This window comes from Salmo trutta, chromosome 36, assembly GCF_901001165.1.
Source record: "Salmo trutta chromosome 36, fSalTru1.1, whole genome shotgun sequence".
Lineage (NCBI taxonomy): Eukaryota > Metazoa > Chordata > Actinopteri > Salmoniformes > Salmonidae > Salmo > Salmo trutta.
This window is the reverse complement of record NC_042992.1, coordinates 36,006,075-36,150,253: the sequence shown is the minus strand read 5'-3', so window position 1 is coordinate 36,150,253 and position 144,179 is coordinate 36,006,075. Positions and strand designations below refer to the sequence as shown.

The window sequence follows — 144,179 nt, the reverse complement described above, 5'->3', positions numbered from 1 at the left end:
CGGACAGGGCCAAACAGGCAGGATATAACCCCACCCACTATGCCAAAGCACAGCCCCCACACCACTAGAGGGATATCTACAACCACCAACTTACCGTCCGAAGACAAGGCCGAGTATAGCCCACAAAGAACTCCGCCACGGCACAACCCAAGGGGGGGGCGCCAACCCAGACAGGAAGACCACGTCAGTGGCTCAACCTACTCAAGTGACGCACCCCTCCCATGGACGGCATGGAAGAACACCAGTAAGTCAGTGACTCAGCCCCTGTAAAAGGGTTAGAGGCAGAGAATCCCAGTGGGAAGAGGGGAACCGACAAGGCAGAGACAGCAAGGGTGGTTCGTTGCTCCAGCCTTTCCGTTCACCTTCACACTCCTGGGCCAGACTATACTTAATCATAGGACCTACTGAAGAGATAAGTCTTCAGTAAAGACTTAAAGGTTGAGACTGAGTCTGCGTCTCTCACATGGGTAGGCAGACCATTCCATAAAAATGGAGCTCTATAGGAGAAAGCCCTACCTCCAGCCGTTTGCTTAGAAATTCTAGGGACAATTAGGAGGCCTGCGTCTTGTGACCGTAGCGTACGTGTAGGTATGTACGGCAGGACCAAATCGGAAAGATAGGTAGGAGCAAGCCCATGTAATGCTTTGTAGGTTAGCAGTAAAACCTTGAAATCAGCCCTTGCCTTAACAGGAAGCCAGTGTAGGGAGGCTAGCACTGGAGTAATATGATCAAACTTTTTGGTTCTAGTCAGGATTCTAGCAGCCGTATTTAGCACTAACTGAAGTTTGTTTAGTGCTTTATCCGGGTAGCCGGAAAGTAGAGCATTGCAGTAGTCGAGCCTAGAAGTAACAAAAGCATGGATTAATTTTTCTGCGTCATTTTTGGACAGAAAGTTTCTGATTTTTGCAATGTTACGTAGATGGAAAAAAGCTGTCCTTGAAGCAGTCTTGATATGTTCTTCAAAAGAGAGATCAGGGTCCAGAGTAACGCCGAGGTCCTTCACAGTTTTATTTGAGACGACTGTACAACCATCCAGATTAATTGTCAGATTCAACAGAAGATCTCTTTGTTTCTTGGGACCTAGGACAAGCATCTCTGTTTTGTCCGAGTTTAAAAGTAGAAAATTTGCAGCCATCCACTTCCTTATGTCTGAAACACAGGCTTCTAGCGAGGGCAATTTTGGGGCTTCACCATGTTTCATTGAAATGTACAGCTGTGTGTCGTCCGCATAGCAGTGAAATTTAACATTATGTTTTCGAATGACATCCCCAAGAGGTAAAATATATAGTGAAAACAATAGTGGTCCTAGAACGGAACCTTGAGGAACACCGAAATTTACAATTGATTTGTCAGAGGATGAACCATTCACAGAGACAAACTGATATCTTTCCGACAGATAAGATCTAAACCAGGCCAGAACTTGTCCATGTAGACCAATTTGGGTTTCCAATCTCTCCAAAAGAATGTGGTGATCGATGGTATCAAAAGCGGCACTAAGATCTAGGAGCATGAGGACAGATGCAGAGCCTCGGTCTGACGTCATTAAAAGGTCATTTACCACCTTCACAAGTGCAGTCTCAGTGCAATGATGGGGTCTAAAACCAGACTGAAGCGTTTCGTATACATTGTTTGTCTTCAGGAAGGCAGTGAGTTGCTGCGCAACAACTTTTTCTAAAATTTTTGAGAGGAATGGAAGATTCGATATAGGCCGATAGTTTTTTATAATTTCTGGGTCAAGATTCGGCTTTTTCAAGAGAGGCTTTATTACTGCCACTTTTAGTGAGCTTGGTACACATCCGGTGGATAGAGAGCCGTTTATTATTTTCAACATAGGAGGGCCAAGCACAGGAAGCAGCTCTTTCAGTAGTTTAGTTGGAATAGGGTCCAGTATGCAGCTTGACGGTTTGGAGGCCATGATTATTTTCATCATTATGTCAAGAGATATAGTACTAAAACACTTTAGTATCTCCCTTGATCCTAGGTCCTGGCAGAGTTGTGCAGACTCAGGACAATGGAGCCCTGGAGGAATACCCAGATTTAAAGAGGAGTCCGTAATTTGCTTTCTAATGATCATGATCTTTTCCTCAAAGAAGTTCATAAATTTATTACTGCTGAAGTGAAAGCCATCCTCCATTTGCGAATGCTGCTTTTTAGTTAGCTTTGCGACAGTGTCAAAAAGAAATTTCGGATTGTTCTTATTTTCCTCAATTAAGTTGGAAAAATAGGATGATCGTGCAGCAGTGAGGGCTCTTCGATACTGCACGGTACTGTCTTTCCAAGCTAGTCGGAAGACTTCCAGTTTAGTGTGGCGCCATTTCCGTTCCAATTTTCTGGAAGCTTGCTTCAGAGCTCGTGTATTTTCTGTATACCAGGGAGCTAGTTTCTTATGACAGATGTTTTTAATTTTTAGGGGTGCAACTGCATCTAGGGTATTGCGCAAGGTTAAATTGAGTTCCTCGGTTAGGTGGTTAACTGATTCTTGTCCTCTGACGTCCTTGGGTAGGCAGAGGGAGTCTGGAAGGGCATCAAGGAATCTTTGGGTTGTCTGAGAATTTATAGCACGACTTTTAATCTTCCTTGGTTGGGGTCTGAGCAGATTATTTGTTGCAATTGTAAACGCAATAAAATGGTGGTCCGATAATCCAGGATTATGAGGAAAAACATTAAGATCCACAACATTTATTCCATGGGACAAAACTAGGTCCAGAGTATGACTGTGGCAGTGAGTAGGTCCAGAGACATGTTGGACAAAACCCACTGAGTCGATGATGGCTCCGAAAGCCTTTTGGAGTGGGTCTGTGGACTTTTCCATGTGAATGTTAAAGTCACCAAAAATTAGAATATTATCTGCTATGACTACAAGATCCGATAGGAATTCAGGGAACTCAGTAAGGAACACTGCATATGGCCCAGGAGGCCTGTAAACAGTAGCTATAAAAAGTGATTGAGTAGGCTGCATAGATTTCATGACTAGAAGCTCAAAAGACGAAAACGTCATTGTTTTTTTTTTGTAAATTGAAATTTGCTATCGTAAATGTTAGCAACACCTCCGCCTTTGCCGGATGCACGGGGGGTATGGTCACTAGTGTAACCAGGGGGTGAGGCCTCATTTAGCACAGTAAATTCATCAGGCTTAAGCCATGTTTCAGTCAGGCCAATCACATCAAGATTATGATCAGTGATTAGTTCATTGACTATAACTGCCTTGGAAGTGAGGGATCTAACATTAAGTAACCCAATTTTGAGATGTGAAGTATCACAATCTCTTCCAATAATGGCAGGAATGGAGGAGGTCTTTATACTAGTAAGATTACTGAAGCGAACACCGCCATTTTTAATTTTGCCCAACCTAGATCGAGGCACAGACACGGTCTCAATGGGGAAAGCTGAGCTGACTACGCTAACTGTGCTAATGGCAGACTCCACTAAGCTGGCAGGCTGGCTAACAGCCTGTTGCCTGGCCTGCACCCTATTTCATTGTGGAGCTAGAGGAGTTAGAGCCCTGTCTATGTTCGTAGATAGGATGAGAGCACCCCTCCAGCTAGGATGGAGTCCGTCACTCCTCAGCAGGCCAGGCTTGGTCCTGTTTGTGGGTGAATCCCAGAAAGAGGGCCAGTTATCTACAAATTCTATCTTTTGGGAGGGGCAGAAAACAGTTTTCAACCAGCGATTGAGTTGTGAGACTCTGCTGTAGAGCTCATCACTCCCCCTAACTGGGAGAGGGCCAGAGACAATTAATCGATGCCGACACATCTTTCTAGCTGATTTACATGCTGAAGCTATGTTGCGCTTGGTGACCTCTGACTGTTTCATCCTAACATCGTTGGTGCCGACGTGGATAACAATATCTCTATACTCTCTACACTCGCCAGTTTTAGCTTTAGCCAGCACCGTCTTTAGATTAGCCTTAACGTCGGTAGCCCTGCCCCCTGGTAAACAGTGTATGATCGCTGGATGATTAGTTTTAAGTCTAATACTGCGGGTAATGGAGTCGCCAATGACTAGGGTTTTCAATTTGTCAGAGCTAATGGTGGGAGCCGTCGGCGTCTCAGACCCCACAACGGGAGGAGCAGAGACCAGAGAAGGCTCGGCCTCCGACTCCGACTCGCTTAACGGGGAGAACCGGTTGAAAGTTTCTGTCGGCTGAATAAGCGACACCGGTTGAGCATTCCTACAGCGTTTCCCTCCAGAAACCATGAGAAAGATGTCCGGCTGCGGGGACCGTGCGAGGGGGTTTATACTAACGTTACTATCTGTACTTGCTGGTGGCACAGACGCTGTTTCATCCTTTCCTACACTGAAATTACCCTTGCCTAACGATTGCGTCTGAAGCTGGGCTTGCAGCACAGCTATCCTTGCCGTAAGGCGATCGTTCTCCTGTATATTATGAGTACAACGACTGCAATTAGAAGGCATCATGTTAATGTTACTTAGCTTCGGCTGTTTGAAGTCCTGACGAACCATGTCCAGATAAAACCTCCGGGGTAGGAAAGTTGAATGAAAAAAAAAAAAGTTGAGTGAGGGAAAAAGTAAAAGTATACGGTAATGAAAAAGTAAAAACCGTCAGGTAGCAAAGTAAAAACGGCAACAAAAACGCACAGCAGCGTAAACAAGTCTGCAAGTTGTGACCGGAAACAGGAAAAAGTGTACACACACACCAGGAATAAACACACACACACCACCAGCACCACCCAAAAAAAGATTTTATCTAGCTAGCTAGCCACCGGAGGACAACGACACAACGAGATGGAACAATTTTTTGAAAATTCTGTTAGTGCTTTTGATGCAATATGATTTGTGTGAAGTCAAATCCAAAATGGCTTCCCTTGACACTTTTGTTTGGTGCACCAGTACCATTCACAGTAGAGATCACTCAGTTTAGCTCAACACTGATTGCCTATTATTTTATTTAAACATTATCAAGCGAGGCCAAATGCTTGTTGGCTTCCCTTGCTAATGAATTCAATGATACAGACGGCAACAATGTCATACTCTTTTTGGACAGACATATTGAGACAGAGGGGTGCGGTTTCGCTCGATTGGATGCTTTCTCTGGTGAGATACATTCAGCCACTTGATAATTGAAGCACAATTATGAAACACAAAAAGACCATGAATACGTGCCACTGCATACAAACACGCAGACACACAAATACTATCACTCTGTGTCTGAGGGCACTCTGTCACGTAGAGTAGTCCAGAAGGCTAATCTGAAAAACCTAACCTCTATCAAATAAAAAGATGGCGGAGCCGCAAAAGTACTTCTGTGCAAGGGTGTTTATTTACATAGTGAATATGGAAGAAAAACAACAGCACTGCCATCCAAAGTATCCATTATGGGACAGCTTTTTTATTTTTTTATAAAAAAATAATAATACAATGCTACCCCATTAACAGCTCAATCCAAAATGGTCCCCCTCCCCTCCCTTGAACTGAAAGAGAGGCTCCTTTTGTAGGGGAAGCCCCTCCCATCAGAACATACCCAGCACTAATTAATTAAGCAATTACCTTCATCAAAGCCTACATTTTCCACTCAGCTCAACATAATGAATTACATACATTGAAACACGTTTCTCATGATACAATATACCAATATAACACATTCACAAAATCCCATCCCTACTGACATGGAGTCTTCCAATATGCTCATTCACATGAACGAGCCATTTGGGACAGGCACTACAAAGCCAGCCCGATTACCATAGCTCTGGTCCTTATCCCAGCATACCCGGAAGCTACAGAGATGGAGAGAGAGAGGAACAGAACCAAACAAACAACGTGCTCATCCATAACATTGATAAGTACAATAAATGTTGCTTAAATTAAACATGAACGCTTGTCTGTATATTCTTTATACCATGAACTGTTAGACGGGAGGTAAGAATAAAGTCTGAAATATATGTACTAAGATAGAGAAGTTAACTTGTGTGTCGACCCACATTGTTAACGTAGTTGATAACAGAGCAGGGAGGCGCGATGAATGTGTGTGTGTTAGTGTACCAAACGCTGCCCGCGGCCAGTGTCGGACTTCTCCGTCACACACTCCCTCTGTGGTGGCCCGTGAGGCGACAGTATTGGCACGGCTGCGGCTGCTGCGTTGAAGGTGTTCTTACTGCTTCTAACATGGATGCCAGGGTCTTCATTGTCATCTTCCTCCTTGTCTTCGTTGTTGGCTCCCTTGTGCATGAGGGTGGTGCAGCTGAACTGGCTCAGAGGCTTCCCTAGAAACCCAAAGCTAGGAAAACAGATTTCAAAGTTCAGACATAAGTTCAGGGGTGTGGAAATACAGTGCATTCAGAAAGTATTCAGACCCCTTCCCTTTCAGCACATTTTGTTACATTATAGCCTTATACTAAAATTGCTTAAATACTTTTTTCCCCCTAATCAATCTACGCACAATACGCCATAATGAAAGCGAAAACGGGTTGTTTTTCTTTTGCAAATGTATCCAAAATAAAAACCAGAAATACCTTATTTACATATCTTGCTATGAGACTCAAAAGCTCAGGTGCATCCTGTTTCCATTGATCAGCCTTGAAATGTTTCTACAACTTGATTGGAGTCCACCTGTGGTAAATTCAATTGATTGGACATGATTTGAAAAGGCACACACCTATCTAAATAAGGTCCTACAGTTGACAATGCATGTCAGAGCAAAAACCAAGCCATGAGGTCAAAATAATTGTCTGCAGAGCTCCAAGACAGGGTTGTGTCGAGGCACAGATCTGGGGAAGGGTATCAAAACATTTCTGCAGCATTAAAGGTGCCAAAGAACACAGTGGCCTCCATCATTCTTAAATGGAAAAAGTTTGGAACCACCAAGACTCTTCCTAGAGTTGGTCGCCTGGCCAAACTAAGCAATCCGTGGAGAAGGGCCTTGGTCAGGGAGGTGACCAAGAACCCAATGGTCACTCTGACATCGTACAATTGCTACATTGTAACATTCACAAAAACTCAAAGGCAACATTATGTCAACCTTGTCACATTTTACAAACTTACCGTTTCCTTTTGTGGCTTCGGCACGTCTACTTTATTAAATAACGCTTATCTTCGTCCCTGGCTCCCTCGATTTGTTTACAAAAAAATGTAGGCCTAGGCGTGTGTTGGTCAATTCAATCTGGAGTGTCAGTGTGTTCAGAGCGCATACTGGATTCTCTGGCCGAGAAGTAGGGTTGATCCGAGCGTTCTGACCTCACAACGGCAGTCAATCACCCAAGCTAACTGGATATCTTGCTAGCTACTTCAAAACACAAATGAGCACACCTCTCTTACCATTTTTCTCGCCCTAGCAGAGCTTTTTAGGCTGTTTTCATGTTGGCGTTGTTGACTGTAACTGTACTGCTGGCAACAATTGAATTATGCTTTTTTTTTTGCCGACATTTACTGACACGGTCCATATTCAACGGGTGTTGAGTGTTCATAAATCCATCAGTTATTCTGCACTCTGGCACACTCGGACGAAAGTGCTCTGAAATCGGAGTAGATAGCCAGAGTGAATTTACGAACGGACCCCTAGTATCTAGGCAACAGCAAATCGGGTCTATTTGGGAGCAGAACGTGACAGCACGCGAAAAAAGAAAAGTGCAGAATCCAATGCATTGGTTTACAATGAGGAACCTATGTATTTCATGACAGGTCAGAATTATAACAATTGCTGTGGAGTATCTAAGGTATGTTCCTTGCTTTCATTGTAGAGAATGTATTTTCTTCAATAGGACACTATCTATGGTACAAATAATAAGCAAAGACACACTGGTATATATATTTTTTTTAAATGCCAGACATTTCTAAAACACTGTAAATTCAGGTCATTTCCCATATGAAAGAATTGACTTGGCATATTTCGACATTAGGTAATTTCCGAACTAAAAAACAAAGCTAATAACATCTAACCTTCACAGAACACCGAATATCCTGGCAATCATTTTCAATGCGCTATTTCTCTCATATCTCTCCCTGTCGTCTCAGAGAAGCCCATGAAATCATGTTTATGAGGCCTTTGGGGTGAAGAGATGAACTCTCGCTATGAAGACATCCAAGCCCCATTCCTTATCCTTCACGTCTGGGAGAGCATCTGAAGACTGTATAAACTCAATATCACAACTCCTCCCTGGAATACATATAAAATGAATATCGTGAAACTACCTTGCCACAATTCTCTCGTACAATATCTTCTCATATTTCATTCAATTGGTTTTTGTGTTAAATATAAAATTCAGTTCAATGACGGGTATAAAAAGGAAACAATATTAATAAAGGTATTATCAATGACAAACGCAATTGTATTAATAAAACTCACCGGAAAGTCTGTTTACCTCCACATAAGGCACAGAAATGGAGGACATCTAGAGAGGTGTTAACGAATGACAATGGAAGGTTAATAAACTACATGCATACTCTACTGTATGTTTGAATAAATATGTCTCTCACATGCATCTAGAACTAATGGAAGACAAATATCATTTGAGCTGTTATTTCAGGGAATATCTTACCTTTGAACAATTCAGAATTGTATATATAAAAAAGTGTCCAAGAGGTGTCGGCAGTCCTTGTCCATGGATGACATGATCAGTGCTGCATACCTGTTACAGACAGTCAAAACAATCTGTGCTTTCTTGTTGAATCTCAGAGGGATGTCCAGTTCACGTGGTCTTACTTTTATTTGTACCGTGGATTGATGGCCACCAATGGTACTGTGGCTCAATGGTACTTAAAAAACAAACGTTCATAGTTTTAGAAAAATATGTTTCCCTTTTACATAACAAATGCAGGGAAATGGGTTACTGTTCAAATGATCTTTACCTGGAGAATTTGTATTGGTCACACTGGTACAAGGATATCTTTCCATCTGAACTTTTCAGTTAAGGCATAATCAATAGGATCCACAAAAGGAGTAGATGGAAGGATGGACACGCAAACATGATTGGCCCTCAGGATGCGAACCGAAGTGCATGGTCGTCTTCCTACCTTGTAAACCTTGGCACCAGGTATTGCTGGGACCACTTCTTCACTGTAGATCAACGTCTGATCTTCAAAGAATTGCATGCTACCCATTTCAGCTATATCCACACCAACAACTGGGTGTCCCATATCTGCAAGCCTGCGTATCAACAGGTAGGAGAAGATAATTCAGGCATGTACAAGTTCTTTCCAAATAAAATAAAAAACAAAAATGTCTATGGTTATAGAAGTGTAATATTATGTTTTATTTGTGTTTTGAATTTCCGCAAACTACCATTTCATATCAACAGCTTTTCCACATAGTGGGAAGAAAAACCGGACTCCCTTCCGTCCACAGAGAACCTTGTCAATATAACTCTCCAACATCCTATTACATAACAAAAATGAGCAATGTTGTACCACTGAAAAGGGCAGTGAAAGGCATCTGTCATTTCACACAATAAGCCTATTCAGATGACAGTCACGTCTTTAATTATTACACTCTGTAATTCCTTGAGAACTACAGATAGAGATGCAGTAATATGATGCAGAGTCCTGACACTACACGCCTGAGCTTCCATTCTGTAATACCTTCCACCCGCTCAGACAGCAAGAAAATAACAACAGAGGAAATGGGTGGAATGCCTGACCCAATCACATTTCCAAACAAATTGTACTGCTGATCAATTCAAATCAAATGTTATTTGTCACATACACATGGTTAGCAGATGTTAACGTGAGTGTAGCAAAATGCTTGTGCTTCTAGTTCTGACAGTGTAGTAATATCTAACAATTAATTTAACAATTCCCCAACAACTACCTAATACACACAAATCTAAAGGGGTGAATGAGAATATGTACATGTAAGTATATGGATGAGTGATGGCCGAGCGGCATAGGCAAGGTGCAATAGATGGTATAAAATACAGTATACATGTGATATGAGTAATGTAAGATATGTAAACATTATTAAAGTGCCATTATTTAGAGTGGCATTGTATAAAGTGTCTAGTGATCCATTGATTAAAGTGGCCAGTGATTGGGTCTCAATGTAGGCAGCAGCCTTTCTGAGTTAGCGATTGCTGTTTAGCAGTCTGATGGCCTTGAGATAGAAGCTGTTTTTCAGTCTCTGGGTCCCAGCTTTGATGCACCGGTACTGACCTCACCTTCTGGATGGTAGCGGTGTGAACAGGCAGTGGCTCGGGTGGTTGATGTCCTTGAAGATCTTTTGCACTATCCATCCAAACACATACAGGCAGCTATAAATAATGAGTCATCCAGAGGCCATTAACCCATAAAATATAATTTCTTCCTTCATAGTGACAAATCAAATATTGTATGTGTGAAGCTGGAAGATAGTACCATTGACATAAGTCATAAGTCGATGTGTACATGACGAATTCAAGAGCAGAGAAGTATATGTAGCCAGTGATGTATATGCATTTGGAAAGTACCCAGGCCCCTTCCCTTTTTCCGTATTTTGTTAGGTTACAGTCTTATTCTAAAATGGATGAAATAAAAATGTTCCTTATCAATCTACACACAATACCCCATAATGACAAAGCGAAAACAGGTTTAGACATTTTTGCAAATGTATTAAAAATAGAAACATAAATACCAGATTTACATAAGTACTCAGACCCTTTGCTATGAGACTCGAAATTGAACTCAGGTGCCGTTTCCATTGATCATCCTTGAGATGTTTCTACAACTTGATTGGAGTCCACCTGTGGTACATTTAATTGATTGTACATGATTTGGAAAGGCACACACCTGTCAATTTAAGGTCCGAAAGTTGACACTGCGTGTCAGGAGCGAAAACCAAGCCATGAGGTTGAAAGAATTGTCAATAGAACTTCGAGACAGGATTGTGTCGAGGCACAGATCTGGGGAAGAGTACCAAAAAACATTTCTGCAACATTGAAGGTCCCCAAGAACACAGTGGCCTCCATGATTCTTAATTGGAAGAAGTTTGGAACTACCAAGACTCTTTCTAGAGCTGGCCGCCAGGCCAAACTGAGAAATTGGGGGAGAAGGGCCTTGGTCAGTGAGGTGACCAAGAACACAATGGTCACTCTGACAGAGCTCCAGAGATCCTCATTGGAGTTGGGAGAACCATCCAGAAGGACAACAATCTCTGTAGCACTCCACCAATCAGGCCTTTTTGGTAGAGTGGCCAGACAGAAGCCACTCCTCAGTAAAAAGCATGACAGCCTGCTTGGATTTTGATGAAACCAAGATTGAACTCTTTAGCCTGAATGCCAAGCATCACATCTGGAGGAAACCTGGCACTATCCCTACGGTGAAGCATGGTGGTGGCAGCGTCATGCTGACTAGTCAAGGATCAAATCACCTCCACCTTACCTGTCACCCTAGACCCACCACAATTTGCATACCTCCCCAATAGGTCCACAGACGATGCAATCGCCATCACACTGCCCTATCCCATCTGAAGAAACGGAAAACTTATGTAAGAATGCTGTTCATTGACTACAGCTCAGCATTCAACACCATAGTACTCTCCAAGCTCATCATTAAGCTTGAGGCCTTGGGTCTTTACCCCGCCCTGTGCGATTGGGTCCTGGACTTCCTGACGGGCCGCCCCCAGGTGGTGAAGGTAAGAAACAACATCTCCACTTCGATGATCAACTGGGGCCCCACAAGGGTGCATGCTCAGCCCTCTCCTGTACTCCCTGTTCACCAATGACTGGGTGGCCATGCACGCCTCCAACTCGTTCAAGTTTGCAGACGACAGAACAGTAGTAGGCATGATCACCAACAATGACGAGATAGCCTATAGGGAGGTGAGGGCACTCGAAGTGTGGTGTCTGGAAAACAACCTCTAACTCAACGTCAACAAAGGAGATGATCGTGGACTTCAGGAAACAGCCACATCAACGGGACAGCAGTGGAGAAGGTGGAAAGTTAAGTTCCTCAGCATACACATCACGGACAAACTGAAATGGTCCACCCACACACACAGTGTGGTGAAGAAGGCACAACAGCGCCTCTTCAACCTCAGGAGGCTGAAGAAATGTGGCTTGTCACCTAAAACCCTCACAAACTTTTACAGATGCACAATTGAGAGCACCCCGTCGAGCTTTATCACCACCCGGTAAGGCAACTGCACCGCCCACAACCGCAGGGCTCTTCAGAGGGTGATGCGGTCTGCACAACGCATCACCAGGGGCAAACTACCTGCCCTCCAGGACACCTACAGCACCAGATGTCACAGGAAGGCCAAAAAGATAATCAAGGGCAACCACCCGAGCCATTGCCTGTTCACCCCGCTACTATCCAGAAGGCGAGGTCAGTATAGGTGCATCAAAGCTGGGACAGAGACTGAAAAATTGTTTCCATCTCAAGGCCATCAGACTGTTAAACAGCCATCACTAACACAGAGGCTGCTGCCTACATACAGACTTGAAATCATTGGCCACTCTAACAAATGGATCATTAGCAAAAATTTCTACAAACTTGATTTTGCTTTGTCATCATGGGGTATTGTGTGTTAATTGATGAGGAAAAAAAATATTTAATACATTTTAGAATAAGGCTGTAACGTAACAGAATGTAAAAAAAGTAAAGGGGTCTGAATACTTTTCGAATGTACTGTATATAATGTGCCTCTACACCTGTTGTCAAACATGATTTTGCCAGAAGGAAATCAGCTGAACCAGCTGTTTCAGCAGTTATTTAAATTGTATCATCATTCATTAACTACTGATCCCATACAGCGGCAATACAAAATGGCTACTCACTCTTTATTACAGCTACTACTATTCCATTCAGGTAAAGAGATTTAGAAACCGTTTTTTTATTTATCTTTCCCTAAACAAAAACAAAATCCTGGATCAGTTATGTTATAAGTCTGGAAATGTATAACTTTTACAATACTGTGTTTACTAATGAGTAAAGAACATGGATTTATTTATATAAAAAACTACTTATTGAAATTTCTTCATTCCATCATAAGTAAAAAATGATTCACCCAATTCAACATCATGCCACTAAAAAGCTGAAGAGAAGCCATTGAGAGTATTTTCTTCAATATGTCAGTATTTGAAACCTAAATAAGAGTCATCACTGGTTGATGAAATGTTCCTCAGTTGGTCTTTAGAGTGATGAGATGCACTTTTTCTGTGAAGAAGTCCATGCCCCGAGCCTTCTCTCTGTCTGTGAGGGCATCCAGTGACTGCAGCAACTCTATATCACAGCTCTTCTCTGGAATTAAAAACACAATCACACATGGAAACTAATCTCTAAATCCTCCCCAAACATGTACATATCACATTTATTTCTATGTAGTTTAATCTGAAAAATCCAATACTGACAGAATTACAATCACAGAGTCAATCTCCGCCATAAAATAACTTACCAAATAGACTTTGCACTTGCTCGTCGGGCACAAAAAAAGGAGGGCCTAAAGAAAAAGGGGTATTCATTTTAACTCTGATGTACTTAAAGTGACATGCAAGCATTCTGCTGTCTAGTACAAATAGCATATCATCATCAGCTACAATGCTAGCTAAGGGAAAAGTTGTTACCTTTGTATACTTCTGGGTTGTAGAGCAAAGTGTCCAAGAGGTATCGGCAGTCCTTGTCCATTAATGATGTGATCAGAGCAGCATACCTGTTACATACAGAAGCGACAGAGTTTGCCATCAGCCAAAGACTCTTCCATCATGTCATGCTCTGTTCTCATGTTGACTGTCAGAGGAAAGTGAAGTTCATGTGGTCATACTTCTGTCTGTCCCGTGGATTGATGGCCACCAAGGAGCCTCTGTCCCAAATCCCTCCAAACTGACCCTCAATGGCACTGTTACACAAAGTGAGAGGATGTCATACTGTAAATGGCCTCCTCCTTCTGACCCAGTCAAAAGAGAAAATGTATTGATATAGTTTAGACTCTTACCTGGAGAAATTGTATAGATCACATTGGTACAAGGAGATATTTCTCTCTGAGCTCTAAGGAAGAAAAGCATATGAACCACACAAGTTAAACGCACTGCAACGTTAGCTCGTTCTCTATTGGAACATGACTGTGCATATCGGCAGCACAGTCTTAAAATAATTCTATAAACTCCTTTCACAAACACCAATCATTATCTATGCTGGATCTGTAGCTGGTATGAATAAAATCCAAGACTTTGAACCTCTAGGGTAAGAATGCATTGTTTCCCCTCTGTGCCGCCACTGCAATTGTTTGTTTTTATGCATAGATGTATGCCCCAGGAAGACCACATCTGCAGGAAGAACCCCACACTGCCACCGCTGCTGAAAGAAAATCCTCCAACACCTTGTAACATCTTGTCTCCCACATACTCCTCCATGTAGCATCATAGCAGCCAACCTAGCAGCTCTCTGATACACAGTACCTTGTAAACCTTAGCTCCAGGTAATGCAGAAACAGTCTCTTCACTGTAAGTCATGTTACTCTCCTCAAAGAACTGCTTGATGGCCTTCTCTGCAATCTCCACACCTACAACAGAATGGCCCATATCAGCCAGCCTGGAATCGAACACATGGTAAAAGACGGTAAGGTCAAAGGTAATTTATGGATGTTAATTAATGAACTGTGACTTTCACTAGTTAATGTACGTTAATTGAGAACACACGTTTGTTTGTAATGCCCATCACTTACCATTTCATGTCCAGAGCTTTCCCACATAGAGGGAAGAAGAACTTAACTCCCTTCCGTCCGTCGAGAACTTTCTCAATATTACTCTCCAGCATCCTATAAATATAATCAAATTCGTCATATGAAGTTTACCTTATGGGCCAAGGAATAACATGCTGGCAGAGACATGTTAAACAAACATCTATTTAATACAAGCATAAATTCACTCTTTAATCCACGTAATTTTAAGGTAAATAAAAGAGATCCTTACTTGTTCACGTGGGGCCGGTGCCAGCCTGTTTGGTCTTCCCTCCATCGTTCCTCCCACTCTCCCAGGGCCATCACTCTATCCGCCTGGGCTGACAACATTTTGCTTGTCTGACACCAACTATAGTTGGTCAGTGAGGGGAACAAAGAGGAAGGTGAAATGACCTCTTTCACACAACTGAAATGATCCAGAGAGGGAGTTCACGGGTGGTATTCTATGCACGCTCACAGACACACGTGCGACAACAGTCAATATGGACTGTGCCAGGCTAATTGTATAGAATTTTGACGTGTCATTGTGACTCATGATCATTACATGTTAAAGGCATGGGGTATGCACTTTGAGGCAATGACTACAGATAAGGTATGAAGACTTTGGGCTTTTCATATAAAAAGGGCTCTTTGTACACCTACCAATGTTTAGGCTAATTTGTCAATTGTTTGGGTCAGTCTGTTGAGATATTGTCCCTAAAGTGGATAACATCACTAAAGGGACATGTGGTAGTCCAGACTCCAGACTGACCTAGTATTGGTCAATCATATGCTGATCAGCGAAAATGTTTATTGAGGTGTGTCAAAGACCAGCGTAGGCCTATTCATTAGCGGAATTGCCTTATTTGACACGGTGGCCTAAACATGATCCAAAGAACAGCTATCATTCAGGATAAACCACAATTTCACAGGCAACTTTATCAGTGGCGGTTCTACACCATTTCAACTGCGGGGGCCAAGCTGGGGCCAGTTGTACTGTTAGAGGGGCCAGTTACAATAGACGTTATTGTTGTCATATCTTTTTCTTCACTGCATTGCAGGCAAAAGACCATGTTCATAATCATCATCGTTGCCACTGTCTAATAACGGATGTAAAAAAAAGAACGATAGCAAAAATGTGTTACGTAAAAATTATTTCATACTCCACATTTAGGGGGGCCACAAAGGGGTCCAAAATTGTTGTCACAGGGGCACTGCCCCCCAGAACCGCTAGTGAACTATATAGGAAATACAAAAGCATGGGTTTTGTAAAGGAACCACCCCCTATAACACCGATCACCAGAGAATGAATTTCATAATCTTGCTGTAGACATTTAGAAATGAGTGAGCGGACGTATTGTTACGATTGTGTTATGCAACTTTTTAGTAGGCCCAATTAGTAGTCCTGTAGATAGAGCACCAATTATACCGACTGCATTAGTTACTTTAGCAGTGTGTATTGAAAACAGGTTGCCGTGCGCAGTCTTTCTCTAAATCAATTCCAATTTGACATAATGCATCAGCTTACCTCGGCTTCCCGCCAAGCATAAACATCAAACTGACGAACATAAGTGAACCCGATTTGTAAAACATGTCCACGGTCGTCGCTTACCTTCTCAAAAAGGTTTGATATCGTTTTATGCTTGTTGTTCACGGAGACACAGCCAATGAGTTGCACTGCTGGTGTGGGGGGAGCCTGTGTCAACACTGCTCTCCACGTGATCGGTAGCGGATGTTCATTTCAAAGGAGATTTTTTCCCCCGCTCGACTTTCGTCCTCAGCCTCGCAAAGACTCCTTAAAGCAGAATAAAGAGTGTACTCTAGCACAATTTATTTGACAGTACTGTATCTCTTACTAGTTTAAATATGAAATCCTTGCTCGAATCCCACTGAAAAAGGAACCATTCTGGAGTAGTCCTAACAATTATCGGCAACACTTAATTTTAAGGGATCATGTAATTACACTGTAGCAGGTATTACAATGAATTGTAATAATACAGTTACACTGTAATAACAACATGTAATTGGTGGTCGTCTGTAATTACAGGGATGTAACAACGGAATGCTTGTTACCATGCTTGTTACAAATGCTCAAGTTTCCTGAAAGCATCTCAATACCCGAACTTCAGCCTTCCGAAATGGTAAGTGTAGCCTATTGAAAACCGACCACTTCATTGACACATGGCAAAAACGGGTTCACAAACGGTTCACATGAAAAAGTACTTTCAATTCTTACATCTTTAAAATTACTTTAAGCATCAATTCAACAATTTTAGACACATTAATAAAAATTGTGAGATAGTAATGCTAGATAGTGCTTATCAAATTGTAAACCTATTAAGATTGGTTGAATAATGGTTTATAAATGCACTTAAAATGGTCAAAGACAAACTCTTATTCCATCATTTGACCTTGCAAGAGTTTCACTGTTTAGGAACAGTCTCCCTTTTGGAAGCATCATGTCAAGATCTGCCCATCTGCACAACAGGCTCAAAATAACGACAATCTACAACGTGCCCACGTGTTGACACTGACATTATGTTACAGTGTGAAAGAATGGGGTCGAGAAGAAGGTCAGTGTGCAGAATCAAGACATGAAAGATTGCAGCGAAAGAAACAATGTTGTACGTGAAAAAATGTAAACACAGGAGAGAGAACGTTTTCTCCAGTGTGCCAGTGGCCATCGTAGGTGAGCAATTGCCCACTGAAGTCGGTTACAATGCCAAACTGCAGTCAGTTCAAGACCCTGGTGAGGATGACGAGCACGCAGATGAGCTTCCCTGAGACTACATCCTTCGGTTGTTTCCTCAGCTGTCTGGGTGGTTAGTGTCATCTGATCCCGCAGGTGAATAAGCCGGATGTAGAGATCCTGGGCTGGCGTGGTTACACGTGGTGAGGCCGGGTGGACGTACTGCCAAATTCTCTAAAACAACATTGGAGGCTGCTTATGGTAGAGAAATGAACATTCCATTTTTTGGGATCAGCTCTGGTGGACATTCCTGCAGTCAGCATTCCAATTGCACACTCCCTCAATATGTTTATGGCATTGTGTTGTATGACAAAACTGCACATTTTAAAGCTATGCCTAACTAGCTATACACCTAAACTACGGTGTTTTCGGAAAGTATTCGGACCCCTTGACTTTTTCCAAATTTTGTTAAGTTACAGCCTTATTCTAAAATTGATTTTAAAAAATGTTTTCCTCTTACATCTACACACAATACCGCATCATGACAAAGCAAAAACAGGTTTTTAGACATTTGTGCAAATGTATTAAAAATCAAAAACAGAAGTTCCTTATTTATCTAATTATTCAGACCCTTTGCTACGAGACTCAAAATTGAGCTCGGGTGCATCCTGTTTCCAATGAACATCCTTGAGATGTTTCTACAACTTGATTGGAGTCCACCTGTGGTCAATTAAACTGATTGGACATGATTTGGAAAAGCACACACCTGTTGACAGAGCATGTCAGAACAAAAACCAAGCCATGAGGTTGAAGGAATTGTCTATAGAACTCCAAGACAGGATTGTGTCGAGGCACAGATCTGGGGAAGGGTATCAAAACATTTCTGCAACATTGAAGGTCCCCAAGAACACAGTGGCCTCCATAATTCTTAAATGGAAGAAGTTTGGAACCACCAAGACTCTTCCTAGAGCTGGCTGCCCGGCGACACTGAGCAATCGTGGAAGAAGGGCCTTGGTCAGGGAGGTGACCAAGAACCCAATGGTCACTCAGACAGAGCTCCAGAGTTGATCTGTGGAGATGAAAGAACCTCCCAGAGGACAACCATCTCTGCAGCACTTCACCAATCAGGTGAAGTGGCCAGGCAGAAGCCACTCCTCAGTAAAAGGCACATGACAGCCCGCTTGGAGTTTTCCAAAAGGCACCTAAAGGACTCTCAGACCATGAGAAACCAGATCCTCTGGTCTGATGAAACCAAGATTGAACTCTTTGGCCTGAATGCCAAGAAGGGACTGGAAGACTAGTCAGGATCGAGGGAAAGATGAACGGAGCAAAGTACAGAGAGATCCTTGATGAAAACCTTCTTTATAACCCTCAGGAGCTCAGACTGGGGCGAAGGTTCACCTTCCAACAGGACAACGACCCTAAGCACACAGCCAAGACAAAACAGCAGTGGCTTCGGGACAAGTCTCTGAATGTTCTTGAATGGCCCAGCCAGAGCCCGGACTTGAACCAGATCGAACATCTCTGGAGAGACCTGATAATGGCTGTGCGGTAACGATCTCTTTCCAACCTGACCGAGCTTGAGAGGATCTGCAGAGAAGAATGGGAGAAACTCCCCAAATACAGGTGTGCCAAGCTTGTAGCGTCATACACAAGACGATTTGAGGCTGTAATCGCTGCCAAAGGTGCTTCAACAAAGTACTGAGTAAAGGGTCTGAATACTTATGTACATTTAATATTTCCATTTGCAAAAAAGATTTTGGTTCGTCATTATGGGGTATTGTAGATTGAATAAGGTCTATATAGAATAAGGCTGTAACGTAACTAAATGCGTAAAAAGTCAAGGGGTCTGAATACTTTCCGAATGCACTGTATAGGAATCATGATGCACTGTATAGGAATCATAACCAATGACCTATATAAACCCTGGATTGCTAATGCTATGTATTGGCCATTGAGCCATCGGTCAGCCATATTGGCACAACCTAGTAGGAGCAGTCCTCCATAGGAATGAATGGAATTCTACAGTATTTCATTTGAATGTTTCAAGGACAAAATTACATGTATTAAGTATTTTTTTTGTTGTAGCGGGGAGAGTAACAATATAATTTTTACAAATTTTTATATTTATGTGTAACTCACATAATATTTTGAATTTTACATTTAAAAGTATGCAATAAGGTTTCTGTCATAGAATACATGTGTCAAAAACGACAGTAGACATTAAAAAAAGTATTTATATAGCTTCCGAAATCTTTCGAAAAAAGAATTGTCCAATTTTTAGTACCAAGTTGGCTGCTAAGTGGCTTCAATACAGTGCCCCCTGTCAGTCATCCAGTGTTTACACACAACATTGATAATAACTAGGGGTTATGCAGTTTATATGCTAAATTGTCATACATTCTTCTTCTGTACCACAGATTGTCACAAGGTTTCAGACGTCAGGATGGGAAAATGCTTACAAGAAAGAAACAGAGTTGTCAGAGACAGAGTTGGCAATTTCCATTGTTACTTGTAATGTCAAAAAGGGAAGAAAAAGACAATCCCATTTTTCTAAATTAGCTATCTAAGCTATTTACCATACTATAGGCTAAAGATTTGAGACATCACTAGAATAATTATTTTTATGTTATTGAGAAAGCCTATGTATCTTCGTTTAATCCAATTAATCTATTAATCTAACAATAAAATGTTGCAATAAAGTTGACTAAAATAGAAACTCATATTTTATTTGTAAGTATGTTTACTTGTTAATGAGTAATAAGTAATAATATAGAAATTGCTCAAAGGTAACTATAAAGTTACACTTCACTTTAACACTTTAAATAGCAAAATCCTGTGTAACAACTAGCGACAACCTTGTACTTATGCAGATATTACAGATATGTACTCTTTTGTGTTGTGAAGGAAATTTTACTTTGTGTATCTTGTCTTTGGTGTCATAAACAATCCTTGATTCCTACCTATGTCTGATAGAGATATGGGGGGGCATCATGACCTCCTCCTTTAGACTATTTGGCAGAACGCCCAGAATATGTTCTATAAATTAAGATAGGAGATGGTGCCAGACACATGGAACCAACCCTAGAAACTATGCATGCCTATCTAACGTGTCTGTAACCAGTATATAAGGGAACTAAACAGGATTGTCCCATTAGAGCTCCTGACAGACATGTACATATGGTGCATTGAGTTGGTTGGAACCTCTCCAGCGTGCTGATAATAAACAATGATTAATTTAAGATTGACTTTGAGTGTCCCTGTGTAAGAATTTCCACGACAGTGTATTAGTGTGTTTATTTTGTCACTTGGATGGCGCTTTCAGAAGCTTACGATTAGATTGTCACAATGGGTAATGTACTTTGTAGGTACACAATAATGACAAGAAAGTACACCTCAAGATATGTCATTTTAACTAGCTAAATCCTGTGTAACACCTAGTAATAACAATGTACGTATGCAGATATTACATGTACTCTGTGCGCTAGAGTGTTTATTTTCTCACTTGGATGGTGCTTCCGGAAGCCTTAAAATAATGTCCAGGTTGTCAGGATGGGTAATGTACTATAACAGTACACATTCATTTCAAGTAAGTACCCCTCAATATACACTTCATTTTAACTATCTAAATCCTGTGTAACACCTAGTATTTACATTGTACTTCTGTAGATATTACATGTACCCTATGGTGTATTTGTGGTTGTATTGTCTCACTTGGATGGCAAGAGGTTCAGGTTGTCATAATGAGTAATGTACACATTAATTATAATGTATTTTTTGTTATAATCTGGGATGACACCCTAATGTAGACCCCAGTCAGTGAGGTTGACCTACACAATATATACAAAAGTATGTGGACACCCATACAAATGAGTGGATTCGGCTATTTCAGCCACACCTGTTGCCGACAGGTGTATAAAATTGAGTACACAGCCAAGCAATCTCCATAGACAAGTATTGGCAGTAGAATGGCCTTACTGAAGAGCTCAGTGACTTCCAAGTGGCACCGTCATAGGATGCCACCTTTCCAACAAGTCAGTGCGTCAAATTTCTGCCCTGCTAGATCTGCCCCGGTCAACTGTAAGTGGAAATGTCTAGGAGCAACAACGGCTCAGCCGCGAAGTGGTAGGCCACACAATTTAAGTCATTTAGCAGACGCTCTTATCCAGAGCGACTTACAAATTGGTGCATTCACCTTATGATATCCAGTGGAACAACCACTTTACAATAGTGCATCTAAATCTTTTAAGGGGGGGGGGGGTTAGAAGGATTACTTTATCCTATCCCAGGTATTCCTTAAAGAGGTGGGGTTTCAGGTGTCTCCGGAAGGTGGTGATTGACTCCGCTGTCCTGGCGTCGTGAGGGAGCTTGTTCCACCATTGGGGTGCCAGAGCAGCGAACAGTTTGGACTGGGCTGAGCGGGAACCTTGCTTCCTCAGAGGTAGGGGGGCCAGCAGGCCAGAGGTGGATGAACGCAGTGCCCTTGTTTGGGTGTAGGGCCTGATCAGAGCCTGAAGGTATGGAGGTGCCGTTCCCCTCACAGCTCCGTAGGCAAGCACCATGGTCTTGTAGCGGATGCGAGCTTCAACTGGAAGCCAGTGGAGAGAGCGGAGGAGCGGGGTGATGTGAGAGAACTTGGGAAGGTTGAACACCAGACGGGCTGCGGCGTTCTGGATGAGTTGTAGGGGTTTAATGGCACAGGCAGGGAGCCCAGCCAACAGCGAGTTGCAGTAATCCAGACGGGAGATGACAAGTGCCTGGATTAGGACCTGCGTCGCTTCCTGTGTGAGGCAGGGTCGTACTCTGCGAATGTTGTAGAGCATGAACCTACAGGATCGGGTCACCGCCTTGATGTTAGTGGAGAACGACAGGGTGTTGTCCAGGATCACGCCAAGGTTCTTAGCACTCTGGGAGGAGGACACAAGGGAGTTGTCAACCGTGATGGCGAGATCATGGAACGGGCAGTCCTTCCCCGGGAGGAAGAGCAGCTCCGTCTTGCCGAGGTTCAGCTTGAGGTGGTGATCCGTCATCCACACTGATATGTCTGCCAGACATGCAGAGATGCGATTCGCCGCCTGGTTATCAGAAGGGGGAAAGGAGAAGATTAATTGTGTGTCGTCTGCATAGCAATGATAGGAGAGACCATGTGAGGATATGACAGAGCCAAGTGACTTGGTGTATAGCGAGAATAGGAGAGGGCCTAGAACAGAGCCCTGGGGGACACCAGTGGTGAGAGCGTGTGGTGCGGAGACAGATTCTCGCCATGCCACCTGGTAGGAGCGACCTGTCAGGTAGGACACAATCCAAGCGTGGGCCGCGCCGGAGATGCGCAACTCGGAGAGGGTGGAGAGGAGGATCTGATGGTTCACAGTATCAAAGGCAGCAGATAGGTCTAGAAGGATGAGAGCAGAGGAGAGAGAGTTAGCTTTAGCAGTGCGGAGAGCCTCCGTGACACAGAGAAGAGCAGTCTCAGTTGAATGCCCAGTCTTGAAACCTGACTGATTAGGATCAAGAAGGTCATTCTGAGAGAGATAGCAGGAGAGCTGGCCAAGGACGGCACGTTCAAGAGTTTTGTAGAGAAAAGAAAGAAGGGATACTGGTCTGTAGTTGTTGACATGGGAGGGATCGAGTGTAGGTTTTTTCAGAAGGGGTGCAACTCTCGCTCTCTTGAAGACAGAAGGGACGTAGCCAGCGGTCAAGGATGAGTTGATGAGCGAGGTGAGGTAGGGGAGAAGGTCTCCGGAAATGGTCTGGAGAAGAGAGGAGGGGATAGGGTCAAGTGGGCAGGTTGTTGGGCGGCCGGCCGTCACAAGACGCGAGATTTCATCTGGAGAGAGAGGGGAGAAAGAGGTCAAAGCACAGGGTAGGGCAGTGTGAGCAGGACCAGCGGTGTCGTTTGACTTAGCAAACGAGGATCGGATATCGTCAACCTTCTTTTCAAAATGGTTGACGAAGTCATCCGCAGAGAGGGAGGAGGGGGGGAGGGGGAGGAGGATTCAGGAGGGAGAAGGTAGCAAAGAGCTTCCTAGGGTTAGAGGCAGATGCTTGGAATTTAGAGTGGTAGAAAGTGGCTTTAGCAGCAGAGACAGAAGAGGAGAATGTAGAGAGGAGGGAGTGAAAGGATGCCAACACAAGCTCAGAGAACGACACCGGCGAGTGCTGAAGCGCGTAGCCCGTAAAAATTGTCTGTCCTCAGTTACAACACTCACTACCTGTGAGGAACGACGCTGGAGAAGAGAAGTAGGTATGGGGAGTTGACATTTAATTTGGAAAGGACAACTCTCCTTCCAGACTCACATTAAGCATTTCCAATCCAAAATGAAATCTAGAATCAGCTTCCTATTTTGCAACAAAGCCTCCTTAACTCATCCTGCCAAACATACCCTCGTAAAACTGACTATCCTACCAATCCTTGACTTCAGCGATGTAATTTACAAAATAGCCTCCAACACTCTACTCAGCAAACTGGATGTAGTCTATCACAGTGCCATCCGTTTTATCACCAAAGCCCGATATACTACCCACCACTGCGACCTGTATGTTCTCGTTGGCTGGCCCTCACTACATATTTGTCGCCAAACCCACTGGCAACAGGTCATCTATAAGTCTTTGCTAGGTAAAGCCCCACATTATCTCAGCTCACTGGTCACCATAGCAACACCCACCTGTAGCACACGCTCCAGCAGGTATATTTCACTGGTCATCCCCAAAGCCAACACTTCCTTTGGCCGTCTTTTCTTCCAGTTCTCTGCTGCCAATGACTGGAATGAATTGCAAAAATCACTGAAGCTGGAGTCTTATATCTCCCCCTCTAACTTAAGCATCAGCTGTAAGAGCAGCTTACCGATCACTGTACCTGTACACAGCCCATCTGTAAATAGCTCACCCAACTACCATATTGTTATTTATCCTCTTGCTCTTTTGCACCCCAGTATCTCCACTTGGACATTCATCATCTGCACATCTATCACTCCAGTATTAGTGCTAAATTGTAATTATTTCACCGCTGTGGCCTATTTATTGCCTACCTCCCTACTCTTCTACATTTGCCCACACTGTACATAGATTTTTTTATTGTGTTATTGACTACGTTTGTTTATGTGTAACTCTGTGTTGTTGCTTTTGTCGCACTGCTTTGCTTTATCTTGGCCAGGTCACAGTTATACATGAGAACTTGTTCTTAACTGGCCTACCTGTTTAAATAAAGGTGAAATCAAAAATAAACAAATAAAATAGTCTATGTAAATATAGGTTTTTGCCTTCTTGCAATTTATTCACTGTACATATGGACATACTGGACTCCTTCATTGTAAAAAATAATAATTCTGCACTTGAAAACTACCTTCCTACATCTCACTTGGCTCCTCAGGTCATGCTATATTACGGAATGCAACTGAGAAAATGTATGTTTTTTCCCCCCATTCTTACACTGACACTTATCTAATGAGGAGTGTGTCTCATACGGTTTCAGATCATCAATTATGTATAAAAAAAATCCAATCGAATCTCATCTCATGAATATAAATGAAGCCTTTTGTGCTTTGAAATATAATTTGTGTGATGTGCTTTGACATAGAATTAAGATCATAACATTAAAGAATATTATGAAGCTGAGCAATTATTCTAACGGTGCAAATTCACTTCAGGTTTCTTAAGAGTTTTTAAATAATGTTTTATTTTGATCAGCCTACACACTGGCTCATTGTGTGGAGTAAGATGCAGTCAGTGTATTTGGAACACAACTTAATCCTAAATGTAGCCTACCTTGTTTCCATTTGGAGAGAAAGCATCCTGGAATCACGTTGAAACCGTGACAGATGCTGTTTCTAATCTGCAGACAGCCTGCACAGGGTTGTACAGTGATCTCAGTCCTGAGAGATAGCAGATAGGGGATAGGCTATGATGTCATCGTGAGAGCAGCCCGTTGACATGGGTGTTTTCTCATTTGGTCAAAAGTCCATCCTCCACCCTCTCTCCTCCGTCCTCTCTCTCCTCAGTGACCCGGAAACCGATAAGTGGTTGAGTGGTGGAGGAGATGTCAATTCATTAATAGGCGAACGGAAGTGTGTCCCCTCCCCCTCCTCGATAGCCACCTTTCATCGAGGATAGTCATGTGTATCCTACCTGAGTCCTTTGTGGAACAATTTTTTAATCTCCCACACCCCCTTTGAAGCTTTTGTTTTTTGTTGCATGAGAAAAGCATGCACAAGTTTCAAAAACAATATGCTACTTATCATTGTATCTATAAAATGTCATGCAAAACTAACTAAATTCGTTTTTAGCACTTTACACATATTTTGGATCCACCCTTGTAAATGAGTGGAAAAGGAGAGTCTCATTTCATACAGAGGCATTTTCATCCCAAGTTCCCTCTCCTTGCCACCTCGCCTCGATTACCTTTGACCTTTTTCAAAAAGGAGGAGAGAGATGATGGAGGAGAGAGGATGTAGGAGTTGAGCAAAACAAATTGAGAAAAGGCCAGGGAGCATGGAGTAGCCTCACAAAGGAGACAGTGACAGTGTGAGTAGTTACAACTTTTGAACACAGGGAGGCGTGAGGTGCATAGAAAATTACAGCATTTGGGTGTGGGCTAGTCACAGAGGACCACCTTGATCATACTGATGTCTTTATCATCTTCCTCATATGAGCATAACACCCTTTCCTTTCTCTCCTTTTTAATGATAGCACTGTATACTGTAGGCCTACAGAATATTTAATTGCCCTTGTAACATATTCATTAGGTAATAGCCTAAGTTATGAATTGTGTGTGCATGTGTATGTTTGTGTGTGTGAATTTAAATGTTCCATCCTTGTCCTTTCTGCTATACTGAAAAAATATATAAATGCAACATGCAACAATTTCAACAATTTTACTGAGTTATAGTTTATATAAGGAAACCAGTCAATTGAAATAAATTCATTAGACCCTAATCTATGGATTTCAAATGGCTGGGCAGTGGCACAGCCATGGGTGGGCCTGGGAGGGCATAGGCCCACCCACCTGGGACCAGGTTCACCCACTGGGAAGCCAGGCCCAGTCAATCAGAATTAACAAAAGGGCTTTATTACAGACAGAAATACTCCTCAGTTTCATCAGCTGTCCGTGTGGCTGGTCTCTGACAATCCTGCAGGTTCAGAAGCTGGATGTGGAGGTCCTGGGCTGGCCGTTGGATGTACTGCCAAATTCTCTAAACCGACTTTGGAGGTAGCTTATGGTAGAGAAATGAACATTCAGTTCTCTGGCAACAGCTCGGGTGGACATTCCTGCAGTCAGCATGCCAATTGCACCCTCCCTCAAAACTTGAGACATCTATGGCATTGGGTTGTGTGACAAAACTGCACATTTTAGAGTGGCCTTTTATTTTCCCCAGCACAAGGTGCACCTGTGTAAGGATCATGCTGTCTAATCAGCTTCCTGATTTGCCACACCTGTCAGGTGGATGGATTATCTTGGAAAAGGAGAAATGCTCACTAACATGGATGTAAACACATTTGTGCACAACATTTGAGAGAAATAAACTTGGAAAATGTCTGGGATCTTTTATTTAAGCACATGAAACCAACACTTTACATGATGCGTTAATATTTATGTTCAGTATAGTTTAAATTATATTACAGAAAAAGTCAGCATGCAAGACTAGTTTAGAGTTACACAATGTTTATCTTGAAACCAAATCAATTGCCGACATATGTACGGTTCACTTCAAAGTCGAAGCCGTTCTGTGTGCGTAATTCAGTGGTTCCGAAATCCTCCAGTTGCGCGGAACCGCTGGCCAGATCCAGATGTGCCTGTTTTCTTTAAATACAGTTTACGAGACCGAGGCACCTTGGCACGGCGAGAACCAATCACAAACGCCGGGGGCGGGTCGTCTTTGGAATGTTGTGGATGTTTAAAATGGACAACTTGTCGCAGATACCACAATACCGGTATCGAATAATAACCTGTGCATTCATGTGGAGGTGATTTGCAAATGCTTGGTCGAGGAGTGAAAAGGAAATCGCCTGAGCGGGGAATTGTGCTTTGTTTCCCCCCGGTGAGGGTGAGTTCTCGGTCCGGAGAAAGCAGGCGGATTGCACTGGCGATGTAGCCCGGAGACTATTGCTGGGCGCTCTTATTTCTGTATAGCTGTTCAACAGCCTATATCAATGACTGCATATTGCACTCCGGAAGTAATCTACAGGATTATCTTCAATCACATAATATAGACAAGTGTTTATAGACGGAGAAGTGATCCTGCATGTGACATCGTGCACAGTGTCCAAGGGCATTGTGCCTCTTCAGCGTTCATATTTAATATGAAGGGAACGAGCTTAGCTTAACCTATGGAGTCTGCATGCTCGGCCATGTCCCTACTGTCACTGTTCACATATTCTACGAGTAGCCTATGGCAGCGCATTTGAATGCTTGGTCTATTTGTCGCCACCACTCAATTGTTTATTTCCCCTATGCATTGTTTCCATACCTTCTGCCGAATTGCTCCAACGGCCTCGACACACTCATGCTCAGATGAAGGGAGTGACAGACACTTGTCGTGACAAAGGGATAGGCTGCAGTCTATTCCTATAGGCTAGCATATAGTGGCAAGTTGAATATTGAGTGAGAGTGAATGATCTGAAATACTGTGTTCATTTCCTTGGTGCACAGAAAGCGTGTGGTTTAATGTGGCTCCAGGTAGTGCGAACATCAAAATTACGCCACTTGTGGAGAGGGAGAAAACTGTAGCCTTGTGAGCACAGACAGGGGCGGGGGGAATCGCCGCTGTGAGATTCTTTTTATGGACGCGCCCTGAGTGATTTGCGCGTGTCAGTCGTGTGTACTCAATCATGTTGTAGAGCTCGTAAATCGAGAGGACCGCCAGTGCGAAGTGCCTCAACCCGGGCATTAAACCCTCGTACCGCTAAAAAGGACGCTCAACTTGCACGCAAACAAGACGTGCGCTGTAGCTAGAGGAGCGTCAAGAGAACAGAGGCAAGCAATGACAGATTTTGTTGACAAATTGCTGACAACTCGGTGACTATTGCCGACAAGGACTAAATACTTTCTTTCAAAAGTGGATAACACAGTCTACCTGTCATTTCCGTATAACCACAATAAAGGACCACAATAAGTACAGGTAACAACACCTTCACCTAGGCTACTATTCTACTGTCTGCTTGTTTTTTTTAGAATTAATAATTATGTAGAAAATTATAAAGGTAGACTTTTCTCTGCTTCAGAAATGATCTAATATGGGTGTAATTTTCTTGATGCAATAGGATGATGGCATTCGTAAATGACATTTCAAATCTATTAACATAACATTATGCATGACCGTGTGTTTGTCTTGGATATGCCCTTGACACATTTTGAGTTGTGATGATGGATGGCCCTGTTTTTTTCAAGTGTGGATGCTGAGAGATGCCTTTCTTGCACACTCCAATTGGGATACTGACTGAGCTATGGAGCTCAGCATCCCCAATGTCAAGAGAGGTGTCAGAACCAATTCATTTGGGAAGTATTAGGGTGGGAAATGAAATGGTGACATCCCATGACAATAACTCATTTATGGTATTGACTGATGAAGCGCAGCCAAGGACAGGGCCAAACTGACGCCCCAGAAATCATTTGAAACCGAAACACAAAACCTGTGGAATGATTTCACATTCACTGCTACTAAACAGTATTAGCTTTTAAAGCAAGCTGAGGGATGGGCCTGGAGTAATGTAACAACTCTCAAATTCATAGACAGAGCAATGGATGCAAGGATTGACCATCCATGATAACAAAATTAGTTTTAACCATGTTTTGAGGCTATACAGTGTTTTACATTTACATTGTTTACAAAACATTGGACTAAAACAAGCTTTTATTTGGCGTTTATCGGGGTATGACAGTTGAACTAAGCTGATGAGACATAAGTTATATTCTTCCAGAATCAATGAGTATACACTGAGTATACGTAACATCTTTCCATGACACAGCCTTACCAGGCGAATCAAATCAAACTTTATTTGACACATGTGCCGAATACAACAAGTGTTGACCTTACCGTGATATGCTTATGATCCCTTATTGATGTCACTTGTTAAATCCACTTCAATCAGTGTATATGACGGTGAGAAGGCAGTTAAGAAGGACATGGTTTTTGTATGTGTGCCATGCAGAGGGTGAGTGGGCAAGACAAAATGTTAAAGTGCCTTTGAACGGGCTGTGGTAGTAGGCGTCAGGCGCTCCGGTTTGTGTCAAGAACTGCAACGCTGCTGTGTTTTTCATGCTCAACAGTTTCCCGTGTGTATCAAGGGGGGGGGGGGGGCAACTTAATATTAGGAAGGTGTACCTAATGTTTGCTATACTCAGTGTAAATCATTCATTTGTAAGTCTCAAAATGAATGTAGCAGCTAAGGATTCTAGCTTCCCTTTCAGGATACTAGATTCGAGTTATTATTTGATCCATATTTGGAGAACGTACCAAATATGGATCAAAGTAAAGGTAAAGGTGTTGAAAGAATCATCATGCAGTCTGACTGCATGACTCCCCTTGAGTGTCATACAATGGTATCTAGTGATGTGGATAGGTGATTCAAAGTGTCCCGGTCCCTGCTGCTCTGACAAGGATGGCGGACTCATTTCATTATGCCACACTTAATATATTACCTCATTTTGTATAGGGAAGGACGGGGTACGAGTTGGCTACTTCTAGAATGGGTATCATAACGGCGGAGCAATGTTTGAGTTATAGGATTGCTGGGCACTGCCATAACGAATCAGGGCACCCCCATAAAACACTGGCACCGCATAGTCATAAAAAATATTATCTTTCCTTGGACTGATCATCATGTAGTCGTGAAATTGTCCTTTTTAGAACGGATCCAAGATCACATTTTACTTTCATCCCTTGTAGTCAAGTTTAGGATATTTCACTATAATCTGATCCCAGATCTGGATACAGAGGGCATCTTCTGCTTCGAGCCCCATGCAGATAGCACGATAAGTTGTGTTCCATATCCTACATGCTCTGCTGTGTGAGCAGCACTAGTTGATGTTGAGCTAGCAGCCCTAATTGTTCCAACCCATCTTGTATGTTTACTTAATTAGCCCTTGTGGCGTCGGAGTGAGAGCAGCATATTGTTGAGACATAATTACAACCCGGCTTGATTAATTATCGTTAAGGCGGTGGGAGGCTAGGCACGGGTTGTTCAGGCTAGAGGTAAACATCTTATTAACCGTGTCAGTCTCTCGCAGACTTGCACCACGCAGAGCAACAAGGTTTTATTAGGTAGAAAAGCACAACTATCAAGAAAATGTCCTCATAAAAATGCCAGGGCTTGATTAGGGTTATGGTGATTACGGTCCTTAGGTAATCCCCACTGAATTGAAAAATTCCACGCTACTAGCTCACTGTAGATAGAAAGAAAGCAATTTTTTACGGCCATGGTCATGGATAGAAAATGTGTGTGTGTACTACCTCCATTGTAACAGGCAGAAACTTGGGCTGAAAACAAGGCAAAGAGAAAGAAAACATGACATTTCAAGTCAACTAGAGGCCCATGGTGCCCTGGGCTTTGGTAGGACGTAAGATTGCGCCGGAGCAGAAGGCAGACGTTTTACGTGCCCCCAACCGATTGTGTTTTTTTTGTTCGTTTATCTGCGTTGTTTGTAACTTATTTTTTTACTAATTTTGTACATAATGTTGCCGCTACCATCTCTTATGACCGAAAATAACTTCTAGACATCAGGACTGCGATTACTCACCACGGACTGGCAGAATCCTTTTTCTTCTTTCACGACTCTGACGAGCCCGAGGCGGAGGATATACGGCTCCCTCGGGAACAGGCCCCAACCCCCGTGATCTGCGTGAAGAGGAGGCAGAGAAAGAGAGGCCGGAAAGCGGGCTTCCTTCTGAGAATTCGGGGGCGATCGAACGAACCCCCACTTCCCTCAATTCTGCTAGCAAACATGCAATCTTTGGACAATAAAATCCACGAGTTACGGGGAAGATTAAACTACCAAAGGGACATTAAAAACAGTAACATCTTATGCTTCACAGAATCGTGGCTGAACAACGACAATATCAACATACAAACTGGCTGGTTATACGATTTACCGGCAGGATAGAACAGCAGCGTCGGGTAAGATAAGGACCATCGGACTATGTATTTTTGTAAATAACAGCTGGTGCACTATATCTAAGGAAGTCTCAAGCTATTGCTCGCCTGAGGTTGAGTATATCATGATAAGCAGTAGACCACACTACCTACCGAGAGAGTTCTCATCTGTATTCTTCGTAGCTGTTTACATACCACCTCAGTCAGAGGTTGGCACTAAGATAGCATTGAATGAGCTGTATTCCGCCATAAGCAAACAAGAAAACGCTCACCCAGAGGTGGCGCTCCTAGTAGCTGGGGACTTTAATGCAGGGAAACTGAAATCAGTTTTACCAAATTTCTATCAGCATGTTAAATGTGCAACCAGAGGGAAAATAACTCTGGACCACCTATACTCCACACACAGAGACGCGTACAAAGCTCTCCCTTGCCCTCCATTTGGGCTATCTGAACATAATTCCATCCTCCTGATTCCTGCTTACAAGCAAAAATTAAAGCAGGAAGCACCAGTGACTAGATCAATAAAAAAGTGGTCAGTTGACACAGATGCTATGTTCTGGGATTTCTCCAATGGCATGGAGGAGTACACCTTATCTGTCATTGGCTTCATCAATAAGTGCATCGACGACGTCGTCCCCACAGTGACCGTACATACATACCCCAACCAGAAGCCATGGATTACAGGCAGCATCCACACTGAGCTAAAGGCTAGAGCTACCACTTTCAAGGAGCGGGACTCTAACCCGGAATTTTATAAGAAATCTTGCTATACCCTCCGACGAACCATCAAACAGGCAAAGCGTCAATACAGGACTAAGATCGAGTCGTACTACACCGGCTTTGAAGCTCGTCGGATGTGGCATGGCTTGCAGACCATTACAGACTACAAAGGGAAGTACAGCCGAGAGCTGCCCAGTGACACAAGCCTACCAGACGAGCTAAACTACTTCTATGCTCGTTTTGAGGCAAATAACACTGAAACATGCATGAGAGCACCAGCTGTATGGGAGACTGTGCGGTCATGCTCTCCGCAGCCGATGTGAGTAAGACCTTTAAACAGGTCAACATTCACAAGGCCGCAGTGCCAGACGGATTACCAGGACGTGTCAGGATTTGATTTGATTGTTCCTGTATTCTCTTTTTCACGAAAGCACTTTCTAAGATGACCGCAGACTGATATGACAGCAGACAAACCTCACCACAGCCTCAGTCATTCCTGGTCAGGTTTTCCCCAACAAACAGATACGTCCCCACAAACACACACGTCCCCACAAACACACATTGCATGGCCGAATAAGGCTAGGACTAAGAAGCCCTTAGAATTGCCGCTATGGCTCTCCAGCCTTTAATGACAGAGACCAGTGTTTAATTTGAGTCTTGTGTCGCCTTTCACCTCACCGCAAAATGTGTTTTTCTTCAGGAACAGTTCATTTCTCTGGACTAACATGTGTATCCAGCTTTAGTACAGTAAACAAACGTACATGTGTGTGTGTGTGTGTGTGTGTGTGTGTGTGTGTGTGTGTGCGCAGGAAGACACACATGCACACACACAAAAACAGCCTACTAACTGAACACGTTGGCAGAAAGGCAAACAAGTAGGAGTTCAGGATTTGAGTCTCTGTGTAACTTTATCAAGGAGATTTTTAACCCTTATTTTACTGGGTTGACTGAGAACACATTCTCATTTAGACACTGACTGCCAACTTTCTTTCGTTATTATTTTAAAAACACACGCTGCTGATCTTGGTGTCAGTTTACGGTCTGCTTTATATACCTACGCAAATCATCTCTGACATAATAGTATTGCCTCGCCATGCACAGAGGAAATGACTACTCCCTTCAGAGTTCAACGCAAGCTCATTTCAGTTTCTATCAATGCCTTCATATACTTTCCCTACCCTGCTACCATCCTGTATTATTGCATCTGAGTTGTAGTTGACAGTTGCTGTAAACACGATCCAATCTACTGATGATTCAATTCAATTGCGTTTCCTTCGATAGTTGCAGAGACACTCTAGTTGGTCTTGTGGGAACAGCAGGCAACGTTGAGGCAAGGCGGGCAGTCCTCGAGGAGAAGGGATGGATGGATGGAGGGATGAGCTTTGAGCAGGCCGCTAGTCCAGCTGTCACACTCACTGACTGAAGCATGTGAACTAACAACAAACCCAGAGACAGACTAGGATGCTGTGTGGGCAGAGACGTTAGGATGGACAAGAAAAAGACGGTAACTGTAATCCGTTACCAGCTAAAATATTGTAATCCGATTACAGATACTTTTGAAAAAGTAGATGATTACTTTGAGGATTACTTTTAAATTCAGAATGACATTCAAATCAGCATTGAAAAAAGGCGCAAGTTTAAGTTTGTTCCACCTGAGCGTATGACTGTTGTCGGCATCCAAAGATGATCAAACTTGAATAAAGGCTTGGATGTAAGGATGACAGTAGTGGTGCAGTCTACGGTGATACGGATATCACTTATTATTGTTATCTACATAGCGCATTGATGTGAATCACAGTGCTGCTCTCTCCTGTAGCTATTTGCACCTTACGGGTTGTGGATGGCTGTTCACAAATCTAAATGTGTATTTGAACCCAATAATGATAGAATCATTGTTTCTGAAACCAGTGAACAATGAAAAATGGGCTGTTGCAACACAAAAGTGGGGCTAATTCATGCCAATACATTGTTCTTATCCATAGGCCTGATGGACACATGTTCAAAGGGGCAATATTTTGATTGCCCCTTTAAGTCTATTTGTAGTTGCCACATACATTTTTTGACTTATAAATTATAACTTATAAATGCCTCATGAGCTTAGTTCAACTGTCACAATCCATGAGAACCCAACATATAACCTTGTTTTTCTCCAATGTTTGTAAACATTGCAAATGTAAACACACACTGTATAGCCTCATAACATGGTTAAAATAATAATTTTGATATCATGGATGGTCAGTCCTTGTATCCATAGCTCTGTCTATTTAATCTGAGAGTTGTTATATTTCTCCAGGACCATCCCTCAGCTTCTTACCAAAACAGAGGCGGGGCGGCCGTTTTGTTATTGTTTCACCTGTGGATTTGCCCTTTAAACAGCTGCATTATTATCAAGATATTAAAGTGTCACCAACAAAACGTTTAACCATAGGCCTATAGCAAATGCAGCATATTGCATTCATTTTTCACATGTAAATAGCACTTTTCAGTAGTGCTCAAAGCATGCCATTCCATGAGAGCAGCATTTATTTTTCAACTCAAATCAATGAGCCCAATCAGTCCTCCATGACAACAAAATCATAAACAACAGAGTAGGGCTGGCTAATAAGTCCTTCGTTTTGGGGTCATGCTCAGATAAAACAATTTTGGCTAATCTATACTTCCATATTTCCAAGTCTTATAAAGGTGCCACTACATCCCAGGCTGTGTCACAGCCGGCCGTGACCGGGAGCCCAATCGGGCGATGCACTATTGGCTAATTCATGCCAATACATTTTTTTTTATCCATAGTCCTAATGGACACTTTCAAACTTGCACACTTTTGATAGACTTAAACAAAATCATAAACAACAGCATAGGGCTGGCTAATAAATTCTTAGTTTTGGGGTTATGCTCAGGTAAAACAATTTGGCTAATCTATTCTCCCATATTTCCAAGTCCTATTCTTGAAGATCAAGGGGTATAACATTTATTGGAATGACTGGAATTCTGATAGACTTTGGTTTTTAATGTAAATATCTAATTTAATCGTAGTATTATATGTACAGTAGTAGAAAGCGATGGGTCAGAAGAAGCCTACATAACCAACCCATAAAGTAAAATGTAACATCCATATGGCCAGCTATGTAAACTTTTTAACATTGATTTATCCTGCAATAGATGTGTTTCAATTGGTAACATACATTTTTGTCTTCTTCTAATGCCTCTTAAGGGGAATGTAATCTAAAAGTAACTGAATGTAATCAGATGACGTTACTGAGTTTGGGTAATCCAATAGTTACATTACTGATTACAATTTTGGACAGGTAACTAAGGGATTACATTTAGAAAGTAACCTACCCAACCCTGGTCCCATGTCATTTCAAGCCATGACACCCACCATCTCAGATTGTTCTGTAATCGTTTCTGTAGTTAGAAACAGATCAGATTAGCATTCCCGCAACATTATTTTGTTGAAAGACGATTTGAACTCTAAGAAATTAAGCTAATTGATTGCACCCAAATTGGCCATTTAAATTTATAGGATTCATATAATATTCAATAAATATAGTACCGATTTGCACAAAAAAAACCTTTTTAACAATGATTAAGAAGAATCCACAAGTCAGTTAATAACAAAATCTTATTTACAATGATGACCTACCCCGGCCAAACCCAGAGCCAATTCTGCACCGCCCTATCACAGCCGGATGTGATGCAGCCTGGATTTGAACCAGGGACTGAAGTAACGGCACTTGCAGTGAGATGCAGTGCCTTAGACCACTGCACCACTTGGGAGCCCAATGAATGGTCAAATGAATGAATGGTCAAACACCACCCACAGACCCCCAGTATACAGTTTCAGTTCTCTGTGTTTGACATTTTATCCAGAGTGACTTACAGTTAGTGCATTAATCTTAAGATAAGTACATTTTAACTCAATGAAGTAGCTATCAGCAAGTCAGAACTAGTAAGGGGGGCGGGGGGGTCAGGGTCAGAAGTGAGGGTGCTGTGGGTTTATTTACGATACTCTTTGAAGAGGTAGAGTTTCAGATGTTTTTGGAAGATGGGCAGGGACTCTGCTGTCCTAGCTTCAGGGGGAAGCTGGTTCCACCATTGAGTTGCCAGGACAGACATGAGCTTGGACTGGGCTGAGTGGGAGCTGCCCTCCTGTAGGATGGGGGAGGGCCAAGAGACCAGAGGTGGCAGAACGAAGTGCTTGGGATGGGGTGTATGTAGGGTTTGAGCATAGCAAGCATTTGACAAGTTGTATGAAGCTGCAACTTCGAGTATTGTTTATTCATACCATGTAATTTATTCTCAGTGAATTTGTGATGTTTTTTTCCCCTGTTCAGAGAAATTAGCCATTGAAGTCGCTTGCATTTTCCCCATAAATTAAGTGAAATGGCCAGGTTTTGCCCACTAGACGCCACTGTTCTTGCTACTGCCCCTTTATCAATTTTGCTGGTCTCTTTTGTTCATCAAATGTATGACAACATTTTCGTTGCAGCTTTGGGTAGAAAACCAAAAGCTTTTGCTCATAATGAAAAGAAATGCTGTGCTCATCCTCACATTTCAACCCATTCAACCATGAAAGCAATTCAGTTTGCCCTTCTCTTAGCAACCTAATTCTTCAACCCAAGAGGGCTATCCCTATGGTGCAATTCTCATATGTTGCCCAAAAATGTGATGGAGAAATGGGCTAGTGACTAAAATGTTGGGACAACCCTAATAAAATAATACAATTATAAACCGTTGTATGGTAGTCTGTTTGTCAATACAATTATTAGAAAACATCTGTTTGATTAGTGACATTTACCATTAAACCCAACCCAATACCATTGCAAAATACTATACAGTGTGTGTTTGTGACTTTTACCATTGAAAACCCCTTAGAGACCATAACATTGAAACCATTAGAACTGCTGTAGCCTAATAGTTTGCTTGTTCACGAAACACACACACGGGTGGCTTCCTGGACACAGATTAAGTCTAAGAGAAGGAAAAATGGAATTGCTTTCATGGAGGACTGGCTTGAGTTGTGAGGACCAGAATGTATTTTCATCATGCACAAAGGCTATTGGTTTTCTACCCAAAGTTGCAAAGAAAATGTTGTCATACATTTGATAAACAAAAGATACGAGTAAACTGGATTAAAGGGCAGTAGCAGGAACAGCAGCATCTAGTGGGTAAAACCTGGTACTTTCATTTAATTGACTTGGAAAATGTCCCGTTGACTTCAATCGCAAATCTCTCTGAACAGGGGGTAAAAAAATACAAATCACCAAATTCACTGCGAACACATTACATAGTATGAATAAACAATACTCCCAAGTTTCCCGAGTAGCGCAGTTGTCTGAGGCACTACATTGCAGTGCTGAGGTGCCACTACATCCCAGGCTGTGTCACAACCGGCCGGTGCACAATTGGCCCAGTGCTGTCCGGGTTAGGGGAGGGTTTGGCCGGGGTGGGCTTTCCTTGGCTCATCACGCTTTAGTGATTCCTTGTGGCGGGCTGGGCGCCTGCAAGCTGACTTCGGTCATCAGTCGAACGGTGTTTCCTCCAACACATTGGTAAGGCTAACTTTCGTGTTAAGCAAACAGTGTGTTAAGAAGCCGTTTTGGAGGACGCAGCGATGAGACAAGGTCGTAACTGCCAATTGGATATCACAAAATTGGGGAGAAAATGTTGTCAAATGACAATAAAGTACTCCAAGGTACAGCTTGGGTTTTGTGGAGTCTGTGAGTGGCGTTTGGATTCCTCGCATTTGAATCATTGTTAAGAAGAGATTTTTGTGCAAATCGGATGTTGGGTACTATATTTATTGAATATTATATGAATCCTATAAATGTATGGACAATTTGGGTGCAATCAATTAGCTTAATTTCTCAGAGATCAAATTATATTTAAACAAAATAATGTTGCAGAAAGGCCTATCTTTTCCATTTCTAACTACAGAAATTTCAGAACAATCTGAGATGGTGGGTTTCAACTCTCTTTCTTGTGTGTTGGCCTTAACACAATGCATCGCAGTATCTACATCACGCATCTCAAAAGTCCTTCTTACTTGAATCCATTACCTACCTTAAAAGGCAAGTCACTGTCATCTCAAGGCTGTATTCCCTAGAGTTACTGTACTCTTTTCAAGTCTCATGTCTTCTAGTGAGACAAATTACTGAAGAATTTCCTTGGCTGCTTTTTCTGTATTGGGTTTTTAGACAGCTTCCACACATTCTTTCACCCCATATCTCAAGGCTAAGCTGGAATACTTCACAGATTCCTTCTTGATCTGATCTTGTGTCTGACATCAACGTATCGGTGGTGGAACTAGAAACGATTCCAAACCCTTGTCTACCGTATGCGTCAAAGCTTCCCAATCCTGTCAGACCAGTGATCAACCATACAAAAGATGGAAGGAAGAATGGGAAGGATGCAGTCTAAGATCTTCCAACAAGAACCCTAAAGGTTCACCTCTGTCTGAACCCTGTACTTTCCCTTAGGCTCCGCAAGGCTCCTCAACAGACACTGTGGTCTGTCTTATTGCTAGGCCCCACCATACTGATCCATTCATCGTTGATGTGTGACAGTGGAGCCACATACAGTGCCTTCAGAAGGTATTCCCCTTTACTTTTTCCACATTTTATTGTGCTACAGCCTGCATTTAAAATGGACACAATACCCCATAATGTCAAAGTGGAATTCTAGTTTTTACATTTTTAAATTACAAATTCATTAAAAATGAAAAGCTGAAATGTCTTGAGTCAAGTATTCAACCACTTTATTATGGCAAGCCTACATAAGTTCAGGAGTGAAAATGTGCTTAACAAATCACATAATAAGTTGTATGGATTCTGTGTTCAATAACATTATTTTATAATGACTACCCCATCTCTGTACCCCACACATACAATTATCTGTAAGGTCCCTCAATCAAGTAAGGAATTTTAAGCACAGATTCAACCACAAAGACCAGTGAGTTTTCCAATGTCCAGCAACGAAGGGCACCGATTAGTAGATGTGTAAAAAGGAGAAGAAAAAAAACTGATGCTGAATATGTATTAATTAGGCTTTGGATGGTGTATCATTACACCCAGTCACTACAAAGATACAGGCGTCCTTCCTAACTCAGTTGCCGGAGAGGAAGAAAACCGCTTCGGGATTTTACCATCACCAATGGTGATTTCAAAACAGTTACAGAGTTTAATGGCTGTGATAGAAAACTGAGGATGGATCAACAACATTGTAGTTACTCCACAATACTAACCTAATTGACAGAGTGAACAGGAAGCTTGTGCAGAATAAAAAATATTCCGAAACATACATCCTGTTTGCAACAAGGCACTTAAGTAATACGGCAAAAAATGTGGCAAAGAAAGGAACCTTTTGTCCTGAATACAAAGAGTTATGTTTGGGGCAAATCCAGCACAACACGTCACTGAGTACCACGCTTCATATTTTCAAGCATCGTGGTGGCTGCATCATGTTATTGGTATGCTTGTCATCGGCAAGGACCAGGGAGTTGATTTGGATAAAAATAAATGGAATACAACTAAGCGCAGGCAAAATCGTATAGGAAAACCTGGTTTAGTCTGCTTTCCAACATACATTGGGAGACTAATTTGGCTTAAAATCTATGACAAGACTTAAATGGCTGTCTAGCAATGATCAACAACCAATTTGACAGAGCTTGAAGTATTTTTAAAAGAATAATGGGCAAATATTATACAATTCAGGTGTGCAAAGCTTTTAGAGACATACCCCAAAACACTCAAACCTGTAATCGCTGCCAAAGGTGTGTCTAACATGTATTGACTCGGGGTTAGTTATTTAATCAAGATATATTAGTGTTTCATTTTTCATAATAAATAAAAAAAAATGTTCCAATATTTCTTCCACTTTGACATGAGAGTATTTTTTTTGTAGATCGGTGGCAATTGTTTTATTACAAATCCATCATCTGATGCAGCACTCCATCACTCTTCTTCTTGGTCAAATAGCCCTTACACAGCCTGGAGGTGTGTTGAGTCATTGTCCTGTTGAAATACAAATGATAGTCCCACTAAGCACAAACCAGATGGGATGGCGTATCGCTGCAGAATGCTGTGGTAGCCACGCTGGTTAAGTGTGCCTTGAATTCTCAATAAATCACAGACAGTGTCACCAGCAAAGCACCCCCACTCCATCACACCTCCTCCATGCTTCACGGTGGGAACCACACATGCGGAAATCATCCGTTCACCTACTGTCTCACAAATACATGGCGGTTGGAACCAAAAATCTCAAATTTGGACTCATCAGACCAAAGGACAGATTTCCACTGATCTAATGTCCATTGCTTGTGTTTCTTGGCCCAAGCAAATCTCTTCTTATTATTGGTGTCCTTTAGTAGTGGTTTCTTTGCAGCAATTCGACCATGAAGGTCTGATTCACGCAGTCCCCTCTGAACAGTTGATGTTGAGATGTGTCTGTTATTTGAACTCTGTGAAGCATTTATTTTGGCTGCAATTTCTGAGGCTGGTAACTCTAATGAAGTTATCCTCTGCAGCAGAGTTAACTCTGGGTTTTCCATTCCTGTGGTGGTCCTCATGAGAGACAGTTTCATCATAGCGCTTGATGGTTTTTGCGACTGCACTGGAAGAAAATGTCAAAGTTCTTGAAATTTTCCGGATTGACTGACCTTCATGTTTTAAAGTAATGATGGACTGTCGTTTCTCTTTGCTTATTTGAGCTGTTCTTGCCATAATATGGACTTGGTCTTTTACCAAATAGGGCTATTTTCTGTATACCACCCCTACCTTGTCACAACACAACTGATTGGCTCAAACGCATTAAGGAAAGAAATTCCACAAATTAACTTTTAACAAGGCACACCTGTTCATTGAAATGCATTCCAGGTGACGGCCTCATGAAGCTGGTTGAGAGAATGCCAAGAGTGTGCAAAGCTTTCATCAAGGCAAAGGGTGGCTACTTTGAAGAATCTCAAATATAAAATATATTGTGATTTGTTTACACTTTTTTGATTACTACATGATTCCATATGTTATTTCATAGTTTTGATGTCTTCACTATTATTCTACAATGTAGAAAATAGTAAAAATAAAGAAAAACCCTTGAATGAGTAGGTGTGCTCAACTTTTGATTGGTACTCTGTCTGTCTGTGTTTGTGCATTTGCGTTGTTACTGGCTAAGCCAAGTCCAAACGTGCTCTAGTTTTGTATTGGCTTACATTTATTAGCTAGCGCTAGCGCTCCCAGCGCTAATGGGTTTTCTGGTTACTATGGTTAATGCCGAGTTTTGCTACACTGCTGTTTTCGTTTGCACAGTACAATAAACAGTATCGAGACTGTGGTCCCAGCTCTCTTCAGGTCATTGACCAGGTCCTGCCGTGTAGTTCTGGGCTGATCCCTCACCTTCCTCATGATCATTGATGCCCCACGAGGTGAGATCTTGCATGGAGCCCCAGACCGAGGGTGATTGACCGTCATCTTGAACTTCTTCCATTTTCTAATAATTGCGCCAACGGTTGTTGCCTTCTCACCAAGCTGCTTGCCTATTGTCCTGTAGCCCATCCCAGCCTTGTGCAGGTCTACAATTTTATCACTGATGTCCTTACACAGCTCTCTGGTCTTGGCCATTGTGGAGAGGTTGGAGTCTGTTTGAGTGTGTGGACAGGTGTCTTTTATATAGGTAACGAGTTCAAATAGGTGCAGTTAATACAGGTAATGAGTGGAGAACAGGAGGGCTTCTTAAAGAAAAACTAACAGATCTGTGAGAGCCGGAATTCTTACTGGTTGGTAGGTGATCAAATACTTATGTCATGAAATAAAATGCAAATGATTTACTTAAAAATCATACAATGTGATTTTCTGGATTTTTGTTTTAGATTCTGTCTCTCACAGTTGAAGTGTACCTATGATAAAATTACAGACCTCTACATGCTTTATAAGTAGGAAAACCTGCAAAATCGGCAGTGTATCAAATACTTGTTCTCCCTACTGTACTGTATCTTTTTATTAGTTGGAGAAGAAAATGAGAATCTATCCTTGTGATTACCATCATGTCACCATCATGACAATGATCATTATCATAACTCCCATAATCGTTGCCAATCACCCTAAACCACAAATCATTAGAGACATTATAGTGCTCAGGTCAGGGGTGGAACCAAAATGATTTTCCAATCATTCCGTTCCGAGCAGAACCCCTATATTTCTGGAACCAAAGAATTACGTTAATTTTAATAATTTGTAATTTGTTGTTGGTATTTTCCCCCCTTTTTCTCCCAAATTCCGTGATATCCAATTGCGATTTCGTGTCATCGCTGCAACTCCCCAACGAGCTTGGGAGAGGCGAAGGTCTAGTCATGCGTCCTCCGAAACATGACCCACCAAACTGCGCTTCTTAAAACCCGGCCGCTTAACCCGGAAGCCAGCTGCACCAATATGTCGGAGGAAACACCATTCAACTGATGACCGCAGTCAGCCTGCAGGCACCCAGCCTGCAACAAGGAGTCGCTGGAGCGCGATGAGCCAAGTAAAGCCCCCCCAGCCAAACCCACCCGGACAACGCTGGGCCAATTGTGTGCCGCCCTATGGGATTCCCTGTCATGGCCTGTTTGTGACACAGCCCAGGATCGAACCCAGGTCTGTTGTGACACCTCAATCCCTGTGATGTAGTACCTTAGACTGCTGCGCCACTCGGGAGGCCTTTTTAAAAAAATAACATTTAAAAGTACATTTTTAACCGGTTCTCAAGATTTCAGAATAACGTTTCTGTTCTGGGAACACTATAGATCACTTTCGTTCCCGCTTCCTGTTTCCGTTCCTCGAAAAATCCCGTTATTTTTCACTTCCCTGTACCTGTTCCAACCCTTGCTTCAGGTTGGCTTTTTCTGTCAGATTGGATATTTGTCTCAGCTGTGTGAGAGTATCCTGAGGTAGATTGAGTTTTACTTCAGCAGGAAAGGCAGGGGATATAAAGCAAAAATAAATTCAGAAAGGAAAATCAATATGTTAACTAAAGGTGCCGGTAAATTATTGATGAGGACTATGTAGAAGGATCCCTAGTGTCCTTACAACTTTGTCTGCTTGCCACTGTTTTGTGGGAGAGGAGCTTGGCTCAGCCAAAAACCAACACTCAGAATCTCTAAGGCTCTCAGTGATCTCACTATCTGACACTACCTGATGTGCACTCACTTACACACAAGCACACACATACATGGACACACACACACACACACATACATGGACACACACGCACACACACACACACACACACACACACACACACACACACACACACACACACACACACACAAATAGTCACAAGAGGCCTGCACACAGACACATAGTCATAAGCACCTGCATACACACTCATGTACCATACGTACATGAGTTGTACATAAACACACACAGACACAATGAGTCGGAAATGAATGTTTTAGTCGTCTTTCAATGTACATTCAAAGGACATTCTGTATAGTATCACAATACACTGGCCTAATGAGACAATGCATTGTTGATCAATATCAGGCTCCATACATACAGGTGATAACAGGAAGAACAGGGAGGGTAGCCTTCAATTCCGCATGGATGGAGAAGGTAGAGGAATGTGAGGGAGAGGTAGAAGAGAGGGAGGGAGGTAGAGAGAGGGATGAAAAGAGAAAGTGAGGGAGAGCAGGTGAGACCTGAAAGCTGCCTTTGTGTGGTGGCTGGCAGTAGGAACACTGGTCTGCTCTGTGAGGTTTTCCACACACACACACACACACACACACACACTGGGGAGTTATGGGGGGTGCTTGGGCAAACATACCGTGTTGAAAACCGTTGCATGATGTTTTCAAATATAACAAAAAAAAAAGTCTCTCCACACTCCAAGATTAACGGACGTTACACCGCCATAAAGTGGCTCTGTTTTCCCGTACTTTACAAATCTCCATTTCAGTGGCTAAACGGCTCCCCATTTCCCCCTCCACTGCATCTCAACTGTATCTGATGCTGTTCAACTGGAGCTTGAAGTGCATGATAATATCAGAGCTGGCTGCTTCATGTTCGGCATACTAAAACCAAAACAACACGGTTCCAAGAATGGACGTCAATAGCATAACCAGACCAAACATTAAAACTACTTTGACCATTTTCAAATATAGAGATAGTGGGGGTATATTTAAACTTTGAGAGTCTCTTGTTATGTGTGTCTCATCAGAGCTGTCAGCTATGTGAACTGAACTGAGCGAGCTCTATGTTTGAGGAGACTAGCTTTAATCTTCAAGAGAGTTCTACATAAAGATTTGATCAGTTCAGTTCAACTTAAGAGGGTTTTATAGCCTAAAGTAGTCCAACTGCACTGTCATGTGTATGAAATTACCCTCCGTTGGGCTAATTTATTGCTGAGTCAGTACACGCTTCATGCTGATAGTGTGTGTTTTGGTTTATACAGTATATCTGTATGTTGGTATAAGGGTGTGTTGTGTGCTTTACATAATGGTGTGTTGCTGAATCATTTCAGACAGTGTTCCTTGACTTGTTAATGTACCTAGTGCTGCATCTGTGCTGTTGAGTGCTCCTCCGGTTGTGTACTGAGCTGTGATCTCGTTTGTTTACGTCCCCAGGAGAGACCCGGGAGACAGCGGGCGCCATGAGGCGGCGAGGAGGGCTTGAGAGAGAGGAGACATCGCCCTTCATCATCCTCAGCATCGGGCAGCGCAGGAAATGCACACACGCGCCACAGAGACTGTCTAGCAAGAGACAGGCTAACAGCACCCAATTCTGAGAGAGAGACGAGAGAGCGAAACAGAAGAGAGTGGATTCGACATCCATTTATTTATCCTCAATGGGCTTAAACTGGACTGGATCAGACTTGGAAGAGATGATGCCCAAGTTACCACACTGTTCTATATTGGACCCTCCTTGTTAGACCTTCGAAACAACTCACCCACCTTTGTGAGGCTTGGAGCTGAGGGGCAGAGAGAGGGGGGAAAAAGAGAGCGACAGCGATAGAGGAAGAGAACGAGAGACATTGGGCTCCATGCAGGCGCGTAAGAAGTATGTCCTGCTGGGGCTGTGTGCTTGCTGCTGGCTGCTGCTCTTCTACTGGGGCGGTGGGGTCCAGGTCCGTCTCCTCAAGCTGATGGGGCAGCAGAGAGGCGATGTGGTGCGCCCCTGGCCCGACTGGACCGACAGAGTCCTCCTGCCGGGCTATGCCCAGCTGGAGGAACTCCAGACGGGGCCTGGTTCTGCCGAGTCCCCCCGTCAGCGTCACCAAGCCTGGACGGGCATCTATAAAGACAGTCGCTGCCGAATGGAGACCTGCTTTGACTTTACGAGATGTCGACGTAGAGGGCGGGATGGGTTTAGAGTGTACGTTTACCCATCGGAGAAGGGTGAGCGCGGGTCGGAGAGCTATCGTAAGATACTGACGTCTATAGGCGAGTCGCGGTACTACACCACGGACCCTCGCGAGGCATGTCTCTTCGTTTTGGGGATTGACACTCTGGACCGCGACCAGCTCTCGGGGCAGTTTGTGCCCAACTTGGACGATCGTATCAAGGGTTACCCGCTCTGGAACGAGGGACAGAACCACCTTATCTTTAACCTGTACTCGGGCACCTGGCCCAACTACACCGAGGACCTGGGCTTCAACATCGGTCAGGCCATCCTGGCTAAAGCCAGCCTCAACACGGAACACTTCCGGCCTGGGTTCGACGTCTCCATCCCCCTCTTCTCCAAGGACCACCCCCAGAAGGGGGGCGAGAGGGGCTGGTTGGTGCGAAACACGGTGCCACCGCGCAGGAAGTACCTGTTGATGTTCAAAGGGAAGCGGTATCTAACGGGCATCGGCTCGGACACCCGTAACGCCCTGCATCATATCCATAACGGGAAGGACATAGTGTCCCTCACCACATGCCGTCACGGGAAGGACTGGGAGAAACACAAAGACGCCCGCTGTGACCATGACAACCTAGAGTATGAGAGGTAAGTTAGGTTCCTAAGGGGCAGAACGGTGAATCGTAACTTCCAATTCAGATCCAAATGTACAAAATAGTCCAGGTCCAGAGCCCGCTGGTTTTCTGTTCTACCTGATAAGGATTTGCACCCACCTGGAGTCCCAGGTCTAAATCAGTCCCTGATTAGAGGGGAACAATGAAAACACTCAGTGGAACTGGCTTCAAGGTCCAAAGTTGAGTTTGAGGGGCCTAGGTTATACGAAGAGCACACTCGGAGAAGCACAGGGCAAAGTTATATTTTGAAGAAAATGTACTTCCTTCCCGAGTTTTTGCGCTGCTGGGATGGTGTATATGCCTAGTTAAATAAAGGTTAAATATATTAAAAATATGAATCTAGGCTACACTGCATTACACACTGCAGTGGATAGGCGTTCCTTAGGTCCTACTCTTCCTGTGGTCCAAAGCTTGCCACTGATATAATTAATTTTAATATCAATGAAATGGACCTGATTTATATTAAATAATCTATAACGACGCTTTAGTCCGGAATGCTTTATGCTAGAAAAAAGCTGTAAAATGCAGTGACTCCGATGCATGTGGGATATCTTTGGTTTGTCTCTGACATTGAGGCTGTGCGACAACCTTCTATAGCCGACAGATTGAATATCATTGTAGAATATTTGCACAAAAAGCATCTGCCAATTGCAAAGTCTGCCTATATGCCCACACATCTTGCCTAAAGAACATTTTCTATTTTTAATACCCTCAAACACCAAGTTAGGCATACCTCGTTTCAAATTATCACTGTCAATCGGGAATGATAATTCTTCACATTTTACCGTTGAAACTGCATGCCAATCATTTGATCTCAATCAGTTTCATGGAAGTATGCATTCAGATCTTATTGAATAACTGTTTTGCCAGCGAATTAAAGCAGACGGTTGTTAACAAAATATTAGCATTTCTTGTAGGCCTATTTTGTTTCAATCAAAGCATAGCCTGCGGCGTGCACGCTGTTGAGGTTTTGTCCACATGAGGAAAACATTTGACTATTCAGCTTCAGATAAGAGATGACCGAGTGAGGTGTTTTTGGTGTAACATATTATAGGCCTGCTATGCAACTTTACTAAACGTGAGAAGTCATAATCTTCTATTTGTAATAATAAGTGATGAGAAGGACTATTAGATATAGGCAACATCTCGATGAGGGTTATTTTGAGCGATTTGACCGTCCTTCGAATCGTGGTTCAGAAAGTGGTCACGTATTGTTCCAACCTGGTCTCAGAGCATTTCGTATTATCCTGTAAATAAATACCAGACACTCCATTTAGTATGATATGTTACGTTTCATATGGTATGTGTTAATTTGTGGATGTCCATCACCCATTCATATATGTTACGAATTTAAAAAAAAACATTTTTACATGTGCATATAGGCCTACCTGATGATATGTGGCTGCTGTGTTAAACAATGAATAGCTTTTTCTTGAATTCATTTATGATCAGATACTTCAGTTGTAACTGGTTCTTTTTTTTTTGAGTTGATGGACAACTTCAGCAATGTTCCAAACTTAGACTATCCTCTTTTTTTGTTTTTGTTTACAATAGCCTGTATAGAATTCAAAATGTCTCCGGTGCTGCAGCACGCGCTCATTCATTTTCATGGTCTCTTGTGGTATTAAAAAAGATTCTGCTCATCTCCAGTCTTGTAAAATGATGTCGAATTGCATGAAATGCGTTTATAAAATCCCCCCCTTATCCGTGGTGGTCTTCAAATCCACAACTTTATGGCTACTTTTGCCATGTAATGCTTACAAAACGAACAGTTTCTAAAACGGCATATCTAAGGCTCTGGTCTGTCCTAGGGGTGAGGGTAAACAGTAGGCATCTTCTCTGCTATCCACTTTATGTTTGAATTATTATTTGGAGTACAGGGGATGGTCACTTTTTTTTTTCAGGGAGGTTTGAGTAAAAATATATTTTACTGAAATGAGGGCCATCCATTTTCGTTTCAGAGAGATCAGATTTTCTCCAGGTAACCCTCATTATAAATAACTTACAGTCCCTTAGTCTCTCATTGACGTCAATGCATGACTAAGTGAAAATTCTAAGAAAGTGGAAGTTAGGATTCTCCCCTTAGAGAGGGCTATTATTGTGAGGTTGTGTCATAACTTGTGTTCTGTTTCATCAGGAATACACTTTGGGCTTGTTCTTTTATTGCTTTGTTTTTTAATCGTGCTGGGCGTATTATTGGGTCCCTTAGATGTTGGGCTTTTATGAGTTTGATTTTCTCCCTCTCATCTAAATTGAGGTCTCCTGGTTATTTTTCTCTGTCGTTTACAGTTACTATTCCAGTTATCTTGTTAAGAATATTGACTGTTGGTTGTGTGTTAGATTTACAGTACAGAGTGTGGTCCTGGCTGTGTGAGATCTTGGCGTCGAGTTTACGCCCCTTGAAACAAGCCGACATCCAAAGACCAATAGACGGTTGCGGTATGTGCTCAACATTTTGAAAAAGGTTCTGAAATCGGAGAAGTGTATTCATCCGTGAATAGAGGAGAGGTGTCACGGTGGAAAAAGTCAGCTTGAAAAGAGGGAACGTTGGTGTGAATAACAATAGCCTCCCCCTATTCTTACCCTATTAGTGGCTATCTCTTCATGTGGCTTCCACCCAAGTACACCAATGATCTGGTCCTGGTCAGATACCTCTAGAATGAGGGATAGAGAGAGGGAGGGGGGATATAGGTATAGAGCGAGTGAGTGGAGGGCCCGGTCTTACCCAGTAATAACAGTTATAATCCGTCCGGGCTATAGCTACCTTTCTGGGTTGTTTACATTGGGCCGGTGGTGAGGGGAAAGGGGACGGAGCAGAGTCCCACTCGACTCTGTATGAATGAGCTCATTTATTCCACACATAACCAACGGTTTGCTCAGACATCAGGGTGGGGGTTTGGGGAGAGGGGTGTCGGGAGCTTATGTTATATGATGGCAGGTTACATTTGGATATGGTGAGGGGTGCATGGAGTGGGGGTTAGGTGGGGGTGGGGGGCGAGAGACAGCAGCAGTGTGTAAGAAAAACATCAATGTGTATAGCGCTTATTTCCCCCTTTTTTTCTCCCTCGGAGTTGGAAATGAGGTACGCACGGGGAACTTGGAGTGAGGTGTGAAGTGGTGCGGGGGGATGTTGGAGGGTGGGGGGGTGGGTATTACATTGTCCTCTCTCTGACGCTGATATCCCGAGGAGTGTGGGGGCTTTTCGGGGATAAGATGAGAACCATGCATGGAAATGGAGTCGGAATGAATGAAATAAAAGCGTGACATATAAACGTCCCATGAAGCTGAAGGATTCTGAGAATGAGGTTAGGTAACGACTCCCACCCTCCAAGGCCCTCTGTCCTCTCTCCCTCTCTTTCTTTCTCTCTCTCTCCATCTCTCCCTCTTCTCCCTCTTTTTCTTCTCTCTCTCGTTCTCTCTCTCCCTCTTTCTCTCAACCTGTCTTTTTCTTTCTGTCCCCCCCTCCCCCTCTCACGCCTTTCCTCCTGTTTCTCCTATCTTCCTTTTGCTGTGGGCTCAAGCAGGCAGGCAGGTTGCAGCCTCTTAGCAGGTTGTACCAGGTTAATGAGCACTTGCATCTGGTCCACTTACAGATTAACCCAGGAGGACCCGGGACTAGACAGGGTGGGGGGCGGGGCATAAATTAAGTAATGGGGAGAGAGAAACATAGACAGAGAGAGGGAAAGATCTCGAGAGGCATGATGGAGAGGGGGATGACTGGGACTGCGGGAAAGGCGAGACAGGGGGGTTAGATAGAGAAGGAGGAAGGGAGAGAGAAGGAGAAGAAAAGGTAGGAAGGGGAGAAAGAAGGTAGGACTTCAGGCAGGGAAAGGACACAGAAAGAAAGAGAGGCCAAGAGGGAGAGAAAGAAGGAGGGAGAGGCTTTACCGCAGCCTATTGGCCTAGTTTCCCTTCTTTCTTACTTTGGAGGATTCCATGAGAAAGGAAAGAAAAACCTGCATTGTACAGTGAATGTAAATGAGGGAGTGTGTGAAAAGAGAGGAGTGGGAATGGAGCAGGGAGTTTCAGGAGACACACACATAGATGCGTGCATGCACACACACACAAACACACACATACAGAGATGCACATACACACACACACACACACACACACACACTAGTAGAACACTTTGCAGAGTTGCTTTAGTCATAGTTGAAGTGCTAAGGGTGAGGTATCAGGGGTGGGGGCAGGCAGGGGTAAGGGGGTGCGGTGAAGTAGGGAGGGAGGGAGGGAGGGGTGTAATAGCAAAATGATCCGCTGCTGATTTTGTACGTTTGCCACTGACAAAGAAATGATCAGTCTATAATTTTAATGCTAGGTTTATTTGAACAGTGAGAGACAGTATAACAACAACAAAAAATCCAGAAAAACGCATGTCAAAAATGTTATAAATTGATTTGCATTTTAATGAGGGAAATAAGTATTTGACCGCTCAATCAGAAAGATTTCTGGCTCCCAGGTGTCTTTTATACAGGTAACGAGCTGAGATTAGGAGCACACTCTTAAAGGGAGTGCTCCTAATCTCAGTTTGTTACATGTATAAAAGACACCTGTCCACAGAAGCAATCAATCAATCAGATTCCAAACTCTCCACCATGGCCAAGACCAAATAGCTCTCCAAGGATGTCAGGGACAAGATTGTAGACCTACACAAGGCTGGAATGGGATACAAGACCATCGCCAAGCAGCTTGGTGAGAAGGTGACAACAGTTGGTGCGATTATTCGCAAATGGAAGAAACACAAAAGAACGGCCTGGGGCTCCATGCAAGATCTCACCTCGTGGAGTTGCAATGATCATGAGAATGGTGAGGAATCAGCCCAGAACTACACGGGAGGACCTTGTCAATGATTTCAAGGCAGCTGGGACCATAGTCACCAAGAAAACAATTGGTAACACACTACGCCGTGAAGGACTGAACTCCTGCAGCGCCCGCAAGGTCCCCCTGCTCAAGAAAGCACATATACCTGCCCGTCTGAAGTTTGCTAATGGACATCTGAATGATTCAGAGGACAACTGGGCAAAAGTGTTGTGGTCAGATGAGACCAAAATGGAGCTCTTTGGCATCAACTAAACTCGCCGTGTTTGGAGGAGGAGGAATGCTGCCTATGACCCCAAGAATACCATCCCCACCGTCAAACATAGAGGTGGAAACATTATGCTTTAGGGGTGTTTTTCTGCTAAGGGGATAGGACAACTTCACCGCATCAAAGGGACGATGGACGGGGCCATGTATCGTCAAATCTTGGGTGAGAACCTCCTTCCCTCAGGCATTGAAAATGGGTTGTGGATGGGTATTCCAGCATGACAATGACCCAAAACACACGGCCAGGGCAACAAAGGAGTGGCTCAAGAAGAAGCACATTAAGGTCCTGGAGTGGCCTAGCCAGTCTCCAGACCTTAATCCCATAGAATATCTGTGGAGGGAGCTGAAGGTTCGAGTTGCCAAACGTCAGCCTCGAAACCTTAATGAGGAGAAGATCGGAGAAGATCTGCAAAGAGGAGTGGGACAAAATCCCTCCTGAGATGTGTGCAAACCTGGTGGCCAACTACAAGAAACGTCTGACCTCTGTGATTGCCAACAAGGGTTTTGCCACCAAGTACTAAGTCATGTTTTGCAGAGGGGTCAAATACTTATTTCGCTCATTAAAATGCAAATCAATTTATAAAATGTTTGACATTTTTGTTGTTGTTATTCTGTCTCTCACTGTTCAAATAAACCTACCATTAAAATTATAGACTGATCATTTCTTTGTCAGTGGGCAAACGTACAAAATCAGCAGGGGATCAAATACTTTTTTCCCTCACTGTACCTCTCCATTCAGCTTAAATGGTTTTATTTATTTATTTTTATTTCACCTTTATTTAACCAGGTAGGCTAGTTGAGAACAAGTTCTCATTTGCAACTGCGACCTGGCCAAGATAAAGCATAGCAATTCGACACATACAACAAGACAGAGTTACACATGGAATAAACAAAACATACAGTCAATAATACAGTAGAACAAAAGAAAACAAAAAGTCTATATACAGTGAGTGCAAATGAGGTAAGTTAAGGCAATAAATAGGCCATGGTGGCAAAGTAATTACAATATAGCAATTAAACACTGTAATTGTAGATGTGCAGAAGATGAATGTGCAAGTAGATATACTGGGGTGCAAAGGAGCAAGATAAATAAATAAATACAGTATGGGGATGAGGTAGGTAGATAGATGGGCTGTTTACAGATGGTCTATGTACAGGTGCAGTGATCTGTGAGCTGCTCTGACAGCTGGTTCTTAAAGATAGTGAGGGAGATATAAGTCTCCAGCTTCAGAGATTTTTGCAGTTCGTTCCAGTCATTGGCAGCAGAGAACTGGAAGGAAAGATGACCAAAGGAGGAATTGGCTTTGGGGGTGACCAGTGAGATATACCTGCTGGAGCGCGTGCTACGAGTGGGTGCTGCTATGGTGACCAGTGAGCTGAGATAAGGCAGGGCTTTACCTAGCAGAGACTTGTAGATAACCTGTAGCCAGTGGGTTTGGCGACGAGTATGGAGCAAGGGCCAACGAGAGCGTACAGGTCGCAATGGTGGGTAGTGTATGGGGCTTTGGTGACAAAACGGATGGCACTGTGATAGACTGCATCCAGTTTGTTGAGTAGAGTGTTGGAGGCTATTTTATAGATGACATCACTGAAGTCGAGGATCGGTAGGATGGTCAGTTTTACGAGGGTATGTTTGGCAGCATGAGTGAAGGATGCTTTGTTGCGATATTGGAAGCCAATTCTAGATTTAATTTTGGATTGGAGATGCTTAATGTGAGTCGGGAAGGAGAGTTTACAGTCTAACCAGACACCCAGGTATTTGTAGTGTCCACGTATTCTAAGTCAGAGCCGTCCAGAGTAGCGATGCTGGACGGGCGAGCAGGTGCGGGCAGTGATCGATTGAATAGCATGCATTTAATTTTACTTGCGTTTAAGAGCAGTTGGAGGCCACGAAGGAGAGTTGTATGGCATTGAAGCTCGTCTGGAGGTTAGTTAACACAGTATCCAAAGAGGGGCCAGAAGTATACAGAATGGTGTCGTCTGCATAGAGGTGGATCAGAGAATCACCAGCAGCAAGATCATTGATGAGAGTCGGCCCGAGAATTGAACCCTGTGGCACACCCATAGAGACTGCCAGAGGTCCGGACATCAGGCCCTCCGATTTGACACACTGAACTCTATCAGAGAAGTAGTTGGTAAACCAGGCGAGGCAATCATTTGAGAAACCAAGGCTGTTGAGTCTGCCAATAAGAATGTGGTGATTCACAGAGTCAAAAGCCTTGGCCAGGTCGATGAATACGGCTGCACAGTAATGTCTCTTATCGATGGCGGTTATGATGTTGTTTAGGACCTTGAGCGTGGCTGAGGTGCACCCATGACCAGCTCGGAAACCAGATTGCATAGCGGAGTACAGTGGGATTTGAAATGGTCGGTGATCTGTTTGTTAACTTGGCTTTCGAAGACTTTAGAAAGGCAGGGTAGGATAGATATAGGTCTGTAGGAGTTTGGGTCTAGAGTGTCACCCCCTTTGAAGAGGGGGATGACCGTGGCAGCTTTCCAATCTTTAGGGATCTGAGACGATACAAAAGAGAGGTTGAACAGACTAGTAATAGGGGTTGCAACAATTGCGGCAGATAATTTTAGAAAGAGAGGGTCCAGATTGTCTAGCCCGGCTGATTTGTATGGGTCCAGAATTTGCAGATCTTTCAGAACATCAGCTATCTGGATTTGGGTGAAGGAGAAATGGTGGGGGCTTTGGCGGGTTTCTGGGGAAGGTGCCGGGCAGTTGACCGGGCAAGCGGTAGCCAGGTGGAAAGCATGGCCAGCCGTAGAGTAATGCTTATTGAAATTCTCAATTATAGTGGATTTATCGGTTGTAACAGTGTTTCCTAGCCTCAGAGCAATGGGCAGCTGGGAGGAGGTGCTCTTATTCTCCATGGACTTTACAGTGTCCCAGAACTTTTTTGAGTTAGTATTACAGGATGCAAATTTCTGTTAGAAAAGCTAAGGCTAGCTTTTTCAAACTGCCTGTGTATATTTGTTCCTAACTTCCCTGAAAAGTTGCATATCACGGGGGCTATTCGATGCTAATGCAGAACGCCACAGGATGTTTTTGTGCTGGTCAAGGGCAGACAGGTCTGGAGTGAACCAAGGACTATATCTATTCCTAGTTCAACATTTTTGGAGTGGGGCATGCTTATTTAAGATGGTGAGGAAGGCACTTTTAAAGAATAGCCAGGCATCATCTACTGACGGGATGAGGTCAATGTCATTCCAGGATACCCCGGCCAGGTCGATTAGAAAGGCCTGCTCGCAGAAGTGTTTTAGGGAGCGTTTGACAGTGATGAGGGGTGGTCGTTTGGTCGCAGACCCATTACGGATGCAGGCAATGAGGCAGTGATCGCTGATCGCTGAAAACAGCAGAGGTGTATTTGGAGGGCGAGTTAGTTAGGATGACATCTATGAGGGTTGTTCCCATGGCGACAGCCTTGCCATGTGGAAGACGGTATCACAGCATAGGCCATTATTCATGACCCAGAAAGAACTCAAGGAGAGAGAATAGAGGGATTAAAAGACCACTGTTCCCTACTGCAGTGCAAAAGATGCTATACAGCAGAATATACAGTACCCTTTGTAGACTGTTCAGTAGATACAGTACAGGAATATACAGTATTATACAATAGATACATGAATATACAGTACAGTAAAGGACAACATCAGTATTACATGCATATTGCGTTATAGGAATGATATATATTATTTTTTATTTTTTATTTTTCTATAAATGAACTGAAACTATCCATGGTCCTGACTGTTACATGGCTTCATGACCTGAGTTGTACTGTAGTTGTACTGTAGTTATAGCTAGTGTTCCCGCAGTTTGACCATCGGTGTGTACTTGCATGCATGTGTGTATGGGTGTTTTGTTTTTGAGCGGGACGTGTTTGTGTGGGAATGTTTGAGTGTATGCCTTCATGTCTAAGTGTGTGTGTGTGACATGTATAATAGTTTGTGTGTTGGGTTGTTGGCAGGCCCCAATAAGAAATCCTACACCCCACTGTAATTAGGGGCTGTGAAATTGTACCCCTGGAGAGAATGTGGTCTGTGCTGCTCGTGTTCCAGTCCAGAACAAACTCCTCTGTTTGCGTCTCTGTTCCCCAAAAAATAGAAATGAGACAACGCCTTCAAGTTCTCAACCTCTTTCTGCCGTTGTCCTTCTTTTTTCTTCTTCCAGTTCTTCTCTCCCTCTCCCACACTCCCGTTGCTCTCCCTCTGTCTCTCTAATTTTGTTCTCAACCTCCACCCCTAGTTCTTTCCCTCTCTCCTTCCTTTTTCCATCTTCCAGTCTCTCTCTCCCGTACTCCCTTCTCTCTCCCTCTTTACTTCGTCTTCCGGTCTTCCTCTTGCACGGCTCTTACTGCAAGTATTTCTTCCTATCGGCCTACTCCCTCTTTTTTTGAGTTATGCTTTTTTAAATTACCGCCCCTCCTCCTTTTTAACATTAAACGTAACAGCAATGCTGTTAAATAAGTGCACACACACACACATCCTGCCCACACTTCCCACTCTTCCCACACTCATACATTTACTCATGCATGCTTGCATGGACACACGCTCATGGACAGTCACGCACGCACACACACATACACACACATCCTGCCCTTTCACAAGCTGGCATAAAACACACCAACCAAAGGTTATGGGAGGGATTGGGAAGGTCTTGCCTTATCTCCGAGTCAAACAGGGTCTCATTTAATCCAGCTAAAAAGAAAAGTGGACCAGTGACCTCTCTAACTCTCTACTGCCCCCTATCTGTAAGCTGACCTCATAGCACCCAGTGGTGGTGCCAGGTGGTTGCGTGTTATTGTCTGGTTCCATCTCAGACGGTTGTCTGTTTTTGTCTGGCTACACTGTACCGGTAAACACATTCTTTTGAAATGCTAAACATAATCAATTATGCTTGGCAAAGAAATTGTGACTCGTTTGCAATCCTACATATTGCATATTTTGTTACCTTTTAATTGTTCTGGTAAGTTGACTGAGAACATAGGCTCTCTCTTACTAGCTCTAGGGCCTCACATTCCTTGGCCTATTGTTTATGTCTTAAGCAGAGCCCCCTCATTCTTTGCATTTAGCTGTCCCTCTCCTTTGGACCTGTGTATATTGAGTGGGAGTGTCCAGCCTGTCATGTTGTCAGGTGCCTCTCAGGTTCCTGATGCGGAGCCTTTTGGCCCCGGGGCCCATGCTGTCTTAACAGCAGCCCACGCCGGGTCCCCTAGATATACTAGTGTGAATGTCTTTAATGGGGGCCCATTCACCGGCCTAATAGGGCCCTTTATCCAGCCTGGCCAGCACCACAGCGATCATAGCGGGAAAAGCCTCCGGCGTCCTCACTCGCTTTTGTCCGAGCCAACTGGAGCAGAAAGCCTTTGACAATATGGGAGAGACTAGAGGAGAGAGGGGGACTCTTGCCTTCTACCTTTAAGACTCTCCTCCCTCTCTCGGTCTCTCTGTTATTCACTTGTTTACCCATTTGATAGCCTCGACTTGACCTTGTGAACCCACAACTCGGTATCCGGAGCTTATGGATGGTAGGGATTGGGGAAAAGAGGGGCATGTGAAAGAAAATGCTCCAAACACTGTGTTTAATGTTTCATACACAATTAGGTGAAGTTGACCTTTTGCAAGTCTTTCAGGAGTGTCAAGACAAAGTGTCTGGAATACATTTGTTAAATATACTGTACATGTAAAGGTAGGTTCATGTGCAGTTTTTTTGACCATCTATGAGGGAAAGGAAGAAAACCTAGTCTTTGACAGACAAATACGGTCATGGTTGAGAGGCTATTTACTAATGTACAGTCTGGTATTAAGGTTAAATTGGGATTTGAAAGGGGTGGATTTAACCCTGAAAACTGGGTTGACTTTCTAATGTGATTTTCCACTTTATGATTCAGAATACTCCTCCTTACCACTCTCCTTTTGAGGTTGGTTGAGTCCACTTTCACTGCGTTCCCACTTCAGTCAACACCTGTTATTCGACAGACAAGTGGGCAGCTTTTTTTTTTAAGGTGACAACTTCTTTTCACCTCATACCATAATAACCGATGACTGACAACCAAGTTAGCATAATCCAAACTGATTAATTTTGCTAGCGTCTTCTCAACATGACATGCGCAACAGAGGCACCGGAGGATCAACATTAACCACATAACATACCCTTACACTCCTTAGCATTTGATACAATTGCACTCAATAAAAAAATCCTCCTACAGTATACTAAAACTCTTATATGATGGTGTGGTGTACAGTGCCTTGCAAAAGTATTCACCCCCTTGCCGTTTTTCCTATTTTGTTGCATTACAACCTGTAATTTAAATTGATTTTGATTTGTATTTCATGTAATGGACATACACAAAATAGTCCAAAATGGTGAAGTGAAATGAAAAAACTAAATAATCAACAACAACAAAAAATACGGAAAAGTGGTGCGTGCATATGTATTTGCTATAAAGCCCCTAAATATGATCTGGTTCAACCAATTACCTTCAGAAGTCACATAATTATATATATATATATATATATATATATATATATATATATATATATATATATATATATATATATACTGAGATCATGTGACAGATCATATGACACTTAGACTGCACACAGGTGGACTTTATTTAACTAATTATGTGACTTCTGAAGGTAATTGGTTAATTGGTTATTATGTGTCATATACATATATACACCTGTTCTGAAAGGCCCCAGAGTCTGCAACACCACTAAGCAATGGGCACTACCAAGTAAGCGGCACCATGAAGACCAAGGAGCTCTCTAAACAGGTCAGGGACAAAATTGTGGAGAAGTACAGATCAGTGTTGGGTAATAAAAAAATATCCGAAACTTTAAACATCCCACGGAGCACGATTAAATCCATTATAAAAAAAATTGAAAGAATATGGCACCATAATAAACCTGCCAAGAGAGGGCCACCCACCAAACCTCACGGACCAGGCAAGAAGGGGATTAATCAGAGGCAACAAAGAGACCAAAGATAACCCTGAAGGAGCTGCAAAGCTCCACAGCAGAGATTGGAGTATCTGTCCATAGGACCGCTTTAAGCCGTACACTCCACGGAGCTGTGCTTTACGGAAGAGTGGTCAGAAAAAAGCCATTGCTTGAAGAAAAAAATAAGCAAACACATTTGGTGTTCGCCAAAAGGCATGTGGGAGACTCCCCAAACATACAGTGAGGGAAAAAAGTATTTGATCCCCTGCTGATTTTGTACGTTTGCCCACTGACAAAGAAATGATCAGTCTATAATTTTAATGGTAGGTTTATTTGAACAGTGAGAGACAGAATAACAACAACAAAAAATCCAGAAAAACGCATGTCAAAAATGTTATAAATTGATTTGCATTTTAATGAGCGAAATAAGTATTTGACCCCTCTGCAAAACATGACTTAGTACTTGGTGGCAAAACCCTTGTGGGCAATCACAGAGGTCATTTCTTGTAGTTGGCCACCAGGTTTGCACACATCTCAGGAGGGATTTTGTCCCACTCCTCTTTGCAGATCTTCATTAAGTCATTAAGGTTTCGAGGCTGACGTTTGGCAACTCGAACCTTCAGCTCCCTCCACAGATATTCTATGGGATTAAGGTCTGGAGACTGGCTAGGCCACTCCAGGACCTTAATGTGCTTCTTCTTGAGCCACTCCTTTGTTGCCTTGGCCGTGTGTTTTGGGTCATTGTCATGCTGGAATACCCATCCACAACCCATTTTCAATGCCTGAGGGAAGGAGGTTCTCACCCAAGATTTGACGGTACATGGCCCCGTCCATCGCCCCTTTGATGCGGTGAAGTTGTCCTGTCCCCTTAGCAGAAAAACACCCCCAAAGCATAATGTTTCCACCTCCATGTTTGACGGTGGGGATGGTATTCTTGGGGTCATAGGCAGCATTCCTCCTCCTCCAAACACGGCGAGTTGAGTTGATGCCAAAGAGCTCCATTTTGGTCTCATCTGACCACAACACTTTCACCCAGTTGTCCTCTGAATCATTCAGATGTTCATTGGCAAACTTCAGACGGGCAGGTATATGTGCTTTCTTGAGCAGGGGGACCTTGCGGGTGCTGCAGGATTTCAGTCCTTCACGGCGTAGTGTGTTACCAATTTCTTCCATTTGCGAAGAATCGCACCAACTGTTGTCACCTTCTCACCAAGCTGCTTGGCGATGGTCTTGTACCCCATTCCAGCCTTGTGTAGGTCTACAATCTTGTCCCTGACATCCTTGGAGAGCTCTTTGGTCTTGGCCATGGTGGAGAGTTTGGAATCTGATTGATTGATTGATTGCTTCTGTGGACAGGTGTCTTTTATACAGGTAACAAGCTGAGATTAGGAGCACTCCCTTTAAGAGTCTGCTCCTAATCTAAGCTCGTTACCTGTATAAAAGACACCTGGGAGCCAGAAATCTTTCTGATTTGAGAGGGGGTCAAATACTTATTTCCCTCATTAAAATGCAAATCAATTTATAACATTTTTGACATGCGTTTTTCTGGATTTGTTTGTTGTTATTCTGTCTCTCACTGTTCAAATAAACCTAGCATTAAAATTATAGACTGATCATTTCTTTGTCAGTGGGCAAACGTACAAAATCAGCAGGGGAACAAATACTTTTTTCCCTCACTGTATGAAAGAAGGTACTCTGGTCAGATGAGACTAAAATTGAGCTTTTTGGCCATCAAGGAAAACGTCATGTCTGGCACAAACCCAGACATTGCGTTTTGTTGTACTCCATCACTTTCGGATTTGAAAATACTCTGTACTCCAGCACTTTGGATTTGAAATGATTATTTCTGTCCTGAATGAATTGTCAATAATGTGTGAGGATCGACGCTGGAGACAGGAAGCAGGTACAGGGAGAAAATGTAATAATTAACGGACATGAAACAGGACAGGAAAAGGGACTAAATAACAACATCAATGCTGACACGGGGATGGAACAGACATAAAGGGGAGGCAGTCAAATAATGATGGAGTTCGGGTGGGCCCAATGAGGTGCAGGTGCGCGTAAAGATGGTGACAGGTGTGCGTAATGATAGGCAGTCTAGCGCCCTTGAGCTCTGAGAGGGAGAGCTGGAGCAGGCATGACATAATGATGAGTGAGGAAAATGCAGACACACAAATATCATACCCCCAAGACAATGTTAACCTCTCACCATTACAATAACAGGGGAGGTTAGCATTTTTGGGTGGGGTATGATATTTGTGCGTCTAACTTTCTCACTCATTATTGACGGTTCATTCAGGACTATCCGTAATCATGGTAGCATCCACATTAATGTATATTCGATTCTTGTTTACAATAAAAGTGACTACATAATGACACAATACATTATTTACCATTCATTTCTAATGGGCACAACATAATCTGAAACACAACCAAAACAGACAATGACTCCCAAGATTGTAGAGTCACAAGCTTGATGTAATCATTGCGTGCTAGGAATATGGCACAAAATACTCAACTTTTGACTACTTTAATACACATAAGTGAATTTGTCCCAATACTTTTGTCCGGTTAAATTGGGGGGGGGACTGTGCTGTAATGTCTAAACGGTTCACCTGATATGGATGAAAATAACGTCAAATTTAAGCTGACAGTTGGCACTTTAACCTCATAGTCATTGTATCAATTCAAATCCAAAGTGCTGGAGTACATAGCCAAAAGAAGAACACATGCTTCACTGTCCCAATAATTACAGAGGAGACTGTATGTAGGGGTAAAGTGACTAAGCAACAGGATAGATAATAGACCGTAGCAGCAGCGTATGTGGTGAGTGTGAATGTGTGTGTGGCGTCCGTATGCATGTGTGTACGTGCTGTGTGTGTGGGCGTAGGTGTGTTGGGATGTCAGTGTATGTATATTTGAGTGTGTGGGTAGAGTCATGAGTTCTACTATTCATCTCATGTTTAATTATAGCCTGGGAGCTAGCTAATGCCGGTTTGGTGTGAGTCCCCTGTCTCTCTACTACACACTTAATGATGAATGAGACTGAGACTGGCTGCAGCTCCCAGCTGCTCGCTCTGGAACCGTCTACTTTAGATTCTATACTGATGCTTGGTTATATGGGCTCTCGGGACGCTATTAATAATTAATAATAATAACAATAATTAGGTGGGTGTGTATTATACACGTGTGAATTCGAAAAATCGTTTTTGGCATATCCCAGATGCTCGGACAGTGAGATCACGGCCAGGGATCAGCCATTATTGACGGCGACCCTGGAGCAATTTGGGTTAAGTGCCTTGCTCAAGTGCACATCGACAGATTTTTCACCTAGTCAGCTCAGGGATTCGAACCAGTGACCTTTCGGTTACTGGCACAATGCTCTTAAAGGAAAGTTCCACCCAAAAACTATATTTTGGTATTTGTTTCATTAGTCCATAGTTGACAGTCCCAAAATGTTTTGCTTGTCAGCAATGAAGTTTTCAAGATGTGTAACTTTCAAAATACAGAAATCATCATATGGGGATGATTTCTGTATTTTGAAAGTTACATATCTTGAAAACGTGCCTTTACATACTACACCCAGCCAACACGCTATGCCCTTCCCACTGCCCCTACACATCACCTAGACTATTTCAGTCAGTGTCTTCTACTCCTTCACCCTTCACACACCCTTCCCTCTGACCCTACACCCTTACATTACAAGCAGTTTCCACTATCAACTTTCTAGCCAAGTCTAGTCACAGCTCCATTCCGAGGTCTATACCTAGCTTGGCAGCCACTACTATTACTACTACTGTTGCTCCTTCACCCAATACCCATGTCTCTGGACCTACACCCACCCCTCACATCCCACTCTCACACCCCAGGTCAGGTTACCCACACCCTGGCCTGATTGCCCATCCTTGATCCAGCTGCCCCCTGGTTGTCACCCCTGTCCCCTCAGACCCACCAGCCTATCCAGTGGGGTTCAGTTTAGTCAGGCTGGCAGGGCTGCAGTAACCAGAGCCTGCTCCTCTCTCTTTCTGTTGGAATGAGTCTCTCTCTCTCTTTCTGCCCCCCTCTTCCGTTCTCTCGCTTTCACACTCTCTAGTGGTTAGAGCGTTGGGCCAGTAACCGAAAAGGTTGCTGGATCGACTCCCCGAGCTGACAAAGTAAAAAAATCTGTCGTTCTGCCCCTGAGCAAGGCAGTTAACCCACTGTTCCCCGGCCGCCGAAGACGTGGATGTGGATTAAGGCAGCAGACATTTCAGTTGAATACATTCAGGTGGGTTGGGTTAAATGCAGAAGAGATTTCAGTTGAATACATTCAGGTGGGTTGGGTTAACTGCAGAAGACATTTCAGTTGAATACATTCAGGTGGGTTGGGTTAAATGCAGAAGACATTTCAGTTGAATACATTCAGGTGGACTAACTAGGTATCCTCCTTTCCTGCTCTGTCTCTTTGTTTTCCGATTTTCTGCCCTCTCTCCCTCTCTCTTACTCGTTCTCTTATTCTCGTTCTCTGTTCTTCCCTTTCTCTTGATCTACCCTGTCTCTTCTACACACAGACGAGCACACACACCCTTAGCAGGAAAATAAACATGTAGCTGAACACACTCATGCACACACACACACGCGCACGCATATAAACGTGCAGACACATATGCGCACACATTAGTTTTACTATCCTTGTGGGGACCAAACAATTTGATTCCTATTAAAAATCCTATTTTCCCTAATCCTGAAACCTAACTTTAATTCTAAGCCTAAAATAGCCTTTTTCCTTGTGGGGACCGGCGAAATGTCCCCACTTTTCCTTGTTTTACTATCCTTGTGAGGACTTCTGGTCCCCACAAGGATAGGAAAACCAAACACACACACACACTTATCCCACTCCATCACTGCTCCTAATAGGGTGTAGGCTGAGAGAAAGTGCCAGACTCCCTTCGTCAGCACAGTGAATCTATATTCATTCACTAGCTCCACCGTGCCCTAGAGACGAATGAACTAGAGAGAATCCATAGATCCAATAAGCCCACTGATCTATTGAGAAACCCTCTTTGGAATGGAATCTAGGAATCTATACTGCATGAATCCCTCCCCTGCAGAATGGATTAGATAACCTGCTCGCTATGTCGTCCTAACGTTATGGCTATCAGTTTGCTACTGCTGCCGTGGTAAGCATTTAGGTAATGTTGTTAGTGCAGCATAAAGCATAGATCGTTTCCTGGTTCTCTTATCAGTAAATCACCTATTCAATCCTGATGTTTTAGCCTGTAGCATTTACCTTCAGTGGAAGCACCATATTTGTATGCAATGAATCAGGAAGATTGAATGAGAATGTCTTTGAAATATCACAGAGAAATACAGTCTTCGTTAATAACTCATGCTTTCAGTACAAATACAGTTGGGCTATTGGCCGTGTGGTAGCCTCCAAATGAACTGCATTAACCCTTGCAGCACCCCTTCCCTTTGGGTGGGAATGGAATGGCTGTGCTCGCTGCTCATTGGCTGGTGGGCTGCCTGTTATCTGGAATGCCTCTCTCTGTCTGTATGTCTGTCTGTTAGGAGAGACGGAGTGAAGATACCAATCCATCATATAGGGAGGCAGAGGGATTAGGAGTGTGTGTGTGATGGTAATGTGTTTGCGTGCACACACGTGTGTGTGTGTGTGTGTGTGTGTGTGTGTGTGTGTGTGTGTGAGTGAGAGAGAGAGACAGAAAGAATGAGATAAGATGGAGGAATAGGATGTGCAAGTGTGTGTAAGAAAGAGTGCATGGTTGTATGCGAGAGAGAATGAAAGTGTACGGTAATGCAGCATTTATCCTTGCTTGATATTTAAACCCTGTCTCTGCCTACTGCTGATTGCAGTTTATTCTTAATGTTCCTGCTCTGATGCTCTCCCTGCTCTCTTAGCTGGAGTGGAAACCCTGGTGAGTGAAATGTTTAACCCAAACCCCACTCTTCTAATGCATGCTTCCCCAACTGGCGACCCCCGGGCTGAATTTGGCTCGTGGGTGGTTTGGTTTGGTTTGGCCACCCAAGTTTTCTGAGGGGCGGGGGGGGGGACATAATAGGTTGTAAAAACTTGGAGCTGATTTCCTGGTGTTATCTCAATTTAAGAAATCTGTTCCCAAGTATAGTAGAGACACGTGATCATATACAAACGTAAGCAAGGTTTGAAATTATGTTTTAGTCAAACATCTGTTTTCGCTTTGTGCGGTCAGTTAAATCTTTTTTTTGAACTATGTTTACATTTCAGTAGAAGCTCTTATGTTAAGTGCCTTGCTCAGAGGTACATCGACAGATTTTTCACCTAGTCGGCTCGGGGATTCAAACCAGTGACCTTTCAATTACTGGCTCAATTACTAACCACTAGGCTACCTGCCGACCCTGCCTGTTCCAGGCCCCCCGACCATCCGATCAAGGAAAAATCGGCCCGCGGCTGAATCTGGTTGATGATCCCTGCTCTAATGTAGGAGTGCAGAGCAGACCAGTAAGCTAGCAACCCAGTTTTGGAACAAGTGGTAGAAATTGTCGGAGGGTTTGTGAAATGTTAGTTCTCGTGAAAAGGGTTGATTTGCTAAGAATTTGCACTAATGCCGATTCTCCTTTTCTTCAGAAGGGAGTTAGAATAAGCAATACAGGATTGGATTTATAAGAACTGAACTCTCAGTTTTATATATTACCCCTGTATATGTATAAAACCTTCTTGGGAAAATTATGCAAATAAGCACCGTTCCAAATGTTCAGTTACAGAAATTTGACCTTTAATTTGTATGGTGGAGTTATGTCACACGTGCAGCTAACAAAAACATATGGAAATGTCTGTTCTACCCAAATTTACAACCAACTAATTGCAGCATTACCGCAAAAATGGAAGAGGAAAGTGGAAGGGGTAAAAAGAAAGGAACTTGTCTGTTGGCCCTGCATTAAAGATATTTGGTTAAAGAAAATTGCGATGAATAAAAAAGTATACCAGTTTAATTTAAGTATTAAAAAAAATGACAGCCGTGCCATATAGATTGCAAAATAGATGGAATCGGTACGTCTCAAATCTCTTCCTATGGCAGATGGTTTATGAACTGATATGCAGAACGACACCCGGATTTTAAAAAATATATTTTTACGCAACCAATATAATGTTGTTTATATGGGGGATACAACCTCCCCAGCTCTGCAGATTTCACTGTGAAGAGACCGAGTCATTAGATCATCTGTTTTGGTACTGTCCATATGTAGCTTGTTTTTGTTCGCAGGTTCAGGAATGGCTGAAGAATTGCAACATTTACCTGGAGCTAACCCTGCAGATAGCACTGGTGGGTGATCTGAAAAATCATAGTCAATCGATCAATAATACAATAATACTTTTAGCTGAAATGTTTATTTTCAATTTACAATCTGTAGAAACAATAAGAATTGAAAGGTTCAGAACTTTTGTGAAACATCACAGCACAGCAAATAGAAATCCAAAATGGATGGTGTTAAGAGATTAGATGGGAGGGGTTGAATGGAGCTGAAGGTTGGGACTAGTAACAACTAATAACAACAAGATAACTAATGTAAAACATACTGTGCCCGTAAAATGTATATAGGTTCAGAACTTTTGTGAAAGAGGACAGTTTGAAATGGTAAATATATGATATGGTAAATAGAAATGAAACTGGATGGACATCAGACATAGATGGGAGAGGTTGAGGGTAGAGGAAGGACAAGAGTAAAACCAAACAAAATAGAACTATTGTAAAATAGACTGTGTCTATAAAATGTATATCGTAATAATAAGCTGGAAGTAGAAGCCTAAGCGTTGTAGTTCATTAGTGTACTCCAGTTATGGCAGTGGTGGTAGTAATAAAGGAAAATATATATATTTTTTTAAGTGTGTGTGTGTGTGTGTGTGTGTGTGTGTGTGTGTGTGTGTGTGTGTGTGTGTGTGTGTGTGTGTGTGTGTGTACAGTATATGTATTTATATGTGTGTACAGTACCAGTCAAAAGTTTGGACAGACCTACTCATTCAAGTATTTTTCTTTATTTTGACTATTTTCTACATTGTAGAATAATAGTGAAGACATCAAAACTATGAAATGTAGTAACCAAAAATGTGTTAAACAAATCAAAATATATTTTATGTAGATTCTTCAAAATAACCACCCTTTGCCTTGATGACAGCTTCGCACACTCTTCGCATTCTCTCAACCAGCTTCACCTGGAATGCTTTTCCAACAGTCTTGAAGGAGTTCCCACATATGCTGAGCACTTGTTGGCTGCTTTTCCTTCACTCTGCGGTCCAACTCATCCCAAAGCATCTCAATTGGGTTGAGGTCGGGTGATTGTGGAGGCCAGGTCATCTGATGCTGCACTCCATCACTCTCCTTCTTGGTCAAATAGCCTTTACACAGCCTGGAGGTGTGTTGGGTCATTGTCCTGTTGATAGTCACACTAAGCGCAAACCAGATGGGATGGCGTATCGCTGCAGAATGCTGTGGTAGCCATGCTGGTTAAGTGTGACTTGAATTCTAAATAAATCACAGACAGTGTCACCAGCAAAGCACCATCCCACCTCCTCCTCTATGCTTCACAGTAGGAACCACACATGCGGAGATCATCCGTTCACCTACTCTGCGTCTCACAAAGACACGGTGGTTGGAACCAAAAATCTCAAATTTGGACTCATCAGACCAAAGGACAGATTTCCACCGGTCTAATATCCATTGCTTGTGTTTCTTGATCCATGCAAGTCTCTTCTTATTGGTGTCCTTTAGTAGTGTTTTTTCCCCCCAGTAATTTGACCATGAAGGCCTGATTCATGCAGTTTCCTCTGAACAGTTCATGTTGAGATGTGTCTGTTACTTGAACTCTGTGAAGCATTTATTTCGACTGCAATTTCTGAGGCTGGTAACTGTAATGAAGTTATCCTCTGCAGCAGAGGTAACTCTGGGCCTTCCTTTCCTCTGGCAGAGTTCCTCTGTCCAGTGTTTGTGTTCTTTTGCCCATCTTAATCTTATTTTTATTTGCCAGTCTGAAATCTGGCTTTTTCTTTGCAACTCTGCCTAGAAGGCCAGCATCCCGGAGTCGCCTCTTCACTGTTGACGTTGAGACTGGTGTTTTGCGGGTACTATTTAATAAAGCTGCCAGTTGAAGACTTGTGAGGTGTCTGTTTCTCAAACTAGACACTCTAATGTAGTTGTGCACCGGGGCCTCCCACTCCTCTTTCTATTCTGGTTAGAGCCAGTTTGCGCTGTTCTGTGAAGGGAGTAGTACACAACGTTGTACAAGATCTTCAGTTTCTTGGCAATTTCTCGCATGGAATATCCTTAATTTTTCATAACAATAATAGACTGACGAGTTTCAGAAGAAAGTTATTTGTTTCTGGCCATTTTGAGCCTGTAATCAAATCCACAAATGCTGATGCTGCAGATACTCAATTAGTCTAAAGGCCAGCTTATTGCTTCTTTAATCAGGACAACAGTTTTCAGCTGTGCTAACATAATTTCAAAATGGTTTTCTAATGATCAATTAGCCTTTTAAAATTATAAACTTGGATTAGCTAACACAACGTGCCATTGAAACACAGGAGTGATGGTTGCTGATAATGGTCCTCTGTATGCCTATGTAGATATTCCATGAAAGATCTGCCGTTTTACAACATTAACAATGTCTACACTATATTTCTGATCAATTTGATGTTATTTTAATGGACAAAAAATGTGCTTTTCTTTCAAAAACAAGGACATTTCTAAGTGACCCCCAAACTTGTGAACGATAGTGTATTTTTGCAAAAACATATATGGGGGATTGGAAGTGATGCAGACAGTTACATTGATGGAAGCTACAATCTATCTGCCCCCTAAAATAAATAAAAATAAGTATTGTTCAACCTTGAAATTCAACTTTGAACTTCCAATTCAAAGCTTTGATTGAAGTATGGCAGTGTATAGATACAAGCACGTGTGCCATATTGCCAAGCCCTCTAACACAAGCAACCCTGGTAAACAACAGATCCAGGTGAAACTTCAAGTCTCTATTTCCTTTGATGTCAATTTCACACGCCATTTGATGTTATGGGAAGCAATTTACATGCCTTTCAAGAGCAGAACATGCTTTTTGATGAATGTATCAAGGAAAGACACCCTGACCGCTTGAATTAAATGGACTGTGGTATGGTGTTTTAGCTCCAGTGAGACTATGGGTGTTTTGTGGTTGTTGTCGGAGACTGTGTTTATTATGGTCTGGCTCTGGCTACGGGGTGACATTTGAAAAATCCTACATGCAAATCGTCTCTGTGGTGACCTTTTTTCTTAGCAGCAGCAGCTCTCAGACTGTAGCTAAATCAGAGTCGGTTAAAAGAAAAATGGCTTTCTTTTTTATGTTCTGTTTTCTGGTCCCTAAACCATCTGATAGGGCTGGGTGGAAAATTAATGAGGTTTATAAGTCCTATCTAACTTTCATCGGTTTTAGTTGTTGAGGGGTACCAAGTCAGATTGTCCTAGTCCAAAATCAACACCTAGCCCCTTTCCCTAGCCCTTGTCCCTTTGCAGATCTGCAAGAATCGAAAGGTATAAGCAACAGTTAAGGGTCAACCTAGCTTTCTATTGCGCTTACATCTATCTAATACTTTCAGATCTGACTGGAAGGGGAAGAAGGGGCTTGGGGTTGGTTTTCCCTCCGACCGGGACATACTATATCTATTATTCCTATTCATGGTGTGGCAGGTAGCCTAGTGGTTAGAGTGCTGGGCCAGTAACCGAAAGGTTGATCGATCAAATCCCCGAGCTGACAAGGTAAAAATTTGTCGTTCTGCCCCTGAACAAGGCAGTTAACCCACTGTTCCTAGGCTGTCATTGTAAATAAGAATTTGTTCTTAACTGACTTGCCTAGTTAAACAAAGGTTAAAAAAAAAAATGTTATTTGTCACATGCTTCATTAAAAACAGGTGTAGACTAAGAGTGAAATGCTTACTTACAGGCCCTTCCCAACAATTTTATTTTTATTTCACCTTTATTTAACCAGGTAGGCTAGTTGAGAACAAGTTCTCATTTGCAACTGCGACCTGGCCAAGATAAAGAGTAGCAATTCAACACATACAACAACACAGAGTTTACACATGGAATAAACAAAACATACAGTCAGTAATACAGTAGAACAAAAGAAAACAAAAAGTCTATATACAGTGAGTGCAAATGAGGTTAGTTAAGGCAATAAATAGGCCATGGTGCCAAAGTAATTACAATATAGCAATTAAATACTGGAATGGTAGATGTGCAGAAGATGAATGTGCAAGTAGAGATACTGGTGTGCAAAGGAGCAAGATAAATAAATAAATACAGTATGGGGATGAGGTAGGTAGATAGATGGGCTGTTTACAGATGGTCTATGTACAGGTGCAGTGATCTGTGAGCTGCTCTGACAGCTGGTTCTTAAAGCTAGTGAGGAAGATATGAGTCTCCAGCTTCAGAGATTTTTCAGTTCGTTCCAGTCATTGGCAGCAGAGAACTGGAAGGAAAGGCAGCCAAAGGAGGAATTGGCTTTGGGGGTGACCAGTGAGATATACCTGCTGGAGCGCGTGCTACGAGTGGGTGCTGCTATGGTGACCAGTGAGCTGAGATAAGGCAGGGCTTTACCTAGCAGAGACTTGTAGATAACCTGTAGCCAGTGGGTTTGGCGACGAGTATGAAGCGAGGACCAACCAACGAGAGCGTACAGGTCGCAATGGTGGGTAGTGTATGGGGCTTTGGTGACAAAACGGATGGCACTGTGATAGACTGCATCCAGTTTGTTGAGTAGAGGGTTGGAGGCTATTTTCTAGATGACATCACCGAAGTCGAGGATCGGTAGGATGGTCAGTTTTACGAGGGTGTGTTTGGCAGCATGAGTGAAGGATGCTTTGTTGCGATAAAGGAAGCCGATTCTAGATTACATTTTGGATTGGAGATGCTTAATGTGAGTCTGGAAGGAGAGTTTACAGTCTAACAAGACACCCAGGTATTTGTAGTTGTCCACGTATTCTAGGTCAGAGCCGTCCAGAGTAGTGATGCTGGACGGGCGAGCAGGTGCGGGCAGTGATCGATTGCAATGCATGGAGAGGGAAAATAGAGAAATATTAGAAAAGTAAAAACTACACAATGAGTAATAATAACTTGGCTATATACATGGGGTACCAGTACCGAGTCGATGTGCAGGGGTACTACAGTAGGTAATTAAGGTAGATTTAAGCAATAAGGGGTGTGGTATATGGCCAACATACAACGGCTAAGGGCTGTTCTTAGGCACGAATCAACGCGGAGTGCCTGGATACAGCCCTTTGCTGTGGTATGTTGGCCATATACCACATACCCCTGAGGTGCGTTATTGCTATTATAAACTGGTTACCAATGTAATTAGACATTTTTTGTGTCATACCCGTGGTATACGGGTTGATATACCACGGCTGTCAGCCAATCAGCATTCAGGGCTCGAACCACCCAGTTTATAAATGTACATATAACTAGGAATAAAGTGACTAGGCAACAGGATAGATAATTATTGTATTTATATTGGTTCTGGGTGTTCTTCCCCCTGCCAGACTCATCTCTCATTTGCTCAGTCAGGGCCAGTTCCGTGCATGCCTGTCAACTTTTCAAACCTAATTAACCGCTAATCCCTCATATGTCAGCTAGAAGGCAGGAGTTGGAGGAACTTCAAGCTTCTCTCCTTTTTGTACTTGTTCCCAAGAGCTTTAGAGAGCCACCCAATCCCCAACCAGACATTAGACATCAAATAAATCATGCCCCCATTCTCGACAATCAGTGCCTCCTGCAAACGTCAGCCGAGACAGGAAATTGAGAGTGGAGTTGAAGAGAATGACATGGTGTGGTAATTTTAACAAATAAAAAAGGGCTGCTCCTGCTGGTAGCGAAAGAGTGATGGACAGCGACAGAGGAATGTAATGAATTTCCCTCTGTTGGAGCCAGAGCGCTGTTGAAGTCGTACATCTCAACAGTCGGGCGGGTACATCTAAATAGTCAAAAGTTGCTTTCCCTCTGTTTCTTTGTCTTCTTTGCTTTTTTAACAAACTGCACAGGTGACACACTAGATTCATGCTAAGTTTCCTCCACATTGCTTCCGCTTAGCGCAGATCAAGGAGAGGAGGTGTGGGGAGGAAGCTTATTGGGATGCACCCCCTCCTGTAAATATTTGTATCTCTTTATGCAGGAAGGGTTAAGGAGGCTATGATGTGTGATGTTTGGATGAGATATGTTATTCATTACTTTTTATTTATTTTATTTCATCTTTATTTAACCATGTAGGCCAGTTGAGAACAAGTTCTCATTTACAACTGTGACCTGGCCAAGATAAAGCAAAGCAGTGCAACAAAAACAACAACAGAGTTACACATAAACAAACGTACAGTCAATAACACAAAATAAAAGAAAAATATAAAAATCTATGTGCAGTGTGTGCAAATGTAAGGAGTTAGGCAATACATAGGCCCTAGAGGTGAAAATAATTACAATTTAGCATTAATACTGGGGTGATAGATGTGCAGATGATGATGTGCATGTAGAGATACTGGGGTGCAAAAGAGCAAGAGGGAGTGCAATAATATGGGGATGAGGTAGTCGGGTGTGCTATTTACAGATTGGCTGTGTACAGTGATCAGTAAGCTGCTCTGAAAGCTGATGCTTAAAGTTAGAGAAGGAGATATAAGACTCCAGCTTCAGTGATTTTTGCAATTCGTTCCAGTCATTGGCAGCAGAGAACTGAAAGGAAAGGCGTCCAAAGGAAGTGTTGGCTTTGGGAATGACCAGTGAAATATACCTGCTGGAGCACGTGCTACAGGTGGGTGATGCTATGGTGACCAGTGAGCTGAGATAAGGCAGGGCTTTACCTAGCAAAGACTTATAGATTACCTGGACCCAGTGGGTTTGGCGACGGATATGTAGTGAGGCCCAGCCATCGAGAACATACAGGTCGCAGTGGTGGGTAGTATATGGGGCTTTGGTGATAAAACGGATGGCACTGTGATAGACTACATCCAGTTTGCTGAGTAGAGTGTTGGAGGCTATTTTGTAAATGACATCGCCGAAGTCAAGGATCGATAGGATAGTCAGTTTACCAAAGGTATGTTTGGTGGCATGAGTGGAGGCTTTGTTGCAAAATAGGAAGCCGATTCTAGATTTAATTTTGGATTGGAGATGCTTAATGTGAGTCTGGAAGTAGAGTTTACAGTCTAGCCAGACACCTAGTTATTTGTAGTTGTCCACATATTCTAGGTCAGAACCGTCCAGAGTAGGTGTCACCTTCACTCCTTCAGACCTGAAACCCCACCTCTTTAAGGAATACCTAGGATAGGATAAAGTAATCCTTCTACCCCCCCCCCTTAAAAGATTTAGATGCACTATTGTAAAGTGGTTGTTCCACTGGATATCATAAGGTGAATGCACCAATTTGTAAGTTGCTCTGGATAAGAGCGTCTGCTAAATGACTTAAATGTAAATGTGATGCTAGTCGGGCAGGAGGGTGCGGGCAGCAATCGGTTGAAGAGCATGCACTTAGTTTTACAAGCATTTAAAAGCAGTTGGAGGCCACGGAAGGAGTGTTGTAAGGCATTGAAGCTCGTTTGGAGGTTTGTTAGCACAGTGTCCAAAGAAGGGCCCGATGTTTACAGAATAGTGTCGTCTGCATAGGGGTGGATCAGAGAATCACCAGCAGCAAGAGCGACATCATTGATATATACAGAGAAAATAGTCGGCCCGAGAATTAGGCACCCCCGGAGAGACTGCCAGAGGTCCGGACAACAGGCCCTCCGATTTGACACACTTAACTCTATCTGAGAAGTACTTGGTGAACCAGGCAAGGTAGTCATTTGAGAAGCCAAGGCTTTTGAGTCTGCCGATAAGAATGCAGTGATTGACAGAGTCGAAAGCCTTGGCCAGGTCGATGAATACGGCTGCACAGTACTGTCTTTTATCAAAGGCAGTTATGATACCGTTTAGGACCTTGTGTGGCTGAGGTGCACCCATGACCAGCTCGGAAACCAGATTGCATAGTGGAGAAGGTACGGTGGGATTTGAAATGGTCTGTGAACTGTTTATTAACTTGGCTTTCGAAGATTTTAGAAAGGCAGAGTAGGATGGATATAGGTCTATAAGAGTTTGTGTCTAGAGTGTCTCCCCCTTTGAAGAGGGGGATGACCGTGGCAGCTTTCCAATCTTTGGGGATCTCAGACGATACAAAAGAGAGGTTGAACAGGCTAGTAATAGGGGTTGCAACAATTTTGGTGGATCATTTTAGAAGAGAGGGTCCAGATTGTCTAGCCCAGCTGATTTGTAGGGATCCAGATTTTGCAGTTCTTTCAGAACATCAGCTCTCTGGATTTGGGTGAAGGAGAAGCAGGAGGGGTGCAAGTTGCTGCAGGGGGAGCTGAGATGTTGGACGGGGTAGGGGTAGCCAGGTGGGAAGCATGGCCAGCCGTCAAAAAAAGCTTATTGAAATGATCAATTATCGTAGATTTATCGGTGGTGACAGTGTTTCCTATCCTCAGTGCATTGGGCAGCTGGGAGGAGGTGCTCTTATTCTCCATGGACTTCACAGTGTCCCAAAACTTTTTGGAATTAGTGCTACAGGAAACAAATTTCTGTTTGAAAAAGCTAGCCTTAGCTTTCCTTACTGACTGAGTATATTGGTTCCTGATTTCCCTGAAAAGTTACTTACTTACTTACTGACTTTATTGTCCCCATGGGGAAATTTTGTTGCAGTGTCATGTACACGTTTAAAGTGGCATTTGAATACAAAACAAAATTGACAATACAACTTTCAGTTACATACCAATATTTTTTTTTTAAAAGACTAGCCTGCTGGCCTTACTGAGTCAGTAGTAACATTAGCCCAAACTATTTAGGGGGGATATCACACCTGGCACAAATTATTGTCTAGTTCTCTTTTTCCTGCTTAGGGGTGCCCTATACCTGCACCCAGAGGGGAGTAGTTCAAAGTCCAGGTACAGGGGGTGGCTTGGGTCTAAAATTATTTTGTGAGACTTGCGGAGGGCCCTGACCTTAAAGATCTCATCCAGGCCTGTCTGTTTGACTCCAAGTACCTTGCTTGCTGTGGTGATAATCCTTCTCAGCATATTTCTCTGGCTGACAGTGGCATTGCCAAACCAACAAACAATACAAAAAGTTCAAATACTCTCAATTAAAGATTTGTAGAACACAGTCAGTATAGTACAGTCTTCATTAAAAGATCCCAGCTTTTTGAGAAAGTACAGTCTCTGTTGGCTCTTTTTGTAGATCAGGTCTGTACATTTACTCCACTGAAGCTTATTGTCCAAGAGGACACCCAGGTATTTGTATTCCTCGACAATCTCTATATTCTGACCTCTGATAGATGTTGCAGAGGTAGGTGTTGTACACTTCCTGAAGTCTATGCACATATCTTTGGTCTTGTTGGTATTGAGGACCAAGTGTGATTCCTCACACCACTCTACAAAGTCATCTAGGACCGGGCCATGATGTTCCTCGTCATCATGCAACAGGCTGATCAAGGCAGTGTCATCAGCGAACTTAACGAGGAACATCACTTAAAAGTTGCATTTGATGCTAATGCAGAACGCCAAAGGATGTTTTTGTGCTGGTCAAGTCTGGGGTGAACCAAGAGCTATATCTGTTCTTAGGTCAACATTTTTTGAATGGGGCATGCTTATTTAAGATGGAGAGGAAAGCATTTTTGAAGAGCAACCAGGCATCCTCTACTTACGGGAATATCAATATCCTTCCAGGATACCCGGGCCAGGTCGATTAGAATGGCCTGCTCGCTGAAGTGTTTTAGGGAGCGTTTGACAGTGATGAGGAGGGGTGGTCGTTTGACCGCGGACCCAGTACGTACGCAGGCAATGAGGTAGTGATCGCTGAGATCCTGGTTGAAGACAGCAGAGGTGTATTTAGAGGGCAGGTTGGTCAGGATGATATCTAAGAGGGTGCCCATGGTTACGGATTTAGGGTTGTACCTGGTAGGTTCCTTGATGATTTGTGTGAGATTGAGGGCATCTTGCTTAGATTGTAGGATGGCCAGGGTGTTAAGCACGTCCCAGTTTAGGTCACCTAACAGTAGATACAGTTGAAGTCGGAGTTTACATACACCTTAGCCAAAGACATTTAAACTCAGTTTTCACAATTCCTGACATTTAATCCTAGTAACAATTCCCTGTTTTAGGTCAGTTAGGATCACCACTTTATTTTTGAGAATGTGAAATGTCAGAATAATAGAGAATTATTTATTTCAGCTTTTATTTCTTTCATCCCATTCCCAGTGGGTCAGAAGTTTACATACACACAATTCGTATTTGGTAGCATTGCCTTTAAATTGTTTAACTTGGGTCAAATGTTTCGGGTAGCCTTCCACAAGCTTCCCACAATAAGTTGGGTGAACAGAGCTGGTGTAACTGAGTCAGGTTGTAGTCCTCCTTGCTAGCACATGCTTTTTCAGTTCTGCCCACAAATTTTCTATAGATGTGAAGGTCAGAACTTTGATGGCCACTCCAATACCTTGACTTCATTGTTCTTAAGCCATTTTGCCACAACTTGGGAAGTATGCTTGGGGTCATTGTCCATTTGGAAGACCCATTTAGCGAAAAAGCTTTAACTTCCTGACTGATGTCTTGAGATGTTGCTTCAATATGTCCACATAATTTTCCTTCTCATGATGCTGTCTATTTTGTGAAGTGCACCAGTCCCTCCTGCAGCAAAGCACCCCCAGAACATGATGCTGCACCCCCGTGCTTCATGGTTGGCATGGTGTTCTTCAGCTTGCAGGCCTCCCCCTTTTTCCTCCAAACATAACGATGGTCATTATGGCCAAACAGTTCTATTTTTGTTTCATCAGACCAGAGGACAGTTCTCCTAAAGTATAATCTTTGTCCCCATGTGCAGTTGCAAACCGTAGTCTGGCTTTATTATGGCAGTTTTGGAGCAGTGGCGTCTTCCTTGCTGAGCGGCCTTTCAGGTTATGTCCATATAGGACTTGTTTTACTGTGGATATAGTTTCTTTTGTACCTGTTTCCTCCAGCATCTTCACAATGTCCTTTGCTGTTGTTCTGGGATTGATTTGCACTTTTTTCACCAAAGTACGTTCATCTCCAGGCAACAGAACGCATCTCCTTCCTGAGTGGTATGACAGCTGCGTGGTCCCATGGTGTTTATACTTGTGTACTATTGTTTGTACAGATGAACGTGGTACCTTCAGGCATTTGGAAATTGCTCCCAAGGATGAACCAGACTTGTGGAGGTCTACAATTTTTTTTCTGAGGTCTTGGCCGATTTCTTTTGATTTTCCCATGATGTCAAGCAAAGAGGCACTGAGTTTGAAATACATCCACAGGTACACCTTCAGAGGTCAATTAACATATCAGAAGCTTCTAAAGCCATGACATCATTTTCTGGAATTTTCCAATCTGTTTAAAGGCACAGTCAACTTAGTGTATGTACACTTCTGACCCACTGGAATTGTGATTCTGGAAGAGTGAAATAATCTGTCTGTAAACAATTGTTGGAAAAATTACTTGTGTCATGTACAAAGTAGATGTCCTAACCGACTTGCCAAAACTATAGTTGGTTAACAAGAGATTTGTGGAGTGGTTGAAAAACGAGTTATGTGAACTTCCAACTTCAGCTGTAGATGGGGGGGGGCGATCAATTCACATATGGTGTCCAGGGCACAACTGGGGGCCAAGGGGCGGTCTATAACAAGCGACAACAGTGAGAGACTTGTTTCTGGAACGGTGGATTTTTAAAAGTAGAAGCTCGAATTGTTTGGGCACAGACCTGGATAGTATGACAGAACTCTGCAGGCTGTCTCTGCAGTAGAGTGCAACTGCCCCCTTTGGCAGTTCTATCTTGTCGGAAACTGTTAATCGGGGATGGAAATTTCAGGATTTTTGGTGGCCTTCCAAAGCCAGGATTAAGACATGGCTAGGACATACGGGTTGGCGGAGTGTGCTCAAGCAGTGAATAAAACAAACTTAGGGAGGAGGCTTCTAATGTTACATACATGAAACCAATGATTCTACGGTTACAGTAGTCAACAAATGAGAGCACCTGGGGAATGGGAGTGATGCTGGGGCCTGCAGGACCTGGGTTAACCTCTACATCATCAGAGGAACAAAGGAGGTGTAGGATAAGGGTAGGGCTAAAATAACTTTGACAGCAAGGGCACTTATATCATTAGCTCTTTTGTATTCATATTATTGGATTTAATATTTAATTGGGAATGTACTCAGCAGCAGAGTACAAATTCTAGCACATTCTGCAAGTCCACAGTTTTTTAATTGTCGAATACCATTTCCCCCAGAGTCTCTCTCTTTCTCTTCTATCCATCCTCCCCTATATGCTACAGTGAGGGAATAAAGTATTTGATCCCCTGCTGATTTTGTATGTTTGCCCACTGACAAAGAAATGATCAGTCTATAATTTTAATGGTAGGTTTATTTGAACAGTGAGAGACAGAATAACAACAAAAAAATCCAGAAAAACACATGTCAAAAATGTTATAAAATGATTTGCATTTTAATGAGGGAAATAAGTATTTGACCCCTCTGCAAAACATGACTTAGTACTTGGTGGCAAACCCCTTGTTGGCAATCACAGAGGTCAGACATTTCTTGTAGTTGACCACCAGGTTTGCACACATCTCAGGAGGGATTTTGGCCCACACCTCTTTGCAGATCTTCTCCAAGTCATTAAGGTTTCGAGGCTGACGTTTGGCAACTCGAACCTTGAGCTCCCTCCACAGATTTTCTATGGGATTAAGGTCTGGAGACTGGCTAGGCCACTCCAGGACCTTAATGTGCTTCTTCTTGCGCCACTCCTTTGTTGCCTTGGCCGTGTGTTTTGGGTCATTGTCATGCTGGAATACCCATTCATGACCCATTTTCAATGCCCTGGCTGAGGGAAGGAGGTTCTCACCCAAGATTTGACGGCACATGGCCCCGTCCATCGTCCCTTTGATGTGGTGAAGTTGTCCTGTCCCCTTAGCAGAAAAACACCCCCAAAGCATAATGTTTCCACCTCCATGTTTGACGGTGGGGATGGTATTCTTGGGGTCATAGGCAGCATTCCTCCTCCTCCAAACACGGCGAGTTGAGTTGATGCCAAAGAGCTCCATTTTGGTCTCATCTGACCACAACACTTTCACCCAGTTGTCCTCTGAATCAAACTTCAGACGGGCATGTATATGTGCTTTCTTGAGCAGGAGGACCTTGCGCGCGCTGCAGGATTTCAGTCCTTCACGGCGTAGTGTGTTACCAATTGTTTTCTTGGTGACTATGGTCCCAGCTGCCTTGAGATCATTGACAAGATCCTCCCGTGTAGTTCTGGGCTGATTCCTCACCGTTCTCATGATCATTGCAACTCCACGAGATGAGATCTTGCATGGAGCCCCAGGCCGAGGGAGATTGACAGTTCTTTTGTGTTTCTTCCATTTGCGAATAATCGCACCAACTGTTGTCACCTTCTCACCAAGCTGCTTGGCGATGGTCTTGTAGCCCATTCCAGCCTTGTGTAGGTCTACAATCTTGTCCCTGACATACTTGGAGAGCTCTTTGGTCTTGGCCATGGTTGAGAGTTTGGAATCTGATTGATTGATTCCTTCTGTGGACAGGTGTATTTTATACAGGTAACAAACTGAGATTAGGAGCACTCCCTTTAAGAGTGTGCTCCTAATCTCAGCTCGTTTCCTGTATAAAAGACACCTGGGAGCCAGAAATCTTTCTGATTGAGAGGAGGTCAAATACTTATTTCCCTCATTAAAATGCAAATCAATTTATAACATTTTTGACATGCGTTTTTCTGGATTTTTTGTTGTTATTCTGTCTCTCACTGTTGAAATAAACCTACCATTAAAATATAGACTGATCATTTCTTTGTCAGTGGGCAAACGTACAAAATCAGCAGGGGATCAAATACTTTTTCCCTCACTGTAAGCCCATCCTTCATTCTCTCTCCTCCTCAGCCATACATCTCCTGACCCACTGTTCCCCGGTAGGCCGTCATTGTAAATAAGAATTTGTTCTTAACTGACTTGCCTAGTTAAATAAAGGTTCAATTAAAAAAGAAAATAATTATGGACGTCAACAAGGCGACACTCCATCTTAACTCCTCCACATTTACTGGATTGGTTGAACAGTGCAGAAGAGAACTTCCCCTGACATTTTTTTCTTCTTCTCGTCAAGACCAGGTGTTTATTTTACGCCTGCTAAGTTAGGTTACTTGTAAAACAAACAAAATAAACAGTCAAACAACCCCCTCCTGAGCCTCCGTCGCGTCTCACCATCCCTCACCGGAATCCATTTGAGTCTCTGCTCCTATCACCCAGACCCTCTGATTTAGATAATGAGAAAGTGTGTGTGTGTGAGAGAGAATGAGAGAGATTTATCAGAAAAACAACTTTGTCTCTGTAGCAGCCGACCAGCGTATTACATAAGGTGTTTTTCTCACTCTACCTGCAGTTTTAATAAGGCTTTTTTTTTTCACTGCACTAGCTATTAACGGCCGTGTGTGTTTGCATGTGTATGTTCACATGCGTATGTACACATACAGTGGGGAGAACAAGTATTTGATACACTGCTGATTTTGCAGGTTTTCCTACTTACAAAGCATATAGAGGTCTGTCATTTTTTATCATAGGTACACTTCAACTGTGAGAGACGGAATCTAAAACAAAAATCCAGAAAATCACATTGTATGATTTTTAAGTAATTAATTTGCATTTTATTGCATGACATAAGTATTTGATCACCTACCAACCAGTAAGAATTCCGGCTCTCACAGATCTGTTAGTTTTTCTTTAAGAAGCCCTCCTGTTCTCCAATCATTACCTGTATTAACTGCACCTGTTTGAACTCGTTACCTGTATAAAAGACACCTGTCCACACACTCAATCAAACAGACTCCAACCTCTCCACAATGGCCAAGACCAGAGAGCTGTGTAAGGACATCAGGGATAAAATTGTAGACCTGCACAAGGCTAGGATGGGCTACAGGACAATAGGCAAGCAGCTTGGTGAGAAGGCAACAACTGTTGGCGCAATTATTAGAAAATGCAAGAAGTTCAAGATGACGATCAATCACCCTCGGTCTGGGGCTCCATGCAAGATCTCACCTCGTGGGGCATCAATGATCATGAGGAAGGTGAGGGATCAGCCCAGAACTACACGGCAGGACCTGGTCAATGACCTGAAGAGATCTGGGACCACAGTCTCAAAGAAAACCATTAGTAACACACTACGCCGTCACGGATTAAAATCCTGCAGCGCACGCAAGGTCCCCCTGCTCAAGCCAGCGCATGTCCAGGCCCATCTGAAGTTTGCCAATGACCATCTGGATGATCCAGAGGAGGAATGGGAGAAGGTCATGTGGTCTGATGAGACAAAAATAGAGCTTTTTGGTCTAAACTCCACTCGCCGTGTTTGGAGGAAGAAGAAGGATGAGTACAACCCCAAGAACACCATCCCAACCGTGAAGCATGGAGGTGGAAACATCATTCTTTGGGGATGCTTTTCTGCAAAGGGGACAGGACGACTGCACCGTATTGAGGGGAGGATGGATGGGGCCATGTATCGCGAGATCTTGGCCAACAACCCCCTTCCCTCAGTAAGAGCATTGAAGATGGGTCGTGGCTGGGTCTTCCAGCATGACAACGACCCGAAACACACAGCCAGTGCAACTAAGGAGTGGCTCCGTAAGAAGTATCTCAAGGTCCTGGAGTGGCCTAGCCAGTCTCCAGACCTGAACCCAATAGAAAATCTTTGGAGGGAGCTGAAAGTCCGTATTGCCCAGCAACAGCACCAAAACCTGAAGGATCTGGAGAATGTCTGTATGGAGGAGTGGGCCAAAATCCCTGCTGCAGTGTGTGCAAACCTGGTCAAGAACTACAGGAAACGTATGATCTCTGTAATTGCAAACAAAGGTTTGTGTACCAAATATTAAGTTCTGCTTTTGTGATGTATCAAATACTTATGTCATGCGATAAAATGCAAATTAATCACTTAAAAATCATACAATGTGATTTTCTGGATTTTTGTTTTAGATTCCGTCTCTCACAATAGAAGTGTACCTATGATAAAAATGACAGACCTCTACATGTATTTGTAAGTAGGAAAACCTGCAAAATCGGCAGTGTATCAAATACTTGTTCTCCCCACTGTATGTGTATTTGTGTGTGTGTGAGAGAGCATGCATTTGTGTGTGTGTGCTAACCTAAGCCATATCTGTTTGGGCACGCTCTGACTCATCACCCCTTCCTATTCCAGTGTCTGTCAGGGGGCTTGTAAAAGTAAAGAGAAAGTGAGAAAGATGAAAGAATTGAAGAGTCAATTTTGTCTACCCTCCTCACTGAGTCCCAAAGCAGAGCTTCCGAATTCTAGGCATGGAACAGAGCAGAGCCGGCTTCAGCAAGGTAAACCGGAGGCTGGCAAACAAATTTGAAGAATGGTGATGTGTGCTTATGAGGGAGAAGTCGTTTGAAGAGCCGGTCGTCACGGTCTCGCTCACCTCTTGTCCTAAATAAAGACAGCTGGACGGGTTGAGAAACACTCGAGAGGAGAAAAAACAGGGAGGGTGGGGTGTTGTTGTTGGGATATTGTCTCAAGGATGTGTGTCTGTCTGATTGAAGTGCCACATCTGAAATAGGACCTATCAGCTAGAGAATGCCACTGAACGCAGAAAGAGATACTCTCTGCCAGATGTTTATGTTCCGCACACTGGAACTTACATGCTAGTGTTGGTGTGTGTGTGTGTGTGTGTGTGTGTGTGTGTGTGTGTGTGTGTGTGTGTGTGTGTGTGATCCTCTCCCCTGGAGATGTGATGGATGAGTGCAGCCCAGCAGGATAGTTCTTCCTCTGAGCTCTGTGTCTAATTAACTTTGCTACTAATTACAGCATCATGCAACCAGGAGCCACTGTGTGTGTGTTTGTGTGCGTGCACCTGTGTTTGTGTGTAGCAGGAAGGTACGTTTTCCTGTGAAAGATACAGATAGTGTGTGTGTGTGTGTGTGTGTGTGTGTGTGTGTGTGTGTGTCTATATGAAAGTGTGACAGTTCTAGACTGAAGGACGGTTATAGACTGAAGGACAGATGCTGTCATATTCAAGTTTTGTGAGACACAGATGTGTTGAATGTTTTTTCGACGGGTTGGCAATGGGTTGAATAATAGATCAAGCTGTTACAAACTACCAGAGCAGGCCGTGTGTGTGTGTGTGTGTGTGTGTGTGTGTGTGTGTGTGAGAGAGAGAGAGAATGAAAGACAGATTCATGCACTCAGTGTGATGTGAAGAGCATGTACCGTATGTGTTGTATGGGCATGGTTCGCTAGCTAATCGAATACTAACGTCCGTTCGGATATCCGTCTATTCGAACACTTGAGTATTCACACTTCTAAAAAAAAAAAATGTGTTAGACCTATTTTAACAATGAAACAGCTTTGTCTACATTAAATTAAATTGCCCATGTTACGTTGTTACACACAAGGATATACCCTGACATTTGAAATGCATAATTCAGTCAAATAAACTTCAGAATGTAGTGTTTACAGTGCATTCGGAAAGTATTCAGACCCCTTGACTTTTTCCACATTTTGTTAAATTTTTTTCCTCATCAGTCTACACACAATACCGCATAATGATGAAGCAAAAACTGTATTTAGAAAACAAAATTGCAAATGTATTACAAATAAAACTGTAAATATCACATTTACATACACTACTGTTCAAAAGTTTCGGATCACTTAGAAATGTCCTTGTTTTTGAAAGAAAAGCATTTTATTGTTTCCTTTAAAACATCAAATTGATCAGAAATACAGTGTAGACATTGTTAATGTTGTAAATGACTATTGTAGATGGACCGGGGCCTCCCACTCCTCTTTCTATTCTGGTTAGAGCCAGTTTGCGCTGTTCTGTTACATTTTACATTTTAGTCATTTAGCAGATGCTCTTATCCAGAGCGACTTACAGTAGTGAATGCATACATTTCATACATTTTTTTTTTTCTGTGAAGGGAGTAGTACACAACGTTGTACGAGATCTTCAGTTTCTTAGCAATTTCTTGCATGGAATAGCCTTAATTTCTCAGAACAAGAATAGACTGACGAGTTTCAGAAGAACGTTCTTTGTTTCTGGTCATTTTGAGCCTGTAATAGAAACCCACAAATGCTGATGCTCCAGATACTCAGCTAGTCTAAAGAAGGCCAGTTCATTGATTCTTTAATCAGAACAACAGTTTTCAGCTGTGCTAACATAATTGCAAAAGGGTTTTCTAATGATCTTTTAAAATGATAAACTTGGATTAGCTAACACAACATGCCAATGGAACACAGGAGTGATGGTTACTGATAATGGGCCTGTAATAAAATAAAAAATAAATGCCTATGTAGATATTACATAAAAAATCTGCAGTTTCCTGCTACAATAGTCATTTACAACATTAACAATGTCTACACTGTATTTCTGATCAATATGATGTTATTTTAATGGACAATTTTTTACATTTTCTATCAAAAACTAGGATATTTGTAAGTGAACCCAAACTTTTGAACGGTCGTGTAAGTATTCAGACCCTTTACTCAGTACTTTGTTGAAGCACCTTTGGCAGCGATTACAGCCTCGAGTCTTCTTGGGTATGACGCTACAAGCTTGGTACACCTGTATTTGAGGAGTTTCTCCCATTCTTCTCTGCTGGTCCTCTCAAGCTCTTTCAGGTAGGATGGGGAGCGCCGCTGCACAGCTATTTTCAGGTCTCTCCAGAGATGTTCGATCTGGTTCAAGTCTGGGCTCTGGCTGGGCCACTCAACGACATTCAGAGACTTGTCCTGAAGCCACTCCTGCGTTGTCTTGGCTGTGTGCTTAGGGTCGTTGTCCTGTTGGAAGCTGAACCTTCGCCCCAGTCTGAGGTCTCTGGAGCAGGTTTTCATCACTGGGCTCTGTGTGTGTTGGAAATGTGGAAAAGCCACAAACAGGACAGTCACTCAATAAGGCTGCAGGCTGCATGATGTGGCACTGACTAGAACAGGCCTGGGCAAAGGCCGGCCCGGGGGCCGAATGCAGCCCGCGACCTGATTTCAATACGGCCCGCGAAATCATGCTCAGATCACATAAATCATTTGCAATTAGTAAAGTTTTGAAAAACTTACTTGTTATTCAAATTAAAAGCCCAATGAATACTTGCCTTAGCATAATGATTTAACTCCCGCCGCTTGTGGGACATTTATTTTGAAGGCACATATAAATAACTGCACGAGGACAGACAGTTACTGACAGGCTGACACACACGTCATAGTTACAAATTTGTAGCTAGATAGAACTTATGCAAAAATGAGCTTTTCAAAGACAAGGAAAGTAGACAATGAATGTAGGGTGTTCCAGCAAGAGTGGACATTGAAATATTTCTTTATTGAGGTATCAAGGAAAGCTTTGTGCTTAGTGTGCAAAGAGAGCATCGCTGTCTTGAAAGACTACAACTTGTCCCGACACTTCCAGACGAAGCATGTAGGAACATGTCTTCTGACCAGAGGGCAAGTGCATCGAAAGAGTTACTTTCTCAGTTGCAAAAGCAGCAAGGACTTTTCACAAAACTGCATCCAGCAAACAAAGGAATTGCGAGAGTTAGCTATGTACTGTCCCACAAAATTGCTAAACATAGCAAACCTTTCGCTGAGGGCAAATTCATTAAGGAATGTTTAATTGACTCTGCAGAAATACTTTGCCCCGACAAGAAACAGCTGTTTGAAAATGTTTCCCTGTCAAGATGAACAGTGACACAGCGTGTTGAGGACATAGCAGAGAATATGGAACAACAGTTGAAAGACAAGGTAAAGGATTTCACCTATTTCTCCTCGGCCCTGGATGAGAGCAGTGACGGCGTAGTTGTTGATATTGTTACAAGACATAACCCCAGACTGAAATTACAGAGGAGCTTCAGTGCAGTCAATGAAGAGCACAACCACAGGGAAAGATTTATTGGAGGAGGTTAATAAGTGTGTGGCAAAGCTGGGACTGAGTTTTGAAAAGTTATCCAGTGTGACCACTGATGGGTGCCCAAACTTGACAGGAAAAAGCGTTGGCCTTTCGAAAAGGATACAAGATCAGGTAGCTGAGCTGAACCCAGATCAGAAAATTATTTTCCTGCATTGCATTATTCATCAGGAGGTGCTCTGTAAATGTGTTCTGAAAATGAGCCATGTTGTGGGTACAGTCACTAAAGTGGTAAACTTCATAAGAGCAAAACCTTTAAACCACAGGCAGTTTGTCTCACTGTTGGAAGAGACAGAGTCGGGTTCTCGCCTACTACAAAAATGTGAGATGGCTGAGTTTGGGTAAGCTGCTTAAAAGGATGTGGGACCTGAAGTCGGAGATTGCTGAATTTTTGCAAATGAAAGACACATATGTAGATTTCCCTCAACTGCAAGATAAAGAATGGTTTACTGAATTTGCCTTCACCGTCGACATCATGGCCCTCATGAATGAACTGAATTCCAAACTACAAGGGAAGGGCCTTTTTGCACATCAGATGTTCAGCCTTGTCAAAGCCTTGAAGAGAAAATTACTACTCCTGACCCGCCAAGTAGACGCCAACAATCTCACCCACCTTCCTTCCGACACTACTAGTCTGTTCCCTATCAGATGACCAGCGGGAGAAGTCTACAACGCTGCTGCATGCTTTGAACGGTGAGTTTTCTCGTCGTTTTGAGGATTTCAAAGTGTTGGAAAATGACATGCTGTTGGTTTCCTCTCCTTTCACCTTCGATGTGGATAACGCTCACACTGACCTGCAACTTGAGCTTATCGATCTTCAGTCTGATGCAGTGACTGAAGAACTATTCAAAACAATGTTGCTGACGAGGTTCTATGCATCTCTCGATGAACAAAACTTTCTAAAGATTAGGAGTCATGCTCAGAAGATGTTTGTATCAACCTATGTATGTGAACAGACATTTTCAGTGATGAAATATAACAAGTCAATTCACAGATCATCTCTTACTGACTCTCACCTCTCAGCAATCCTGCGCATAGCGACGTCAGAAACTATACCTGACTTCACTGCTCTAGTCAATGCCCACCAGAGACTTCACTCCTCACACTGATTGAGTAGTTTAAATGTAATGTCGAGCTCTCTCTCTTTCTTGTGTTTTCATGCATACCTGTTTACAAGAGCTTTGTCCGTGGTGCTGAATGCACAGTTTACTTTTCCCTCGGTGTTGTTCATTGCATGTTTTATAATGAAAATGCCTACCAAAAGGAGAAGTAAGTTGAATATCTGGCTGTGATTTACAGTAGATATATCTGTCAACACAGTCATACACATGATGTATAATCCTGTAATATGATTCTGGCCCACAATGGCAAAAATATATTCTAATGTGGCCCTCCATGGAAAATAATTTCCGAGTGTTTGTGTACAGAGACAGCACCTTGTCTATTCAAAATTACTTTCACAGACCATTCTAACCCCATTCCCACAGTATTTGGTCATAGGGCAGTTACTGGCCCTTAACGGGATAGTCCAATGATAGGGGCAGTAACTAGCCCTTTTAAGGTTCTGTCTGGTTATACGGCAGTTAATGGTCATAAGTTAGTAGCTGGTCCTTAAAGGGACGGTCTATTAAGTACACAGTACCATTCTCTCCTCAATAGAGGGTGGTCACAGAGTCAGGTCACACACTAAAACACTGGACAGGAATTCCACTGAACATACAGTTGAAGTCGGAAGTTTACATACACTTAGGTTGGAGTCATTAAAACTCGTTTTTCACGTTTTTCAACCACTCCACAAATGTATTTTTAACAAACAATAGTTTTGGCAAGTCTGTTAGGACATCTACTTTGTGCAAGACACAAGTAATGTTTCCAACAATTGGTTACAGACAGATTATTTCACTTATAATTCACTGTATCACAATTCCAGTGGGTCAGAAGTTTGCATACACTAAGTTGACTGTGCCTTTAAACAGCTTGGAAAATTCCAGAAAATGATGTCATGGCTTTAGAAGCTTCTGATAGGTTAATTGACATCATTTGAGTCAATTGGAGGTGTACCTGTGGATGTATTTCAAGGCCTACCTTCAAACTCAGTGCCTTTTTGCTTGACATCATGGTAAAATCAAAAGAAATCAGTCAAGACCTCAGAAAAAAATCGTAGACCTCCACAAGTCTGGTTCATCTTTGGGAGCAATTTCCAAACGCCTGAAGGTACCACGTTCATATGTACAAACAATAGTACGCAAGTATAAACACCATGGTACCACGCAGCCATCACACCGCTCAGGAAGGAGATGCGTTCTGAATCCTAGAGATGAACGTACCTTGGTGCAAAAAGTGCAAATCAATCCCAGAACAACAGCAAAGGACCTTGTGAAGATGCTGGAGGAAACAGATACAAAAGTATCTCTATCCACAGTAGTTAAAGCTTGGTCGCAAATGGGCCTTCCAAATGGACAATGACCCCAAGCATACTTCCAAAGTTGTGGCAAAAGGGCTTAAGGACAACAAAGTCAAGGACTTTGGAGTGGCCATCACAAAGCCCTGACTTCAAAAAGTTTGGGGCAGAACTGAAAAATTGTGTGCGTGCAAGGAGGCCTACGAACCTGACTCAGTTACACCAGCTCTGTCAGGAGGAATGGGCCCAAAATTCACCCAACTTATTGTGGGACGCTTGTGGAAGGCTACCTGAAACGTTTGATCCAAGTTAAACCATTTTAAACCAGTGCTACCAAATACTAATTGAGTGTATGTAAATTTCTGACCCACTGGGAATGTGATGAAAGAAATAAAAGCTGAAATAAATCATTCTCTCTACTATTATTCTGACATTTCACATTCTTAAAATAAAGTGGTGATCCTAACTGACATAACAGGGAATTTTTACTAGGATTAAATGTCAGGAATTGTGAAAAACTGTGATTAAATGTATTTGGCTAAGGTCTATGTAAACTTCCGACTTCAACTGTATGTGATCCAAGGGAGAACTAAACATTCCACTCATTCCTATGGGTGTGTGTGACGCTGAAATCAGAGGTCACACGGAGTAGCATGTCATATGATGGACGTCAGATGCTATGTGAAATCGGTCTACTTTGATCCCTGTGTGACGTACATCAGCCTACTGTTAGTGGATCCGCGGCTGATGATGTGTGTTCGTGTATGTCAAATCAAATGTTAATTGTCACATGCTTCATAAACAACAGGTGTAGACTAAGAGTGAAATGCTTACTTACAGGCCCTTCCCAACAATGCAGAATACAAAACCCAACAAATAAAATGAAGAAAATGTGTAACATGAGGAATAAACACTCAATGAGCAATGACAGCTTGGCTATATACGCGGGGTACCAGTACCGAGTCGATATGCAGGGGTATGAGGACAGTGAGTTAAATACACTACATGACCATAAGTATGTGGACATCTGCTCGTCAAGTATCTCATTCCAAAATCATGGGCATTAATATGGAGTTGGTCCCCACTTTGCTGCGATAACAGTCTCCACTCTTCTGGGAAGGCTTTCCACTACCTGTTGGAACATTACTTGCTTCCATTCAGCCACGAGCATCAGTGAGGTTGGGCACTGATGTTGGGCGATTAGGCCTGGCTCACAGACTGCGTTCCGATTCATCCCAAAGGTGTTCAATGGGGTTGAGGTCAGGGCTCTGTGCAGGCCAGTCAAGTTCTTCCACACCGATCTCGACAAACCATTTGTGTATGGACCTGGCTTTGTGCACAGGGGCATTGTCATGCTGAAACAGGAAAGGGCCTTCCCAAAACTTTTGCCACAAATTTGGAAGCACAGAGTCGTCTAGAATGTAATTGTATACTGTAGCGTTAAGATTTCCCTTCACTGGAACTACGGGATGTGATTCATCACTCCAGAGAACGCGTTTCAACTGCTCCAGAGTCCAAAGGCGGCGAGCTTTACACCACTCCAGCTGATGCTTGGCATTGCGCATGGTGATCTTAGGCTTGTGTGAGGCCGCTCGGCCATGAAAACCCATTTCACGAAGCTCCCGACGAACAGTTGTTGCTTCCAGAGGCAGTTTGGAACTCGGTAGTGAGTGTTGCAACCGAGGACAGACGATTGTTGCTCCTAGACATTTCCATTTCACAATAACATCACTTACAGTTGACCGGGGCAGCTATAGCAGGGAAGAAACTTGATGAACTTGTTGGAAAGGTGGCATCCTATGACGGTGCCACGTTGAAAGTCACTGAGCTCTTTAGTAAGGCCATTCTACTGCCAATGTTTGTCTATGGAGATATCATGGCTGTGTGCTCAATTTTATACACCTGTCAGCAACAGGTGTGGCTGAAATAGCCGAATCCACTTATTTGAAGGGGTGTCCACATACTTATGTATGTACATATAGGTAGAGGTAAAGTGACTAGGGAACAGGTTAGAAAATAGACTGTTGCAGCAGTGTATGTGATGAGTGTATAAGTCAAATCAAACTTTATTTGTCACATGCGCCGAATACAACAATTGGAGAACTTACCGTGAAATAATTACTTACAAGCCCTTAACACTGCCAGGTCTCTGACCTCCTTCCTATAGGCTGCCTTATCATTGTTGGTGATCAGGCCCACCACCGTCATGTCATCAAACTTGATGATGGTGTCGGAGTCGTGCGCGGGCGCGCAGTCGTGGGTGAATAGGGAGTACAGGAGGGGCTAAGCATGCACCCCTGAGAGGCCCCTGTGTTGAGGCTCAGCGTAGCGGATGAGCTGTTGCCTACTTTCACCACCTGGTGGTGGCCCATCAGGAAGTCCAGGATCCAGTTGCAGGAGGTGTTCAGTCCCAGGGACTTTAGCTTAATGGTGTGCTTGGAGGGGACTAAGGTGTTGAACGCTGAGCTGTAGTCTATGAACAGTATTCTCACGTAGGTGTTCCTTTTGTCCAGGTGGGAAAGGGCAGTGTGGAGTGCAATAGAGATTGCGTCATCTGTGGATCTGTTTGGACGGTATGCAAATTGGTGTGGGCCCATGGTTTCTGGGATGATGGTGTTGATGTGAGCCATGACCAGCCTTTCAAAGCATTTCATGGCTACCGATGTGAATGCTACGGGGCGATAGTCATTTAGACAGGTTACTTTGGCGTTCTTGGGCACAGGGACTATGGTGGTCTGCTTGAAACATGTAGGTATTACAGACTGGGAGAGGCCAGGGAGAGGTTGAAAATGTCAGTGAAGATACTACATGCTCCGAGTACCCATCCTGGTAATCCGGCCTTGTGAATGTTAACCTGTTTAACGGTCTTACATCGGCTTCGGAGAGCTTGATCACACAGTCATCTGGAACAGCTGGTGCTCTCACTCATGGTTCAGTGTTGCCTGTGTCGAAGTGAGAATAGAATGCATTTAGCTCGTCTGGTAGGCTTGTGTCACAGGACAGCTCTTGGCTTGGTTTCCCTTTGTAACCCGTGATAGTTTGCAAGCCCTGCCATATCCAACGAGCGTCAGAGCTGGTGTAGTAGGATTCGATCTTAGCCCTGTATTGACGCTTTGCCTTTGTCATCAGAGGATGGAGAGGGATTTCTTATACATTTCTGGATTAGTGTCCCACTCCTTGAAAGCGACAACTCTAGCCTTTAGCTCAGGGCTGATCTTGATTACACACCAGTCTTTGTTGACAAAGAGACACACCCCACGGATCTTACCGGACGTTGTTGTTCTGTCCTGCCGATGCATGGAAAACCCAGCTAACTGTATATTATCTGTGTCCAGCCATGACTCCAAAATACATAATATATCACAGTTCTTAATGTCCGTTGATCGGATAGTCTCGAACAGAGCTCATCCAGCTTGTTCTCCATTGATTGCACATTCGCCGTAGTCTCATCAATGTGCCCGCACTGCGACCTCCATTGCAACGTCCTTTCCTCTTCCGAGTGTCGAGGATTAGGGCCTGGTCCGAGGTGGGCCGAAGACTCATTGAAGTAGAAGCCTTCGTCCAGATTGAGGTGAGGGATTGCTGTTCTGATGTCCAGAATTTTTTTTTTCGTCATAGGAAACAATGGTGGAAACGTGTAAACATTTTTTTTTAAAAAAGTCAAGATCAGCGCAAAATAAACACGTAAAATAGCAGAATTGGTCAGAAGCCCGTAAAACGGAGGCTAAGCATCCCAGCGCCATCTTCAGCTATGTGGGCTGAAGAATATCAATAACATAAACGTGTTTTGGCTGTTCCAGTGTTTGGGTAAGCAGACAGGGCATTAAACATAAACACTGAGACACACACGCTACATGACGCTGCTTCCCTTGCCGTGATCTCTAGGCTCTGCAATTTATCTGTCCAGACTTTGTTTAAACAGGTGTCACACACTCAACACAGACACACAGACTCCACATAATCCCAACAGATGCACACACACACACACACACACAGCAGGGGGCCATTAAGACACACATTCAAGAACACGCATGCAAGCCTGCAGGTTCACCTCACACAGACCTGAGCGTTACCTAAAGCAGAAATCCATGATATTCCCTACAGTCCACAGGTAATCAGCATGACCAGCCCATGCCAACTAGGTTGCATTAACCTTCAAAATAGGAAGCTTTAGAATAGGCCAATAAGGGAATATCCATGGAAATAGAAGTCCACTGTTTTTTTTTGTTAAATACTTTTCTTAGAAACGTACACATCTGTGGTACTGAGCTTCCATGTTGCAATGAGTTTTTCCATTGCAAATGTGCTTACAGAAATGGGACAATAGCACGTCGGTTGGCCCCTATAATTCCAAGGTCTCAACAATTTCTTTCTTTTTTTCCATCGTAGCCACATAGTGTGTACACAGTCCACAATCACAGGGTATCTTGTAATGACAAAAGGAGAGCCTGTTGTGTTGCAGTTGGGGAAATATGAGATTGTAGGGGTTACGTGGCAAAGAAAAATATAATCTGTCTGCTATAAAGACTCCACCCTAATTCAGGATGTTCTTATATAGATTACTTGCATATTTGAAGGATTTAATCAAGACCCACAATGCAGCAGTGTCTAGTTTTTCTTCCACATTATAATCTGCCGGATCTCAAGATTCACGCACACACTGATCTATCTTCACACGCCAGCTCAGATATAGGCACACGCAGATCTGTGGAAGCCGACATACACACATCTGTACTGATCCACACATACAAACAAACACTTCCGCACTAAGCCACCCCTACCTCCCAGGGGAGTGTGTCAGGGCCCTAACTGATTAAATCTTGGCATTGGTTGGTGGCTCTGTCAGCGTCATAGAACACAGGCAGTTGTGTGGATGGCCTGCCACCCATTTCCCAGGTGACAGATTCTCTTACGTGCACATCTGCTGTGGACCGAGTTCTTGCCCCCCCCTCAAAAAATGGTGGGACCAACAGCACTAAGGCATCAGTAATAATAGTAGCAGGGTTGGGTAGGTTACTTTTTATAAATGTAATCCGTTAGTTACTAGTTACCTGTCCACATTTTTAATTAGTAATGTAACTTTTGGATTACCCAAACGCAGTAACGTAATCTGTGTCACGCCCTGACCTGAGAGAGCCGTTTTTCTCTGTTTAGTTAGGTCAGGGTGTGATATGGGGTGGGCATTCTATGTATTGTATTTCTTTGTGTTGAGCCGAGTATGGTTCCTAATCAGAGGCAGCTGTCTATCGTTGTCTCTGATTAGGAATCATACTTAGGCAGCCTTTTCCCACCTGTGTTTGTGGGTAGTTGTTTTCTGTACCTGATAGAACTGTTGGCTTGTTTTCATTTTGTTATTTTGTGTTTCATAGTGGAATAAAATCATGAGCACTTACCACGCTGCGCTTTGGTCCCCTTCTCATTACGACAGCCATTACAATCTGATTACATTCTGTTACTTTTAGATTACATTCCCCTTAAGAGGCATTAGAAGAAGACAAAAATGTATGTTACCAATTGAAACACATCTATTGCAGGATAAATCAATGTTAAAAAGTTTACATAGCTGGCCATATATGGATGTTACATTTTACTTTATGGGTTGGTTATGTAGGCTTCTTCTGACCCATCGCTTTCTACTACTGTACATATAATACTACGATTAAATTAGATCTTTACATTAAAAACCAAAGTCTATCAGAATTCCAGTCATTCCAATAAATGTTATACCCCTTGATCTTCAAGAATAGGACTTGGAAATATGGAATTATAGATTAGCCAAATTGTTTAACCTGAGCATAACCCCAAAACGAAGGATTTATTAGCCAGCCCTACTCTGTTATGGAGGACTGATTGGGCTCCTTGAGTTGAAAAATAAATGCTGCGCTCATGGAATGGCATGCTTTGAGCACTACTGAAAATGTCTATTTACATGTGAAAAATGAATGCCATTTGCTATAGGCCTATTGTTGACCTTTTTGTTGGTGACACTTCGATATCTTGATAATAATGCAGCTGTTTAAAGGGCAAATCCACCAATGAAACAATAGCAAAACGGCCGCACAGCCTCTGTTTTGGTAAAAAGCTGAGGGATGGGCCTGAAGAAAGGTAACCACTTTCAGATTAATAGACAGAGCTATGGATGCAAGGACTGACCATCCATGATATCAAAATTATTGTTTTAACCATGTTATGAGGCTATATCATGTTTATTTACATTTACAATGTTTACAAACATTGGATAAAAACAAGCTTATATTTTGGGTTCTCATAGAGCGTGAGAGTTGGACTATGCTCATGAGGCATTTATAAATTATGTTGTTCAAGAATCAATGGATATACTGTACCAGTCAAAAGTTTGGACACATCTACTCATTCCAGGGTTTGTCTTTATTTTGACTATTTTTGACTTTGTAGTATAATAGTGAAGACATCAAAACTATGAAATAACACATGGAATCATGTAGTAACCAAAAAAAGTGTTAAACAAATACAAATATTTATTATATTCTTCAAAGTAGCCACCCTTTGCCTTGATGACAGCTTTGCACACTCTTGGCATTCTCTCAACCTGCTTCATGAGGAATGCTTTTCCAACCGTTCCAATCGTTCCCACATATGGTGAGCACTTGTTGGCTGCTTTTCCTTCACTCTGAGGTCCAACTCATCCCAAACCATCTCAAATGGGTTGGGGAGGCCAGGTCATCTGATGCAGCACTCCATCACTCTCCTTCTTGGTCAAATAGCCCTTACACAGCCTGGGGTTTGTTTTGGGTCATTGTCCTGTTGAAAAACAAATGATAGTTCCACTAAGCGCAAACCAGATGGGATGGCGTATCGCTGCAGAATGCTGTGGTAGCCATGCTGGTTAAGTGTGCCTTGAATTCTAAATAAATCATGACAGTGTCACCAGCATTGCACCCTCACACCTCCTCCTCCATGCTTCACGGTGGGAACCACACATGCGGAAATCATCTGTTCACCTACTCTGCGTCTCACAAAGACACGACGGTTGGAACCAAAAATCATACATTTGGACTCATCAGACCAAAGGACAGGTTTCCACCGGTCTAATGTCCATTGCTCATGTTTTTTGGCCCAAGCAAGTCTCTTCTTATTGGTGTCCTTTAGTAGTGGTTTCTTTGCAGCAATTTGACTATGAAGGCCTTATTGACGTAATCTCCTCTGAACAGTTGATGTTGAGATGTGTCTGTTACTTGAACTCTGTGAAGCATTTATTAGAATGTGTTTAATGTCACTAATTTTGTTGGTGGGGGGCTGGGCCAGTCACACCTCTCGTAGCCTATGCATAGCTCTGCCTGCTGTGGATCCTCCAGGTGTGTGTCTGTGGTGGGGGGTAGGGGTGTGGTAGGCCTCGTCTGGGCGAGTCTGAAGCTGGGCTGGGGTGGTCTTTGTTGCGCTGGCTGTAGTGGGCGTTGAGGTTGGTGGTGCTGTGGCCATGGATGGGGGGGTCCAGGGTGGAGATTGCTCCGCTGTTCCTGGGTGGAGAGTTTGGGCTGCAGTTTAAAGTGATGTCCTTGAGAGTCTTGGCAAGGATGGGGACTGTCTCCCTGTACAGGTGAACATGGCCATAGAGACAGTCCAGATGGAGGGTGGGATGGTGGGCCAGGTGTACATTTGGTCGCAGGGTACAGTACCACGGAGAGACTGGCGTTTATTCTTTGGTTTGTGGCAGGGTGGAAGTGCTTCCTCTGTAGAAGGGTTGACACCACGATCCTTGAGTTGGGGAAGATTGCGGAGGCCTTCTCAATCACTCCCCGTAGTGAAGTCGCCACCCTCTCCTGCTGAGCACGCAGGTCGTTGCTTCCGGTGTGTATGATTATGTGGCTTGGCGACCCGAGATGGGCCATATCAAGCAGCTCCATGGCACTCTGCGTTGTTGGGCACCACACCTTTCTCCTTTTGTGTCTAGAGAAAAGTTTATTCTCCTGAACAAACTTCCCATTTGAGTCCATCAACAGGACAATGTCAGACAGAGTTTCTTCTGGACTGGAGGGGGTAGAGGGGGGGGCTGGTCTGTGCCGGTGCTGCTGTCAGTGGGAGGCTGTTCTGTGGGCAGGGGGGAGGTGTGCAGCAGGCAGGGCTGGGGAGGCCTGGCTGATTGGGGTGGGCTCCTCTGCTGTGTGAGGGCAGGTCACAGGGTGGTGCCCTAGCTTCTCCTGCAGCCTGTCCTCTGTTCTCTTTCTCTCCTGCAGTTCCTCTCTTAGTGTGGTCAGCTCCTTATTACTGCACTGCCTGTCTTTTTGGAGCTCTCGCTCTCTCTCTCTCTCTCTCCCTCTCTTTCCAAGATGAATGATTCGTGTTGATGACACCTACAGAACAACACATCTGCTTCGTGCCCATCACATACTTTGTTTTTGTCCTCTGTCCTTCTCTACTATTCCTTTCTCTGCTTCTCCCAAGTCTGCACACGTCTAGACTGACCGAGTTATTGTTTATTGCGCAATGTCTCAATTAAATAAGCAGCAGGAGCGCTGATCTAGGATCAGGCCATGTATTCTTGCTCATTATGACATTAAAGGCTAAACTGATCCTAGGCTTACTGTAGATCAGCACTCCTACTCTGAGATGGTTTAATGGCACTGCTGGCCCTGGTTGGTGGAGTAGCTGACGCAATCAAATGGGGGGAGGGAGGGAGGGAGGGAGGGAGGGAGAGAGAGAGAGAGAGTCCACTAGGTTCAAACAACCACAGATGTTACTGATGAAATGGGAATCAGAATGAATAGTAGCTTTATCTTGAGATGTTTCCATAAAACGCAGCCAGTCTATTTTCTGTGTGTAGTCGTTAAAGTTCGGGTCAACTCCGTGTCGAGTCAGGAAGTGAATCGAAGTTTATTGTGTATTTTTTGTTTCAGGAGTTTACAATTTCTTGACTTATGATTGGACTTGACCCATTTTTATTTTAGATTTTTTTTTTTACCAGGTATGTTGACTGAGAACACATTCTCATTTACAGCAACGACCTGGGGAATAGTTACAGGGGAGAGGAGGGGGACGAATGAACCAATTGGAAGCTGGGGATGATTATGTGACCATGATGGTATGGGAATGTAGCCAGGACACCGGGGTTAACAACCCTACTCTTACGATAAGTGCCATGGGATCTTTAATGACCTCAGAGAGCCAGGATACCCGTTTAACGTCCCATCCAAAAGACAGCACCCTGGACAGGGCAATGTTTCTAATCACTGCACTGGGGCATTGGGATATTATTATTATTATTATTATTTTTAGACCAGAGGAAAGAGTGCCTCCTACAGCAGCATCTGGTCTCCCATCCAGGGACCGACTAGGACCGATCCTGCTTAGCTTCAGAGGCAAATCAGCAGTGGGATGGTGTACTACTGGCTTGAATTGGAGTGAAAGTAGACCCAATTCTAGTGACTGAGGTATCAACGTCTTTCTCTTGCTATTATAAAGTGATGGGTATTTACCATGTTATCACTAAGTACCTAATAGGAATGTTGCAAATAATATATATATATTTTTTTTTCTTAAGTGTATACATGTCAAAATAGTACTACCTACGGTATGTAATGTGCTCATGCTTTGCTTCCTTAGTGTACAGCTTGAAAGCGGCGGCACTAAGTGACAGTCAGTCTCAGCTCTCATTATACCTCCACCTGTGGATGGGCGTTCCAACTTCCATCAACGACTATTCATACAGCTGCTTCTGTGTTGTAAAGGCGACTTTATTTGTATAATGCCAAAATAGGCCTAAAGAATAGTCCTTTTAAAGCCGGCGCCGTCATTGACTGGTCAATTATTGTCTGTTTATCTACTATTATCTTCTATTGGGTTTGCGGTCTATAGGTGGTCTGCTAATGACGACAGGCCTGTTGACGTTGCTCTGGTTTGGTGTGGTTTTAGGGGTGAGTGGTTTTTAATGTGTAAGGAGGATTGCAGACAGCTGTTGGTTTCTGTCAAGACGAGGGACTCGGGGTAACGTCTGGCGTTGTTATTTTTCAAGACGTTGGACATGCGCACACACACACACACACACACACACACACACACACACACACGCACACACACAGGCTAAACAGAAAAATGCAAACGCCCATAGACGGAGACACATTTTGTCTCACACAATCACGCTCGCGCAGACAGGCACGCACGCACGCACACACACACTCCACGGTGTTGTGCTGTGTGAGCCTGCAACACTTATTTATTTGCGAGCAGCAGGAAAAAAACTGTCAGTGATGTGTAAATTCACTATAAATTATTCAACACCGTTTCCATCAGCCAAAAGACGGCCAGTTTTCAAAATTCTCTCTGTCCATCAACCTCCCCATATCTCCCCCCGATCCCCCTCTCCCTACAACAGATAGACCAACTACAGACAGTCTGCTTTTTCTTTTGTAGTCTCCAAGTCTGTGATGGACATGAGCGATAGAGCGTTTAAATCTAATGGAAAATGAAAATAGCGAAGGGTGGGAAGCAAGCAGGCAGCACAGCCCCCCCCCCCCCCTCCGATTTTGACTCCTGGCCAATCTAGTGGAAATCGCTCAGCTCTGCCTCCAGGGCAAGATTCATCCTAATAGACCTGCTTCTCTTTCCACAATCTCTCTCTTTGCCCCTCTCCACCTTTTGTGCAGACCACAGGAGGCTGGTGAGGGGAGGAAGGCTCACAATAATGGTATCAAACACATGGAAACCATGTGTTAACCCCATTCCGTTCATTCCGTTCCAGCCATTACTATGAGCCCGTCCTCCCCAATTAAGGCGCCGCCAGCCACCTGTGGTACAGGGACCCCAATCTCTTTCTCCCTCGTCCTCGCTGTCTTTCTTCCTGTCCCTCTCTCCCCTCCTCCATGTCGGCTCTGTACCTCACTCTCCCTGTTCCCCACCTTTTGTACAGACCCCCCTAATCGTTTTTTTCTCATCTTCCTCTTGTCACAGAGGGACTGTGCTTCTGCGCTGCACTACACTGTTTGTTCTTTTAGCCTAATGGACAGCTGTGGTCTCATTTCTATATTTAACATCCTATGATGAAGTTTCTCATACTCTCAGCCCTGTGTGTGTGTGTGTGTGTGTGTGTGTGTGTGTGTGCTGGGTTGAGGAGTTGTTTAGGTCCATGTGCTGGTTGGTGTATATGTTTATCTAGGGATGTGTGTGTGTAGTTTTGTGTGTCCGTGTGTGTGCTGGGTTGAGGAGTTGTGTCTAGGTGTGTGTGTCCATGTGCTGGTTGGTGTATATGTTTATCTAGGGGTGTGTGTGTGTGTGTGTGTGTGTGTGTGTGTGTGTGTGTGTGCGTGTGTGTGTGTGTGTGTGTGTGTGTGTGTGTGTGTGTGTGTGCTGGGTTGAACAGTAAGTAACAGTGCTAAGGGATCAGCTGGTGGTCCGGTCGTATCAGTCCAGATTATAGAGCTTAGTCCTTTATCCACATCTCACTGTAATTAACAAAGAGAGAGAGAGGGGGAGGGAGTGATGGATGGAGAGAGAGGGAAAGTGAGATGCAGAATGAGAGAGGGAGAGACTAGGAGAAATGGAGAGGGGTATTAAAAGAAGCACGCAGGCACGCACTGATGTACGGACGTGTGTACACACACACACACACACACACACACTGACCCCCCCCTCCACACACACACCAAGAGAGGAGAGTGGATTGTGTGTAATGACCGAGTGTGCTAGTGGACTGAGTATTTGTGTACATGATTATACATGTGGACCTAAGTACTATGTCCAGAACAAATAGCACTGAGGATATGAACCTAAGCTCTGTGTGGTTTATACTCGAGAGCAGTTACAGTTCAAGACCTCTATAATATACCAATTTGTGGGTAGACTATACAGACTGGGTGGGATCCACCGGGAGCGCTGGACTGGACATGTGACATAGGTCTGCCTGCACAGTGGTGAATCACTCTCTACCATATATTTAGGTCAGAGGTTGACAGAAGAAATGTCGGGCCCTATGAACGTGTGTGCAAATTCATGCACGTTTGTGTGAAATGTGGTGCAAAGGATGTGCGTGCAATAAAGTTGTCAGACGATGGCCTATACAAGATAGCTTGTGTTCTATGCTGGAGCTCCTATGCGTATGTGTTACTAAATCCACTGTGTTAAAATGATAAAGGGTTTTAGTCGGGCAGTGCTAAACACGTCTCAAATGGCTTTACTTTATGTGTAGGAGTAATTCACTTCATAAACATCCAAGGGTCACGTTGTACATTCATTCGAACAGCCGTCACTAATATGGATGGTAGATGGCGTTATATTGTGTAATGTATGCGTGGATACTATCCAATCCAATATGACTTTATTATCCCTCGTGGGGAAATTGGCTACGTCTTTACGCGGCAAAAAAACTTTAAAAAAAACTACAGAGGAACATTGCAATTAGCGTAGCTCCTAGATAAAATAATCACAGAGGAATAAGGGGCAGTATCAAGAAATAGCGTAGCTTCAAAAAAACATCAATAGCAGATATCCTAGAGACTACACACGGAATTCAGCTAACTTCGACTCTAACATATCTCCCGTTCCTTCTTAGATGTTGATCATTAAAATAATTTCAAGAAATAATTATGATACATCCTTTCTCTAAAAAGAGAAATCAAGGTGATACAAATTAAAACAAGAAGAGGATACGGTCTAAGCTTTGATATTTTGGCTCGCTGTTGTTGTTAGCCTTGTCTCCGTCTGAGTGGTGCATTGAGTAATATATAAATCATAGACGTGGTGTGTGTCAAGGGAGGATTTGGACGGAAGCCATACAGACAGAGAGATAGATGGGGGAGAGGGACGAAGGGAGGGAGGGATGGAGGGAAAACATGGGACAGGCTTATCTGTCCGTCTGCTGCAACTGTCGTACGGGGGGGGGGCATCCATAGAGCAAAAACAAACATGTACAAGATGGGATTAAACATCTGCATACACCGTAGACTTACACGCAGCAGGAGAGGAGGATGCCCTGCCACGTGCACGTATAGACATGCACGCAAACACACACCGAGCACGACATGCACCTGTCACTCTGAAAGTTTGAGTGATGACACACAGCAGCCTATTGGCATTTTCCGTTTACATTACTAGCATGGGGACTGGGACCATCCTACTTTCTCTCTCGCTCTCTCTCTCATGTAAGAGAATACTTCGAGAGCTCATTCCTCCTCACATTGAAACCTGAACTGCCGATTAAACCTTACACTGTCTCTCTCTGCCTCTCTCTCTCTCTCTCCCTGTCTCTCTCCCTGTTTCTTTCTGCCTCTCTTTCTCTGTCTCTCTACCTCTCCATGTTTCTCTGTCTCTCTCTGCCTCGCTCTGTCCCTCCCTGTCTCTCTGGCGCTCTCTGCCTCGCTCTCTCCCTCCCTGTCTCTCTGGCTCTCTCTCCTCGCTCTCTCCCTCCCTGTCTCTCTGGCTCTCTCTGCCTCGCTCTCTCTCTCTCCCTGTCTCTCTGGCTCTCTCTGCCTCGCGCTCTCTCTCTCCCTGTCTCTATGGCTCTCTCTGCCTCGCTCTCGCTCTCTCTCTCCCTGTCTCTCTGGCTCTCTCTGTCTCGCTCTCGCTCTCTCTGGCTCTCTCTCTCTCTCCCTGTCTCTCTGGCTCGCTCTGCATCGCTCTCTCTCTCTCCCTGTCTCTCTGGCTCTCTCTGCCTCGCTCTCTCTCTCTCTCTGTCTCTCTGTCTCTCTCTGCCTTGCTCTCTCTCTCTCTCTCTCTGGCTCTCTCTGCCTCGCGCTCTGTCTCTCCCTGTCTCTCTGGCTCTCTCTGCCTCGCGCTCTCTCTCCCTATGTCTCTGGCTCTCTCTGCCTCGCTCTCTCTCTCTCTCTCTCTCTCCATCTCCCTGTCTCTCTGCCTCTTTCTCTCTCCCTGTCTCTTTCTGTCTCTCTTTCTCTGCTCTTTCTGTCTCTTTCTCTCTGCCTCTTTCTCTCTGCCTCTCTCTCTCCCTTTCTCTACCTCTTTCTCTCTCCTGTCTCCCTGTCTCTCTGCCTCTTTCTCTCTGCCTCTCTGCCTCGCTCTCTCTCTCCCTTTCTCTCTGTCTCGCTCTGCCTTGCTCCCTCTCTCCCGCCGTCTTTTTCTGCCTCGCTCTCTCTCCCTGTCTCTCTCTCTTTCTGCCTCGCTCTCTCTCCCTGTCTCTCTGCCTCTTTCTCTCTCCCTCTCTTTCTCTCTCCCCTGTTTCTCTCTGCCTCGCTCTCTCCCTCCCTGTCTCTCTGGCTCTCTCTGCCTCGCTCTCTCCCTCCATGTCTCTCTGGCTCTCTCTGCCTTGCTCTCTCTCTCTCCCTGTCTCTCTGGCTCTCTCTGCCTCGCGCTCTCTCTCTCCCTGTCTCTCTGGCTCTCTCTGCCTCTCTCTCTCTCCCTGTCTCTATGGCTCTCTCTGCCTCGCTCTCGCTCTCTCTCTCCCTGTCTCTCTCTGCCTCGCTCTCGCTCTCTCTGGCTCGCTCTCTCTCTCCCTGTCTCTCTGGCTCGCTCTGCATCGCTCTCTCTCTCTCCCTGTCTCTCTGGCTCTCTCTGCCTCGCTCTCTCTCTCTCTCTGTCTCTCTGGCTCTCTCTGCCTTGCTCTCTCTCTCTCTCTCTGGCTCTCTCTGCCTCGCGCTCTGTCTCTCCCTGTCTCTCTGGCTCTCTCTGCATCGCTCTCTCTCTCTCTCTCCATCTCCCTGTCTCTCTGCCTCTTTCTCTCTCCCTGTCTCTTTCTGTCTCTCTTTCTCTGCTCTTTCTGTCTCTTTCTCTCTGCCTCTTTCTCTCTGCCTCTCTCTCTCCCTTTCTCTGCCTCTTTCTCTCTCCTGTCTCCCTGTCTCTCTGCCTCTTTCTCTCTGCCTCGCTCCCTCTCTGCCTCGCTCTCTCTCTCCCTTTCCCTCTGTCTCGCTCTGCCTTGCTCCCTCTCTCCCGCCATCTTTTTCTGCCTCGCTCTCTCTCCCTGTCTCTCTCTCTTTCTGCCTCGCTCTCTCTCCCTGTCTCTTTGCCTCTTTCTCTCTCCCTGTCTCTTTCTCTCTCCCCTGTTTCTCTCTGCCTCGCTCTCTCTCTCCGTCTCTTTCTGCTTCGCTCTCTCTCTGCCTCTTTCCCTGTCTCTCTGTCACTCTCCGCCTCGCTCTCCCTGTCTCTTTGTGTCTCTCTCTGCCTCGCTGTCTCTCTTCCTGTTTCTTTCTGCCTCTTTCTCTCACCCTGTCTCTTTCTGCCACCCTGTCTCTCTCTCCCTTTCACTCTGTCTCGCTCTCCCTCTCCCTGTTGCTCTGCCTCTTTCTGCCTAGCTCTCTCTCCCTGTCTCTTTCTGCCTCTCTCTCTTTCTGCCTCTCTCTTTCATGTCTGTCTGTCTCTTTCTGCCTCTTTCTCTCTGCTTCTCTCTGCCTTTTTCTGTCTCTTTCTGCCTCTCTTTCTCTCCGCCTCTTTCTCTTTCTGCCTCTTTCTCTCCCTGTCTCTTTCTGCCTCTCTCTCTTTCTGCCTCTCTCTCTTTCTGCCTCTCTCTCTCCTGTCTCTCTGTCTCTTTCTGCCTCTTTCTCTCTGCCTCTTTCTCTCTGCCTCTCTCTGCCTCTCTTTCTCTCGCCTCTTTCTCTTTCTGCCGGTTTTTCTCCCTGTCTCTTTCTGCCCCTCTCTCTCTCTCTCTCTCTCTCCCTGTCTCTTTCTACCTCTCTGTCTTTCTGCCTCTCTCTCTCCTGTCTCTCTGTCTCTTTCTGCCTCTTTATCTCTGCCTCTTTCTCTCTGCCTCTTTCTGCCTCTCTTTCTCTCTGCCTCTTTCTCTTTATGCCTCTTTCTCTCCCTGTCTCTTTCTGCCTCACTCTCTCTCTCCCTGTATCTGCCTCTCTCTGCCTCTCTCTCTTTCTGCCTTGGTCTCTCTCTCCCTGTCTCTTTCTCTCGGTCTCTCTCCCTGTCGCTCTCCCTCTCTCTCTCTCTCTTTCTGCCTTGATTTCGCTCTCCCTGTCTCTTTCTCTCGGTCTCTCTCCCTCCAACTGTATTCTCTTAGGTATGTTCTGTGTAGGGTGTAACCCTAATCTTCACCCATAGCCTTCAGATATAAACTGTTACAAAATCTCTCCTGCTCACACACATCCTGTTCCTCTCTTTCTTCTGTCTAGTTTTCTATTCCTTGCTCTGTCTCTCCCGCACATTTTTCTTACTTTCTATCCCATATTTCTCTCCCTCCCTCTGTCTCTGTCTCTCTCTTTCCTCTGTGTGTGGTGCTGGGGCCATCCCAAAGGCATCAACAGCTGGCCACATCCTGTGCTCTCTCTTGCTCTCTCTCTCTCTGGTAGCAGAAATGGCCAGTCTACTGCAGTATGGAAAATGAAGAGGCAGCACTGTGGGCTGTAGTGATGTATGTAGACTGAACAAACAGTGCATGGTTGGAGTATGAGTAGTACTTCTTAGACTGTATCATTATACACATATTATACACATATTATGTGTTATGGCTGTTGTATGTGTTATGCTTTAACCTTTAACATGAATCCTATGTTAACTGTATGACGGGTGTAGATGTACTGTATGACAGTGATGTGGAGAGGAAGTGTGTGTCTGTGTGCATGCTTAAGTGTGTTTGTGCATGTGTGTGTCTCAGGGTTAGCCCTTCAGTCTGTTTTGTGTTCGCTGAGGTGAACAGAGCATGCACACTATTGACTATTTAGCCTAACAGCTAATCCATACTGCCTGTCAGACACACACACACACACACACACACACACACACACACACACACGTCATTGACAACTGACCTTTGCACACTGCTCGTGAGAAATTGGTTGTGGGATCAACTGACCAGCAGCCGCTGTCAATCAAGCGGTCCTGCTCGATACTCTCTCCTTCATTCTGCTTCATTACCTTATTCATGTTTTAATATGGGGACTGGGATTGGATGGAGGGATTGGGTAGGGAGGAAGGAAATAAATATGTAGGGGAAGAGGTAGAAGGGGTAGAAGATGAGAGGGAGAAGGAGAGGGAGAAGGAGAGGGAGAAGGAAAGGGAGAAGGAAAGGGAGAGGGAGAAGAGAGAGAGAGAAGGAGAAGGAGAGGGAGAGGGAGAAGAGAGAGCCAGAGGTAAAAAGGAGAAGCATACATTGAAATTTAGAGGTGAGTCTAGTTCAAACATGCACCTGCATGTGCACACACTTAACAGACAGTCATTCATACACGACACACACACACACAGTGATGATAGCAGTACCACACTGAGCCCTGGGCCTCAGCATGCTGGCAGACACTGCTGTGTCTGTGTGTGTCTGTGTACCGTCTGTGTACCGTGTGTGTGTGTGTGTGTGTGTGTGTGAATTTGTGTGTGTGTGGTCTGTCTGGTGTGTTAACATAAACTCTTTTAGCATCTCCAGGCCTTCGTTCCGGAGCGAGTGTGCATATGAAGTGGCTATGTTGAGCGTAAGAGTGATGTTTTGTAACAGATCCTATAGGCTAGATTGAGTTATTTGGCGACTTTAAGTGACTTGAATGATACAAACCTTTTGAATGTCTTTAGAAATCAAAACATATGGGCTGCGTGGTGCGACTATAGGATAATGATGATTTGAGAAAGTCGCAATAAAAGCTTGCGCTCTGGTCCTTGCCTCCAGGCCGGGCAGCTGTTCTCTCGTCAAGTGACTATATTATCACCCATCAGACTATTCTCAATTTAATATTTTTCTTTACTAATATGTCAAATTTGTTTCGATTTAGAATGGCCATTAGCAAATGGGCAGGAACAGGGGCAGGGGGGAAAAATGCATGTCATCTGTATGCATTCCAATAGAGAATGGAGGCATCACGTTTCCTCACGGTCTGTTTTTCAATGATGCCGGGTGGGCTACTTCGGTTTTCTTTAGCCCAGCTGTGCTTAAACGCATGATACTGTTTTGATTTCATTTGCATTGCTGTCAGAGTGGTTAGAGGGACAATAGAGCCCTGAGTACCAGGCCACTAGGACCTGATGGTAGTTAGTAGTGATGCACCGATATGACATTTTTGCACGGTACCGATATCCAATATTTTCCTTGCCGTAAAAACCCGATACTATAACCGATATTAAAACATTTTGCGGCCTTTTAAGCATTTTAGTACAGCTAAATAGTTAACACACATACCGCTGCGTCCATGTGTAAGGCACTGTATCTCAGTGCAAGAGGCGTCACTGGTTCGAATCCAGGCTGTATCACATCCGGCCGTGATTGAGAGTCCCATAGGGCGGCGTACAATTGGCCCAGCGTCGTCCAGGTTTGGCCGGGATAGGCCGTCACTGTAAATACGAATGTGTTCTTAACTGACTTGCCTAGTTAAATAAAAGTTACACACACCAGACTGACCAAAAAGTTATTTTGTTGGCATTTACGTATGCCCCCGTTACCAGTAAAACATAATCAAAACCTATTTCTTTCACTTACTTGTTGTGCTGTTTTGTTGTTCATTTGTTCAGTCATTTCATTCTCAACCAGGATTTCTATGGAACGCTGTTTAGGTCTTTGCGTGTCAAAAAATATACTATTTAACACTATTTGACATGTCAAATAACACTATTTGACCAATCAGGACCTGAATATGACTGCTTGTCACATAATAATTGAACGGGTTCATACATTTTTTACGTAGTTATTACACTATCACTCGTATTTCATATGTCACAACGATTCATCAATACGTATGCTATGATGCTGATAAAGTTGTCTCGTGCACCTACAGTGCTGGTCATAAAATAAAAAGCTAGCTAGCTCATGGATGCCAACAATGTTCTTCACCAAAAACATAGCAAAACGACAATCTGTTTCAGTAGCTATAGTTAGCTAGCTAACTATATAGCTAGGTGTCATCATCTAAAATAACCCTCATTTATAAGACAGTTCTTATTTGATTAATGGTGGTCAGACCCATCTATGTTAAGCTAGCCACAATAAGGATTAGCCACAATAGTGGACTTTGCGGTTAGCCTTCAACATAAAAGTATGGCATAATTCTACAATTTGTATTAATTTGCATTACTGTCAATGTCACTTTTGTTTTGAAGGCAAACCGCAAATTCCACTTGTGTCTATTCCTTATTGTGGCTAGCTTCACAACACATAACCCGGTGCGGTCGATCCTCACTAGCCAGATGAAGCTAGCTGGCTGCTTATAACATTAGCTTTGGGCAACAGGGTTAAGTAGCTGGCTAGCTATTTATTTTCATGAACTGAAGTTCAATTTCAATAGGCGAACAACAAGTGGCAACCTAGCTAATACTTACACACAAGGATTGCTAAGTCATTGCTAAGAATAATGAAAATGACTGCAGGTTCTACTGGTCATTGTTTTCAGGCTGGTTGTATTGGTGCTAGCTAAGTATCAAGCTAAAACTAGCTACCCAAGAAGTTGCGGTCGAACAAGTGATGCTTTATTACCAACGCGGTATTGTAAACACATTGTTCGTGGCTGGTGTTTGGAATGCACGTATAGCGCAACATTTCACCGATATATCGTGCATCCCTAGTAATTAGCGAGTTGGGTAATACCAAACCATGTCCAGAGTGCATAAGAGGAGATTACCGTGACTCAACGGTCACATGGAATTTTACTGCGGTCATGACTCATGACTGCTGGTGTGAAGGTAATATGGTCACCGCAACAGCCCTACATGTGTGTGTGTGTGTATGTGTGTGTGTGTGTGTTTATGAGAGAGCAAAAGATACAGACAGAGGACAAAGACATTGTGTGTGTGTGTGTGTGTGTGTGTGTAGGCTGGAACAGTGTGTGTGTGTGTGTGTGTAGGCTGGAACAGTGTGTGTCGCCTCAACTGCTCAATTAGATCCTGTTTTCCTCTAACATGTATTTCCTACATATTTCATGTGTAATATTTAACAACCTCAGCCCCCTCGGGACACAGGGGACCGGAAGAGCGTCTGTGAGGCGTCTGCAGATCACACACACAAACAGTGCATGTATAGTGCACCCAAAGTGCAGAGTACACACACACACAGTACACTTTATTAGAGTCATACTGCAGTGCACACTTTCACACTCTGTACATAGGCTTACTCTCTGTATGACACTCATCAGCTATCCACATGTAGAGCTTTAATAAAGGTTGTAGGGTGCTCTACGTGGAACCCACACCCTCACACTGATCAGAGCACATTTCAATGAGGGCTCACTGAAAATAATCGTACAATCAGACAAACTAACCTTTCATACATTCCAGTGCATATGCATGCATACATAGGGGAGAGTGGGGTAACTTGAGCCAAAAGGGTAAGTTGAGCCACCCTTGTTTCTAGGAAACCATACGGAAGATGAATCATTTGAACAAATATTTTGGCAGAGGTCATCATTTCATGGCGTGTGTGAAGGATGAAACCAACATGGAAAAAGTGGTAAGCAAGTTAGGTCCCCCCCAAAATATGAATTTGTTGTGTTAGAGGTTTCATGATGCTTGTATCTTAACCAAAGCAGACCATTTTAAGAATCTTCTATACATCCGTTTAGGTCCCTATAAGCTTCAATATGAGGTCCTAAACCAGTGGTCATTAACCAGTCGATTATGATCTCTAAGGCATTCCTAGTCGATCACCAAACATTTCTGTAAAAATCCAACGATTTAAGCCTTGCATTCCAATTTTCTTTTTTTTTGTTCCGCGCTGTTGGCGATAGGTGCACTTGATTCAGCAGCACTTTTAAAGTCATAGACTTTAAAAAAATAAACCATCCAATGCGCGGTCTCCCTACTTCCACTCACGCTACAACCAGCACTGCAGCTGAAATTAATGAGTACAGCAAAGTGTTCTGACAAGCTTGCGTTGTTATTAACTTTCTCTGGTCACAGGAGTAACAACATTAATTGGTGCATGAGGCAGAAATAATGCAGTGCGACCTGAGTTTCGCCATCAGCTGGAGGACTGTGTCTCCTTTTCTCAGCGGAGGGAGGGAGAGAGGAGGGACGGTGAGTCAAGTGAGAGGCAAAAAAAGCTAATTATTATGCTCACTCAGTTGTACCTCACAAGTAATACAACAAAGTATCTATTACCAGTGTGATCATATAACATTTTTAAGTACAGTATCATTTCAAAAAGGTCTGAGAAGAACAACATTGGCAGGGCAATTCAAGCATATAGCCAATATACAGTGATAATGTATTGGGCCTATAGTCTAGGCCTACTGCACAAACCTCATTGCTACAGAACTGTTTTTAATTGGTTAATGTTACGTTTCTTAAGGTATGTTCAAAAAAAATAATCTGAGCGGTAGATCTCGGCTTATATTTTGACAAAGTGATCTCGACTCAGAAAAGGTTGATGACCACTGTCGTTAACCTAGCATGAAAGTGCATCCTTGTAGCTGTGTGAGCTAATATAGTCAAACGTTTTGCCTTAGGTTAAGTTGAGCCAATGGCAAGTTGAGCAAATGGAAGTGTTTTCTTCCCTGGCGTAATGCAAGGTATAATCGCTGGGATATGAGGTAACAACAGGGCCTGGTCTATGTTAAAATTGTTTTCGTTTTTTAAGTACAACGTGTTTGTTAGGTGTTAAAGGGATATTTTGGGATTTTGGCAATGAAGCTCTTTATCTACTTCCCCAGAGTCAGATGAATTCGTAGATACCATTTGTATGTCTCTGCGTGCAGTTTGAAGGAAATTGCTAATTAGCGTTAGTGCAGTGACTGAATGTCTATGGTAACCGCTAGCATGCTAAACTTCTTTCATACTGGACGCAGAGACATTAAAATGGCATCGACGCGTTCATCTGACTCTGGGGAAGTCCCGAAGTATCACTTTTAGCCTGTGTTAAAAGCGATTTGTGATTGTGTCGAATTGTGTTTGGGAAATAAAGATACACATGGTTTAAAAATGGCAGTGGTAACATTTCATTCAGTACAGAAATTTGTAGGCTGCTTAACTTACCCTGTCCTGTGGCTCAATTTACCTAATACCGGGGTAAGTTGTGCCAAGCGACCACTTCAAAACTGTAATGTTTACATTAATTCTGATTATTTCCAGGGATACACAACATCCTGAAATACACTGTGTACAACAAATGATGAACTCCTGCTCTTTCCACGACATAGGCAGAAAGCTAGGATCCTTTATGGATGTCACTTGTTAAATCCACTTTGAGACATGGATTGTGTATGTGTGCCATTCAGAGGGTGAATGGGCAAGACAAGATTTAAGTGCCTTTGACCGGGGTATGGTAGTAGTTTGTTTCAAGAACTGCAACGGTGCTGGGTTTTTGAGCTCAATAGTTTCCTGTGTGTATCAAGAATGTTCCAACACCCAAAGGACATCCAGCCAACTTGACCCAACTGTGGGAAGCATTGGAGTCAACATGGGCCAGCGTCCCTGTGGAAGGCTTTCGATACCTTGTAGAGTCCATGCCCCGACGAATTGAGGCTGTTCTGAGGGCATCCCTGTTCTGAGTTGCAACTCAATATTAGGAATGTGTTCTGTACACTCAGTCTATATGTAGATATCTTTGTTAGAAAGAATGCTGTATTTCCCTAGACAGATTGATGCTGAATGTACAAAATGGCGACATTTTCCCTACTCTCCCCCACCCACCTACATACTGACAGAGAAATTCATTCATGCATATTTCACACATTATTACATACTAAATCACAGTACTGTACATCCCACACCCATAATAAGAATGATACAAATGCTCACATACACTTAACATAACCCTTTACACACACACCCACACACACACACACTCACATTCAATGGGTCATGAAGATGGCGTACAGAGAGGAGACATGCTCCATGTCCTGTTAGCAGACAGAGAACAGTCTGTTACTTCTGGCCCTGCTCCAGACACACACACACACACACTTCCTCACTAATTCAATAGGAGAGGGGAAAAAAGAGAGAGAATGACAAAGAAAAAAGAATGACAGAGAGAGAGAGAGAGAGAGAGCCTGTTCATTTGTTATTGGAAACAAACTGCTGTTAAATGATTTATTTGTTCCCTTGCTTTAAGTAAATTCCCTCATTAAAAAACAGCAACAAACAAATCAGCATGACCCAGAGTGAGAGGAAGTAGGTCGCCAGGAACAGGCTCACTCCACTCCCACCACATACTGGGGAGAGATCTCTCTCTGTCTCTCTCTAATGGATAAGTGGCTATACAAGTTCATCCAAATACACATTATACACACTCAAATGATAAATAACACACATTGGCTCGTATCCACTAACTATCGGACACAGCCTCCGATTTGAGAAGATATAAGCATGTACACGAGCACACACAGAGACAGAACCACACACACACAGACTGCAGTTTCAGCAGAACTGGCTAAGCTCCGTCAACAGGTGGAAAACAGCACAACAACGCAGTACAGTGGTGGCAAACGGAAAACAATGCCCCCTTTCACCCCTCTTATTCTCTAGTGTGTGTGTTTGTGTACAGTATGTGGTTGTGTATGTGGATTTTGTTTGGGAGAGTGCAATCTTCATTATGTATGTATGTGTGTGTGGGTCTCTATTGAATAGCTGGTGGATGTTTGCCTACAGTATGTGAATGTGTGTATTACTGTAAGTGTGTGTGCATTTGTATGTATATTACCAGTCAAAAGTTTGGACACACCTACTCATTCAAGTTTTTTTTTTTCTCTCACTATTTTCTACGTTGTAGAATAATAGTGAAGACCTCAAAACCATGAAATAACACATATGGAATCTGTAGTAACCCAAAAAGGTTTAAACAAATCAAAATATATTTGAGATTCTTCAAAGTAGCCACCCTTTGCCTTGATGACACCTTCTCAAACTCTTGGCATTCTCTCAACCAGCTTCATGTGGTAGTCACCTGGAATGCATTTCAATTTAACAGGTGTGCCTTGTTCAAAGTTAACTTGTGGAATTTCTTTCCTTAATGCGTTTGAGCCAATCATTTGTGTTGTGACAAGGTAGGGGTGCTATACAGAAGATAGCCCTATTTGGTAAAAGACCAAGTCCATATTATGGCAAGAACAGCTCAAATAAGCAAAGAGAAACAACAGTCCATCATTACTTTAAGACATGAGTCAATCTGGAAAATGTCAAGAACTTTGAATGTTTCTTCAAGTGCAGTCGCAAAAACCATCAAGCACTATGATGAAACTGGCTCTCATGAGGACCGCCACAGGAAAGGAAGACCCAGAGTTACCTCTGCTGCAGAGGATAAGTTCATTAGAGTTGCCAGCCTCAGAAATTGTAGCCCAAATAAATGCTTCACAGAGTTCAAGTAACAGACATCAACTGTTCAGAGGAGACTGCGTGAATCAGGGGCCTTCATGGTCGAATTGCTGCAAAGAAACCACTACTAAAGGACACCAAGAAGAAGAAGAGACTTGCTAGGGCCAAGAAACACAAGCAATGGACACATTAGACCGGTGGAAATCTGTCCTTTGGTCTGATGAGTCCAAATGTGAGATTTTTGGTTCCAACCACCGTCTTTGTGAGACGCAGAGTAGGTGAACGGATTATCTCCCCATGTGTGGTTCCCACCGTGAAGCATGGAGGAGGAGGTGTGATGGTGCTTTGCTGGTGACACTGTCAGTGATTTATTTAGAATTCAAGTCGCACTTAACCAGCATGGCTACCACAGCATTCTGCAGTGATACGCCATCCCATCTGGTTTGCGCTTAGTGGGACTATCATTTGTTTTTCAATAGGACAATGACCCAAAACACACCTCCAGGCTGTGTAAGGGCTATTTGAGATGGTATGGGATATGTTGGACTGCAGAGTGAAGGAAAAGCAGCCAACAAGTGCTCAGCATATGTGGGAACTCCTTCAAGACTGTTGGAAAAGCTTTCCTCATGAAGCTGGTTAAGAGAATGCCAAGAGTGTGCAAAGCTGTCATCAAGGCAAAGGGTGGCTACTTTGAAGAATCTCAAATATAAAATATATTTTGATTTGTTTTACAGTTTTAGTTACTACATGACTCCATATGTGTTATTTCATAGTTTTGATGTCTTCACTATTATTCTACAATCTCAAAAATAGTAAAAATAAAGAAAAAAAAACTTGAATAAGTAGTTGTGTCCAAGCTTTTGACTGGTACTGTATGTATGCATGTATACACGACAACCCTGAAAGTGACACTCATTCAACAGCTCGCCGATAAATCCACATCAACATCCCAATCAATGCAAACATCAGCAATTTTCCCATTTTAAACCCTGAGCCTGTATCTCATCACTCACAGAGGGGTAAATAAACATTGGTCTGTACAGTCAAGACAGAGACAGGCTAGATTAACGGCAGCAATATTTTACGCTGACGCCCCTTGGGCAGGTAAACAAGACCGTTGCCAGCAGGAGCAGAGGAGAGACGAGGCTATAGGAACTCTTTCATAAGAAACTTGTTTATGCTGTCTGTCTGTTGACGGTACTTAGAGGAGTGAGAAACACGATGGGCCGTTAAACGGTTCCACTGGCTTGATAATGGCGTGCATTCATGAGGTTGTTTTTGCTGGTTTTCAACGTGCTTTACATTTAGGTGGTTGGGGGTGTGGGGAGTAGGGCCAGGACGATACACGGTATTGCAATATTTTGTCTGTGGCAAACATGAAAACACAAAGCAAACCAAACTCTTTGGTCCTTTTAAAAATCTGCTCTATGTAAAATATTGTGTCTTTTATACAGTAGCTTGGAGAATAGATCAATGTGACTGGATGACAAAATCAAATCAAATGTATTTATATAGCCCTTCTTACATCAGCTGATATATCAAAGTGCTGTACAGAAATCCAGCCTAAAACCCCAAACAGCAAACAATGCAGGTGTAGAAGCACGGTGGCTAGGAAAAACTCCCTAGAAAGGCCAAAACCTAGGAAGAAACCTAGAGAGGAACCAGGGTATGAGGGGTAGACCAGTCCTCTTCTGGCTGTGCCGGGTGGAGATTATAACAGAACATGACCAAGATGTTCAAATGTTCATAAATGACCGGCATGGTCAAATAATAATAATCACAGTAGTTGTCGAGGGTGCAACAGGTCAGCACCTCAGGAGTAAATGTCAGTTGGCTTTTCATAGCCGATCATTGAGAGTATCTCTACCGCTCCTGCTGTCTCTAGAGAGTTAAAAACAGCAGGTCTGGGATAGGTAGCACGTCCGGTGAACAGGTCAGTGTTCCATAGCCGCAGGCAGAACAGTTGAAACTGGAGCAGCAGCACGGCCAGGTGGACTGGGGACAGCAAGGAGTCATCATGCCAGGTAGTCCTGAGGCATGGTCCTAGGGCTCAGGTCCCCCGAGAGAAAGAAAGAAAAGAAAGAGAGAATTAGAGAGAGCATACTTAAATTCACACAGGACACTGGAGAAATACTCCAGATATAACAGACTGACCCTAGCCCCCCGACACAAACTACTGCAGCATAAATACTGGAGGCTGAGACAGGAGGGGTCAGGAGACAACATAATGATGTTTGTTTCCAACATTAGTGCTGTTTTCCTAAAGAAGTTAAAAACCGCTTCGTGTTTTGTTTCCTTGCCACGATACTAACGAGTATCACAATAATGGTATCGTCCCAGCCCTAGCGGGGAGGTCACCTGAACTACCTAGCTCAGAACTTTGAAGGAATGGGTGTTGCATGGTACCCATTTTGCACCAGAATGTTCTCCACACATTCGATTGACACATGGTTGGGAACATAGGGCTCTTTTAGTAGCTCTGGGGGACTTTCTTTTGCTCAGATATGCACTGATTTCAGGTCAGCTCTGTCCAAAACCATCACAACCTGAACAGTTCATTTAAACCCTTAACAACTAATTTATGATCAGTTCTCTCTATCCACAGCCTTAACCATCTCTATTATAAACATAACAACAAAACTGTCCCCATGCCAGTTCTTAATTTTACAACACAAAACCACACTCATCTCAACCGTCAAATAGAGGGGATGCTGGTGCCTGAGCTAATCATGGCCTTTCACACCCAAACCACTGTAGGAATGATATCCAATCAGATGCCAGAATGACCACAAGCGTAAACATACATTGAGAGCAAATGTGTTGCTGGAATGAAGCAACACATTGTAATGTGTCAAATCGTCATAATGCACGTCAAATACAGTTGGATTTGATTTGATTAAAAGCCATGAATTCCATTCTAATGCTTTCATCCCCATATGCCTATACCAGAGAGGACAAAATATAGCACTTTTTGACCACCAACGCAATTATAACCCCAAACCACTAACCTTAACAGAAACCATTTACCCTTACTTCTATATTAAATTATGAAAAAAACTACAGATAAATAGTTCATGTACTAGGTCATCTTAGTTGACAATATTGCCACTTGTGTCAGATCCTTTCTAGCATGGCTTTCTAGCATGGCTTTCTAGCATGGCTTTCTAGCATGGCTTTCTAGAGTGGTTTTCTAGCATGGTTTTCTAGCATGGTTTTCTAGCATGGCTTTCTACCAACAGTCTATCAACAGCCTCATGTCAAATCCTGAGAGGAATGTGTACACAGAATATGGGTACTGTTATGTTTCTCTTATCTTTATTTTGGCCAGGTCGCAATTGTAAATGAGAACTTGTTCTCAACTTGCCTACTTGGTTAAATAAAGGTGAAATATATATATTTTTTTCAATGTTGCCGTTACAGTTGGATTGGCTAGAATGTCTTTCCGTGTGACTGACTGTACTTTTTGAAATGGAAACAAAAGAAGTTGACGTGGACCCTGTGTGGGTCTAACCAATAGAGAGGGTTTTTTTCTTCTTCACAACACAGTCATCTAGTTCATGCAGCGGTCAGTGGCAATATAATGGCGTAGCTAAGATGTGGCTATGTCTTTCTATTGTACTCTCTAACGCAACACAGAACTCTGTTATATAACCGGTCTAGTCATTCCAACCATATTGAGTGTGGGCGTGTGTGCTTGTGTCTCAACCCCCAGCATGAATTGTGCCCAGACACACTGTTGTGTAGGCATCTTTACAGAAGCCTAATGTCAATAAGACCCCCTTTGACCCGAACATAATAGTCTGTTGACGCTAGAACTGCTACCTCCATGGTCGAAAACGGAGCCTTTGTAAAAGTAAAGGCAGAATTTTTTTGTTCTCCAACACCAACTCTCAATTCCTCTCTCTCTCTCCTCTCAGGTTTGATTACCAGGAGCTGCTCCACAACTCCACCTTCTGCCTGGTTCCCCGGGGTCGTCGCCTGGGCTCCTTTCGCTTCCTAGAGTCTTTACAGGTAGGATGCCAAATGCTGATCACAATGCACTAGCATGGTCCTAAAGGAATGCCAAGTACTGCACCCAATACGCTAGCCTGGTCCCAGATATGTGACCTGTTTGTGGTGTCTTGTCAACTCCTATGACCAACTCCTGGGACCAACTCCTGGGACCAACTCCTGGGACCAGGCTACGAGTACGAATACACCTCTGAACTATCAAGATTATGGATTGACGTGTTTTGTGTTAGCAGTTACACTATTAGTATCATAGCCACGCTCTGCCCAACTATCGTATGAATATCCTTATGCGCTGTACTAACGTGTATTATTTAAGGTTAACAAGTATAGTGGTGTTGGCTGATTTGCTATAAGAAAAAGAAAAAAAAGAATATTTGGAAACTAGAACATTGAAAGGGTTTACCTTTCATCAAAGTCCGCTTCAATAAACCATGTAGTTAATGAAATGATAATCTTGGACAGACTGTGTGGATTTACCACCCATGTTGATGTTTTGGTGAAGGAGCTGTGCTCATGGTTTTACCTACCAATAAACCTCCCAGACTCTTGTGTTCCCTGGCCATCTCTCTCTCTCTCTCTCAGTCTCTCAATGGTCCGGAAGCTTCCATAGGGTTGCCAGCCTGCCACACTGCTGATCTGAGCTGAATGGGCAAATCCACTGAACGCAGGGCTTGGCAGGGAAGCTCACTCTCACACAGCTAACTCACTCCTCCTCCGCACTCACTCCCCCGCTCTCTCCCTCCTTCTCCCTCTGTTTCTCTTCCCTCTCTTCCTCTGTCTCCTTTGCTTTTCCATTCAGGCCGGTCTGAGATTTGTAAGATCTCCTTTTCTCTTCGTGCCAGCCCAAGCCCACAAAAGAATGTGCAATTACCAGTGTGGTAGGAAACTTACTGCCAGCGTTCCAACTCTCGGTGCATACACTCCTGCGGGGGCACACACACACACACACGGACAAATGCCTGAGTAGACACACACACACACACACACACACACACTACCCCTGATGCTCCTCTCTTCATCTCCCAATGCAAACAACCAAAAAACAACACACACATTCCCACATTTTTGAGCTGCACTGGGATGCAGTCAGAGGAATACTTCTTAGTCAGTCCACCTCAAAGCACCTCATCTCTGGGGAAGTGGCTCAGGCGAGCCCCAGGCTTCACGTCAGCTCTGGAGGCCTCAACCCTGTTACCTGGAGCGTAGCCTAGTGTATCTTAGCGTTGTCTACATGGCTGCCTGAGTGAGGGCCGGTCTCTGGTGAGGCAACTAGTGGAGCTTCAGACCGCCAGAGGGGGAAGTCATCTGATCTCAGTCTGAAGCTGGTTCTGGCTGCTCTCCTGTGATTTAATTAGAAAAAGAAATAAAACCAACAGCCAGGACTGCAGCAGAGAGAGAGGGAGAGAGCTGAAAAAAGAAAAGTAGAACAACATCAAAAACCTGTCTGTCAGTAAACAAGGGGATATGGCAACATCAAACTGTTATCCCCCCTCCTCTCCCCATGTCTCTCTTACTCCTTCCCTCTCTCCATCCTCCCTGTGGAGTGTACTTAATTAGCAAACTAGGAGTTTGTTAAATCGGTGTGTGTGTGAGTGAGTGAGTGACGCAGCAGAAGTTTTGTCTCTTTCTCTCTAGGGCCCCAAAGGGCTCCTGGGACTGGCAAGATAGTAGCTGTGACCCATGCAACCTCCCCAAGAGAGTGTCTCACACACACACACTGCATCATTGATTTCATTATCTTCTCAGACTGCCTTATTGAAGTACCAGCTGCTAGTATACGGTGCTATGTGTCAGAGATGAAGACTGGAAATCTAGACAATATATTTTTTTATTGAATGTCTACCACAAGCAGAGCACATGGACAACGGTAGCATTACCAATTACCCTGTCCGTTTGCCTGTCTTTGTCCTCTTGTCACACTGACTCAGTCTTTCTCCTTCTGTTTCCACTCCACTCGCTTCCATCTCTCTCTCCATCTAGGCGGCGTGTATTCCAGTGTTGCTCAGTAATGGTTGGGAGCTGCCCTTCTCTGATGTCATCCAGTGGAACCAGGCTGTCATAGAAGGAGATGAGAGATTGCTACTGCAGGTAACACGCACACGCACGCCCCGCACGTTCACAGCAGGCCTGGAATCAATACTGTTTGAACCCAGTTGATACAGGACATAACCTGACATCCAGCTAGCTAATGAACTGAGAAAAAATAACATTTTGGAAAGGACAAATTATGAAATTGAAATTCAAAATGGATTTGACCCAGAACAACGTTAGGCCGCAATGTGCACCCATATACACACACACACAGACACACACACACATACGCTCGCACGTGCGCACACGCACACACACTCTTTCCCATCCCTCACACACTCTGACCACCCACAAGCATACACACACACACACACACACGCCCCGGGGTTAGGGATGTGGAAATTGAGTTTTGAGGGAATAAAGCTGGTGTCGGGAGGTTGAACGAGGCCAAGCACATCAGAGAGACAGGATATCATTGAGAGGTGAATCTCTCTTTCAGATCTAGAGATGAGAGGAGAGAGAGAGCGAGAGAGAGCGAGAGAGAGAGAGAGAGAGTGAGAGGGAGGAGACGGGAAAGGAGGAGGGAGGCCCTTTGCTTCCTCAGGTTCCAATCATTAGAAGACCTGCTATAGACTAGGTTCTAGGGGAGTCAACCGGCTACCTGACTGGCCTTTAAACGTCACTGTAGAAGATGCAGACTTCCCTGCTAGGCTAACTTGATTTAATCATAATCAAATCACATGGCCATTTAGCAGATGTTTTTATCCAAAGTAATCGCCTGGTGTAGGCTTACAGGCTAGGTGAGTCAACTGGATATATATTTCCTCCTTCTCTAGCTAGCTGACACATTCATGGTATTTAGTTTAGGAGAGTGAACGGGGTGAGTGTGGGCTATTTTCATTTGGTGCCAATGGCGCGACCCCCCCCCCCTTTATTTTCCTCTAGTACAGCGTAGTGTCATCACGTAACTAGCCTGAAATGTTGGTTTCAGGTAAACCGTGTGTGAAGTAAGAGTCCTACCTCTGATGGAAGTAGTCTGCACTATAGACCCAGCTAGGTGAGCTAGGATAGCTGCTGGGCACCTGTCCTGAACCCAAGCTCTCCCTCTGACAAAATAATACCATTTATAGTGGATTTTCCTCTGGCTGGGATGAAATAATGTAACTAGTGTCGGACCTGTCTTCCTCAATAGTACGGGTTATTGACTGTCAGAGCGGGTTGAGTCGAAAATAAACTGTTAGGGGCTGTTTAGGTGGTTCAAAGGGTTTACAACCTTTCAGGTAAAAATTGAACATTATACTGTAAGAAACTGCTATTCATTTACCAGGCAGTGTAGAGAGCAGTGTCGTTCTACGATGAACATTTCGTTCTGCAACATTCTGATGGTTTTAGCCTGTTGAATACACGATTGACCTTGTCTGCTATGCTCTCCCTTTATCTCCCACCCTCGCTCTCTCTACCCTCCTATCCTCTCTCTCAACTTGCACCGTCCCTCTCTCCCTCCTCCCCTCGCTCTCAACTTCCTCTCTCCCTCCTTCCTCCTCCTCTCTCTCCCAGGTCCCGTCTACAGTGCATGCGGTGGGAAATGAGCGAGTCCTAGCTCTGAGACAGCGGACCCAGATGCTATGGGATGCCTACTTCTCCTCCGTGGACAAGATAGTCCTCACCACACTGGAGGTAGTTGATAAGGGTCATTAGGCACCAAATGGGAGAAAACGTACTGAAACAGGAAAGGACTATCTGGACCTTGTCCAATAAGAAATGCCTGTTTTTAGTTTTCTGTTGCAAAATGTTTTGCTGCAGTGTGCTCTAATGAACGACCCAGAAACTGAGAGTTCGATGGATTCACCTCACATTCATTTGTATGGGATTGGATCGGATGTTTTGTTCTTATACTGACGCCAGCTGGTCGAAGTGAGGAAGTGCATGTACTTAAGCAACAGATAACTGCATTTGTATTCTTGAGGTGATTACTTCAGTTTTACACACACACAGTTGGCCAGCCCATATGATCATAGATATTTATGGTTTGAACATATGGGTTCTTCAGGGCATTAACATACGTAGCTCCCCTCAATCCTCACCTTGTTCTCTCTCTCTCTCTCTCTCTCTCTCTCTCTCTCTCTCTCTCTCTCTCTCTCTCTCTCTCTCTCACTCTCACTCTCACTCACTCAGATAATTAAGGACCGGGTTTTCTCTCACGTCTCCAGAAATAAGTACATGTGGAACGCCCTGCCAGGGGGCCTACTGGTCCTGCCAGAGTACTCCACTCACCTGGCCCACTTCCCCTTCTATTACCTGAGCCTAGGTGAGAAACCACACCAAACTGGACCGGTTCTGACTAGTTCATACCTACCTCACTAGACTGGCTCATCCATATATCCTCTATATGGTCTCTTCTGATATAACAAAAATATACATTTCATAAAGTTTCTAATTAGTACGCCAAGCAAATCTAATATTTGTCTCCTTCAGTAATATGTTACTACTTTCTTACAGTATATGCAACGCTGTACTGTGCAAGGTAGATCGTAAAAGTGACGTTTCTTGACGTGGGTGTTCCCTGATACATAGCAGGTTAGGATAACTAACTTGGCAGGTTAGGATAAGTAACATAGCAGGTTAGGTGAATTACGTGGCAGGTTAGGAGACTGAGGTTAAGGGTAGGAGAAGGGTTAGGGTTAGGATTAGCTACAATGATACAGCCACGGACCAATGGCGAGCATCAATGGTTATAACTTCACATCAAGAAATGCCAATATCAGAAAACGTCCCTAACTGCGGTCTGCAATTACACCCTTGTAAAAGTAGAAATTCTTCTCCCTTCTCCTCATTCCTTCCTGCAGGGGTCAGTCCAGGTCAAGAGTTCACCGCCATCATCCATGCCGTCTCCCCATTGGTCTCCCAGTCTCAGCCAATCATGAAGCTTCTTCAGGTGGTCTCCAAGTCCAAATACTGTTCACAGGTGAGGGTGTTTTAGCGTGTCGGTGAATAAGAGGTCATAGGTAGCAAACAGACTGCTCTACATTGCTTCATTAAGCCTAATAACCCTTATGCTTATTGTGTCACACTCTATTCCCTCCCCCTTTCAGATCATCAAGCCTTTATGCTTACTGTGTCACACTCTATTCCCTCCCCCTCTAGATCATCATCCTGTGGAACAGTGAGAAACCACCGCCCCACAGGAGTAAATGGCCCCCCATGCCTGTCCCCCTCACTGTGACAGACGGTAGGAGGAAGGTGAGTGACAATGACGAGTCGCCAAACCCAGGCCACGAGTGGCAGAATGACACACTGTCATTCCTGTCTGCCTCTCTCTGTCTATCTCTCTGCCACCCCCTCTGACCGTGAATCTATGGGAGTAACCTTCCTCTCTCTCCCCATACCAGACCTCAGTGGAGCAGACAGTGTCCCTGTCATTCCTTCATTCTCCCAACGCACAAACCAACCACATTCAAACTTAACAAGGAATGGAAATGACCATCTCTCTCTCTCTCTCTCTGCAGACGAGCAGTCGTTTCCTGCCCAACGTGGCCATAGAGACAGAGGCAGTGCTGAGTCTGGATGAAGATACAGTCCTGCTGACCAGTGAGGTATGACCTTCCTATACAACAACACACTGTGGTAGAAAACACACACATCCACACGCTTAAGCCATCTAACTGTACTCACTCTTCCCGCAGGTGAACTTTGCCTTCATGGTGTGGATGAGTTTTCCTGAGCGCATCGTGGGCTACCCCCCCAGGAGTCACTTCTGGGACCCAGTGAAGAATGCGTGGGGGTACACCTCCAAGTGGACTAACGAGTACTCCATCGTTCTGACAGGAGCAGCCTTCTACCACAGGTGCTGTAACCATAGAATCGGCCTCCCCATTCAAGTCAACCGGTCAAATTGCCAGGGTTAGAGGTTCCAAGCCCTTTCTATGCATTCTGTTTCTATGACTGTAACATCATGTACAGCTGAGCAGTAGATCTACTGACCCATAATAGAACATAGTAAACAAACTAAGAACATTCAACAGATGGCCTATGAGCTGTGACTACTAGATGGGGTCCCTTAATGCCCTTGCATTACCATGCTTCATGTACAGTTCAATACCCCAACCAACAAGATCTGAAATCACCTATTTCTTTGCCCTCTTTAATGATCACTTTGCTATCTCTCAACCTTCCATTTCCTCTCCATCAGGTACTATCACTACCTGTTCTCCCACTACCTGCCCCCTTCCCTGCGGGCGCTGGTGGACCGCACCTCCAACTGTGAGGACATCCTCATGAACTTCCTGGTTTCCGCCGTCACCCACCTGCCGCCAATCAAAGTGGCCCAGAGGAAACAGTACAAGGAGCTTCCCAGCCCACAGGTGAGGCCACACCCATCAACGGTGAATCTGACCAATGAGCTGCCCAGCCCACAGGTGAGGCCACACCCATAGATGGTGAATCTGATCAATGAGTGTTCATTATGAGTTGTTTTTTAACGATATCAAAGCATGACAGTTGTATTGGTGTCCAAAACAAAGACAATTAAATCACTTTTTAACAAGGGTTAGACAGAGTTACATCAGTAATAGATATTGTTATAAAATAATAATTGAATCCTTTTCTGCACTCTCAGGCACAGAATAAAGTTGAATGTTATTGCAGTGAGAACACACAATACTAATCAAGAGCAAACCTTTTATGTTCAAATGACCTTGGCTGAAAGTTAGCCCGTTGAACAACCTCAACAAAACCATTTCCTGGAAATGTCTGCTGCCAATAATTGACAGTTGCTGATAAGAACGACAACTCTTTTTAAACGTGACAATACCTTACTCCAGTCTGTTTTAGTGAAGATGAGATTGTCTCAGAAAGACAGACAGACAGTGTATGTCAGCCTGTACGTCACCGACTGAAGGCTATTTCTTCCTACTCTATCAGACTGGAGATAAGAATAGTTCTGAACAACCCTATGTGTCCGAAGTGAGATCAACTAGCCATCGTAATTGTACCAGTTCCCTAGTTTTCTGACCAGCAATATACGTATCAGCCACATATCTTTATCAGCCTATAGATAAGATTGAGTTATGACGTCGCCAGTAATTATCTACGGTATACATTCCCACAGTATACAGAACCATAATTCCATTTGTTCATCCCGTCTGTACATTGATGTGATGTGCCACTTTGCGTACGACGACCTTGGTTTCAAACTCGCCCTCTTTCTTTCTCTCTCTCTCCTCCACATCCTCTTTTCCTATCTCCTCCTAGGGTACGAAGATGAGTGCTCCATGGGCCAACCCAGAGCACTTTACCCAGAGGCAAGAGTGTGTGAACAGCTTCGCCAGCTGGTTCGGCTACATGCCCCTGGTCCACTCCCAGTTCCGTCTGGACCCCCTGCTCTTCAAGGACCAGGTGTCTGTCCTACGCAAGAAGTACAAGGACCTGGAACATGCCTGATGGACCAGCAGACAGATAGAGGAATACAGTGTGGAGTCCTGGTCTGGTGGTTAAATGTAGACAGACAGACAGACCCTGGTGGACTGATCTGATGATAAAACAGGAAGAAAGGGGACCTAAAGCAAAGAGCTAGACTCCGCCTCCAGGGTCTGAGCCAACGGGCTATTTGAGGAGGAAAATATGGAGGAGGCCTAATGTCCCTTGTGATTGGTTCTCCGTTGGTAATGGATGGGTGAATGAACACTTGTTGAAGATGTCAACCACTCTCATTGTAGTCTGAATGGAGGGGAACAGTATTTCATATCGAAGGAAGGCGCCAGGCGGACAGTTGCTGGTGCAGTGCACTGCAGCTGGCGTATTTCTACAGTACATCTGGGAGTTGGGACAGTCGTAAAGCAATTGATTCATTTCACATCACGTAACTGTAAGACCAATAAAAACATTTCCCAAGTGCAAATGGTGGTATTCAACTCGCATGTAGACTTTTGACGTCACAAAGCATTACTTCAACTGCATTCACCAGACCCTTCAAAGTATCAAAGGCAAAGCAAACATTTCTCACAAAATCAGTGTTTTTACAATGTATTTATTTTGTAGAAAAAGTCTAACCTATTGCATGTGATTTCTTCGAGATCCTGCACAGTGTGCAAAAATAGACTCCTCAGCAGTCGGCATGCAAGGTTCTCAACCCTTAAGGTAAACAGGTGTGTTGCCCAGCACTCAGAAAGCGAATCGCATTAATGATGCTAAGACACACACACACACACACGCACACCTGAGATAAATAGCTGCCATGGGCTAATTTGCGATGAGATCCCATTGTCTTCAACTCAGGTCACAGGTGACACTCACTAGTGTTCGTACACAAAGAATAAGGGCAGACATTAAGCACCGACACTAGATCAGCCTCTTGTGCGCTGAGTGGAATTCATAACACTGAATTCAAATGTATTTAGCTGGTCCTGAGTCAGTGATTATCACCCCCCCAAAAAGGCTGAGGAAAACGTATGTAGTTAAAAAAAAGAAGATAAGTAAACTATGTTCATACAATGTCTGTGAAAGCACCACACTGTAAAGGTAGATCACCCAAAGCTTCCAGCTGCCTATCTCACACCAGAACAACAATGGTTGGAAGTACTAGGGCCTAGAGTTTTCTGGGTCAGGAAAAAACCATGGCCCCTAGTGTGAGGGCATTGTGAAGTGCAGTGAGAGAGGGTTGGCGGGAGGGGGTGAGGTCATCAGTGGTGTTATTTCCTGAGTGTCAGCAAGGCGTTGACGTCGCACGTTTCTCATCTGGTCCAGAATCTTAATCTCCTGGTTCTTCTGCCTTACCTTCTGTGGGTGGGACCATGACACACAGAACCCAATTTGAATCAAGGAAATGTACTAACTATTGGTTGTCATCCAACAAACAATATTGAAATCAGTGACATAGAGGAGGAGTGGACCCGTCACAAACCTCCAGCACTTCTAGTCTCTCCTGGTTTACCTGGATCGCAGGGCTCCATCTCCTCTCCTACATATGGCACCAGCTGGAAAGAAGACGCGTTATACACTAAGTTCCTCACATCATTGACACACGTCAAAACAACTGCATGACAAGTAATATTGTCAAAGGTGACAAGGCACAGATAGACAAAAAAACAGGTAGAGCTTGTGTATAGACAGAAAGACAAACATGTGCTTGATTCACACTAGAGGGCTGACCCGAATCGTACTGTACTGGCTAGGATCATTTATTTTGACATGATCCATTCCAGCATGGTTCCAGCAACTATGGCGAATGCATAACCAAGCCAGCCCAGTACAGCTTGGATAGGGTTAAGGGAGTGAAAGGGTAATGGAGGGATTTTGTACATAGACAGAAATTGAATTGAGCCCTACCTCTGGGAGTTCTTCCTGCAGGTCAGAGGTCATCTCCACACCGCGATCATAGAGGAGGCGGAGCTTGCGGAAGAGCAGGGCCAGCTGATGCAGGTGCTCCTGGAGTTTCCCGATGTGGTCTTGATACAGTCTGGCTCTGGGTCACCCCGTTAGGCAGCTGACAGACAGGGGGGACAACCACAGAATGAGGCTAAATACTATATTCTAGAGAACACTATAAACAGTATTACTGTATATTGAATCTCTATTTGGGAAACGCTTGATGAGACCGACAGACAGCACAACTCAATACATCATTCTTTAATGAACCTTCATTAAAGAATGGTAGTCAACTTATGGTGGTCAACTTAACAGCAGACATTTAAATGAGACAAGGATTAATACAGATGATATGAAAGCATAGTGTATATAATGAATGTGTCCATCTTTTGGTGAACACGCTATTATATTACCTGTGTGGCTCTTGTGGTCTGGAAGATCTCCATAGTGTGTGTGACGATGTCCTGGACGGTCTCCTGGCCGATGCAACAGAGTAACACGGGAGATCTCTCTCTGAGGGGGCATAGGGAGCTGGACGGGGCCTGAACCGGAGCCTAGGGGCAGGTGGTACTGCTGCTGCTGGGGGAGAATCACAGCCAGACCAAGCCCCTTCTGAAGTAAGGGTATAGCCATATGGGATCTAGGGAAAGAAAAGGGGAGGGAAGGGAGGTCAAAGGGCAAGAGGGGGTGTGGCACAATGGAGTTCACAGGTAAGCAAGCACTTGTAGGCAAAGTTGCACAATAAGTTTTTTTGTGTGTATTTTACCCCCTTTTTCGATGTTGTCTCATCGCTGCAACTCCCTAATGGGCTCGGGAGGCAAAGGTCGAGTAATGCGTCCTCCGAAAAATGACCAGCCAAACCACGCTTCTTAACACCCACCCGCTTAACCCGGAAGCCAGCCTCACCAATGTGTCGGAGGAAACACAATTCACCTGACGACCGAAGTCAGCCAGCAGGAACCCGGCTGGGTTGCTAATGAGCGATGAGCCAAGTAAAGCCCCCCCTGGCCAAACCCTCCCCTAACTGGGACAATTGTGCGCCACCCTACGGGACTCCTGATCACAGCTGGTTGTGATACCCGGGTCTGTAGTGACGCCTCTAGCAGTATTAGACTGCTGCGCCACTCGGGAGGACTCGCACAAGAAGCTTTTATCAAATATGAAAATCAAAGTAATACTGCTTACTAAACTAACCAAAGATTTGTGAAACCAAGCTAAAGATACTTGGGGAAGCATTAACTCGTGTGGCTCAGTTGGTAGAGAATGGTGCCTGCAACACCAGGACTGTGGGTTCAATTCCCACGGGGGACCGGTAGGGAAAAAGTATAAATCTGTATGCACTCACTATTATATAAGGACAAGAGTGTCTGCTAAATGACTAAAATGTAAATAACAACAGCGCCCTTGTTATGCTAGCTACCCCAATATTGGACTAATGGAGGCTAACATTACTCCTTATGGTCCAAGGACCTTACATGTTCTGTTTAAAGGCGAATTGGCTCTGGAAGCCAAAACAGCCAAATACTCCATCTAAACATAAATCGATTCTCAATTGCGGTACAGTTCTAGAAACATAAATCCTTCTACTTTCATATCATATCTAAATAATCTCACAAATGCACAATATAGACTTAGCATTTTAACATTTTTTTTAACAGTTGCAGCCGACAGTCTTTTTTCAGTGACAACACGTTTGTGGCGTTCTTCTTCCGTTTAGACACAGGTGTGTAATTCTATATGGTTATTCTATATTATAAACTGGGTGGTTCGAGCCCTGAATGCTGATTGGCTGACGGCCGTGGTATATCAGACAGTATACTGTACAACGGGTATGACAAAACATTCGTATCCCACACCTCATCGAGCCTCATTGCTTTATTATAGCATGGCATTGTTGAATAATCCTTTTTGATTGGCTTGAAGGGCATTCTAGAGCCTGCATTATTTCACTATAACGCACTGTATATTTGCGAGATAGAATTCAATGGCTAGTTCATTTTTACATGTATTGTTTGAGCTGCTTTTGAAAGCAAAAGTCGAATTGAAAACAGAATTGGTATTGTTGAATTCGATTTTCATAATAGCAAACTAGGACTGATTGTTTGGTTAGCTAAACTAGCAAGTCTGTTAGCTTCAGTAGTTGCTGTGGTAAACCAAACTATCTAGTAAACTTCTCCTCTATGTCAGTGGATGTTGAACACATAGTGGCCAATGTGTTAAATTATCGCCATGGTATAAAAGAGACAATCATCTCTGGGCTGTTCTCTGGAAAATAATGCAACTCCGTGGAAGGTCAACTTTAACAACTGACAACAGGATCCAAGGAGTGACGGAGACCTGAAGCACATCTGTCTTCCAAGGTGTTTTACAAGGCTGGATGACTGTAATGACATACCAGGAAACACATACAGCTCTTCAGAGAGAATACAAGGGCTCAACAAGAATGACACAGACCCATAGAGTATGAATGGCGTATAGTCGTAGATGAAAACACACTTTGTGAAATAAGTAATTTATCTTGTCAATTTTAAGATTTGTTTTTATTCTTTCACAACAATAATAAACATATTATATGTTGACATAACTCTGTTCCAAGTTTTTATATTATTATTTTGAAAAAAACGTTTTTTTTAAATGTGTTTTTATGGCACAAATAGGGACCAAAGATACTACACTGAACAAATGTATAAAATGCAACATGTAAAGTGTTGGTACCATGTTTTCATGAGCTGAAATAAAAGATCCCAGAAATGTTCTATATGCACAAAACAATTCTCACAAATGTGGTGCACAAATTTGTTAACTTCCCTGTTAGTGAGCATTTCTCCTTTGCCAAGATAATAACATCCACCTGATAGGTGTGGCATATCAAGAAGCTGATTAAACAGCATGATCATTACACAGGTGCACCTTGTCCTGGGGGAAAAAAAGGCCATGAGCAGTTTTGTCACACAACACAATTCTACAGATGTCTCAAGTTGAGGGACCGTGCAATTGGCATGGTGACTGCAGGAATGTCCACCAGAGCTGTTGCCAGAGAACTGAATGTTCATTTTTCTACCATAAACCACCTCCAATGTCTTTTTAGAGAATTTGGCAGTACGTCCAACCAACCTCACAACCGCAGACCACGTGCCAGCCCAGGACCTCCACTTCCGGCTTCTTTACCTGCGGGATTGTCTGAGAGCAGCCACCCAGAAATTGAGGATTATTTCTGTCTGTAATAAAGTCCCTTTTGTGGGGAAAAACTCATTCTGATTGGCTGGGCCTGGCTCCCAGGTAGGTGGGACTATGCCCACCCAGTCTGAGCCCCTGCCCAGTCATGTGAAATCCATAGATTAGGGCAGAATACATTTTTTTCAATTGACTAATTTCCTTATATGAACTGTAACTCAGTAAAATTGTTGAAATTGTTGCATGTTCCGTTTATATTTTTGTTTAGTATAGTAAAACAACAAAGGCTAGGGTCTATTTTTCTCAATTTCCGCCTGACTGACGTGCCCAAAGTAAACTGCATGTTTCTCAGGCCCTGATGCAAGGATATGCATATAATTGCTACCATTGGAAAGAAGACACTCTAAAGTTTGTAGAAATGTTAAAATAATGTAGGAGACTATAACACAATAGATATGGTAGGAGAAAATCCAAAGAAAAACCAACCAGAATTATTTGTTTTGAGAGACCATGCTCTTCCAATGGAACATATAGGGAAATAATAAAATCTAGCTCCCAGTATGCTATTCCTATGGCTTCCACTGGGTGTCAGTAGTCTTTGTTCAAGGTTTCAGGCTTGTTTCTTCCAAAACGAGTAAGAAATATGAGTTTTACTACAGGGACACAGACTTGGAAATTCGATGAAGAGGATACACACCTGTTAATATTATTTTCCTATTGAACATACTTCTTTCCGTATGAAATATTATAGTTTAATTACATTTTAGGGTATCTGAGGATTAAATAGAAACTTATTTTGACTTGTTGGAATAAAGTTTAGGGGTACATTTTCGGATTCCTATCTTGGCATGTTGAACGAGTGGATTAATCAAATCGATGGCGCCAACTAAATAGACTTTTTGGGATATAAAGAAGGATTTTATCAAACAAAACAACACTACATGTTATAGCTGGGACCCTTTGGATGACAAATCATAGGAACATTTTCAAAAGCAAGTGACTATTTAATCGCTATTTGTGAATTTATGAAAACGGTGCCGGTGGAAAAATATTTTGATGTGGGGCGCCATCCTCAAACAATCGCGTGCTTTCGCTGTAAAGCCTACTGTAAATCGGACAGTGCAGATAGATTAACAAGAATTCAAGCTTTTAACCGATATAAGACACTTGTATGTACCTAAATGTTTAATATCCATAATTTGTATGATTATTTATTTGAATTGTGCACCCTCCAGTTTCACCGGAAACCTTAAACAACAGGATATCTGAACTTCATCGTCCATCAAGTGCATCCCTTTATGTATGTGGTATATGCTTCCTGGAACCATTAATGATGAATCCTAGCCTTGTGCGATGGAGCAATATCCAGCGGAAAAACTCATCAGTAGATGGATACACCGCTGCCATCAAGGTATGCACCTGATTGGCAACGACGTTCAGATATTCTGCGGCATTCAAGCGTTTATCTACCAGTATCAATGGGCCCCATGTCTGCAACTAAAACACACTCTACAACATTAAACTGCCACCACAGTAATTACGTTAGGTTTCAGCCTGTCACTGTATTTCATGGAATTGAAGATCTACCACGTGAAGTGGCCACTTATTTATTTAAATGTATTTACTCCAAACACACAGGGTCCCAGTGGAGTAATGGAAACAGTGCCAACAAAAGAGGAGAAGTGTTAATGTTACCTTGATTAAGCAACTCTTTGTGTTTAAACACAAAGGGATACTGAAGGTGACAACTATATTGACATGTACTTTAGCGGGCACATTGTTCTAAAAAATATTCTGACTGAAGTAGTTATCTTGTAACAAGTAGCCATCTTTCAGCTGGCATAATATGGACATGTTACGCTTTGCAATGTTAATGACAATGGATTAGTGATCTAATAGCGGCAGATGTGACAAAATGTTTAGCATTCAATTTTACTGAGTTAAAATGTAATTACATTAGGTCAAAGTTCACTGTAATATCCTGTAAACTAGTGTTTTCCATAACTTGTAGCTGGCGTAATATGGACATGTTTTGCAATGTTACTGACAATGGATTTTTTTTCAGATTTTTCAGGGGGTGCTGCAGGACCCTCAGCACTCCTACTTCCCACGGCTATGCGCTGATATAAAAGATGAGGTCATTATGCTTCCAAAACGTACTGCTAGCAATGAGTGTTAATGTTCCGATCGAGAGTCAGAGCTCTTAAAACTCTCCAGAAGACGCCTTCGTCCAATGACTGTTATGTTTCTTAAAGTCTGATTTAGCGTTTACTTGTGTAAATTACAGTTACATACCAAAGAAAATCAGGAAGCCTGTCTAGACTTGGATAGCGTTGAATTAGCAAAATAAACCAAGTTGAGTGAATGTTATTGTTTGTTAACCATACTGTTACATAGCTAGCTAAGTTAGTTAACGTTGGCTTGCTAAATAATTTGTAAGGGCTGTCTGAAGAGAGAGACCAAGGTGCAGCGGAGTTAGTGTTCATCATAAGAATTTAATAGACCAACGTGAACACTTTACAAAAACAAGAAAACTGACAGCCAAAACAGTCCTGTCAGGTGCAAACACTAACAGAAACAATTACCCACAAACCCCAAAGGAAAAGTAGGCTACTTATGTGTGACTCCCAATCAGCAATAACCCTCTACAGCTGTGCCTGATTGGAAGCCACACGGCCAAAATAAACTAAACAAACCAACCTACACACTTCTCTTCTGCCACGTCCTGACCCAACTACACCCTCTACTGGTCAGGACGTGACATAATTAATAAAATACTATGAAGCAAGTGAAATAAAAACACATCTATTTAAGGTGTAAAGTGGTGTCTTTTCAATATTATCAGCTGTGATTTATTGTAGCTACGTGTCTGGTTTATTTCTAAATGTGTTTAGAGTCAACACACTTGCCGCGTTCAAAACAACTGGGAACTCGGAAAACGAGCTCCAACTGTGAAAAATCGATTTGATACAATCATCCAACTCAGAATTCCAATATGGCTGCCAAAGCAATGCCATATATGGATATGTGTGTGTGTGACGTCTGAACTCAGTAGCTCTACTCTCATTGGTCCTAACGATTTGTTTACGTTTTTATCATACTCACCCATCTAGTTATTTGAAGCTAGCTAGCTAGTGTTAGCTAAACAATCGCCAGCAGATCGTTTTGTGAATAGAACTCGTGTGCATCGCAATCAGTTTAAATTGTATTAAATATTTTTTGTTGCAAACTAGCTAAGTAGCTATCTATCTATACCCATTTCTAATGAGCCATATCTCTTGACTGTGTTGCAGGCTACATGCATATTTATGGTGTTAGAAGTGGTTTTATATTAAATTTACCTGCACATGTACCTAGCTACCAGACTGTAACTATATTGCAGTGTCTTCCAGAGTCAATACCAGAGTTTTTTTTTACATTTTCAACAAGGTTTTTAAAAAAAAAATTCAACAAGGTTGCTTTGAGACCTAACAAACATTGTTTACCAAAACCAATTTAAAATACAAAAACAACAAATCACCATAGGGCATTTCCTTAATCCCACCTGGCCTATCAGAGGTTAAGACGGAGCCACCAGCAAATTGCTTACACCTATACAATACTTCTAGATCTACACAACACGTTTCTAAGGGCTATGGTTTATTTGGGTTTCAGGGATTAGTGCCAATGGACCAGGCCCAGATCAACACTGCATTTATGTGGTCTAATGGCCAACCCCACAATAACAACAGACTCAATCTGTACTATTAGGTATAATAGGCCTGACTATACTAGGGTTAGTAGGGATCAGGCTTTCCTGACCTGTCATGGCATGTAGGGCATTGGTCACCAACCCTGTTCCTGGAGAGCCACAGGGCATGCAGTGGAGGGTTTGTAAGTGTTGGGCTTGACCCCACTGCTTACCCCACAGCTCCACATGGTCAAATAGTGTCTAATGTGATGTCGCATCATGCTATTTAATTACTCTACAACATAGCTACAAGTTTAAGAGCAGGTAAGGTAGCTCGACTAGGCCTACTTATTATAGGCAGGGTTGGATGATGACCACTTAGTACCCGCAGGGCAGGTCATCAGTTACCTTGGTCTTGAAGGGGAGGCCAATATCTGCAATTGCAACGTCATCGTAGGTTAAGACTGATTCGTCAGTGTGTGTTAACATTAATAACTGCATTTAAACCTGAAATGTTTATTTGTATATGTTTCATGATGTATCTGATCAATTATGTTCCAGAGCGGTCTCAGGCACTGCATCTCAGTGCTAGAGGCGTCACTACAGACCCTGGTTCGATCCCAGGCTGTATCACAACCGGCCGTGATCAGGAGTCCCATAGAGCAGAGCACAATTGTCCCAGCGTAGTCCAGGTTATTAGGGGAGTGTTTGGCCGGGGTAGGCCATCATTGTGTAATAAGAATAGATTTTTTAACTGACTTGCCTAGTTAAAGAAAGGTTAAATAAATAAATAATAATATTGATCTCTCTTTCTCTAGTTCAGGAGCCAAGGAGAGAGGACGTGCATAGAGAGGAGAGGGCCAACCCACAATGTATTTATGCACTTTTGTAGATCACTTGCTTTGATCCAACTGATAAAAGATTCCACCAGGATATGTGAAACAGTGCAAAGTACAATTGACTTAATATTGGTGTCTTATAAATCTAAAATATCGCAGAGTGGAGTAATAGTATATGGAATCAGTGATAATTTTATTACATTTTGTTCAAGTGTCACGGAAATTTTTGAATCCCAATGATAATAATTAACAATCAATAAGCCTTGACTAATCCCCAAGGTTTGTAAGACATTGGGTTAAGAATAATTAGACAAGGACTCAGCTTTCTGCAAAAGGTCTGTACAGTTTATTCAGAGAACATTCTGAGGTCCATTAAACAAAGATGTTAATTTTATGCTCACTCCCCGCTTACGCACATACCTACACACAAACAATAGATATCCTACGCACATACATACACACGAACAGTAGGTGAATTGTATCCCTCCCCGGACTTCTCTCCACTGTTAATCACTACCCAGCGCTGCCTGTTCCTTTCCCCCGAGATTAGGGGGACCTTGAAGGTTACTCCCTGTTTTCTCCTAAGTCTCTCCAGGTCGGGTCACACACATGTCGACAGTTCCCTTAGTCTAACTAACACACACACACATTTCCCTTTCTCCCGGGTCTTCTACTAGACCTTATGGGACTTACGTTCAGTACTTTAATTATTCATTACACATGCTACATGAATTACTAATCAGTTACGTTTCAGGGATGGATTCTTTATTCATTTACCTTTATTATATAATTCCCTTATCAACAAGGAGGATTTTTAAAGATATATTTAAGTGTCACTAAACCGTTAGAATCAAAGAACTCAAAAAATACTGTGTTGAAAAGTTTAGGGAGGAAGTGGGTCAAATTGGCTGGTCACCTGTGCTAGATGGTGTATGGGTAGACAGTGCCTGGGAAGTCTTTAAATGTAGATTCCTTGATGTGGTTAATGTGATGGCTCACATTAGACGGGTCAGGGTAAAGCAGAGATCTAGCCAGTGTGCAGTCCAGAATAAGGCCTAGAAAAAAACAGCCTGATTTGGTCCTATATAAACATCACAGAAATGAAGCACAGAGCAGGATGGATGAAGCTAAAAAGCTTTGGAAATCATTTTAAGGAACTAGGCTGTAGTAGTACTACCAAAAACAAACTAAACAGTATTGGACTGAACATCAAGGGGGAGATGGTATATGAAAAAGTAGAGGTTGCCAATGAATTCTACTCTTTTTTAACTTCCGTTGCCAGTAAGCTGGTTAGCAAGCTGCCCACCAGTTCTGGTTTGTATGGAAGCAATCAAGTCAAGAAGTATTATGTAGAGTTAGGGGTTCAGCCAAGCTCTTTTTCTTTTGCAAAGATGGCAACAGCCAGAATAGTCAGTATGCTGGCAGAGCTTAAATGCTCCAAAGCCACAGGCCTGGATAATATTCCCGCAAGGTTTCTAATAGATTCTGCCGAGAAAATTGGCCCTTGTATTACACATATCGTTAATCTCTCTCTTGAACAAGGTACCTTTCCCAGGGACATGAAACAAGCTAAAGTTATACCTCTGTATAAGAAGGGGATAAAGTCTGACCCTGGGAATTACAGGCCTGTATCTATCCTGTATCTACGGGAGGTGTGAGTATGGCCAATAAAGTGCTAGAGAAGGCTATAAGAGGCGAATACCAGGACTAAGTTTTTGGCTAGAAAGTCCAAGCTGCTTGATAAGGACTCCACGAAAGTGCTAGCTATTGCCCTCATTCAATGCCATTTTGACTATGCTAGTACTTCCTGGTTTTGGGGCTTATCTAAACTTATGAAGGGGAAGCTCCAGATAGCCCATAATTAGCTGATCAGGGTAGTATTGAAGGTGAGTCCACATACTCACATAGGCAGGTGCTGCTTTCAGGAACTAAACTGGCTGCCTGTTGAGGCTAGGGTGTCTCAGATTAGTCTAGGTTTGGTTTACAGGAGTATTTATGGTCCTGCGCCCAGATATCTAAGTGATTACTTTCCTCGTGTTAGGGATGCACATAATCACAGCACCAGATCAGGTGTTGCTGATGTGTGCTTATACAGGTTCAGGAGTAATGCTGGGAAAGGTACTTTCTTGTATACTGAAGCCTCAGAATGGAATGAGTTGCCTCTGCCCATAAAAACAACGTCCTCTCTGGGCAGCTTTAAAAAATAAAGTAAAAATATGTTTGATGTCTTCTGTGCCCATATGAATAACCCCTATGATGTAACTGGAATGATGAGATAGATGTTCTTCTTCTCTGTTTTTGTTTTATTATTTCTCTGACATACTGTGTTCGATCTACCATACTGTGTTCGTCTAGCCATCTCGTCTGAAAGAGGACCACAATGGAAATAAGTCCCAGACTTTATTGTGTGTTATCCTCCATGATTTTATTCATATGCATGTATGGCTTTTTCAAGTTTTATGTGTGCTTGTTTTTTAAAATGGTCGCATTAATAAACTAAACTAAAAAAAAGGAGGGACGTGGAGAGAAAGATGTATGTTAAGTGCAATTTCACCAATATGAAATGCTGGCAGCGTCTCACACTAAGCAGTGAGATCTCCACTTCAAATTCAAAGCACACTGCACAACATGTCCTGATAGTTTGCCTTCACACTGAGCAATTTCACAAGCTGATTGTTTACAATTGAGTCTCTTCCTTCCTTCTGTGTGTACGATAGCTGTAAATACATTGGGAGACGATGAAGGCCATTCTAATAATGTTGTTGACCCAGCCATACTGTGCTAGCAAGGGAGCCTTGTCCGCCGCATACAGCGTAATCTAGACATTTATCGGGATGCTGTGGCTTGTGGCAAATTCATGGCTAAAATTACACAGTGACATATCAATTAGTCATGACTAGTGCTTAAGGCTGTTGCGGTGACCGTATTACCGCCACACTGGCAGTCACGAGTCATGAAGGCAGTCAAATTCCACGTGACCATTTAGTCATGGTAATTAGGCTTCTCCAAGCTCTGATGCTGTTGATTGTCATTATTAGCCTACCAAACTTGCTAACTGCCTGGTACTCAGCACTCTATTGTCCCTCTAGTCACTCTGACATCAATACAAATGTAATCGAAAAATCTAATAAAACACTTCATGAGAGCCCATGAGCTCATGTTGAGCGACATTTCTATAGGCTTCTATTAAAAAGAGGAGGATCCCATCAGCTTTCTATAGGCTAGGCCTACTATATTTATTTCTCAACTTTCCTAATATTAAGCACATTGCTTATATTTACAACAGGAGTTAGCCTACCTGGCTGGCATGAAAATGGAAAAGCGTTCTCCCTTCACTAATTGTTATTATAATACCGCATTTTCTCCTCAATTGGTAGTTACAGTCTTGTCCGATCACTGCAACTCCCTTACGGACTCGGGAGAGCCATGCGTCCTCTGAAACACGACCCCGCCAAGCCGCACTGCTTCTTGACTGCTCGCTTAACCCGGAAGCCAGCCGCACCCAATGTGTTGGAGGAAACACCGTACAACTGGTGACCGTGTCAGCGTGCATGCGCCCGGCCCGCCACAGGAGTCACTAGAGAGTGATGGGACAAGGACATCCCGGCCGGCCAAACCCTCCCCTAATCCGAAAGACACTGGGCCAATTGTGCGTTGCCTCATGGGTCTCCCGGTTAGGCCTGCAGCGACACCGCAAGGGATCAAACCCGGATATGTAGTGATGCCTCAAGCACTGCAGTGCCTTAGACCGTTGCTCCACTCGGGAGGGCCCTCCATTCGCTATTTAAGTGCACAGATGACATGTATTTTCTTCCTGCTGGCCTTGTTTCAAGACAGGTGCATGACAATGGTCCATTCTAAATCAAAACAAATTTCACTCATATATTTTTTAGGTATATGTAAAGACAAGATTAAATCAAGAATAGTCTGAAGGGTGACAATATCACTTGTGAATTATAGATTATCCGTCGTGAATGATGCCCAGCATAAGGCAAGAAGCAATGCCTTTTTTTGTGACTTTTTCGAATCATAATCGCACACCTCATGTATCCTAGCCCATAGGCCTATATGTTTTGATAAGTGGTCAACTAAAGTGGCCAAATAACTTCTTAAAAATAAGCACATTGATGCGCTTTACAAGGCATACATAAGCAGCATGTGAGTTTCAAGTTTGGGGAAGTTCATTTTCACCATAAAAATGCACCTTTATAGTAAAAGCATTACATACAATATTCCATCTGCGGTCACTTTTGACAATGATGTTTTCCGCTAATGGAACATTCGCGTTTAGAAGGGCACAATGCAGCACTCCGCTAAAGGCATGGGTTTTTGTAGGGTGCATTACAGCCACACAAAGGGGATGCCACCGTGAAATTTGAGGCATTATCAAGTGCTTGTCAAATTTTTTCAAATCATCATTAGAGTCGCATCTTGCAGCCTTACAATGTATAAAAAATCTAATCATATTGCCCAACGTTTGTAGCACAACATTAATAACGCTAAATTAAGCATATTAAGTATGTTACCTGTTTCTTTGTTAACCGCTCAACACAGAATAGCCACATGTGCGCACTCCCTCAAATCGTTTTGAGAAAATATCCTTTCTATTTTATTCAGCTTTGTTCAATGCTATATACTATAAAATAATTTAAAATAAGCAAATATTGTCTGTTAAATGGTTGGGATGATGGGTTGTAGGAAGCTCCTGTTTTCTGATTGGAGGAGATGGGCAAAACGTCATTATGTCATTATGACCGTTTCAATTCCACAGTAGCCTGTCAAGTACAATGTCATTTTGTTATTTGACAGATATAGCAACAATATAAGTCTGTAAAGAAAAATTATAAATGACAGATAATTTGACTTTATCGAACTAAGAATATGTTCAAATAGAACATTGCCTATATTTGTGAGTTTATAAGTGTATTTAGATCACATCGATAAAAGGATATCTTGTGGTAAACAGGGTCTGTGAAGTCTACAATGTGCAACCCTTTTGGGTAATGTAGAACGGAATAGCATTCACAAATTTCTACAAATTCTCCAAAATAAGCCATGATCATTGTAGGGGTAAGGGTTTAGTGTGTAATAATTAAGCAATAAGGCCCGAGGGGGCGTGTTATATGGCCAATATTCCACGGCTTTGGTGGTGTTCTTACGTACAACACAACGCGGAGTGCCTGGACACAGGCCTTAGCCGTGGTATATTGGCCATATATCATAATCCCCCGAGGTGCCTTATTGCTATTATAAACTGTTTACCAACGGAATTAGAGCAATACAAATAAGTGTTTTGTCATAATCGTGGTATACGGTCTGATATACCACAGCTGTCAGACAATCAACATTCAGGGCTCGAACCACCAAGTTTACAATGGAGAATATACTACATTTGCATTACGTTTAGTCTTCATTTCAGATACCTCTCTTTCTAGTCCCTGGGCTTGTTGAGTTGTTCTCCTTCCCCAACCTCTTCTGCAAAATGTTATGATTTAGCTTTTTACCCGAAACCATCCCTCCAGGTGCATAATGCCTGCAATCTTTCTGGACTTGCAAGAGGCAGAGTGACCTGATAATGGGGTTTCGGATCCGCAACCAGAAAAGACTGTGCTTATCTGCTATGATTGCCTCATCCAAGCTCAACAATCTCTATAAGGTTTATCAACATACCGGCACAAAAATGTTTTAACCTTACTGGAGTCAGGTCCAAAATTATTGGCACCCTTGATGAAAAATGAACAAATAAGGCTATGAAAGAAATAATACAAATACTGAGCTATATTGAATGCTAAAAATATATGGGGAAATGATATTATTTTTAGATTAATATATTGGCTTAGAGAAAAAGATTTTGTTTCAATACCTTTCAATATCTCACCTTGCGAGGATGACTGCACTGAGCCTTTTCCTAAAAAGTTTTATGAGATTGGAGAACACATTGGGAGGGATCTTAGACCATTCCTCCATACAGTATCTTTCCAGACCTTTGATATTGTCACGCCCTGACCTTAGAGAGATGTTTTATTTCCTCTATTTTGGCTAGGTCAGGGTGTGATGTGGGGTGGGCATTCTATGTTGTGTATTTCTTTGTTTTGGCCGAGTATGGTTCCTAATCAGAGGCAGCTGTCTATCGTTGTCTCTGATTGGGAATCATACTTAGGCAGCCTTTTCCCCTCCTATGTTTGTAGGTAAATATCATTTCTGTGTGTGTTTTGTGTGCGCCTCAGTTGCGTCACGTTCTTTTTCTGTTTTCCTGTTTATTGTTTTGTTCGGTTTCACCTTAATAAAGGATGTGGAATTACAGGCACGTTGCGCCTTGGTTGATTTACGACAGGGAGTTTGAAGATAGCGAGCGTGACAGATATTCTTCGTCTGTGTTTATGGACTGCCCTCTTCAATTCAAACCACAGGTTTAAAGTGGGGTTCAAGTCCGGAGACTGAGATGGCCATTGCAAAATGTATATTCTTTTTGTGGTCAATTAACAATTTCTTTGTGGATTTTGATGTGTGCTTGGGGATATTTTCTTGTGGAAAAGTGTCAGCCTCCTGGCAGAGACAACCAGGTTTCTGGCTAAAATGTCCTGGTACTGGGTAAAGTTCATGATGCCATTGAGAACATCTTGATCAAGGGTGTCAATTATTTTGGACCTGGCTGTACGATGTCGTGGTGGGGCAGCATGCGTCACGTGTCTCCATGACCCTGTTGGCCGAACCCTCAGTATTGCCCAGGCCATATGCTCCGCTAGGAGTTAAAAAGGAAAGCAAGTCAAATGTCACCACCAGCCTATATATGACTTTACAAATCTCAAACTTACTGAAATTACAGCTTGAATACTCAGTGGTTTTTTTTCCCTTAATGGCCCCCGTACTCACTCAGGTTGTACCACTGATATACAAAGATTTGAGACAACGGTTTTGTAAATATTTTGTGCCAAACAACTTGTGTTAAATGTGTTGTATAACCTAAGTGTGTATGTGTTTGTTTTTCAGGTTGAAGATACCCTACATCCAGCTCTCCTCAAGATGAGTGTGTGTGTATATTTATAGGTATGTTATTTCTTATTCATTATTGCATACATACTGTTCTGATCTAATGAGATGGATGTAGGATATTCTATGCCTTTCCCAGTCACGGAGAACCAAAACGTGCAAAAGTTAGGATATTGTGGTAGTACATACATTTTTCACAGGTTTGGGTTAGGCAGACTCTTCAATGTCACTTTTCTCAACATCTTAGACCCCAAATGTTGTTAATGAATTTTTTTTTGTAATATTTATAGATAGAGGGCTGAAAACCTAAGCCGAATGGGTTACAAATGAACATTTCTCACTATATTGCCTCTTACACAGATCACAAGTTTGGGTAGATTTTCCACGTCAGATTTTTCAATACCACTTGTCTCAACATATTAGACCCCAAAGGTTGCCAGGTCAAGCTGTTTCTCATATATATACATACAAGTGATGGACATTTAACCAGAGTAATGGAGAATTATTATTTTTTTTACATTTATTGTCTTGAGTGAATAACATAAAAATCCCATTTTTGTATATGCAATAGGTTATGACAATTAGGAATAATTTAAGTGACCTTATGGTGAGAGCGACGGTGAGACGATGATTGGATTATTATTCACATTCTTTAATTCAAGTTCTGTTTTGTACACACCTCTCTGTACACACAAAAACAACCCCAATGTGAATGAAGAAAATATCCGTGGAAGGGTGATCCAAACAGGAAAGTTAGTTGTTTGCATCTAAACGGTGAAAAACATCCACATCCACATATCCACATTTGGCTTTGTATTCACACACATCTATTCCCTGCCCTTAAGCAAGAGGGCTGAGCTCATTACATCCCACATGGTCATAATAACTTAAATGAATTAAGTTTTGACCAGTTCAAAGCCAGGCTGAAACTCTCCCCCAAAATAGTCTTTATCAACAGGGTCATATTGACCTTTGAGGGTAGAATGTGGTTTATTAAACATCAAGGAGTAAAACTGTGGGCTAACTGAGACCAACTCTTTGATTTTTGGAGGAACGGCTCTGCATGCAAGTCCATCTCTCGTGAGTTATTAGCTACAATATCTGCTGTACAGAAACTATTCCACAATGGGTGGTACGACATACACATAGTTCTGCAGTAGACTAAAAACACCTGTTGCCAGTCAACATACATAAGGACCTGTCTAATCTAATCTAGTCTGCCTGTCCTCTGATCATGCAGGTAACATCAGTGGATCAATTCTCTATATGGTGTCAAGGGGGAAGAAAACTGACAATTAAAAAACAACATGTACAGAAATACTGAGATGAAAAAAACTACATTTTTAAAAAGCACGAGTAAAAACACTGACCAAGCTCTGTCCCACTCTCAAAATAATATCACCCAGTAATACACTGAGTAAGTACAACACCGCTCATTCAGCTCTTTCTTTCCACTCTTCTTTCAGCTCATCCTCCACTCTCATCCTCCACTCTCCCATTCTAATGGGTCATGCTGTGAGCCACTGACCTGTGTGTTCCTCAGGCAGCAGCAGATGTCTTCTACAGGGGCAGGGTGGTCTGGCTGGGACCCTCTTGACCTATGTGTTCCTCCTCAGCCAGCAGCAGATGTCTTCTACAGGGGCAGGGTGGTCTGGCTGGGACCCTCCTGACCTGTGTGTTCCTCCTCAGCCAGCAGCAGGTGTCTTCTACAGGGGCAGGGTGGTCTGGCTGGGACCCTCCTGACCTGTGTGTTCCTCCTCAGCCAGCAGCAGGTGTCTTCTACAGGGACAGGGTGGTCTGGCTGGGACGCTCCTGACCTGTGTGTTCCTCAGCCAGCAGCAGGTGTCTTCTACAGGGGCAGGGTGGTCTGGCTGGGATGTTCCTGACCTGTGTGTTCCTCAGCCAGCAGCAGGTGTCTTCTACAGGGGCAGGGTGGTCTGGCTGGGACCCTCCTGACCTGTGTGCTCCTCAGGCAGCAACAGGTGTCTTCTACAGGGGCATGGTGGTCTGGCTGGGATCCTCCTGACCTGTGTGCTCCTCAGGCAGCAGCAGGTGTCTTCTACAGGGACAGGGTGGTCTGGCTGGGATCCTCCTGACCTGTGTGTTCCTCCTCAGCAGGCAGCAGGTGTCTTATACAGGGACAGGGTGGTCTGGTTGGGACCCTCCTAACTGGTCCCCAGCTACAGACGCTTTGTGACGGACCACCTCTGTGACATTAAACGCTTGCTGCAGGACCAAACACATTCCCATCAGAGACTTACGCATTTATAAATGATTCATTAACCATTCATAAACTAATTATAAACCCCTTGTAAAGGGAGCCTGATTGTAAAATGCCATTTTGCACCATAAAGCTCACAAAATGTTACACAAAGTTATAATAGTTGATAGTAGGAGAGTGCATTAAGAGTAACGCACCCTCCATTTGTTCTTGGCAAATTTAGTGTTCTTGGCGCTGACAGACTCACGGATGTTTTTATCCAAGGCTGTGTCTCCAGTAATCCTGTCACGTCCTGGCCAGTATAAGGGTTAATTAGTATTGTAGTTTGGTCAGGACGTGGCAGAGGGTATTTGTTTTATGTGGTTCAGGGTGGTGTGTTTGTTTTAAGGGTGTTTGATTTAGTATTTCCGGGTTTTTGGTTGATGGTCTATGTTTATGTATTTCTATGTGTAGTCTGGTGAGTGTGTTTCTATGTTGTGTTGATTGGGGTTGGGACTCTCAGTTGAAGGCAGGTGTTGTCTATCTGCCTTTGATTGAGAGTCCCATATATTAGGGTGTGTTTGTGTTTGTTATTTGTGGGTGATTGTTCTGTGTTTCGCCTTGTGCCTTACCAGACTGTTTTTTGTTGATCGTTCGTGTTTTGTTATTTTTTTTGTACGTTCATTATGTAGTTAATAAAAGTCAAGATGAGCCTGCACATACCTGCTGCGTTTTGGTCCTCCTTCACCGACGACAACCGTGACAAATCCTGAGGGAGGGTGAGCGACACGAGGGCCAGGCTCTGTTGGGGAAGCGCAATAATATGTGGAAGATGGTGTGTGTCTTTAGCTAAAAAAACACCACAGGGACACACACAACGATTTATACATCTCTCATCTGAGAGTGGAGGACTACCGCATCTGAGTCGAAGATATCGTCGAGAAAGGGGGTGGAGAGAGAGGAACGTGAAAAAATAATAATTCCAGTTAAACAAGATGTAAAAGACTGAAGACTGGACATACTTAAATTAGGAGTTGTGATGAGGGGGAAAAAATCGATACAGTTACGTATCGCAATATTATTTTTGATATATATCGTATTATTTTGACAATATCGCAATATTATTTGTGCGCAAATTAGCTGTACCTGCACCAAAACTCCAGTGTTTTTCCATATGCTGAGCAATATGTTTGGCACATCGAATTGCAATAAAATCACAGTATCGAATCGCAATACATACAGAATTGCGAGAATCGCAATACATATTGTATCGGCACCTAACTATCATGATAATATTGTATTGTGAAGTCCCTGACAATTCCCAGCTCTAACCAGGAATGGACAATGTTAGGCCAATTTATCACTAGTCCATAATGTAATAACTGCCAATAACGTAATAGCTTTTTACATTTCTAATGTAATAACCAGTCTCCTGGCCCCTAGCGAAAGCTAAAGAAAGAGAAAAATAAATAGATATGTGTAGTACCCATGATGCTATAATCCACACCAGCATCCCCTGCCAGTATCATAGTTAGGTGGTAGTCCATCAGACGGAAGTACATCAGAGAGATCAGACAACATAAACAGACTGAAGGAATGAGTGTGTGTGTATTCACCAGGTAGGTAGAGGCAGGAGGTGGCTGTGTGTGTGTGCGCGACTGCGTGCAGGTGTATGTGTCTATGTTACGACTAACCAGAGACGTGGAGGCTGCGGGATGATTGTAAGGGTACCACCAACACGGTCCTTTAGATGTCGATGTACTGAACGAACAGCGCCACCAGCAGGTAGAGGAAGAGCAGGGAACTCAAACAGTTGGCTGCTGTCCAACGGGACGTCATGGATCCGGGAGGGACGGACAGGTTCTGGAGTGATGAGGGCCGAGACCATATCTGCACCCCTGGGGTGAGATTGAAGTTGACAGTGGCACTACACATATAGAGCCCCACAGTAGAGGTCTCATAATACCCAAAGGGAATTTTAGAAACACTTAAAATAAGGTCTGTGTTGGCAGGAGCAGCGGTGCCCTATATGTCCCTGGTTACTCTGGTGTAGGCAGGGTTAGCGTAAAAGCACTTTGTGACAACTGCTGATGTAAAAACAAAAAAGGCTATATATAATTTGGAGTGATTGTAGTAGAAGTAGAAGTGATACCCCTCTTAACGGTCAGGTTGGAAGTAGCGGTGCCAAAACGTCAATATGGCTGGGATGTCCACCGTCCTCTCCACCCCAAACACCTCCACTCCCACCATCTTCTGTCTGCCGTCTGCACCCCAGCATTAACCACACAACATGGTCAATACACATTCAAATCAAACAAAACCTCATCCTCAGGCTATTGCGCACAGCGCATGTTAGCCTGGGATA

At 43.4% G+C, this 144,179-nt stretch overlaps 3 protein-coding genes, 1 long non-coding RNA gene and 1 pseudogene across 9 annotated transcripts; 2 read left to right on the top strand and 3 right to left on the bottom strand.

Annotated features, from left to right (window-relative positions):
• Positions 1-8,787: 8,787 nt before the first annotated feature.
• On the bottom strand, positions 8,788-9,606 carry LOC115176137 (probable thiopurine S-methyltransferase). The gene is made up of 3 exons (XM_029735970.1): positions 9,236-9,606; positions 8,968-9,100; positions 8,788-8,802 (listed from the first exon to the last, which is right to left on the bottom strand). The coding sequence occupies exons 1-3, from the start codon at positions 9,325-9,327 to the stop codon at positions 8,788-8,790; spliced, it is 240 nt and encodes a 79-aa protein (XP_029591830.1). The 5' UTR covers positions 9,328-9,606.
• A 3,084-nt stretch (positions 9,607-12,690) lies between these two features.
• Positions 12,691-16,285, bottom strand: LOC115175993 (probable thiopurine S-methyltransferase). Of its 2 annotated transcripts, none has more exons than XM_029735702.1 (9): positions 16,191-16,285; positions 14,832-14,948; positions 14,585-14,677; positions 14,319-14,451; positions 13,856-13,908; positions 13,685-13,759; positions 13,488-13,573; positions 13,319-13,363; positions 12,691-13,164 (listed from the first exon to the last, which is right to left on the bottom strand). In XM_029735702.1, the coding sequence occupies exons 2-9, from the start codon at positions 14,927-14,929 to the stop codon at positions 13,046-13,048; spliced, it is 702 nt and encodes a 233-aa protein (XP_029591562.1). In that variant the 5' UTR covers positions 14,930-14,948; positions 16,191-16,285; the 3' UTR covers positions 12,691-13,045. The 2 variants fall into 2 exon arrangements, with proteins under 2 accessions (XP_029591562.1, XP_029591561.1); XM_029735701.1 differs by having other exon boundaries at positions 16,107-16,201.
• A 116-nt stretch (positions 16,286-16,401) lies between these two features.
• On the top strand, positions 16,402-17,215 carry LOC115175992 (uncharacterized). Of its 2 annotated transcripts, none has more exons than XR_003872132.1 (2): positions 16,402-16,719; positions 17,126-17,215. It is a non-coding gene; the product is annotated as an uncharacterized LOC115175992 (long non-coding RNA). The 2 variants fall into 2 exon arrangements; XR_003872131.1 differs by having other exon boundaries at positions 17,013-17,215.
• Positions 17,216-27,100: 9,885 nt separating this feature from the next.
• Positions 27,101-123,475, top strand: LOC115175988 (exostosin-1c). Of its 4 annotated transcripts, none has more exons than XM_029735698.1 (12): positions 27,101-27,301; positions 44,659-46,021; positions 115,455-115,548; positions 117,529-117,636; positions 119,137-119,256; positions 119,755-119,887; positions 120,426-120,544; positions 120,724-120,819; positions 121,086-121,172; positions 121,263-121,423; positions 121,769-121,994; positions 122,830-123,475. In XM_029735698.1, exons 2-12 carry the CDS (start codon positions 45,075-45,077, stop codon positions 123,016-123,018), a joined length of 2,280 nt encoding a protein of 759 aa, XP_029591558.1. In that variant the 5' UTR covers positions 27,101-27,301; positions 44,659-45,074; the 3' UTR covers positions 123,019-123,475. The 4 variants fall into 4 exon arrangements, with proteins under 4 accessions (XP_029591558.1, XP_029591557.1, XP_029591556.1 ...); XM_029735697.1 differs by having other exon boundaries at positions 27,101-27,307; XM_029735696.1 differs by having other exon boundaries at positions 27,101-28,381.
• Positions 123,476-124,697: 1,222 nt separating this feature from the next.
• On the bottom strand, positions 124,698-143,611 carry LOC115175991 (mediator of RNA polymerase II transcription subunit 30-like; annotated as a pseudogene).
• Positions 143,612-144,179: the final 568 nt, after the last annotated feature.

Coding starts and splice junctions, on each gene's coding strand:
- LOC115175993 (XM_029735701.1), bottom strand. CDS start 16,171: ATGTTTTACAAATCGGGTTCACTTATGTTCGTCAGTTTGATGTTTATG. Junction 14,452..14,584: donor AAAGCTCTGGACATGAAATG/GTAAGTGATGGG, acceptor GTTCGATTCCAG/GCTGGCTGATATGGGCCATT. Junction 13,165..13,318: donor GCAAGTGCAAAGTCTATTTG/GTAAGTTATTTT, acceptor TTTTAATTCCAG/AGAAGAGCTGTGATATAGAG.
- LOC115176137 (XM_029735970.1), bottom strand. CDS start 9,327: ATGTTGGAGAGTTATATTGACAAGGTTCTCTGTGGACGGAAGGGAGTC. Junction 9,101..9,235: donor AAAGCTGTTGATATGAAATG/GTAGTTTGCGGA, acceptor GTTGATACGCAG/GCTTGCAGATATGGGACACC.
- LOC115175988 (XM_029735698.1), top strand. CDS start 45,075: ATGCAGGCGCGTAAGAAGTATGTCCTGCTGGGGCTGTGTGCTTGCTGC. Junction 46,022..115,454: donor GACAACCTAGAGTATGAGAG/GTAAGTTAGGTT, acceptor CTCTCCTCTCAG/GTTTGATTACCAGGAGCTGC. Junction 120,820..121,085: donor TGACAGACGGTAGGAGGAAG/GTGAGTGACAAT, acceptor CTCTCTCTGCAG/ACGAGCAGTCGTTTCCTGCC.